Source organism: Rhineura floridana, chromosome 1 (genome assembly GCF_030035675.1).
Source record: "Rhineura floridana isolate rRhiFlo1 chromosome 1, rRhiFlo1.hap2, whole genome shotgun sequence".
Classification (NCBI taxonomy): domain Eukaryota; kingdom Metazoa; phylum Chordata; class Lepidosauria; order Squamata; family Rhineuridae; genus Rhineura; species Rhineura floridana.
The window spans coordinates 210328035-210448362 of NC_084480.1; the positions used below are offsets into that span (position 1 = coordinate 210328035).

Here is a 120328-nt window from a genome sequence, read left to right on the forward strand (position 1 = left end):
AGGCAATTGTTTTAATATTTATTTGTTAATTTGTTTTATGTATGCATTTGTATTGTGGTTTTATCGTATATTCTTATAATATTTGTTGTTTTATCTTCTGTACATCGCTTACTGATTTTTATATATATTAAGTGGTATAGAATGGCTTAAATAAATAAATAAATCTATATTTTGATAAACTGTATTAGGTCTACTTGTTTTCAAGTTTGATTTTATTGGCATTTTCTTATGTATATTTTATTTTTTTATGTAAGCTGCTTAGAGGTTGTTTTTGATGAAGTAGTCTAAAATCTTGTCAAATAAATGAGTAATAATAACTGCACTGTCCCACTTTATGTAAAACTTACACATGGTCCTAGAGAATATGGGGTTATTTCAGTCTAACCGTTTGCCAAGCAGAGAAGCTTGCGTGAGCTCCAGAGTTATCCTGCCCCTGGAAAAATGGGGCCCAGATATCCATTTCTGCCCCACTTGCCTTTATAAAACTATAAAACCCATTACTGCACACCAGAGAACTATCATTAGGATAATGAGGTTACCATGACAACACTTTGGATGTGGTTCAAATGGCTTCAGGTAGTCCAACAGTCTTTCTCATCCTTGTCCCCTCTTCACCTCCAGAAAGCCAGTTGCTTGTCACAACAACATAATGCCATGAGTGGTGACATAGAAGTGCCAATGGCTGGTGCTCCTCAATGCCAGGGAGAGGAACCATGTTATAGTACTAGAGCTACATTTCCTTTCCTGTACAGCAGAGCATAATAGAAGCAGGGAATACAAGGCCTTAAATCCAAGTCCCAAGGTTTGACAAGCTTATGATTTAATTAGTCAAACTATTTCACCTTTACTACTGAGACCCTCCTCATGGGATCTAAAGGTCATGTTGCATAAATTAAAATATAGCAACAGAGGGAGTCTAGGAAAACTGATCAGCAGAGATATGGATCACTACCACTCCAGCCCCATAATTTTTTAAAAGCTGAAGTGGCAACAAATTATTCTAATGATGAATTTAAAAATGCAACGTTATTAAAATAGTTTTTTTTTTCCTGAAGAGGGATGTCAGCTTTTTCATGCTTTAATTTTATGCTTGACAAACCAACCAAAAGGGAAGGAAAATGCCAGTTGTGGAATTTTCCATATGACCACCCTGTGGCTATTATCCAGGGAATCATTTGCCATTGGGGAAGTTCAGGATGCAAAGCCCTCCTTGATCTCCCCAATGCTTGCTCACCATACAGGGGAGCAGCAGAATCACAGAAGTACCTGCTGCCCACAAGTCAGAAGTCTGACAACAACAAAAGAGAAGCACACCACAGCAAAGCATTGCCAGTAGTCTGAGGGAGGAAAGAGATTGCAAACTTGAAGTCATGAAATACTTATGTGCAAATTTGTGAGCTAACTTCATTGTCTTAATTGCATCTTGGCCACAGCCCCAATCAGAGACTCTGTGAACTTCCAGACTGTTGCTGTTTTCAGGTGGGATTTAATCACATACTGGCAAATTTGGTCACATACTTGGAGCTATTGCACAACAAACCTGCTTCCTCCCCAAACTGGACTTTTTTGCCATAAGGAAAGTATCAGGAAAATGCTCTGGAAAGTGCGGTATAACCATATCTTTATGCAGCATTGTATAACCTCCCTGCAAACAAATCAAAATGGAAGCTCAACAAATAGGCATTGTCTCCCTGCAAACTGTGCAAACCCCACCCCCAGGATGAATGTTCAACAATCAGGTTGTCTGGAAGTCGGGACCTTGACTCCAACATTGTAACAGTTGAACCTAATGAGGTGTCCAGAACACAGTCTTGTCCTGTTTTACTGGATGAGTTTCAGTTGGTACAGCTTGAGGATGTGGACAAGGTGCCTCGTGGCTAATAAAAGCTAGCAGAAATGGAACAGCTGGCTGGGCCAAGGAGGTGATTAACGCCTCCTTACGAGAGGGAGTGGTCCCACTTTGCCTGAAACAGGCGGTAGTGAGACCGCTCCTAAAAAAGCCCTCCTTGGACCCTGACAATTTTAACAACTATAGGCCGGTAGCAAATGTTCCATTTCTGGGCAAGGTTCTAGAGCGCGTGGTCGCTCACCAACTCCAGGCTCTCTTGGATGAAACTGATTATCTGGATCCATTTCAATCCGGCTTTCGGCCGGGGTTTGGTACAGAAACAGCCTTGGTCGCCCTGTATGATGACCTCTGTCAGGAGAAAGACGGAGGGAGTGTAACTCTGTTGGTTCTCCTTGATCTCTCGGCGGCTTTTGATACCATCGACCATGGTATCCTTCTGGGGCGACTCGCGGATTTGGGAGTTGGAGGCACTGCTTGGCAGTGGCTGTGCTCCTATCTTGAGAATCGTCTCCAGAAGGTGATGCTTGGGGAACATTACTCGAGTCCCTGGGTGCTCCAATATGGGGTCCCGCAGGGCTCAGTTCTGTCTCCCATGCTTTTTAATATCTATATGAAGCCGCTGGGTGAGGTCATCAGGAGTTTTGGTTGGTTGGGGGGCCCTCTGCCCAGATGGATGATGTCAGACCTACCCTAGATGGGGTTACACTCCCCCTAAAGGAACAGGTCTGTAGTTTGGGGATCTTATTAGATCCGCTCCTGTCACTCGAGGCCCAGGTAGCCTCGGTGGCACGAAATGCGTTCTACCAGCTTCGGCTGGTAGCCCAACTACGACCCTATCTGGACAGGGAGAACTTAACCTCAGTTATTCACGCTCTAGTAACCTCTAGATTGGATTACTGTAATGCTCTCTACGTAGGGTTACCTTTGAAAACGATTCGGAAACTTCAGCTAGTGCAGAATGCTGCAGCCAGAGTTCTTACTGGGACGAAGAAATTCGACCATATAACACCTATTCTGGCCCAACTCCACTGGCTTCCAATATGTTTCCGGGCCAGATTCAAAGTTTTGGTTCTTACCTATAAAGCCCTTAATGGCACTGGACCGCAATATCTGATGGAACGCCTCTCTCGCTATGTACCTACCCGTTCACTCCGCTCGACTTCCATAGCCCTTCTCCGGGTCCCAACTCATTGAGAGGCCCAGAGAACAGTAACTAGATCTAGGGCCTTTTCAGTGGCAGCCCCCGAATTATGGAATGCCCTCCCAGATGAGATACGCCTGGTGCCTTCTCTGTCATCTTTTCGGTGCCAGGTAAAAACCCACCTCTTCGCCCAGGCATTTTAAGCTTATTTTAATTTTTAATTTATTTTATTTTTATTTTATTTCTGTTTTAAATATGTTTATAATTGTATGGCGCAATACTTACCTGCTTGTATTTTAAATATTGTGATTTTATCTTGTTGTACCCCGCCCTGGGAGCTGTTAGCTATAGGGCGGTTTAGAAATGCAACTAAATAAATAAATAAGTGATCTTAGATGACATAAGCAAGTAAGCCAAGCTGCATGCTCCAAAGAGGACCCAAATTCCCCATGGTCAGTAAACCATCTGACCTGAGGGGAAATGAGGCATATCCTTTCAGTGTGTGACCTTATCCTGCTTGAGTGGTAGAGTCCTAACCATTGGACAATCTCAGTGTTAAACAAGGTTGCCTTTGATTGCCTGAAGCCAAATGGAGCCAAATGCACAATTCAGAATGAAACTTCCATGAATTATATGAAATCTGCTTAATTTGATTTTACATTTCCAAAAGGAAAGGAATGCTACTTTTTTTGAGAGGGGTGCGTGTGTGTGTGTGTGTGTAAGGTTTAGAAAATAAAGCTCTCCGCAATTTCTGGCATAAATCTTGACATTAAGCTGGTCCTTGTCTTGCCGCTTGAATCATTTATTTAAGTGGTGATAATAAAAGGTGTCAGCAATTCAGTAGTAAGCTTTCAAAGATTTTTTGTGTGCGTTGACCTTTAAGTGTTTGGATCTTGACAGGTGAGCTGTTCTTAAAGTCTCCCATGAGATATGGTAGGGCCAAAGGGTCAGGCACGCTAATGATAAAATTATCATTTTACCTTTTACCTCACCAGCCTTAGTGCCTGACATTATAAATGTAGGTAACCTTTCACCTGAAGGTTCGCTCTCTTCTGCACTGCTAGAGATTATAGTGAAAGGGCCATACCTGCAGCTGCAGAAGATGTCTTAGGAGGGAGGGATTAAGTGTCTCCCTTGAATTAAGTGTGCTTTCCCCCCTTCTTATTTCTTATTCAAAAGTATACATTTTCGGAAAAGGCAATACAAACAGAAGCCTTTGTTTTTCTCATGCAAAACTTCTCTCTGTCGTGTGCCCACCTTCCTGACCAGACTTCTGGACCTTCGGTGAAGAAATGATCCTGAAAAGAATGTGCAAATTGTAATGTGCAATGATCTTACCTTTGTGGTTTTTGTTGTTATGCGGTAAAGGTACAAGTGGAGCTTGAAAAGAGAATGGGAGAAGAAATTACAGGAGCTGGGTAAAGATAAAAATGGGGAGACTCTCTCAGTACCTCCAGAGCAAATTATGGAACTTCTTGCTGCAAGAAAAACACGGTGTCAAAGAACGTAGCAATTTCCAAAGATGGATTAGATAACAGTAGAAAATGATGCTAGTAATTGCCAGATGATTATGCTATACTCTGCTTCCATCTGCCACCATTTTGTGATTGCCCCTGTACCACCTATTTTGTTTCTGGTGGGACTCAGGAATTTTCAGTTGTCTCAGTAGAGCCCTGAGAGTGGAATGTTTGAGAACCCCTGATCTAACATAATACCTAAATGTACATATGACATTTGCATATGTAGTGTTATCCCTAAGTATATATGGTCAACAGCTGTGAACCACAGGGTACCAAACAGCAACAACTTTATAAAGGGATGGTGTCTCTTGGTACAATAAAAAAAAAACTTTCAGCACACACCAGCCCACTGTTTGGAGAATAGAATGGCCCCTGAAAACCTTCTATAGTCAAAGCATTTCCAGGGATAAAAGAGATAGTGGACTGACTGACTATGATTTCTTTTGATTTTAATATTGCCTACCCCATTCAACTCATAAAGTATAGTATTTGACCAGTAAAATATGCAAGTTAAATCATAACTGGGGGATGGGTGGATAATTTTGTCTATTTTTGCTAGATGGAGCTCTGTGTCCTTCCTGCTCTGAAAAATATGAGGGGGGAAGGGAGCAATTTAATGTAGCACAATTCAGTGTTCAGGAGCTAAAAGATCTTTGGTATTCTGCAAAATTACCTCCCATGAAGAAGCAGCACAGTTAAGCTGAATGGATAATTTTAATGGCATCCATATAACTGCTAGGGCTGCTTCATAAATCATGGTAATTTAAGACTTAAAATGCATGGTCTGAACATAAATCTTTTTATTCAAAAATCTGAAATTTTGCAGAGCATAAACGTTATCAGTTTGTGGCTGTGGGTAAATGGATTTACAGCCACAAATCTTGCTGTACTTAGGTTGCTATAATAAGACCTTTCCCTACCCACTTTAGAGGTAAAATTGGAATTGAACTGGATCTTGGATAGAATAAAAAAATGTTATAATTAGATGTCTAGAATGAAATTGTCCTGTGTAACCCAAATTAGAAGACTTGAGCAGGGCCTAAGTATTAGGCTAACAAAGCCATGGACAGCCATATGGGATGAGGGAGAAATTCAATTTAGTTTGCATTTCAAGCCTAATCTATCAAATTTGCACTTTCCAAAACAATATGAGAACAGAAACACAGCCATCCTTCAAAATCTGCACTTATCCGAATTTTGCAATGCAGTTTGCCAACCAAACAATGTTTACAGAAATGCATATACTAAGGGAAAGTGTGCATAAAAGTGAATATGAGTGAAAATAACATACAAAATGCATTATATGATGAGAAATTGCTTGCCAAAACGTATATATTAGTAAAAACGGCAATCAAAAATGTATTCATTAGGAGAAATTTGCACTAAAACCCTGGAGAATTGTCACAGAATTTTAAAAAATTGTGAATTGTTGCAGAAATGTGGAGAACTGAATTTACAAAAATTAGTATCCGAGAGAGAGAAAAAAAGGACAGGTCTATCCCAAATAGTGATTTTATGCCTTCTTGATTGGATTAAGCATGATTTATAAACAGTTGCATGAAAGGGGAATTTTATATAATAGAAGAAAGATTATGTAGGCAAAAAAAGAGCAGAATTAACATTATTCCTCCCCCTCTTCGACCCCTTGTCTCATCATTGAATTTTTTAGGGTAGCGAACCAGGACAGAGTGCACAGGCAGAAAAAAATTCTTCCCCTGGGAAGCTTGTGCTCAAATCAGAAGTGTTGAAAGGGCACTGGCAGAGATGTCATTCAGGCTGGATGAATTGGCAGAGTCATTTCCAGGCTTATCAGATCATGTTCCACTTGTCTGAATGCTCTTGTTTTGCTTCTGTGCATCAACACAAACTCAGCTGCCAGCACCGAAAGAAAACAAGGGTCCCATTTCTCCAGCACAAAGGGCTCAACTGTGCATTTCAAAATGCAAACCTCTCTTCTCTTACCTCTGCCCCTCTTTTTTTTTTTTAATAAGAGAATGCAATCACATATATATTCTTGCTGCCCTCTTCTACCGGCGAAGGTTTATTCATCCTAAACTTTTTATTATCACTGTAGTTTATCATTTCTGTATGACTTTGGCAATCCTTATTATACCCAACAATCCTGAGAGATAAACACCTAGGGCTGCATTCAACTAAGGCCACATTCACACCATACATCTATTCCACAGTTATTCCACTTTAAACAGCAATGGCATCCCCCAAAGAATCCTGGGAAGATAGTTTGTGAAGGATGATGAGAGTTTTTAGGAGACTCCTATTCTCCTCACAGAGCTACAGTTTCCAGAATGGCTTAACAATCAGTCCTGCTTCCCAGAGAACTCTGGAAATTCTCGCTCTGTGGGGGGGGGAATCGGGGTCTTCTTACAACTCTCAGCACCCTTCACAAGCTGCACTTCCCATCATTCTTTGGGGGAAACCATGACTGTTTAAAGTTAAATATATGTATGATGTGAGTGTGGTCCAAGTCCTACTCAGACTAGACCCATTGAAATTAATGAACCTTAGTTAGTCATGTCTATTAACTTCTATGGGTCTACTCTGAGTAGTACTAGCACTGAATACCACCCCTAATAAGTGATAGAAAACACCTCAGGTTTTGGGATGGGAGAGTTTTACAGCAAGGGTCAATGATTCGTTCATAGATATATTCTTATCTATGTGCAGAGGGGCTGGGAGGGGAGGTATGCAGTATATTTTGCTTTAGTTATTTTGGGCATGGTCCAGACCAAGTTAAGCAATCTGAAGACCCATTTGATGTCAGTGGGAATGTTAACTGTGTGGTTATTATTATTTATTCATTTATATACTACTTATATGCCAAAATGGCTTCAAAGCAGTTTACAAGTATGAAATCAATTATAAAATATCCACACATAATTAAAATGCACAATAAAACAATTCAATCAAAACATCCATAATTAAAATATACAATAAAACAAGTCCAGTTAAAACAGCAATTTAAAAAAATTAGATCATGAAGTTCAAATTCAGGAGAAAGCTGGTTTAACAGGAGTCTCTTCAAGAGTAAGTAGAATGTCAATACTGATGGGGCCTCTCATATTTCAGCATTCCACAACACTAGTGCCACCACTGAAAAAGCCTGTTTCCATGTTACCGCAAAGTTAACTCCATCCTATTGAAAGAAGGACTGGTTTTGACCTTATTTATTAAAGCAATATAACATTGATTATGCAATCACACCTTTATTTGGATGGAAAGAGATTTGTGCCTTTGACATGCCTAGTTATAATACTCCTGTCTCATTTTTATAATTATGGTAATTCAGTGATAGAACCAGTGAGCTGTCAAACTGAAATTGACAGATTTGTGCTTTCTTAACTTTAATGTGGGCGTTGTTTGCAAACATGTCATTTACTTTGGATGTTGTAGAGGTAGTAAAAGGCCCAGGAGAGGAGCACACAATATGACTTCCTCCATCCCCCCAAATATTTGAATCAGCTCTGTGTTTAATGCATGGTTTGTTACTGTGGATTGTCAGTTTTGAGCTGTCTCTTTACACAGTGGACTCAACAATGTAACCAGACACTTCCTCCTTCTAACCATAATCCAATTACTTTTCAGTACCTGTCTTTTTAAGCAAAAATCATTCAGAAAGGAACCAGCATGCTCCAGTACTAACAGAAAATATATTACTTAAAAAAAAGAAAATATTTGTTTTCTTCCTTTTCTACTCAAAACTTAGGTTTACTGTAAAAATAATAAAGAAATGTTGAGAACTAACTGTGCAATCCAATACATGTCTACTCAGAAGTAAGCTCCATTGGATTCAATAGGATTTACTCCCAGGTTAGTGTGTATTGGATTGCACTCTCCTACCCTGACAGTGAGATGCTCAACTAATAGTTGGCTAGTGTTTATTCATACTGCAATGTTTAAGTGTGTCAGGAGGTTTGTATGACAGACTATTGACTACTTTTCAGAAATCTGTTGACCTAAATCTTGCTACTAAAGACAAGCCAGAGCCCTTCTGTTCCTGGACATGCATGTCAGCTGTCTGAGTTTTGCATGATTAATGTTCTTTTGAAACCTTACAAAATCAATAAGCAAGCTCTAAAGCAGAAGCTAATTTTATCTAAATAAAAGCCTTGCTATTTTTGGTTAAAATTTCTTTCTTTCTTTCAAATAAGTTACTTCTAAGGAGAAAAACAATGAAACCTGTTTTGATATAGTGTGATGATTATACATGCACCTATTCTAATGCTTGGCTGCATACACACAACATTTTATTCTGGAATTAATGGAGACTGAATTCTCATTTTTTCCCTACCTCGTCCACACACAATCTAGACCTATTGCATATTTTTGCCCTTGAAATGCATTTCTTGACAAAGTGGTTATATTCTGAAATGAAAATAAAAGCTCATCACAGATTGTTTCTGCACTACTCCACAGTGTGTTCATTTGAAAACAGATGTAAGCAGTCCCAGTAATCAAACCTGCTCAATGGTGGTGTGGGTGGGCATATGATAATATTGGGAGGGTTTTCCACCGGGTAATCTAATCAAGTGGAAGGTTTTCAAACACATATCAGGTAACTACACCCACCTGTGTAGACAGCAGGATCTACAATTAATCTGGACTGAAAGCAGCATGTTGAAGACAAACATGAAGTGTTCCTTATTGTGAAAAAAATTCACTTTTGCACTACAAATGGGTAAGTGTCTATGCAGCTACAATATATGTGTTAAGGTTACTGTGCATATGTTCTAATCATATGTACACTGAAGATGCATAGAAGGGACAGTGGTATCACACCTGCTCATGCTCACTGGATTGCCCAGTCCATTGGATTGAACCTCTAAAATTCAGGTTGCCTTCTGCAAGAGACTCCATGCATATGGTTTGTAGGAAGGAGGCAGGGCCAGCAGTGTGCATTCAGTATATACAGTTAGAAAGTGTGCAGCGTCCTGCTCACACACTGGAAAGCCATAGCCAACCTAGATTCTCTTTGATGTTTTCTCTTTCCCTGCCTGTTTTTTCTTCAGTTTCCTTGCTGCTGTTTTAGTTTCATCTGGTTGCTGCTGTCTGATAATTTAAGATGAAGAGAGGCATAAGCTGTCCAGCATCAGGGGATTTGGGGCATAGTGTCATCACTGTGCTGATGTCTCTCCATACCATCTGAATCAGGAGAAGCCGTGCAAGTGCTAGACTGATGTCTTGAGGCAGTAATGGGCTGGATCGGTACCAATAAACTGAGGCTGAATTTCAACCAGACAGACCCTGTGGGTAGGGAACCGGGTAGATGGCCTGTTCTGGATGCGGACGCACTCCCTCTGACGGAAGATGCCACTGTTCTCACTACAAGCCCATAGGAAGTGGGTCAGAGTGCCTATTGCCAGCTACAGCAGCTCTGCCGGCTATTATTGTTCCTGGACAGAGGGAGCCTGGCTAGAGTGATGTATGCTCTGGTAACTTCCAGTTTAGCGTGGGGCTGTCCTTGAAAACAGTTTGGAAGCTGCAGCTGGTGCAGAACGATGCAGTAAGAGTACTGACTGGCTCATCTAGTTGAGCTTATATCATACCAGTCTGAAGAAACTGCACCAGCTGCATGTATGCTGCTGAGCCCTCTTCAAGGGTTTAACACTGACTTATAAAACCTAAATGACTTAGGGCCCAGTTAGAAGCTCCCCTCCCGGTATCATCCTCCCTGGACATCAAGATCTGTTGGGGATGCCCTACTTGTTAATCTATTGCTAAGTGAGGCTCGTACTTCTGCAACTCATGGAAAGGCCTTCTCAGTAAACCGCTTCCCAGATTTGGAATGCCCTCTCTCCTGGTGCCAACACTGTTTGGCTTTTGCCACCAGGTAAAAACTTTTTAGCCAGGCTTTCAATGATGTGGGTTTTTGATGCAGGCCACTGATTTTTAAAGAGAGGCTATACTGATTTCTTATATATTATTCTAATATTTTATTGGACTTATATTAGGTTGAGTTTAGGGATGAAAAGATTTGTCAGTTTTGGTTATCTCGGTTTCTCATTTTCCCAATCTGAAATTCAGTTCTCCACATTTCTTCAGCAATTTGTGATTTTTTTTCAAATTCTCATGAAAATTCTCCAGCATTTTAATACAAATTTCTCCCAATAAACACATTTTAGGCAGTTTTGACTAATGTACATGTTTTTGCAAGCAATTTCTCCACATGTAATGCATTTTTGTTTATTATTTTCACACAAATATTCATTTTTATGCACACTTTCCCCTAACATATGCATTTTTGTAAACAATTTCAAACAAGATGCCTATGTTTTGGTTTTCATATTGTTTTGGAAAGTGTGGGTTTGATAGATTGGTAGATTCAGCTTGAAATGTGAATTGAATTTCTTGCCCATCCCTAGTTGAATTTATATTTGATGTATCTCATTCTGGGATTACTTGTCTGATGAAGGATGGGTTTGAAGTGAAATGAAATGAATAAATGATATTGTAAGAGCAGTAAGTGTGTTGTGAAATTATCCTTACAATAGTTATTGGTTTATTATTATATTTATATTCCACCTTTCCCCAAGGAGCCCAAGATGCACATACAGTTCTCCTTCTCCCCCTTACACCCTCACGACAACCCTGTGAAGTAGGTTAAGTTGTGAGACAGTAACTGGCCCAAGATCATGCAGTGAGTGTCATGCCCAAGTGGGGATTTGAATCCTGGTGTCCCACTTTCTATTCTAGTCCAACACTCTAACCCAGCCTTTCCCAACCTTGGGTCCCCAGATGTTGCTGGACTACAGTTCCCATAATTCCTGACCATTGGCCATGCTGTCTGGGACTGATGGGAGTTGTAGTCCAACAACATCTGGGGGCCCAAGGTTGGGAAACACTGATCTAACCACTACAGCACACTGTCTCTTTCAAATCAAGAACATTTCATCACATTTCACTGTAAAGTGGTGAAAAAACAGCTGCAGAGAGCCCATATTGGCTAATGCCTGCAACATAACCAATACATGTCCTTCCTCAGTCACCAGAACAGTTTTGTTTGTTTGTGTATGAGGGCAACCAGAATGATCAAGGGGATGGAGCGACTCCCTTACGAGAAAAGGTTGCAGCATTTGGGGCTTTTTAGTTTAGAGAAAAGGCGGGTCAGAGGAGACATGATAGAAGTGTATAAAATTATGCATGGCATTGAGAAAGTGGATAGAGAAAAGTTCTTCTCCCTCTCTCATAATACTAGAACTCGTGGACATTCAAAGAAGCTGAATGTTGGAAGATTCAGGACAGACAAAAGGAAGTACTTCTTTACTCAGCGCATAGTTCAACTATGGAATTTGCTTCCACAAGATGCAGTAATGGCCACCAGCATGGATGGCTTTAAAAGAAGATTAGACAAATTCATGGAGGACAGGGCTATCAATGGCTACTAGCCATGATGGCTGTGCTCTGCCACCCTAGTCAGAGGCAGCATGCTTCTGAAAACCAGTTGCCGGAAGCCTCAGGAGGGGAGAGTGTTCTTGCACTCGGGTCCTGCTTGCGGGCTTCCCCCAGGCACCTGGTAGGCCACTGTGAGAACAGGATGCTGGACTAGATGGGCCACTGGCCTGATCCAGCAGGCTCTTCTTATGTTCTTATGTTCTTATGTATGCACACTACTTTAAATATTTTTGAATGATGGACAGCATGTCTGAATCTCCCTTTTGCAGTTTATATTGTACCACAAGCCCTGCTTTATAGGACTTCTTCATGACTTTTAATGGATGTTACACATCTCATGGCTCATGTTGCCATCAGTGATGAACCTGTAACCACTGTGAAAATGTTCCATCTGTCTTTACCCTTAATAGCATCAAAGGCCAAGAAAGGACAGAGAAATAACCAGTGCACTTATTTTGTGAAGAAGCCCCAAGCTCACTCGGGCTCTGGCACTTTGAAGGGGTTGTAAAAGTGGAAGAGCTCTGGGTTGGCTGGAAGATGCCAGTCCTAGCTACAATCTGTGCCTTTATGAAATCAGTGTTTTGGTTGTCTTTAATTCCACACACACACGTAAATATATAGACAGACTTTGGAAAGAGAGGGCACATAGTTTTCTTTTCACATTTTCCTTCCATTAGTATCATTAAATTTCCAGACAGTATTAGCCACTGATAAATTAGCATATAGATGGGTTTTGGGGGCAGGGAGGATGAGGTGGTGATGGGTTATGAGAACTCAGAGCTACATTGTAGAAATGTCCCCATTTTTATGCACCCTACATAAAGAGCATCCTGAACCTAGGACAACTAAAAAGTTTTATTGTTTCTAGGCATTTCAGTTTTTATAGTGACAATAATTGTTCGGAGCAAGGTGTACTAATCTGATGAAGAACTTTAATATGAATATAACAGTTGTATTAGTAATAGAAGGCAGAATACAACAGTAAATGTCCTGGAAAAAACACAATCACATATATTTGTTTAGAATATTTATATGCTGCTTTATACCCAAAGAGGCTGTCAACACAACTTACAAAAGATTCTCACAATAAAAATCACACTCAGTCTGATATCAGGAACAATAATAACATGGTGTCCCTATAGTGCCAGGATTATTCTGGCGGCATTTCCTGCTTTCATCTTTCATCTTCCCTGGTGTTACCCTTTGGCTTCCACCTACTAGGCAAGGGAGATTTTGGTAGTTGGATAGGGGAAAGGAAAGAGCTGTGCATGCACAAGGCTGTCACTCAATAGGAGAGCACATGTTTTACATGCAAAATGTTCCAGGTTCAGTCCCTGGCATCTCCTGATCGGGTGGGGAAGGCTCATTTTTCAAACTCTGGAGAGCTTCTGCCATTCTATATAGGTATGCAATACTGGCCAACGTTCTGATTTGATATAAAGCAGCTTCCTATGCTTCTTTCCTATAATCTAAAATGCACAAGTTTGATGCATACTGACTTTAGAATTATGACCGTTAGTCAGGCAAATTATAAAAATGCATATATCTTTTAACATTGTCATCTTAGGTCTGTTTTTCACTCCAAGAAGGGTAAAGTGTGGGGGGCAACAGTTTTTGTCCAAGTGCCTCTTGTTGGGTGTGCAACCACTTGCACAAACAAACCCTGTATTTGCCAGAGCTGTGCATGCTTGCCTCCAGTCAGATAATCAGTGACAGTGCTGATCATCTACTCAGGGAAAGCAAAGGAAGAACTGAATCCAGATGCACACACCCCTGCTCCTGACCAGGTGATTGCTATGAATGCTTTACTGCACGCATGGAGAACTTGTGGTCCTTCAAATGTGATTGGACTCCAACCCCCATCATTCCCAGTATGGCCTTCAGGGCTGGCTTGCAACTGCAGTAAGCCCTTGGGCACCAGACTGCAGTGGGCCCTTGAAATCAGCAGTGGTGGCAATGCTGCGGCACTACCGCCACTGCCACCAGGGGCTGTGTCAACACACTACCACCACCATCTTGGGTGATGGTAGACATGCACACGCAGCATGTTTACACAATGATACTGGAAGTGGCATGGCCAGCCCATGCCAACAAAGAGGGATGTTGCCTGGGAGGGTGGCTCAGAACATGTGGCACATGGAGCATGAACTGATGCTGGTGTGGATCAGATTGGAGTGCACCCACCCAACTCCAACAGCAGGGACCCCTCTCAACCGCAGGGGCCCTCAGTCAATGCCCAACCTGGCTGCCCACTGGCATTGGGTATGATTGGGCCCTTGGGCACCAACCTGCCCTGGGCCTGCAGCACCGTATGCCCCAATATCCCCTCTTGATGCAGGCTGCACAGGGCTTAAAGAGGCCTGCCCGCCTGCCCCACCTACCTCCTGCAACAGCATGTCCATTCGTTTATTGTTGCTTAATAAACTGAACTGAACTAGCTGATTATGTTATGTAGGGGCAAGAGAAAAGGCCTTTTCTGTGGGGGCACCCCGATTGTGGAATGCTCTCCCAAGAAATTTGGTTTGGTCTGCATTTGGTTTAGTTTGCATCTATCCTTTGAAATTCACAGTTCTCTGAATTTTCCAACAGTTTTCCAACATTTTACACTAATACATATATGGAGGCACAAATGCATATTATACAGCTACAAGACTAGCTGTATACTACAGCCAGCATGGATTTTTTGCATTCCCCAGTGCTTACCACTGCTTACCACTCTGCGCCACGGAGTTGTTAGGAGACTCCTATTCCACTGACAATCCCTGTAAGAGGAGTTGACTGTTAAACCACTCTTGCTACTGGAGCTCTGAGGGGATTTCACCTATCCTAAGCATGATTGTACAGGAGTAAACCACTGAATTCAAAAAGAATGCAAATAATCAAACCTGCCATGCCCTCCCCTCCTCCTCCCTCCTATCCCCCCTTTGCCCCTTCACTCCCCCTATCTTTGTCCTGCCCTCCGCCTCCCCTTCCAATCATCTCCCCCTCCTTTCTCCTTCCCCTCCCTTCCTCCTTCCCTCTCCTTCTCCTCCTCCATGGTCAATTTTGCCTATTCCAAGCATGATTGCATGGGAGTAAATCCCACTGAACTCAATAAAAATGCAAATGATCAGACCTGCCTTTTCCCTCCCCACCTCTCCTCTTCTTCCCCCTCTCTCCTTCTCCTCACCTCCTTCCCCTTTCTTCCTCCCTTCTTCCTCCCTTCTTCCTCCTTCCCTGTCCACTCCAGCCCTCCCTCCTCAACCTCCACCATGGTCAGTTTCACCTACCCTAAGCATGATTGCATGGGAGTAAATCCCACTGAACTCAATAAGCATGCAAATGATCAAGCCTGCTCTCCTCCTTCCCTTCCCCTCCCACCTGTTTCCATTCCCTTCACCGCTTTGCCCTTCCTCCTCCCCTCCTTCCTCCTCCCCTACCCCTGCCCTTTCTCCTCCTCCCCTCCCCATCCGCTATGGTCAGTTTCACCTATCCTAACCTTGATTGCAGGGGAGGAAATCATTGAACTCAATAAGCATGCAAATGATCAATCCATTCTCAGCAAACTTGCACAGGATCCCATTTCTTACCTTCCAGATTAAAAAGCAGAGAAATTCACTAATAGGCAAAAAAAAAGCCTTGTGGTTTAAGAATGTACCTATAGCCAACAGATATTTCTATCAAACTTTTAAAAGCAGGGAAATTGGGCAGCTATAGTGAATGCACCAGGGGAGTAGGAGACCTGACCTTCTCTCTCAGATATTGTACTGCCCTACAAATCTGTAAAAATGCAAACATCATTTGGGTTGGTGTTTCACAGTCCAATCCACTTCCTGTGTAGCTTGGAAGAATTTAATAACATATGCCTTTGAACATATGATGAGTGGTGGCAACACCTGTAATAAGCCCAAATAACAGAAACAAGACATGTGCTGTGCTGATCTTGTTTTAGCAGGGAGGAAGCAACAATATTAAGACAGTTGATATAGTTCAGATCATCACTTTAAATATGTTTGATTTACTTTGCAATTTTAGTGGTTTCCTATAGTATTTATTTATTTATTGCATTTATATACCGCCTCATAGCCAAAGCTCTCTGGGCGGTTTACAACAATTAAAAACATTAAAAACAAGTATACAAATTTAAAACCATACCAAATTAAAACCATAAAAACTGATAGGCAAGTTTAAAACGTGCTATTTAAATACTGTTTAAAAATGCCTGGGAGAAGAGGAAAGTCTTGACCTGGTGCTAAAACGATAACAGTGTTGGTGCCAGGTGCACCTTGTAAATCATTTTCTTTTTCTTCTGTTTCTGTGAATATGTGAAATACAGCAACACTTTGCAAAATTTAGACTAAAAAACCTCCCAAAACAACTGTGGAATAATGGAACTGACTATTGTGCAGAACAGTGTCCAACGGACATGAGGAGTGTCTCAGTTTGCACAAGATAAAACAGTGGGAGGTGAAATATATTCTGGCAAATTTCTAGGTGTTCTCTATGTTTTTAATTGACCATGCCCACCTTTCCTTAAGTGGTGTGGTTTAAGCATAGTAGGCTGAACACATGCATCTTGGGCAGGCCAAGTTTGTTTTTTCCAACAGCTAGAGCCATTGCTTAAGTAGCAACGTATTGTAATCAGTCTAATTTTACATCAGACTGCAGTTTCAGATTCAACTGTTAATGCACTCAAAATAGAAATGGAACATAACCTCCAGTTTGAAACACAAAAGGCTGTCTTCACCATCATATGACATTGGCCAATAAAAAAGCTTTGAAATTAATAAAAATAAATTTGACACAGATTTCCAGATTTTCTAGTTTACATTCTCTGTAGAAACAGCAGTAACACAGGAAAGGAGCAAAGTAAGAAGAACACCAACAAACATACAAAAATGTAATTCTCCATCTTTGGAGGTGGCAGGTGTTGCCACCACTCACCATGTGCTCACAGGCATCAAATTCTTCCAAGCTATGTTCTTAAACTGCCAGGTTTTTTTTTTGCCTATTAGTGAATATTTCTTAAAATAACATACAAGCTGCATTATATAAAAAAAAATTGCATACAAAATTTGTATGTTAGAAATATGCACTAGAATGGAGACAAATTTTCATGAGTTTTTTAAAAAAAATTTGCAGACTGATGCAGAAATGTTGCAAACTGAATTTAAGATTTTGAAAATGAGAAACTGAAAGAATCTGAAACTGTGAGCATTCATAGCCCCAAGGATTAAAGGCATTTTTTATTTGCCCAGGCATTTTACATTGTTTTTATGGCCTGCTTAATAGTTTTGTATGTTTATTGCCTCTCAGTTTTATTGTTTGAAAAATATTGTGCTGTGTTAGTGTTATAATTTGTTTTTTTCTGTACACCATCCTGGGATCCATTGAATGAAGAGGTGCTCCAGAAATTTCATGAATGAATGAATATCACAGGGTCCTGAGTTGACTCACCATTTGGGATTTATTCTCTTAAAAGCCTGAAGTAATGTCAGTAAATAGCAGAAGATCTTTATTTTGTTGTTTTTATTATCGAAGCTGCCTGTGCTATAGACTTTGGTTTCTTTTTTCTTATACTCACTGCAGTCCTGGTTTTCCCTGAACAATATTATTCTCCTGGAAGAACTGTAATTTATAGTTCTGTTACCTTTCCTTTCTTATATTAATAATTGTTTTACAGATAACGTTACAAGCAACTTATAAGGAGTCCTGTACCTTACAAGCAGCTGCAAAAAGAGTCAGACCGAACAGTGAGGTTGTAATTCAGTCTCAAGATTGAGAGATTCACTACCACATTCCCAAACCCTTAAGCTATATTCTTTAAAGTGTGGGACATTAGCAGAATCTCTCAATTGAATTACAGACTATTGTATTGCACCTGGGACTCAACATTTAGTGTACTTAAACATTGTAGTACATAAAGAGGTCTAGGAGTAATGGCTTTTTATACTAATCTTTTTTGCTAAATCAAAAATGGGATTATAAAATGGTCATTTCTATGACATAAATGGAGCTTAAAAATACAGTTCTAGAAAAAAATATACCTGCTTATAGCAACATTGTTTTGTGTTCTTAGATCACAGTCACAAGTACCATATGTAAATCATTTGGTAGTGGCAGTGCAATAAAAACCTTTGAAATTATTTTGGATCTTCCCGTTCCACAATTTATACCAACAGTGTTGTTTCTGAATTTTGGTATGAAGCTGTCTTTATTAGGCACCCACTAATCAACTTCTCAAGTAAAAAACATTAAATTAAGTGACCAGATTTAAATGTGGATTGTTAAATTCCTTACAAATTAAGGGAACAAGGTTGCAAAGTTACATTACCGTAGTCATGGGTAAGTTACTTCAGGGATCTTAGTTGATCTGTCTTTTTAAAAAGCCTCTTGTGTGGCATTTGCCATTGCAAACAAATCTTTTTTTATATAGGTATGGGCAACAGCAACAGCAACAAACTGTATGTACTTAGAAGAATTAAAAAAACCTTAGAAAGAGAGTTTTTGAATTACATACTGAAAATTTATCAGAGATGGAATGTTGAGAAGCCAGGGCTTAGGGAGGGGAGTTGGATGTGGTGGACACCCAGCTGAGCTGGCAGATGCCCCTCGCCCTGGCTCAGCCATGGCAGAGCCAGGACTCTACTAGCTCAGCCAGGGGTCTGTCAGGGAAGCCCAGCTCAGCGGAAGTGGTGCCAGCAGAAGCCGGTGTAAGGCCGAAAAAGAGGCGTGCCAGGGATATGTCAGAGGAGGGGCCGAGGGAGGGGGACATATGCAACATCCAACTCCTATTGGATCCACCGCTCCTAAAGGTCCCAATCTGGGACAAAGTTACATTGGCTTAAGAAAATAATTATAATGGAAGTCAACAGGGAGTGCTTACTCGCTGGTAGGGGTATTCAGGAGAGCCAGCCTTTTCTTTTCCATTCATGCATGCAGCTCTCAGATGAGCTGACGTTCTGCCGGCCTGGCACCTCCCAAATGGCAAATGGATGCTGTGCAGCTTCCCACCACTCTTCCTCTGCTGGCTCCCCTTCTGCCAGCTTCCTCTAAATTGGATTGCTCTGTTAGTTGAACACATCCCATACACTTAAATTCACAGTTGATACTAGAGACTACTCAAATATTTACAATAAGGCTGGCTTACCCTCAGTTTGGGAGCCTGATCCAGCTCACCAAGCAATTTTTTTCTGCCCCCAGGAGCCTGCCGATTTTGACAGCAGTAACAAAAGGGGGGGAATTAAAGTAGATACAGTACCGGGCAACCACCCTAATAGGGGTGCAAATAGCTCACTCCCTGGTCATCAGATTGATCATTTAATAAGGAGAGGGAAAGTGATAGCCTCCGTCTCCAGCTGATCTGCATGCATCAGTCAGACAGGGGTTGTGTGTCTGTGTGTTTTGAGTGTGTGCATGCAAAGGTGCATGTGCAAGTGTGAGGTGGCCACATCCACCACTGGCATGCAGGCCCCAGGAGATTGGGTAAAGGTGAATGTGGCCAAAAAAGGTTGGAAATAAAGGATGAGATACTGCCCTTCTAGGACAGTACCATTTAAGGCAGGCGAGAGTAAACTGTGGCCCTCCAGATATTGTTCCTGAATTCTGGCACACATTAGCCTCACCTAAGGTAGCCAGGGATGATGGGAGTTGTAGTTCAGCAACATCTGGAGGGACACAGTTTCCCCAACCCTGACTTAAAGTCAGAGCTTGGAAAAGTTACTTTTTTGAACTATAACTCCCATAAACCCAATCCAGTGGCCATGCTGCCTGGGGCTGATGGGAATTGTAGTTTAAAAAAGTAACTTTTCCAAGCTCTGCTTAAAGTACATAAGAAGAGGACAATAGCCCTTTCCCACAGATTCTCAGCAACTGGCATTCGATCCCAGAGGAAGCATATAGGGATAACCTTGTAATCATTGATAGCCAATCCTCCATGAAGTTGTCTAGTTTCGCTATGTACTGTATGTGAAGAAGCACTTTCTTTTGTCTGGCCTGAATCTCCCACCATTCAGCTTTATTGGATGATCCCAGCTTCTTCACATCTTCCGAATACAGAAGGGGTCTTACATCTGTGAATTCTCTCATGTGATTAGAACTTCCTGCCCACAGAAAGTGAGCAGGTCAGGGAGAAAGTTAGGTCAGAAGTCACAGGCAAAGTGCTGCTTCACACAAATGGGTGCGTTGACAGTACATGTAGTGGAATGGAGGACTGGGTCATGTTCTTGCCCCCTTTTATTCTAATCCAGTTCATGCTTGTGTTCTGTCACTAACTGCTGAATGGACACATGCAACTGCATTAACCCCCGTCAATTGGACAGACATCTATTAGGCCTTAAAACTGTAGTGATGGACATGAGAGCAATGCAATAACATAGTTTTCATATCCAGTGTCCATTTGAAAGCCACCATTTGGCTGGCAAGACCATGGTGTGAATAGAGCACTCGACCCATTCTGTTCCTATATCTCTCAGAAGCAAATTTCCCTGGTATTGGTCACCTAAGCTGTGAAAAGAAAAATGTAACTTTCTCTAATTTCCCCCTATCTATCCATAAGGAATATGATTTGGATTTCATGTACAGGTTAGAATTAGAGGTTAGTATGATTACCTAAGAAAATTTGATTAGCTATTCATCAATATTCTCATCAATATTAATTCATGACATAGTATAAAACAATATGCTTGCATAGGTAGGTATATGACTATATAAATATTATGAATCTATTTCTTAATATATAATGGAATTTAAATAGACACCATAAAAAAGATGTTTTTTGAAGGCAGTATTGTTGAAGAATTAAACCAATAAAGTATATTAAAATTCTTGCCCAGGTTAGTCATAGGGCACACCAGATCTCGGAGTATAGCAAATCTTTCTGATCCAGCTTGAGTCATGCCTTCTTTCACCAGATTCAACAAGGTAGAAAATGACTTTTCATGAAGTTGCAACATATTTAATTCACTGTCCACTTTTGCCAGAATCTGATCCTTAGGGTTATAAGTATTAAACATCATGATTTATACATACTTATAAGAGGCAATAATTCTATTCCATAAAAGATATAGAGAAGCTTCAGGCCAGAATAATTTTTCTGTAAAATATTGCCCTCGAAAAGAGAAGAGAGATTAAATATTCTGGCAACAAATAAGGTGGCAAGACACATAGTTGGTGCATTGTAAGTAAAGGTACTACTTATGATCACCTAAGAGCCTTCCTTTGTACTTATGCAAGATGAGGCTATTGGATGCAAAGTTACTGGACATATTTCACAAATGCCACTGCATTCTGAAACATCTCAGGAAGCACTTCATGTCTGATTTCACAAATGAGTAGCCATAATCTGTGTACTCTTACATCTTTAAAACTTCTATTGATCTTCCTGTAAAATCACAAACTGATGAAGGCGAGTTGCATGTAAAGTACTATGATATTTGTCCAATAGCAATTAAATATTCTGTTGGACAAACTGGCACCTGACATTGGAGGTTCTACACAAAAATATTTTGCTGATCAAGCAGAAAAAATATAATATCTTGGTAGACAGTTAATAAGGTCCTCCGTGGCGCAGAGTGGTAAGCGGCGGTAACGCAGCCGAAAGCTCTGCTCACTGCTAGAGTTCGATTCCAACGGAAGGAGGAAGTCAAATCTCTGGTAAAAGGGGTCAAGGTCCACTCAGCCTTCAATCCATCCGTGGTCGGTAAAATGAGTACCCAGCATATGCTGGGGGGTAAAGAAAGGCCGGGGAAGGAACTGGCAATCTCACCCCATATATACGGTCTGCCTAGTAAACGTCACGAGACATCACCCTAAGAGTCGGAAACGACTCGCACTACAAGTGTGGGGACACCTTTACCTTTTAGACAGTTAATATTTTTGTATCATACACATTTTGGCACTGTATTTCCACATCACTCTACTGGATGAGCCACAGTGCGAGGTAATTCTTTGAACAAGACGTACTTATTTATTTAAAAAAAAAACTAGGAAATGTGGTAGTAATGGGTGACTTCAACTACCCGGACATAGACTGGCCGTATATGTGTTTCAGTCATGACAAAGAAGCAAAGTTTCTAGATATTCTAAATGACTATTCCCTAGACCAGTTGGTCATGGAACCGACCAGAGGGACATACGATAAGCTTCATACGTAATGTTTAACTGCAACAAGCGTGGAAATTAAGTATTGTTTCAGTAGTAAGTCTCTGGTCCTTAGCATCTGAAAGGCAAGGAGGTATTCTAATAATCACAGCCATCATTTACCCAACGGTTTCCTTTGTTTGCCAATTACTAATCTCTGTGTTGGGCCTCCTTTTATCTTAAATTGCTAAGGGTTGATTCAAAGTCTGAAAGGCTTCATTTTGGTCCATATATATGAGCTGTTTGGACATAAAGCATTTAAAATTGTAAGGAGATACCTTAAGGCTTAAACCACATTATCTATAGAATTATTCAAAAATAGTTGATTTCAGAGCAGAGAAATAAAATGCACAAAATATTTAATTTTGCTGGTGGCTGCAAGTCCATCCATTATCAGCAAAACCTTTTTTAAAAAACCATGTTGTGTATATGATCATGCAGTAAAGTCTATTGAGAAAAAAGCGCGGAGTCCTGACCTTATGAAAAATCATTGTCAAATCTAGCTGAGCAGCCTATTCTCTAATCATACCTCTCTGCAGATTAAACATTTGGCACTGAGTATCCCACTTTCTCCTCTGGAAAACAAACCTTTAACTTTGCTTCACAGGTACGCATCTTGTTTTTTTCCCTCCTAGGGTCCACCAAGCCTACTGTAGAAGGTTATAAGGCAATTTTAAATGACCCAAGCTTTTGCCACTTGGGCCTTTGCTGGCTGCCCTCTCTCTCCCTCCCCCTTCTCCTCTAGGAGACCAGTTTCCCCTTTCCCCAAAGACTGTTTCTTGCAACTTCCCACTATCTGAGCCCAGTGGTGGCTCCATGTCAGTGGAGCAGTAGAATCCACTCCAGGTTTTAGTCTGAATATTCAAGGAGCTGTCTAAGGTGCTCAAGCACATTTCTTATTAAGAAAGGGATTGCTGGCTTGAGCTTTAGTTTTGCACTACTTGGATAATAAGCTGTCCTGCCTTTTCTTGACTGGCTGCTGGAAGCGCCTTGGACAGATCCTTGAGTGTTCAGATTAAAACCCAGAGTGGATTCCACTGCCCCACTGACATGGAGCCACAGGCTGCCACTGTCTGAGCCTCCTTTCCAAGTGTCATATTAGAACTGGGAAAATCTAGATTAAAATCATCACCATAATGGCCAGTCATCATCTCTTAAGACTCAATTAGCTTACAGGGCTGTTGTGAGGATAAAGGTGGTGGTAGAACCATATATGTCTCTCTTGGGCTCTTTTGAGAAAGGACAGTAGAATACAGGGAAACCATACAGATCGAAAAACTCAAGGAGTACCTTGAAGCAACCATACATTAAAACCAGGTAAAACTAATTAAAAACAGAAGAGCGGCAAACAAGCAAACTAGAGAACAAAACAATACAAAACAAAACTCCAAAAAATTTAAGATAAAACCCTGAATCCTTTTGTAAAATTCCTGAACTTGGCCATCTGGATTAGACCCTGTATGATTGTTAACGGTAACTAAATAATTTGAGTTGTTTATATAACCCAGTTTGTTGTTCGTTGTACCCAGTGTTACTATGTAGTCTTATTTTATAACTCCCAGTATTATGTTTTATATTTGTGGTCAGTTGACTGTAAATAAAGATGATGAGAAAAGACAGTATATACTTTAAATAATTAAATATGCCCTCCTAGCTTTCCCCACAATCCCGTTTAAACTTCTCTACTATTCAACCATCCTTTTCCACTGATGCTTAGGCTTGGGTAAGGAGGGAGCTGATTGCTGTCCATCCTCTTCTTGAAGACATCTAGGAAGAGAGACCCTAGCTCCCTCCTAGATAATTGGTTAATTGTTGAACATATCTTATCATTAAGAACTCTCTGTCTCTCATAATACTAGAACTCAGGGCTGTCCAATGAAGCTGAATGCTGGAAGAGTCAGGACAGCCATGTTGTCCTGCACACAGAAAGGACTTCTTCACATGGTGCTTAGTAAAACAATGGAATTTGCTTCCATCAAGAGGTGGTGATGGCCACCAACTTGGATGCCTTTATTTTATTTATTTATTTATTAAATTTATATCCCACCCTTCCTTCCAGTAGGAGCCCAGGGCGGCAAACAAAAGCACTAAAAACACTTTAAATCATCATAAAAACAGACTGGAGTCCATGAAGTCCCAAGCCGGAACACTAGAGGCAGCCTCAGCATGGACATTGAAATCACCCAGCACTATTGTTCTGGGCTCCACCAACACCACAGCCGAGACGGCCTCCACCAAGTCGGTCAGAGAAGCTGCCGGGCAGCAGGGTGGATGGTATGCAAGCAGCAACCCTAGTTTACTGTCTCCATGGCCTGACACCAGGTGCAGGCCCTCACAGCCAGCCCCAAGACAGAGTGGTTTCCTGGTGACAGAGATGGAAGTTCTGTAGACCACAGCAACTCCTCCCCGCTGTCCCTGCGGCCTGTGCTGGTGCTGCACCGAGTATCCAGGTGGGCAAAGCTGGGTCAGATCAACTCCTCCCAGCTCACCCACCCAGGTCTCAGTAATGCACACCAAATCAGCATCTTCATTCACAATCAAATCATGGATGCGAGTGTTCTTATTATGTACTGATCTGGCGTTAAACAACAACACACAGAGGCCAGTGGGCACAGCAGATGAGCAACGAGGAACTTTAAAAGAGAGTTAGACAAATTCATGGAGGCCCTGCGTCCCCAATTGCGTATTAAGGTTGGAGCTGGGCGTACAGTCTATAGAATCCAAGATTTGGATGTATAGAATTAGCGCATGGTTAAAATTAATATTGGACCTGTTAGGCCTAACTCCTTCTATTTTACAGGACAATCATAAATCAATCTGGGCCAATACAATTCAAAACAAAGTCCAAACAATAGGCTTTTCTTTACCAACAATTCTAACCATGGGATTTGATGCCGCCCGCTGCAATATTAGCCAACGTCTGAGAGATATAGATGTACAACACCAACAAATGCTTATAAAAAATCAACGATGTAATTTAAGCTTCTTAAGACCATTGCCTTACATATCCAATTTAATAATTCCTAAATACCGTAGGGCATTTACCCTGATGAGGCTAAATGCTCTCCCCTCAGCGGTACTTGAAGGAAGATACAATAAAATCCCATATAAAGATCGTCTATGTCAGTGTGGAATTGGTGAAATTGAGACTAATGCTCATGTCCTATTTCGTTGTCCGAATTATCACTCTATTAGATCTCACCTAATTTCCCCTATTTTAGACCCCCATCTGTATCAATCGGAGTCCTTTTGGATGGACTACTTACTATCTGACCACCATCCAGAGGTAACTTTAGCAGTTGCCAAGTTCAGTTTGATTGTTATAAATTCTAAGAAAAATAAGCAAAAAGTGTCCTTATAAACTCTACCCGAATCTCGAAGTGAACTAAACTCTCACTACTAATTTTAGTATTAGCTTAACTCACCCTTGTTTGAGACTTATACATGGCAGCTTGGTGATTTTAAATACTTATGACTCATACTGATGTCCCCTCGAACTTAATTATAATCATAATTTTAAGCCCATTTATTTGTGATCATGATATATATTTATTACGATGTTTGCAGTTTTAAATGTATTTAACCATATCCAATCCCATGTAACTTAAATGTGTTTATCTATGGTTGGTCTTGTGACCGTAATAAAGTGACGATGATGATGAAATTCATGGAGGATGACTACTATTATGACAGAGAGGAGACAGGCTGAAAGTCAAAACTCCATCAGGAGCTACAAACAAAGATAGCTGACAACATATTATGTTTAAACATATGTACATTCAGAAAAATAAAAAAATACAAATAAAAGACTTAAATGGTTATAAACAGTTTTAAACTGTGAAAACACATAAAATGTAGTTTGATACAGTTTATAACCATTTAAGTTTTGGATTTGCAGTTTTTGATTTTTGGAATGTATATATGTTTAAACTTAATATAACTTCATGTTTTTAAGAATTTTGATAACAATGTTGTATGTTTGTTTGCAGCTCCTGATGAAGGAGTTTTGATTCCAAATCATATACAGTAAAATAAACATCTTCTTTGAGTGAGTCTCCTCTCTGTCTGAAGTAGGGTTGCCAGGTTCATGGCCTGAGACTGATCCTGTATCTTTAGGAGAAGAGAAAGTCAGCCAAGTGCAGGTGTTCTTGCAACCCTGTAATGGGAAAAACCACAAGGTGGAATTCTCCCTTCCCCCTGTACAACTTTTAAAGATACAGAAGAGCTCTTGGTTGCCAGGCCCGGTCTGCACTTGGCTGACTTTCTCTTCTCCTAAAGATACAGGATCAGTCTCAGGCCATGAACCTGGCAACCCTAGCCTGAAGTGATGCTTCTTTCCCTCTTCTTGCTCATACCAATGGCTGCTAGCCACAATGGCTATGTTTTATATCCATTGTTGGAGGCAGTCTGCTGCTGAATGCCAGCTGCTGGAAATCGCTAGCAGAGAGAGTGCTGTTGCTTTCAGGCCCCGCTTTCAGGCTTCCCATAAGCATCTGTTTGGCCACTGTGAGAACAGGATGCTGGACTTAGTGGGCTGATTTTATGTTCTTTTGCTTATCAAGAGCTGTTCCAAATAGTGACAGGAAAAAAACTTCTCTCCATTGTTTCATCACAAATGAGCAAAGACCCACACAAGAAAAACAAAGTTGCATGGTTATTTGATTGTGAAAAAGTACACTGACTGCTGTAGGCTCAGTACAATATTTCTTATTGCTGTTCCAGGGAACCATTTTGACAACATTCTTAAAGTCCTCACTGGACCACCATTTTGGTTTTGGCGTGGGGAAAAGAGCAACAGAGTTGCCAGACCTTTTAGCTTATGAAAAGCATAATGAAAAAAGTTTATCTTCTCCTATGATAAAGAAAAGATCTGTGGAAAAAAGCCAGACACAACAGAAATAACTCCCATATATTTTTCTTTTTAATTAATATTTCATGATCAGTTAACCAGCAGTCTGTTATCCTCCTAATAAAGCAAAGGTATTACAGCCAATAAAAAAATATTTATGGCCACATTTTTATGTTTTAATCAAGAGCAAACCTCTCAACATATTCTTTTTTAGCTGCTTGACATTGCACATGATTAAGTAAAAAAACAGCTTTTTATGCTAAAAAGGAAATGCTTATTGAGGTTAGTTAATTAACACATCGTCCTTTAGAAATGCAATAAATCCAACGTGATAAAAAAAGAGCTGGGAATAATCACCAGATAATCTTGCATGTAAAGTCTGCACTGGACTCAAGTTCTGCTTTGTTCTGGGAACCTTTTTTTCCTGGAAGCGACCTATGCCCTGATGGATGTATGGACAGGATGAAGTTCAACAGGTTTAGATTTTCCCAGCATGTGATGTTTTTGTCCTGTACAGATAAGCTGTCTGAATTCTATGCAGTGACTAAGGGTGCAGTCTGATATACACTTACCTGGGAGTACATCCAATTGAATCCAATGGAACTTACTTCTGAGTAGACATATATAGGATTGCAATGTTATAAACAACTGTTTTTCAGAGCTGCTTTGTCTAGCACAGTCTTAGGGTGGAAACACACTCACTGTTCTGCTGGTTCCAGTGGGTCTCCACCCCTCTCTTCTGAAAACGGGGGCACACAATGCTAGTCAAACCCTGCCCCTTTTTACTGTAAAACCTGGTGGGATCAGCTTGAGTGGCTTTTTTTAAAAATTCAGCTTCAGAGATTTCACAACTGATCAACCCCTTCCCTCTCCAGGTGTGGTCAATGGAAATGCTTTACTGTAGGGTTACAGCCTTACATATCATTGCTTCAGTCCAAAACAGGAGATAGATGTGTGGAAACTACAGATATAGATTGAGAGAAATCCAGTGAGCTTTCATTTGTACCACACAATGGAGATGGAGAGCGGCACCGTCTTGGCCTGCACATGCCTTTTTGCAAATGAGTACATTTGGACAGGGATCCATATATCCTATATAACATAATTCATTTATTTAGAGTTTTGCTCTGAATTTTTCTCCTGTTGCTTTCAGCTTTCATTCCTGGACTTTAGAGTTGAGAAAAGGGGTGTTTTCTTTTAATATTTATTTATTTAAACAACTTATGTGCTGCCTGTCAGTCAGGGCCAAGTCCTCCCAAGGCAGCGTGTAAAAGGAAATTAAAAGCATAAAGCCATTTTAAAGCAGGTTTTAAAACAATGTTTAAAGCAAGCTGATACCCAATTCACTGCATTTTAATAGAACAGAATGCAGTTTGAAACAAATTACGTTTTTAAGAGGAGAACATCTTTACAAATATGCATCATTCCATGGTTCTGAAGTGATACTGTATTGTATTTTATTCCTTGCTGTGAACCGCCCAGAGAGCCATAGGCTAGGGGCGGTATAGAAATGGAATGAAATAAATAAAATAAATACTTCCACCCTATACTGCAGAGCACATCCTTGCCTGACAAAGCATACTGCAAATAAATAACTAGTCCATAACAAAAGCCCAGCCTGGTTTATTTCAGTGTCATTTTCTGCTAATGAAAAACAGGGGGGGGGAGGCAATTTTTATGCTTTCAGGTAGTGCTTCCTCTTGTAAATAATTACACATCTCTTTAACTTCTTTACTTAGACCATGTCTTTATTGTAAACCTCACTCCTCTCAAAAGCTTTCCCAGTTTTTCAGTTTTTTTGCTGTCTGATTACCAGATGTGCTGTCAGGGAGGAAGCCACATGGGATGGCTTTTTCCATCTTGATCAGCCTATCAGCTTTCCAGGGGCCTTAAATTGACAGGGCTGGCTCAAGACATTTAGATGCCTGACGTAGAGGACAAGATGGTGTCCCCCTTTCCACTTACAGAAGCCGACTGGACTGATAACTTATTTATTATTTATTTATTATTTGATTGATATCCTGCCCTTCCTCCCAGCAGGAGCAGGAGAGAGTTCACTCTTACATCAATGCTCATGATGGAAGAGCATACTCCTCTGCATCTTAGGGCAGCAGGCAAGCTTTGGGGCACAGTACAGGCCACATGGCATACACAGTTCTGTCTATTATTACCTCGCTGATGCTCTCAGCATCTGCTACCTTAGGCTGCATCACTCTGCCTAATGGTTGAGCCGGACCAAAAATTGGTCAGTTGTTGTTGGAAACCCATACTAGACTAGATGGGCTGTTGGTCTGATACAATGTAGACTTCTTCCCTCCCTCTCCTTTTCTTTGTTTCTTTCCAAAAAGTTGTATCCCACACTATTTGTCTGAAGACTTTCACAGCAGCTTAAACTTTTAAAATTGTTCTAAGCAGCAGCTCAGTCAAACACATACCTTTTAAAAGCACATACCTTTCCAAGCTTTAAAAGGTTATACTAAAAGGCCTGGGCAAATAAAAAGGACTTTACCTGGTGTTGAAAAGACAGCAGAGTTGTTGCCAGCTGAGCCGAGCCTCCCCATGGAGAATTTTCCACAAGCTGGGCACTGCTCTAGAAAAGGTCCTTTGCTGGGCCACCAAAAATGTCACTTTTGAAGGCAGGGGAAGTTAGAGAAGGGGCTCTGTGAGGGTGATTTAATATTTAGGCAGGTCAGCAATTTGTGCTCTACATAAGTTTTGCAGATAAATTCTATATTTTACTTCATGCATTGTTAATTTTGTGTCTTTTTCTTACTGGAGTGTAAACCCATTTCTGTTCTCCATTGACAGAACAATGATTATTTCAATTAGGTTTTTTGATATTGCTGTATTAGTAGATTTTCCCATTGGCTTTATAGTACAATAATCTGCCCCATGTTTGGCCCTCCCATCCTAAGGAGGGCCAGCCCTTCAGGGGCCCTTGGCCAAGGCCTGACCTGACCTGGCTGCCCTCTGGTGCCGGCCCTGCTACTTTGCATATTGTTGAGAGTTGCAGTTGCACCAGCATCAACACTGATTTTCCACAACATTCCTGAGCTTGCTTAGGTCACTGTGCATGGGTCATGACATAAAGCGTGGCATTGCACTTGTGCACCATTCCTTGTTATATACAGTTGTGTATTGGTGCAGCAGCTCAAAGGAACAGCCTCTTAGTCCCTGAAAACCCTTCTTTCCTAGCCTAGTTTAGGATCATGATGATCACTTTCAAAGACCACTGATTTGAGAAATGGTCCATATAATAAGTGCTGACTGAACAATTACTATACGAGCAGGCTAGTAGTGTTGATGTTTGCTCTGCTAATTGTACTTAATTTACTGTGACTTTTCCCCAGAGGTTCCTGTTGATTTGAGTGTGTTATGATACTGTGCCAAGATATTCCAGTGGGGGAATGCATCAATTAAAACACCCATGAGAATCATTACAAGAGCAATCTTTGCAATGAGCTGCTGATAGGCACAGCCCTCATTGAGGGTGGTGTGGAAATTTAGAACCCTCAGTAGGAACTATGGAAATCATTAAGATTCAGGAAGCCACTGCGCATCTTAAAAACACATTCTTTTGCACTCAGTTTTGCTGATATAAAATAATATGAATCAGTAGTTGTACCCAGCTACTGGGTTATGTGGAGGCTAGTGAGCTGAATTTTGGTTATAGTGCAACTAGTCATAGCGGAGAAGTTTGTTGGGTTTGCACTATGTTAGGGAAAGGTGCTTGCAAAAATGTGTATATTAGGCGAAACTGCATACAAAGATGTGTGTATTATGAGAATTGCATACGAAAATGCTTTCAGTTTTTGTCCCTCCACAAAAAAAACCACAAACTGATAGAAATGGGGTGAACTGAGCTTAAGAATGGCAAAATGAGAAACTGAGGGAAACAGAAATCAACAGATGCATCCATCCCTAGGTGCAATACCTGTAGCTTGAGGTCCACTGGGCAGCATCCAACCAACCTGCTGCTGCCCCTAATGTAATAGGTTCATTTCCCCTTCCAATCATGGCTGGGGCCTTCTACTTTCTAATTGGAAGTTGAGAATCTCCCAGAAGGTCATCAATTCACAGAAATACTTCTACATGAACTCCTTCCATTTCTTTTCCTGTGTTTTTCTGCCTTGGGAAAAAGAAAAAAACTGACCCTATGTTATGGTGTGCTGCTGGTCTGTGATTGGTTTTGGATTGTTTTCAATTGTTTGATTGTAAAATGACATCGTATTTTATAGTTGTTTTACATAAGCCACCTTGTTAGGGCCTTGTCTTTAAAAGGCAATCTAGAAAGACTTGCATATAAATATAAATACAGAAATGTGTTGGAGGTAGGATACCATTTAGGTGCCCTAACTCATGATGGTTATTCCCTGCTGCCATCTCCTTCTCTTGTCCCAAAGGCACATCTGCATTGAATCTCTGTTGCTGCCTTTGTACCAAGGAGCAGTAACAAACTAGCATGCCAGTTGGTTGCTCAATCTCTTATCGATGTGGAATTTTAAGACCTTGTAATCAACACATCCCTGTATGATGAAAGAAGGGGGAAACTCTTCAGATAACATTTGGAATCTTGATTTCCAAGTGAATGTGTTTAGTGTGTGTGTGATATATCTATCTATATCTATCTATCTGTCTGTCTATCTATCTATCTATCTATCTATCTATCTATCTATCTATCTATCTATCTATCTATCTATCTATCTATCTATCTACCTATCTATATGAATGTGTGCCACTTCTCAATTTTCCAGATGCACACCAACCTGTCTTTAGGATGGCCAGATGCAAAAGATGGCAGGGCTTCTGCACCTTTAATAACTGTAAAAAAGGGAATTTCAGCAGGTACAGCTTGCATGACAAGTTACACTTGCCGAAATTTCTATATATAGTAATATTAACATGATCACTTTTAGAGTTCATGGCCAACCCTAGACAATGCGATGAGATGTAGAGGAAGAGATTTTTTTTTAGGTATGTTTGGGTCCAAGCTGTGTAAAGTTTAGCTTTATGGCCAATCAAACCCAGTTCCTAGAATTGTGCTTGGAAGAAAAGAAGAAGCCACTGAAGCACTATAATATGTATCTATTGGCCCGCTTTCATGAAGAACCAATATTCATTGGTTTCAGTTTTTAAATCTAATAGTAATTTTTACTGCAAAATAACACTTAAAGCAATGTCTAAATGTTCTGCACCAGCCAAAGCTTGCAGTGTCATGAACAGGGCCGGTGTCAGAGGGTGGCCAGGTTGGGCCCTGGCCGAGGGCCCCTGCAGTCCAGAGGGGTCCCTGAAGGGCTCTTCCTTAGGGTGGGAGAGTGACGCTCCCATTCCATGATCTGTGGCAGCATCAGGTTCTGCAATCCAACCCTGCCATGAATTGCAGAGAGGGAGCTCTCAGGCACCTCCCCAAATACAGACAGTGCAGGCTTCAATAAACCCACATGTATGCCCCACCTATTTCTCCCATCAGTGTGAATGTCGTGTATGCCTGCCATCACCAAAGATGGCGGGGGGGATTTTCTATGTTGGGTGTTGGCAGGCATGCATGCCATGTGCACACATCATTCACACAACATGAGAGATAGGTGGGGTGCACAGGTGGGCTTATTAGCCCTGCACCACCTGTATGGGGTATGTGTTGGGCTACAGCACCACGGGCCCAGGACAGGCTGTTGCCCAAGGGCCCAGTCATGTCTGGCACCAGCCCTGGTCATGAACAGCAGCCCACACAGAATGCAGGATACTGTAATTTACAGCATAATCCCATGCAAATTTAGTCAGAAGATCCATTGTCTTCAGTGCAGTTTAGTCCCTTATAAGTGTGTTGGATTGCAGCCTTGGCTTTTCTTTCAACTGATAGACCTGATGATTTTAAGCACCTCTAATTTTTAAAGTGTCATCAGGTAAAATCTAATTTATGAAATCTCTAGCCACTTATAAGGAAGTTTCTCTTTTACATTTCAAGGAAGATGTCAAAATAGCTAGACTGGGTTATAAAGCTTTTGCCTCTCTGTCTACTCTCATATCAGCCCTGACTTGCCAAATAATATATAGTTGAATCATCTGACTGTTTTGCTTTGTCTTTGTGCCTCCATCCTTGCAACAGATATTAGTGAAAGGAAGGGTGAGAAGGAACATAGATTTTTAGGTGGTCTTGTGAAAGGCAGTTTGATGAGAAGGCAGGTGTCCTTAATGACTGCCACAAGATTTATTACAGTCCTCTTCAAGCTACTCATGCTGAGCATTCCTGAGTAATTAGAATTCAGCATATCAGTTCATGGGCACTGACCCTTCTCTGAAGTGTTGGAGCATCTGTGTTGCATCCTTCAAACCACTCAACCTTACCTTTACTGATACAGCCTGGTAGATATTTTATGACATGTTGCCATGGGACAAAGGCTGCACAAACTATATTATACACTACACCCAGCCTGGGGCTACTGTGAGAAACAGTATTTGACAATTAAGCTAAATAATATTGTCTCTTAATAACATCATGTGAACTACAGGTCAGGAGCACAAAGGAAAGTTAAAAAGTTCATCTCGCATGAGAAGTATGGATGACCAAAACATGCCTTTGAGAGACCCTCTCTTGTTGGGTTGACTGCAGAAATGCACTACGTACTGGAAGTACTGTTTTCATGAACATTTCAGCAGTGCTGAAAAAATGCTTTCCAATGATGTATGTGTTACATATCTTACAAAAATGATTACTTATGTGCTTAAAGTGCCTTCCCTTGTCCTCACTTTCAGTTGTCCTCACAGGCTAGCATGATGCAGTAAAATCTGATTGGCAACATAATGTTGTGACATCATGAAATGCATTATGTGAGCACTGATTTGGTGTAGATCACCTATCTGACAAACCCAGGAACAAAAATGAAGCAGCAGTCAAGTGAAAGAATGGCATATACAGGACTGGAAATTAAGGATGAACATTTACACAGTCTTAATGTACAAGGAGGATGTAAAGTAGGGCTGGTGCGGGGCATGGCCTGGGGAGAAGGGGTAGGGCTAAATAAGAGGTGCTTGGAGGGCTGCATTTGGCCCCTGGGCCTGCGATTCCCATCCCTGAAATACATCATGAGACACTTGTCTTGCCTCCCTCCTAAACACTGAGTCTGAGTTACAGTTTCCTTGCACAGCATTTATATGCTGCTGATGGTGTACTGTGATTGGGTGCTGAGTTAAATCCTACCCTATGCTCTGTCATGGAGATGTGGGCAGGGTGGTGGCTGACATCGTGTTAGGTATTCTTTAAATTTCCCACGTGAGATCTGGGGCTGGAGTAAAGCTGACAGGGACATGGCCCTTGATTAGAGGAGTTTAGGATATGGCATAAATGTGTTCCTTCCCTGTGCTGCCAATATCTCCACCCCATTCCACCAGCATATCTGGAGTATTCTAGCAAAACTTTCATGACAGAGGCATATCTGGAACTCCACCAGCATTGTGGGGCTTCCACACATACACCCCCCCCCCACTAGTGGACTTTCAGTCTTGGATTATGGCCTTAATTTATTTTTGATAAGGGAGAAATTGATTTTTCCTTTCTGGTAAGAAAAGCCTTAAATTCTCCAACCAGAATTCTTCCAAGTGAGAGCAAATGAGGGCACTTTAAGCAAACAGGTAATTCATTCTGCAGCTGCATCAGGTAGATTGGAAATCTTGCATGTATTGTCTTGAATTCAGATCGTACATGAGATTTTAATGCTTTTGTTCCTGATTTTCTTTAAAAAATCATAGTTATGGATAGTTATGGACAGTTACAGACAGAATATTGGATAGTCAGAAATAAACAGAGCCTGGGTCCCATAGAAAGGAGCAGGGACCTAGGTTGCATGAAGTAGATTTATCCATTGACTACATGAAACCTGCTCTTACTATCTCTAGTCAGTGGAGGCTAATGGCTCCAATGTCAGTGGGGCAGTAAATACACCCTAAGTTTTAGTCTGAACTTTCAAAGATTGGACTAAATCCTGGAGCGATTTCACTGCCCTGCTGACATTGGTGCCATCAGCTTCCACTGTCTGTAGTATAATCAGTTAATCTGTTAACTAACCTTGAGGGCTCCAAACCTGTTCCTTTTTAAATAAGGTATTTTGGATTGCTATCATATTTTTGGGGAGTTGCGTTATGTGGTTCACTGCACTATTATAGTAATGAAACTTCTTAGAACTCTGGCTCATAACAGTTTGTTTAAAAACAGGTGTGTTCATCTTGTTCAGTAAAAGAGTATCATGCAGGTAACTTAGCATAAGCAGCAGGGCCAGAAGCAACCCTCATTTTTATATTAACACAACTGGAAAAGGTGAAAATTGATTTATTCAGAACTGTGAAAATCTCCTTTCTGCTGATTCTTCTGGATATGGGATGACCAAAGATGCTTATTACTGTCAACTCAATAGATTAAAAAAATGTATGATTTGTATCTCCTCTTATCATCACACTTGCTTTAAATATGTGCAATTAAAAATCTGTTCAGTGTTCTCCCCTGCCAGAATTTGTATCCTTTAGATTGGGGGAAGGGAAAGGAAGAGTTTACAAAAAAAGATTGTAACTGAGAATACAAGTTTTCTCCACAGAATTTTTCAAAGGCAAAAGGCTAAAATCTGTCAATGAATCTACAATTAATATAGCAGCTTGAAGAATTTTTAGAAAGGACAAAATAAGACATTGCAAAGGAAATCCAGAGTTCCCAACTCAGAGGCTGCTTCACAATGACAATGTTGAGGCATAGGGAGAGAATTATTTGGATGGGACCATCAGCTTAACCTTCTTCCCACTTGCTGATTCTTCTCTGTAAATATCCCCCTGGCCATTTTTATGCTGATTTCACCATAGCTGCAGCTTTGAATGGGAGAAAACAGGTGGGGACATTTTCAGGGGAGAATTAGTAAGGGTGAAGAGGGGGGCAAAATCCCTGGGGAGGGCCTGGCTGTCTGTAGGACTGGACCATGAAAAAACAAACAATACATTACAAAATACATTTTGGCACCTCAACAGACTGGAGAGTGGCTATAATGTCTGTTGCTAAATCTCTGCATATCCAAGTCGTCTTGGATAATTTTTACAGAGAGTGGGATAGTGCAGCCTTGCTCCTGTGTCTCGATCTCTTGGCGGCTTTCGATACCATTGAGCATGGAATCCTCCTGGATAGCTTCCGTGGTTTGAGTCCTACCTACCTGACCAAGTCCAGAGAGTAGTCTTGGGTCATTGTTTTTGCCCCCCCTGGCATTTGTGCTGTGGAGTACTGCTGGGTTATCCCCAATGCTATTTAATAACTATGTGAAAGCGCTAGGAGCAGTCATTAGGAGCTTTGGGGCAAGGTGGCACCAGCATGCTGATGACACTCAGCTCTATTTCTCCCTAATATCTGAATCAGGAGAGGCTGTGTGGGCTCTGGACTGGTGCCTGGATGCAGTGGTAGGATGGATGAGGGAAAAGAAGTGGAGCTTGAATCCTGACAAGATGGAAGGTGAGTGGTTGAGGTATCCAAGAAATTGGTCTATTGCCTGGCCAGGATGGGGTTGCACTCCCCCTGAAGGAGCAGGTACGTAGTCTGGTGGTACTTCTGGATCCAGCTCTGCCACTAAAGGTCCAGGTAGTCTCAGTGGCTATAAGTGCCTTTTATCAACTGTGCCTGGTAAGACAACTACAACCGTTCCTGGACCAGGAGAGCCTCATCACAGTAATTCAGGCACTGGTGACTTCAAGACTGGATTACTGCAATGCACTCTATGTGGGTTTTCCCTTGCACTTGACCTGGAAACTGCAATTAGTGCAGAATACTGCAGCACGTCTGCTGACAGGAATGAGATGCTCCCAGCATATAACACCTCTGCTCAGGGATCTGCACTGGTTGCTGATTTGTTACCAGGCCAAGTTCAAGGTGTTACTACTGGTATATAAAGCCCTTTATAACTTGGAACCAGTTTACTTGCAGGACTGATTTACCCCATATGTGCCCACTGAAGCACTTTGATCTGTTGAAATGGCACTGTTATAGGTGCTGCATAATACTCATTCTGCACTTGTAATAAATCGTACTTTAGTTTGGCAGCACCTACTCTTTGGAACTCCTTGCCTACTGACATCAGGCAGGTGCCTTTGCTATATTCTTTTCAGTCCCTTCTTAACTTTTTTTTGTTTAGGCAAACCTATCCAGACACATAGATGCTGATGTGTTTTAATCTTTTTAGTCTGTTGCTATTTTAATTGTTTTAAAAATGTTTTAAATTATTTATTTTTAACTGTTTAATTGATAATTTTAATTGTTTTTTTGTAAACCGCTTAAGAGGTTTTTTATAATGAAGCAGTATATAAATTTTGTTAAATAAATAAAATAAATTTTAAAAATAAGCACTGACATTTATTAATATGATTCAAACATAGCAAAGTTCAACATATAAAACCAACATATAAAACATTGAAACCATAACTACTAGTAGTAGGTCCTAGTTCACAGAACTGTATTAACACTACTAATTAAGTAGAGTAATGCAGTAGTACTAAAATTTTTAACTTTATTTTCACGGGTTTGTAAACTGTTATTTCTAATAAACATATGAACTATCCTGTTCTGATAAATTTCTTTCATTTCTTTCAATCTTTCTCACCCTAAGTTAAACCTAAGTCACTTAAACACTTGCTTAAAAAAAGTAGTAACATTTCGTTTGTAGAAAGATTTAGGGAGAGGGCCCTGATCATCAGGGCCAGCTCCAGGCTTGACTGGGCCCTTGGCACCAGCCTGCCCCAGGCCCACGGTGCCTGCCTAGGGTTGCCATATTCCAGTTCCACAAATCCGGGCAGGTTAATTTGCATATTATGTAAAGTAGTTGCATATTATGCAAACTATTTGCATATTATGCAAATATTTGCATATTAATACTTGGATTGTCCCGTTGTTTTGTTTTTGTGCCTAGGAATTACCACCAAAAACTGGGGAAAGATGTGAGAAATCTTTTTTTTAAAGCAACATTTTTAGCCTTAAATGCCTAGACTCTAGTTTCCAACACTATGGAGTATTTATTGATTGATTAAGAGAATTTATATCCTGCCCTTTTGCTGTTAAAAACAGAGCTCAGCACAGCTTACAAATATAATAAAAACAATAAAAATACACAATCAGTATAAAAACATAATAAAAACACAAAATAGCAACAAACATAAAGTAAGTCAGGGCAACAGTACGGTTAACCATATACGATATATTTCAAAGATGTGGTGGGTGGAGAAAAACAAGAAGCCAAAATGTTAGGAAAAGGAGTCTTTCACACCACATGCTCAGTTGTAAATACTGTTGCAGCAAGCTTTGCAAGTTCCTCCAGTATTCCACTGGTGCAGGCACTCAGACATTCAAAGTTTCTGTATGTTTCTTAGGTTTTATAAAAGCAGAGCTTTGCTTAACTCAAAATTTCTTCTCCCTTTGATCAACCACATCTACACAGGTTCCACCTCCATACTCAAAATGAAACTGGGCCTGGAAGTGTGCAACAACCCCACACATACCTTGCTAATTCGATTACCAATGCCAGGATGTCTGTCTTATCGACTACTCTCCTGCTCCTCCCCCCGGGCATCATGAAAGACCCAGTCCTGGGCTCAGAAAGAAAATAAATATCTGGTCCTCTTCAAAGTAGTTAATTATCTTGCATATGCTGCTGTTGCTTCTATGGCTGTAACGGAGTGAGGTTAAAGATAAGTGAAATGCAAATAGGAAAAAAAAACACAAAAGGCAGTAACGCTTTCCTAAATGTAATACCATACCAACCACAACAAGATTCCTATGAGTAAGGCAGAAAACTAAGCATCTCACAACCAAAAATATGATAAATGAAGAAATATTTATATAAAAGCATGACTATCAAATATATTTATTATTTACACAAACTGTAAAGATATTTATAGTGCAAACCTAGGTTTATTTATTCAGAAGCAAGTCCCAGCGTATTCAGTGGGGCTTACTCAAACAGGGACAGAAATGCAACTTCAAGTGATAAGCAACTTCATTCACACATCCCAAAATTCCGAATCATGCCACTTTACGCTGTTTTGCAACTGTTTATACTTGTTTTTATGGTTATTGGATTTTAAATGGCTTTATTTCTTGTTGTGAGCTGCCTTGCTTTCCAACCCTACCTCACAGGGGTGTTGGAAAGACTCCATACACGCACACGCACATGCACACACTGCAGATGTATAAATACATACAGCCCATATAATAGTTTATTGTCAAACCAGTTGGTCATTGCAGAAAAATCAGTATTAGTTTTAAAAAAATCAGTATTACTTTCCTACAGAATAAAAACTGTAATACCTAAGTAAGCCCTGCCTACTTGCTTTAAAATAGGACTGGAGGGCACAAACACAATTCTTTTTTACATTCACTCCAAAGTCCCATTGATTTTCAGCACATTCATAACCATGTCTACTCAAAAGTAAGTCCTATTGAATTCAATGGGATTTACTCTGGGCATATGGGATTAGCATTGCTTTTACAAAAAGCAAGCATTGGGAAGGTTTTCAAAACACTGCCCAAGATCTGACTCCTGCACACAAGAGGAAAAAAAACTGAAATGTATATACTTACCCAATTTATGAGATTTTCAGATAAACGGGGTAAAACCACCATTTTGTTTTCTAGACACTGCCTAAGGTCAATGAAACTGAAACACAATCCCTGATTGGCTGCAATCCTGAACGGGCGGGGTTAAAGCTACGAAGTGCTATAATACAGTACTGTTTAAAGAAAGATTTAACAATCGGGGGGGCGGCTGACGTTTTTATGTATATCTCGAGAACCGGACCACCTAGAAACTTAATTTTTTTTTAAATTAAAGCTGAGAATCCGGGCCACCTAAAGGGGTAGCCGGGCGTCGGGTGGCATGCATAGAATCCGGGTAAAACCCGGCTAACCGGGCAATATGGCAACCCTATGCCTGCCTGCATATGCCACTTACTTCTCCAGCTGCGGTGAATGCTGGCTGAGCTGTGTGCGCATGCCTGGCATTAACCAAGATGGCAGCGGGGGCTTCCCTAAGGTGCTGATGTCTCTGCTGCCATCTTGGTTGATGGCAGGCATGCATGCTACACATGTGCATGCCTGCCATCAACCAAGATGGCGGCAGGGGCATCAGCCCATTAGGGAAGCCTTGCTGCCATCTTGGTTTTATTTATTTATTTATTTATTTATTTAATTTGTATCCCACCCTTCCTCCCAGCAGGAGCCCAGGGCAGCAAACAAAGCACCAAAAACACTTTAAAACATCATAAAAACAGAACTTAAAATACATTAAAACAAAACAGCGTTAAAAACATTTTTTTAAAAAACAACTTTTAAAAAGGGTTAAAACATTATTAAAAAACATATTAAGCAATTCTAACACAGACGCAGACTGGAATAGGTCTCAACCTAAAAGGCTTGTTGAAAGAGGAAAGTCTTCAAAAGGTGCTGAAAAGATAGCAGAGATGGCGCCTGCCTAATATTCAAAGAGAGGGAATTCCACAGGGTTGGTGCTGCCACACTAAAGGTCCATTTCCTATATTGTGCACAACGAACCTCCTGATAAGATGGTATCTGCAGGAGGCCCTCACCTGCAGACCGCAGTGATCGACTGGCTATATAAGGGGTAAGAGGATCTTTCAGGTATCCTGGTCCCAAGCTGTATAGGGCTTTGTACACCAAAATTAGAACCTTGAACTTGACCCGGTAGCAAATGGGGGTGCGAGTGCTGTTTTGTAAGGGAAACGTGTCTCCTCCCCCTTCCCCACTGTATGTTTAATTATTTTTCTACTCTAATTAAACAAGAGTCACACCTCCAAATGTATTTGGGAGAGGCTCCAAGGTGGGGTGAGTGGTCCCTGGATCAACCCAGAGTGTGTTGGCCTGATGCCCCCCCTCCAGTTTGGAGCCATGGGGCCGATGGGGGGGGTCTGCACACAATCCTAAATGTTTTTATGCTTTTAATGTAGCAGCACAAAGCACCAAGTTCATTATTTGATGGCTGATGTGTGGAAGGGCTTTCCTATTATAACTGTTCAACCACTTTGATGTAGAATTTAAACAAAGTAAACCTTGCTGGTAAAACAAGCATATTATGTGAAATGCAGCACAATAAGTTCACACTTTCAGCTCCACGTAATCAGATACTGAACAATCAAGTAGTGAGAATTCATATGGTTTATGCAGTGCTTTTTTGGTAAAAAAAAAAAGAGATACCAGTACTCATACCTTGCTAAAAGTACCTTGAGTGCCAGCACAAAATGACTGGCATGGGCAGCAAAAAATGAGGTGCCAGTCCATTGTCCCAAAAGAAGGCCTGAGTCTATGTGCGGACTTGCTTGAAGTCATTTTGAGGGCTTATTTACAGAATCCACTATTGTTATACAGGCAGCCAATGCAAGTGGGCCAGAATCGTACTTGTTGTGCTCTTGTAAGAAATTAGTCCTTTAATGTGGCAGCACATACGCTTTGGAACTCCCTGCCGATTGACATTAGGCAAGCGCCTTCATTGTATTCTTTTTGACACCTGCTAAAAACATTTTGTTTAGGCAAGCCTACCCAGGCATGTAGAAGCTATTATGCTTTTAATCTGTTTTTAACTCATTGTTGGTTTTATTATTTTGAATGTTTTTAAATACCTGTCTTTAACTGTTTTTGCCAATAATTTTATTGTTTTAATTCCTTCTTTAAACCGCTTTGAGGTTTTTTTTGTAATAAAGTGGTATGTAAATGCTGTGAGTAAAATACATAAATAAATTTCAGAGTCACTGTGGCCCTCGGGTCTCTTTCTTCTTTTAGGAACAAAGGAATCTGCCTTATACTGACTCAGGCCATTTAGTACTATCTAGCTCAGTACTGATGACATGGACTAGTATTGGCTCTTCAGGATTCCAGGCAATAGTCTTTTACAGAGATTGGATTTTGGACCTTTGCGTGCAAAGCATGTGCCCTAGCACTGAGCTACAGCCCTTCTCCTATTTAAAAATTATTTTTTTAAATTGCTCTTTTCAATGTACTAATGGATACACAATATACCTAGGGCAGATCCACACCATGCATTTAAAGCACATTAAAGCACTTGAATCCCACCACAGAATCATGGGAACTGTAGTTTAAGGGTGGTGAGAACTATAAATGTGAGGGGGAAACTACAGTTCCCAGGATTCTTTGGGGGAAGTCATGTGTTTTAATTGCGAGTTGGATGTGCTTTAAATGTATTATGTGGATCTGCATTACTTCACACATTTTGCCTGTGTATAAATCATTTTAATTATGTTTTAAAATGGAAATCAGCTACAAAGTTTACTTGGTGATCATGGGCTGCTCAACATCTCTCAGCCTAATCTACCCCTCAGGCTGAAAACAAAGGAGGGGGACCATGACCACTTCAAGCAAGAAGGACACACTTAAAATGTAGAGGAAATAATAATGCACAACCATAGTGTGAAATCAGATACTTATCGGGACATAGTATGAAGAAATATTTATATAAGCATGCATGTCAAAGATGTTTATTATTTACACAACCTGTGAAATATATTTATAGTGCAATTCTATGCATGTTTTCTAAGAAGCAAGTCTCAATGTAGTTGATGTATTCAAACAGGGAAGTGTGCACAGGACTGCAACCTTAAATGATAAGTAACTTCTGTAACCAACCCAAAATTCAGTATCATGCTGCTTTAACCTGTTTTGCAACTGTTTTATACTTGTTTTATGGTTATTGGATTTTAAATTGATTTATTTCTTGTTGCAAGCTGCCTTGGTTTCCAACCCTACCTCACAGGATTGTTGGAAAGATTTTATATATATACACACACTGGAAATGTAAAAATACATACACCTTATATAATAGTTTATTGCCAAAACCAGTTGGTCATTGCACAACATTTTTTTAATAAAAAAATCAGTATTAGTTTCCTAAAAATAAAAACCTTGACTTTTGGGTGAAGGGCGGGTAATATATTCTAATTCTAATAATAATTCTAAGCCCTGCCTAGTTGCTTAAAAAAAAAGGGTTGGAGGGAGAGAGAAAAATTTACAACACAATCCTTTGCTATGTTCATTCAAAATTTCACTGATTTACAGCACCATCCTAACCATGTCTATTCAAAAGTAAGCCCTACTGAATTCAATGGGGTTTATTCCCAGCTATGTAGGATTAGCATTGCAGCTTTACTCCCAGAAAAATGTGTAATAGATTAAAATTTCATATTGGGAATTTCAAAACAGGCTATGTTTTGAAGCTGCCCTCTTCAACAGCCCAGTTATTGGTTCAAAAACCTGAAAGGGTGCAGATTAGAGCAGCCAGCTTTGAACAGAAGCTGTGGGGGAGGGGGTGACATTTTGGTGTATATCTCTTGAACCAGACCACCTAGAATCTTATTTTTTTTTTAATGAAAGCTGAGAGTCTAGAGATTAAGGTGAGTCCCTCAGAGAGGACTCTCAAAAACTGGAGTCTCTGTGTGAAAACCGGAGACCTGGTAACCGTAGTTGGAATTTGGGACTTTCTAAAGCTGACTGTAGAGGCACTGTTTAGAATAAAGATTGTTGTGTATCTGTGGGAGACCTTCTCTACCCATTCCATAAATCTATCTATCTAGCAAAGGAAGAGGCTTACTAAATTTGTGATCCAATGTGGTTTAGAGTGCACAGCAGATTTTGGAATGAGGAAACTTGTGTTCAAATCACAGACAAGAAGCCCCTTACTGGCTGTGGGCATATCAGGGCTGATTCACACGGGAGCTGTACTTCAGATTAAAGACACAGCTTTTCCCATTGCGATAGATTTGCAGGGTTCACACTGCCTACCTTCCAATCCGCTGTTTTCCATCCACACTAGTTCACATTCATCTGGAAAGGTTTAGTATCACTGTTTCCTTGTGGCTCCACCCCCAAATTTACATGTTTACTCCCTCCAGAGTATCCAATCAAGAAGAGGAGGGTTTTTTTCTCAATTGCACACTGAAGCAGGGAGGCCATTGGGGTGCAATTGACATGAAAACGTTTTTACTGTCAGTTTCATTTCCTCCTGACATATTTATAGTAAAACCCCTTTTTAAAATTAAGTATGTATGAAATGCAATTTTTATAGTGGGAGACAATGTGTGTGCGCATACCTTCTGTCACATCCACTATCCCCGGAGTTGCTCCTTTCCCCCTCCACTAGGGTGGCATGCAGCAAACTGGAAGGGAAAAGCAGTGCCTCATGTGCAGCTGTCAAAGTTGTTAGCCTGGGTCATAAAAGTGATTTCAGCAGAACACATTATGCACTCTGGGCTGCCTCATTCTATCATACCAGGGCATAGACACCAATGCCGCCACATGCTTTGCAGCCCAACACTCCCTTCTTGCAGATCAGCAGCACTGTCAGGAAAGTCATGGGGTAGTTCAGCTTCGCTTTTGCAAAGCCTGAGGGAGTTGAGTGGAAAGAGTTTGAACCGTGCCAAAATTTAAAAAAGAAAGAACGAAAGAAAGAACAGGAGTGAAGAAAGGCAGTTTACTGGGGGGAGGGCCAAAAGAAAGGAGGGCTGCAGCAGTTCAGGAGCAGTCAGTCGCAAGTTGCTTGTTAAGCCGATGGAAATGAAATGGAACTCATGGAGAGTTTAGTGGATGGAGAAATAGGAGTATCTGAAAGTGATGATCCACCCCCCAGCAAAAAACATCAGAGCAAAACACCTATATGGGGAGTAATGCTGTGAAGTGGAGTCAGATTTTCTTTCACTTTTCGCATTATCCCTGGATTGGTTTAATGCGGATTTAAAGGGAAAAACTGCATCCTAGCTTCACTTTGCCTGCAACGTCTTCTGAACCCTGCAAATTAAACAGGGGTGCAAGTAGCACCAATCTCACAGTAACTTGCTGTGTGAACGAGCCCTCAGTCTGGCTGAATTCCCCCATCTGTAAAAGGAATATTAATTATCTCCATCAGAGAGGTGTTTTGAGGATGAATGAAACTAAGACTGTATAGCTCATTATGAGGGCCATAATAAATCATTAAATGTTAGGAAATATTTAAATGTCCATAATCATATGGTTTTTGCTTGACAAAGGATAGATACTAGAATAGTTTCTCTCACTTTTCACTCTTTAGACAAGAGTGGAACAAAAATAACTTTGTTAGCGTGGGCCAGCCATAAAGGTTCAGGGCACACGAAAAGCACTAACATCTTATTTGTATGGTCATCCATCAGCATATGTTCCCTGGGCAGCTTATAGAACAAAATACAACACAATTAAAAATGCAACAATAAAAAAGTAAAATGCAGCCTTAAAAAACTTCACTTATTTATTTCATTTATACCCCGCCTTTCTTTTTTCATGAAACCCAAGGTGGCGTACATATGGTTTCCAGGCGGTCTCCCATCCAGGCACTGACCAGGCCTGACCCTGGAGCTGGCCTTATGAGCCTTCAGACCATAGCCTGTGACCTACTTTGAGGTAGCAGAAAATATATTTTTTTAAAAAGCAGTTCAGGTTAAAATGTGGGCCATAGCTCAGTGGTACAGCATCTCCTTTGCATGTAGAAAGACCCAGGTTCAATCCCAGGTAGGGCTGGGAGAGAACATGGCCTGCAGCCCCAGGGAGCCGCTGCCCGTTAGTGTAGATAGCACTGAGCTAGATGGACCAGTGATCTGACTTGGTATAAGGCAGCTTCCTATGTCCCTATGTACTTATGATTAAAAGGCCTGGGTAAATAAAAAGGTCTTCACCAGGCAATGAAAACACTATATAAAAGGTGCTAGGTGATTCTTTCTGGAGAGACTATTCTACAGCAAGACATAATTCAGTGCCACAAAATTAAAAATATGAAAATGTATACAAATGTTGAGGCCCGTACTAAAAAACATTGCTGAAAAAGGCATTTTTTTCCTGTATTTTTTAAAAATTAAATAAAAACTAACAAGTTTATGCATACATACATCTACAGGCATATGTATACATTTTTTACAAAAAAGTGAAAACATGGAAGAATTATTCAGCCACAAGAATGGCTATATACTGTAGCCAGCATGAATTTTTTGCATTCAATGTTGAATTGAAAATACCCCCATGCCATTCTGCTGATTCCCTGTGAGGGGAATAGGGCGACTCCTGGCAACTCTCAGCTCCCTTCACACACTACACTTCCTAGGGGACGTCATGACTGTTTAAAGTAGAATAAAGGTCTGGTGTTGGATGTGGCCAGTGACAGCTTTGGTTTAAATTTGTGTGAGAGACTACATGTGCCTGCTGCCAGTTTCACCTATCCTAAGCATGATGGCACAGGAGTAAATCCCACTAAACTCAATAAGCATGCAAATGCTCAAACCTGTCCTCCTCCTCCCCTCCCCTGCAGTTTAAGAATGTACCTATAGCCAACAGATATTTCTATCAAACTTTAAAAAGCATGGAAAAACTGGGCAGCTATAGTGAGTACCCGGCATACACTGGGGGATATAGAAAGGCCGGGGAAGGAACTGGCAAAACCCACCCCATATATACGGTCTGCCTTGTAAACGTCGCAAGTTGTCACCCTAAGAGTCGGAAACGACTTGCACTATAAGTGCGGGGACACCTTTACCTTTATAGTGAATGCACCAGGGAAGAAGGAGACCTGACCTCCTCCTCTCTGAGATATTGTACTGTCCTACAAATTTGTCCAAATGCAAACACAATTTGGGTTGGTCTTTCACAGTCCAATCCACTTCCTGTGTAACTTGGAAGAATTTGGTAACATGTGCATTCTAAAACTGCAAGGTTTTTTGGCCTATTAGTGAATATTATCTTGAAATCTGTCATTCCAAAAAATAATAGAGACCCTTTCCAAATATCTGTTTGCTGGAGTGTTGGTTGCCCTTCTGTATGGTGCCCTTCTGTAATATGTTAATTTGATATTAATCATTATCTCCCAGATTTTCTCAAACCACTTTGAAATTAAAGGAGCCAAACTTTTCTTCTACACTTTAGCAATATAGAGTTTTGCCACAACCTTCAAGATCTACTTCCAATATCATGCCCTTTAGAGAGCCTAGCAAAATTATTTTGGGCTGTCACATCATTTTGTTATTAAATTACACACTGTTGTCCAGAAAATCTGGATTATTGGACAATGCTGGAATATATGGATTAAATCTGTTTGGGTGCTATTACATTTCCAGTAGTTACTTTGTGCTGTTGGATATATTCCGCTTAATATATATGTTGTTGAATACCATTGATATAATATTTACTCTAAATTTTGAAAAATGTATGGCAATCTTGTTTCAATTCTGCTTTGCACTCTGAAGGCTGCAAAACGTTAGTCTCCCCTTTATTGGAAGAGGAAATAATTCAAGGGTTAATAGGTTAGCCACTTGCCCACAACAATGAAAACTGTCTAATATAAACTTGGAAGTTAAGAATTGGCATCTCAGTGCTGGAACTCAAACTGAGACTAAATGTAATGAATTTACAGATTATTCAAATGTTACTGCTCAAGCAGTAATATATACGCCATTGTTATGTGCTCTTTATTAAGGTTTAAACGAAGTGTTGACTTTTTCCATACATCATACTGTGGGAAGAGGGAACCCACTTCTCTTGGTTTTGACCTTTAGGAGCCATTTTTTAGCCTCAAGCCCTGTCATTAACATAGCAAGCAGTAATATTTATGATAGAATGTAAAAAAGCTTGCATAGAAAACAGAACCCCCGCTCCGCGCTCGGTTTACATACCGGGCCGCGGGGCGAGATTTGCGGCCTGGAGTGAAGCCCAGCCGCCATCAATGAAGAGGGCAGGCGTGCCTGAACTGGCATGACATCATCAAGGTGCGCCTCAGAGGACGAGCGGCCAGGCCTATTTAAGCTCACGCCGGCTCATCCTCTCCCTCTTCTTTATTTGGCAGCCACCCAACCCTCCCTCTGCTGCAGTGTGATTAATTTGGTCACTTCGGGGCTGACTAGGAATTTTTGGCTTGACTACGCCTTTAGCCGGTGGGTTTCTTTTGCCTACTCCACACTGTGGTTAGTGGTGAGGGTGCTCAGGGTTAGCATGCGTGTTGTTCTGTGTTTATTAGGTTGATTTGGCTGTTTGACTTAATATTTTAATTGGTCGCTTTATGGCAAGGAAGTGCGGAAAGGTTAAGGGTGAAAGGCAGCTAGGTGACACCTTTAGGCACCTTTGGAGGTGATAGGTGATTCTGGAGGCGTGCAGCTCAGGGTTGTACGGCCCGAGGGCAGGATACGGGTCGCCTTTGGGGCCAACAGGTCTCATCCACTCGGAGTTTCAGGGCACTGGGGGAAGGTGGTGACGCCTGTTGGCCTTCCTACACACCAGATGGGTGTGGTCAAGGCAAGGGGTTGGCAGATTGGCACCCCCTTGCCTGGCAGGGGTTGAATTGCCCCAATAACTGCAAGCAGGCTTTGCCTGCCTCACCAAGATAATCCCACACTTATGTTCCCCTCTGCAGGTTCATTATTCTGATATGGATTTGGTTGATAAAGTGGCCCGTTATTTAACCCAATGCATATTATGTCTGTGTCTTATTTCACCCCTGGGCCGCAATCCTTTGCTGTCTCCCCCCGAATTCCTCAAAACTCTTCCACATATAGGATTAAATGGTGTGCATGTAAATTTTTCATGATGCCTACACTGGCAGCTCAGAAAGTGAGTGTGTCCATGTTGGGTGCTTAAAAAAACAACGGTGTCCTTCCATCATGATTTCTTTTCTGGTATAATTTTGATCATTTCCTAACCTTTCAGTGCACAGGAGCTTACGAAGGAGCAGGGAAGAGATAGAGAAAGGGAAAAAGGGTACTTCTGACAAACGTTTGCCTTCCTTCATAACACTGCTTCTTCTGCTGTCCTTTGTATGTATGTGAATATAAGGCCTGAAAGCAGTGACCCTGTTTCTTAGCAACAAGGTTGCTTAGGCCTCAGCCCTGGTGGATAAGATGGGGTGGGAGGAGGTCAATTGATGTGGCAGGCCTGCCCTTAACAATATAGTATCATGGCACCAACTTTTATTTCCTTTCAGTAATATATCATAATAAGTTTTGTAGCTCTTAATACTTGTGGCTCTCCACTTTGAATAAAAGCATAACTAAGACTTGAGGGTATATCTGATATAACAGAAAATGTAACTATAAAAAAAAGTAGCACAGAATAGAAATCATCTGACTGCTGACTATCCTGCTGAGTTGCCTGCGGCAGTTACATATTTCCATTGAGTTATTTTATGATCAGGCCAGTATGTTATTGAAATATTATCTCTTTAGCCTTTCTCATTCTGATAAGAAATGACAGGCTCTCAGAAGAGTAATATATGGAGAACAAAATATGGGGCTGTGGGGAAAATTCAGTTGGGGGCAAAGAAGAGGGGCTCAACTGTGTTCCTATTACACCTCCACAACCATAAACAAGTTATTCAAACAAGAACTTATTCCTTGTTTTGGTATAATAATTAAACAGGATAGCATTCCCTGTATACTCGCCAAGAATTGTCCATCATATGGAGATGTTATTGCTTTAGGGGAAGATTTGGCACTGCACTAGAAGCTAATGGAGACTAGGCACCTAACTGTCCTATTTGTCTGCGAACATTTCTCTTTTCATATATTATTTCAGTATGTCTTCATTCATGTGAACAGCCTTGGGTTGAAGGCATCATCCAAAATGTTGGAATAAATAAGTGCTTTATATAGTGGTAGACTGTTATAGGGATACAACGATGCACATAACCCCTTTCAACAAGCCTTTTAGGTTGAGACCTATCCCAGTCTGCGTCTGTGTTAGAATTGCTTAATATGTTTTTTAATAATGTTTTTAACCCTTTTTAAAGTTTTTTTTTAAAAAAAGTTTTTAACGCTGTTTTGTTTTAATGTATTTTAAGATATGTTTTTATGATGTTTTAAAGTGTTTTTAGCACTTTGTTTGCTGCCCTGGGCTCCTGCTGGGAGGAAGGGTGGGATACAAATTAAATAATAATAAATAAATAAAACCCCTGACCCTATTCCCCTAATAAAGAGCCAGACAAAGCAAACAGATTTCCTTTGTTGGAAACTGGTGCTTTGGGGTGATGATGACTAAACTCAGGAACAAATTCACACGATTTTTGGAAGTTTTACAAACATGTTAGAGCAGTACAACAATGAAACCAATTTCCTAGGAGGTGGTGGGCTCTCCAACACTGAAGGCATTCAAGAGACAGCTGGACAGCCACCTGTCAGGTATGCTTTAAGTTGCATTCCTGCATTGAGCAGGGGATTTGATTTGATAGCCTTATAGGCCCCTTCCAATTCTACTATTCTATGATTCTCTGTAAGGTGAAAGTATGTATACTGCTTGAGCAGTTGGGTGTAATCACTTCAGCACAAGCCTAAATCCAGTTTCCTCAATGCCCACAGACTTTGTTACTGCCCTGTTTTGAATACTGTAAGAATTTGCCTGTGTGGATGTGGAAATGTCCATGGGCACTGGAAAAACAGGCATATATATTTTGATAAACCTTGAGTTATAGATGAGTATTTTGATACTTACGTGGAGCTCAATCTGACCGACAATGACAGCAGAAATAGCTGTAATATTGTTAGCACAGTGGATGGAGGTGCTTCTTTGTTGTTAGTGAAGAAGATACTGTTCTCTCATTGAGTCATACATCAGGAAGAGGAAGTGTTGTGCAGCGTGACTCTTTGCAGAAGATGCCTGCCTGCTGGTCTTTGTCAATGAATGTGATGTTCATTCCTGATTTTTCAAAATTTAGAAACTAGAACTTGATGACTATAGAGTGCTGGGTTACATTAGCCTGAGGGTAGAGCGAAGGGAGGCAGAATGGGATGTGGTCCTTTGCCAACATAGGTAAGTCAGTAAATATACGGGTCAGGGCTTGTGATCCATGCATCATCTGAAAGGACGGCAACCTGAGAGTTTTTGACTGACTGACAAATTATATAGGAACATAGGAAGCTATTGTATATTGAATCAGACCATTGGTCCATCCAGCTCAGCGTTATCTGTACTGACAGGCAGTGGCTCTCTAGGGTTTCAAAAAGGGTTCTCTTCTAGCCCTACAAGGAGATGCTGGGGAATGAACCCCAGGATCTTCTGTGCACAAAGTAGATGCTTTACCACCAGGCTACAGCCCTTTCCCTTAGACCGACTCCTAGTGTCAATAGACCCCTCCTTAGGTGGGAGCTGCAATTGCACCACCCTGGTCATCTGCAGTAGTGGCACTGAAGCACAGTAATGAGCAGGCCAACAGTTCTGCCTTCTAGTGAGCTACCATGGTGGCACAGAGAACTTGATGTCTAAGACCTATGCTAGAGCCCTTTGTTTTGAGACCTACACGGCCTTAAACTGTAAATTTGCCATATGGTTGGGACTGGTAACAAATTGATTTGTTTCCTAATCCCAGTATTTGAACTGAGGGTATTTCATTGTATTCTGGGGAAAGCAAAACCCTCTAATTTAGCCTTTGTCTGCTGTCACTCACATTCTTCTGTTTGTTCCAGCGGAGTTGTTCTTGGTTTTATATTACAGTGCAATGGAAAGCAAACCTTGATTTGTGGCTGGTAGCCTGGGAGTAATAGTTCCTGTTGTTCCTGTTAATATCCTAAATGTACCCAGTGGGATACATACTGACCGCCTAATTAGTAGGTAGCCCCTCTCATTTGTTGAAGCTCTGATCTGTTAAAGTTATGATATTCATGTGTGTTTTGTTTCTTTTCTACATAAAAAATACCATTAATGGAGAAGCAGATGTTGCCATGTTCCCTGCAAATGCTATATAGTGAATCATCTTAGCTTCTCTGTAAAATATTAACTTAATGGAGTCCTGGCATTTGTGATGAGCTGAGGAACTTAATTTTATAGAACAACCTATTGAACAAGCTGTTCTTGGACATTCCCATCTCAACTAAATGTTAAAAGTATTAAAATTCACATTAGCGCAAGAGGAAATTTTGCATGGGTAATCCTTTAATACAGTGTTTTATGGCTCTATTAGCTGCACAGCAGCTGGTGACATGATGAATTTAATCCATTAAAAAATTCAGTAAGAGGTTTAAAAGTCAGCTTTTTAAAACATAATCTTGCTGCAAGGAAAGAGAATTTCTCCTCGGGGCCAGAGACATGGTGGGTTCACAGTGTGGCAGGTATAGCAATGAAAGACACCTGCATGACTGGGTTCCATATGCTCATGGCTTCATGCCTAGCAGAGAGAGGTTATGATGATGAGAGGGAACTCAGTGGAACAAGCAAATTCTAAAGGGAGCAGGCATACATCTACAGATAGCTTTCCCTTGCTTTCTTGCAGCAAATTTTAATTTTACCAAATTAAAATATTGTATCTCTAGGTCAGACCTGCAACAACTTGTGATTCACTGAGTTGAATACACCTACCATCTCTATATTCTGACATGTTCAGTGCTGGGCAGCACCCCCTTTATTGTAGTCCCTGGTGAGAAGCAAAAAAGGGAGGGTTACTGAACTCCTTATGGACTGTGGTATTTCCCAGGTAAATCTCTGTGACGTCCATGCTCATGATTCTCCGGGATTCTACCTCCCGATACCCCACACTTGGATCATGAAATCTCCCATGGGACATCTGCCTCAGCCTGTGTCAGATATACTCTCTGAACCACAAGCTTCAGCCAACCACCTTTCTCCTCAAAAGGTGACCACTTGTGTACATTGATAGCAGGATTGGTATAGGTATGGGACAGGGTAGTTCATGATAGATGCTCTTGGAGGTCGCTGATTCATAGGGTCACCATAAGTCGTAGTCAACTTGGAGGCACATAACAACAACAAATGGTAGTGTACATGACCAAGCTGACCTGCAGGATTTTGAACAAACAAAATAAACTTTATTAATTACAAGAAGTTAAATATAAGTAAAAGAGGTTGTTACAGTCCCTATACACCCTGCCTACTCTATCCCTCTAATCCTAATAAAATCCTCCCTCAACACCCTTCCAATCCTATCCCTTAAAAACACCCCCCGCAACTCTTAAAGATCTAATCCCTGTCTTCCCTAACTGACAAAACAAACTGCTTTTCTATTCAAACTTTCTCGGAACTCTCACTCACACACCCCCTCCCACCTGGCAGTCTTCTATCATTCCCCCTATCATTCCACAAACTATTTCATAACATAACACATTTTAAAACAAGGTTAAATAGATGGTTTCATCACAATATCCCATATGGGTCCCACTGCAGTGTTATGTGCCCAAGCCACACCAGGGGCACAAACTACAGTTCAGTAAAGGTTGAGTGATGTTGTGCTGAACCAGGGTATGCATAAGTGATGGAGTGATCAGGTGATTTCATGACATACCACAGGGGCAGCCAACATGGTACCCTCCAGATATTGTTGGACTCCAGCTCTCATCATCCCCAACCAGAATGACCAATGGCCAGGGATGATGGGAGTTGTAGTCCACCAACATCTGGAGATCACAACATTAGCTATCCCTAGCATATCAGAATATGGGCTGATGAAAATAGTTAGCATGCAGAAATCAATAAGCAGAGAATTAAACAGCAAACAGCTCAAGTACAATTTGTTAGCAATTTTACTGTTAATCAAAGTAACAAATATAATGGACCACAAAATAATATTAAAAATATGCAGTACTGTAAAGGCAGTCTCTACATACATGCCATCCCAACCTTTGAAAAAAAAGGATGGAATTATAAAGGAATGGGATGACTAGCAGAACAGTGAGCACCAAGGTGGCAACCACAACTTCATTATCGATCCCTACCCAGCCAAGGGAGAAGGAAGGCAGTGGCAGCCCCATTCCTTACCCCGCCTCTCGGAGCTTCAAACAGCTGTTTGAAGAATGCAGAGGAAAAGTGGACAGGTTGCCTCAGACTGCTAGTGATGAGGGGAATATTTATCTGATACATGAGTGTTTCAAGTGCCTGAGGGCTTATTTTTTTGACTGTGGCTGCTTTCACACATGGGACTGTTAGGTCCAAACCCAACAACGCAAGCTGTCACTTCCTACTCAGCTCACATACACCCGGGAAGGTGCGGAGTTTAGAGCATTAACCCTATACCAGAGGCCAAGAATAACACACACAATGTTTACCTTTGCAAAGGGGTCCCAAGACCTTTCAGCAAGATGCCTTTCAGAAGTGGGAACCCCGTTTATTGTAAGTCAGGAGATTATATAGAATTTTCCCCAATGGTTACAGAAATGGGGTGCAATTGAACAGACGTCATAAAGTAATAGAAAGACACTGCTAGACAAAGTAATTCTTAAGATATGGTAAAAGGGGTGCTTGGGATAACAAAACTAGCAACATCTAGTTTCCAACAGACATAGGCTTGCATATTTCCTACTGTCCTTGAGATAAGCGTTAGGAGCTACAGAAACAAAGAACAGATAGGAGCCAGGGAGGCCTGTTTGCAAGCGGGACCATTAAAGCAATGAATACACTCGAGTTACACTTTTTACATTTCTAAAGGCAAGGATGTCAAGGCCTACAATCATGTAAAGTAGTGCTAGTTTAATGGATTAAAAAGGTAGCGCTTCTATCCTGATTTCTAAAATACCTTTCACACTGCAGTACCTCTTGCGATAAGGAACCGTACTTTTTCAGCCGATATATCGGCATTTTGCGCAACTGTCTTTCACACAGCTTGTTTTCGTGCCTCACCCATGCACACTGTTCCCCACTGCGTAGGAGGTCTAAGATCTTGTCCCATTGCCATGCAAGCCCTCTCCCTTTAGGATCTGACTTTTTTAATTGTTTTAGTTGTATCAAGATGGGTGTGTGTGGGAAATGCTGCTGCTATCTGCACCGATGCTGGAATACTGGTACAACGTTCATCAGGCAAAAAAACCCCCCAAAAACCCTGTGCGACTAAAGGGTGGGAATGCACTACATGCTGGGATGCCTGTCACGTGAGCGGCAGCAGCTAGCGAAACACTTCCGGGTTCCCAGCCTTGCTAACGGATTATTTCTGGTATCATTTATTGCGGAAATTAGCGCTACACTTGCACTACATTACACCAGAATTCTGGAGCTACCCGGTATGGTGTGTGAAAGATCAAATATAATGCGCAAATTACCAGGTAAGAAATCGTCAGAATAATGGAATAAAGCGCAGTGTGAAAGCACCCTGAGGCTATGCAGGCTAGTGAAGGTGATTAGGCCTGGATCCTTCTTATGCCACCACAAATTAGTAAAATTTTCTCACAATGACAAAATGTTTTACTCTAACTATATATACAAATGTTCATCAGTCACCTGTTCATCAAAACTTGAACCCTCCCACAATGTTTCTGCTTCTTTCTGCCTTACCTTTTTACATTTGTAGTGACATAGTGGTTTAAATCAATTAAGTTATCTGATGGACTATGTGCAGCCACCTCTGTCTAGCAGGAATACCTGGTGAATAGTTACTTTAAAACTCATTTAAAAATGGAATTTATGGGCATTGTAACTATATCCAAACAGGCTGCATTTTCAACATTTAGACATAGGAATTGCCCACCCTCAGCACCTCCATCTTGCTAGGGTTCAATCTCAGTTTATTGGCTCATCCAGCTCACTACTATTTCCAGATACTTGCCCAATACTGGAGCAGCCTCTCCTGATCCAGATAGTATTGAAATATACCAATAACCCTGTACTCTAGATCCCTTGATGACTTCTCCTGGAAACTACATGTAGATGTTAAAAAGCATGGGTTGAATAATAGTGCCCTGAATATGCCCACAGCATAAATGTCAAAGTGACCAGTACAAAATAGTCCTGCAGACAGGAGCAGGGCCACTACAACATGGTGTCCCCCACTCCAGGAAGATAGTGTGGTCAATGCATCAAAAGCTGTTGAGAGGTCAAGGAGGACCAATAAGGTTGTGCTTTTCTTGTCTCTCTCCCAATAAAGGTAATCACTGAGGGTGACCAAGATTGTTTCATTGCCAAACTTAGGCCTGAAGCCAAATTGACATGGGTCTAGGTCAGAGGTTCTGAAACTGTGGTAAGTGATCCACGCTCACAATGCATTTTACAACATTTATAAATAGTTCAAAACCCATAATCATATAATTATTAAATTACATTTAAACATTAAAATAATATTAAAAAGATAGGAGCAGCTAAAGAAAACTTTTATAGCTTGACTGAACCAACATTCAGCCTAGCCTAGCCTACCTCACAGGACTGTTGCAAAGATAAAAGGAAGGAGGATCTAGGAAGAAAAGCAAGATGCAAATCTGTCATATTCACAAACCATGCAGTGGGAGGGGGACTTGCAAATAGTTAGCCCCCCAATTGCTTTAATGGCAACATTCCACAGTCCTGATATTTCACAGCAAATTACCAACCCCCCAACATAAAACTTGCCAACAAACACACACACACAAATATACTCTAAATATGTACAGCTCTACAACACCAACTCTCAGCCTAACCTACCTCACAGGGTTGTTGCAAAGATAAAGAGCGGGAGGGCCCAGGAAGAAAAGCAAGGTGCATATATGTCATATTCACAAATCATGCAATGAAGAGGAAAAGAGATGTACAAAGGCAGTTCCCCTCCATTATTTTAACTGCAACATATACCACTGTTCTGATATTTTACAGTAAAATATCAATACACACACACACACACTAGCATGTAAAAGTGGGCAGACAGGCACACATGCTGCTGCTGAAAGCTATAAACTTACTCAGCTCATGTGATGTGCAGACAAGCAGGAAAACGCAGCTATTTTCAGGACTTGCAAGAAGTTCTGGCTATTGCCTGGAGGTCAACAAATCCCTCAGCAATCATAACTCAGACTTCACTCATTGGCTAAAAATCTGACAGGGCAGGGATTGGAGCAGCCAGCTACCAGTTCATTTAACAGAGGTTGGGCGGGTATGTGACATTTTGGTGTGTACATCTCTTGATCCAGAGCACTTAGTAACTTATTTTTTTAAAATGAAAGTTGGTCCCCCTAGTGGCCCTAGGCCTGGGAGAAATGAACTCTTTTTGCCCATCTGCTGGTGGCCCTGACAGATGGTCTGCGAACATAAGAAGAGCCTGCTGGATCAGGCCAGTGGTCCATCTAGTCCAGCATCCTGTTCTCACAGTGGCCAACCAGGTGCCTGGGGGAAGCCCGCAAGCAGGACCCGAGTGCAAGAACACTCTCCCCTCCTGAGGCTTCCAGCAACTGGTTTTCAGAAGCATGCTGCCTCTGACTAGGGTGGCACAGCACAGCCATCACGGCTAGTAGCCATTGATAGCCCTGTCCTCCATGAATTTGTCTAATCTTCTTTTAAAGCCATCCAAGCTGGTGGCCATTACTGCATCTTGTGGGAGCAAATTCCAAACTTCACTCAGGTGATCCACAGCGGGTCTGTGAAGAACACTTATAATTTGAATTCTGTGGAATTCAAACTGTAATACAATATAAGAAATAAAAGACGTAATAAAAATACAATTAAAATCATAGCACAGCATCTAGCACAGTGTGTTACAGTTGCTACAACAGGCAGAACAAAATCATTAAGTAGTCCACCAAGACCCTTGGCAATTTTTAAGTGGTCCATGGGGAAAAAAACTTTGGGAACCATTGGTCTATGTAATCTGCTTCCTACAGGTCCACTTCCGCCAGGCCACTACCCTCTCAATATGCATTTGTCATACAGATAATAATTATAATCTTTATTGTTACGGTCAATGACCAGCATGATGTCATGCAGATTTTATTTCAGTGTTTCAGTACAAATTATTTGCGCAGCCTGATCCTATATATACATTTCCTCAGAAGTAAATCCCATTAACTTTAATGGGACTTATTTCCAAGTAGATGTGCATAGGCTTGCAGTCTAAAAGAGAATTTTGTTTGAAAATTGTTTGAATTTTTTTTGTGAAGAAAAATAGGATGGTGATTTTGATTCCACATAGCAATTTTTCACGTAAAAAATAGCAGCTTTTCTTTCCAGACTCTAGTCTTCCACTAGAGTGAATGGTAATCACAATTAAATATAAAGGAGTGAGTTATTTGTGTTCTTTAGACTATATTAATATCAGCCAACTAACCTCCACAACGCCAGTCTAGCGCTGCAAACCTATACCCACGTACTTAAGACTAAGCCCACTGAACACAGTAGTGCTTCCAAGTAAACATAAGAGGATTGTGCTGTAAAGTAGGCTCAATGCATAAAAAATCTCATTGCAAAGAAGCGAGAAGTACCCCACACTCTTAATTATTGATACACATGGTTTTAAATGCTTACTGTATAGTATAAAACATGTGCCTGTAAGAACTGTCTGAAAGAATACATTGTCCTTTAACAACAACAACAACAACAACAATAATAACAACAATAATAATATGCGACTGCCTATTTTATGTCTGGAAAGGGCTTTATACACATAGATACAACACTGTTAAAGACTTTATTCAACTTTCTTCTAACAATGTCATTTAAAATAATGTTTTTATAAAAGTCAGTATTTTAGAGCTTGCTTCATTTTAAATATAGCCCTAGGCATTCAGCCTGAGGTAGTTTGGAATCACCTTGCTTGGGGACAAAATTCTAAATAAGTGTTATAATCTCATCAGGCTTGCACAACTTGTAACCCACCAAAGCATGGGCACAAGTAGGGTCACAAGTTGTGCAAGCCTGATGAGATGAGCCTCTGACCCCCTGGATGCTGATATCAATTGCACAGAGATTAACCAGCTCTTGAAAACAGAATAATGATCCTATTACACTCTTACCAGCAATATGGCTGCCTCTGTGAGCTATGAATAGGATGAGACTCTCATGTATTTCATTAAATTAGATTGTGAAATACAGTAGAATAGACCTTTAATAATCTGTTTTCCAAGCTCTTCTTTTCAGCAGTAAGGAATAGCAATACAATTATTTCAGTGTAGTTTTCATGGAAGCTGTGGTGGTATTTTCATAGCTTTGACCTTTTAAAGTGGGGATGGGATATTTATCTTCCCTAACCTCAACTGCCGTCAGCGAGGTGTCCCTCAGCTCTGAAACTTTTTTGCATTCTGACAAAGGCTCTTTTTCGACATGTCAGTTCTTGTTATCTACTTCATCTTCTTGACATACGACACATTTGTCAGTTCACATTCTTTTTAGGCCTCCCTTTGTTGGCCCTGTTATAAGCGGCAGATTCTAGCAGCTTACAGGGTACATAATTTATATTTTATAGTTTTTTACCTATTTTTCTTGATGAATCTCATCTTCATGATACACCTACTCCCCTCCAAAACCAACCATTCTAATGAATGGAAAAAATATCAGATGGAAATTGGTTTTCTAATGTGTTCATTATTATACCATAAATGTCACTATTGGGCGGCAATGGGGGATTTCACCCTAGTGCAAAAACTAGCTTCAGAAGAGATATTTTCCTTGGGACTGCAGCAGTGTGGGAAAGAGTTAAATCCCCGCAGCCATACATGCTCTGATATTATAAGCTCCCCACTCCTCCAAACTGGTGCATTTTGCATTTTAAAAAAACTCTACATGTTAGATGCAAAGGCACATTTAATATCATCTGTAGTATGGTCCTAAGACACATGTATATAAACGTATTGGGAGATATCCCTGTAGAATAGGAAAACTTGATATGTTTTGGCTTTTGAGCTGAGCTCACTCATCTTAATAGAGTTTATTAAATTCAACTGGTACTTGATCAATCTGTAATAAAATATGTTAACATTTAAATAAGGTATTTTCCTTTGTTTAACCTTGACTTGGTCTTGGCGATTATATTACATTGTAAATATGAGATGGGGATAGGATGCTAGCTGAAGATGGTACTGCTTTATAAGAATTCATTGCAGACTCCATGGCTGTTTCTTATGATCTTTCCATCTTCACTAACAGAACACTTCTTTTTCTCAAGGAGTCTCATAAGGCACAGTGGACAAAATAGGAAAGGACAATGTCACACTTGTGAAACATGGCAGTGCCATCTGGAAAGTGACAGAGGGAAAAGAAAAACAACTAATTCATCATTACAGTATAGGCTTTTCCTCTGCACTGATGATGGACTGTTAATATTTTGCATTTCAGTGAATCTAATGGGAAATGAAAGATGAAACTGCTAAGTTAATAGCAATGGCAATACATTTGGCTTGACTGGTTTTTAATTTTATGCTGTCAGCATAACTAAAGGAAAGAGGGGCAAGAAGATCTGGTTCAGTGTGTGATTCAGCAACATGACTATTGGGCACATGGTGGGCACAGAAAAAGCACTGTGTGTGCAAGGCGTGCCTTAGCATCCTTGCCAAATGAGGCAAAGAAAGTCCACCCCTGCGCTGATGCTCCTGATTACTATTAACCATGGACGCTGTCTCTTCACTCTTTCATCATTCTCCCCATACTCTATTGTTGGTACCTGCAGCCTGCAATTCTGTCTCCTTCCGCTTAGCTGTAGAAGACTCTCCAGACTGCTATTAGCATACTTGTAGTTGGGGGAAAATGTTCCAAAAATGATGGTGGCATTCTAGAGTAGCATTCTCTAGGGCAGCATCATTTGGAACAAGACAGTACCTCTTGCTCTAGAGAAGCTTATTCTTCCACCCAAGTTTGGTAGTGACATTCTGGAGAGTTTACTACAGCTAACAGAAGAAGAGTAAGGAGGTAGAATTGCAGACTGCAGGCACTAACAATGGATTGTGGACATGAGGGTAGGTAGCTGAGACATAGGCACTTCACCATAGCATAGTTGGGCATTTGTGTGTTGCTGATCTGTCTGTAGTTGGTATCCACAAGGCATGGTAAGAAGACAGCATAGCTAGCCAGTGGTTACAGCACAATGGACAGTTCTGAGTGAACAACTTGCTCCTACAAACACAAAATGTGAATGGAGGCCTTGTGAGCCTCTGCCTCCAGTCTGCCCCTTGTAAGCTCCACCCCTTTGCTTGAACAACATAGTTTCTTAAAGGGCCAGCTCCTTGGCCTGGCAACAGAAGCTTTTTCTCTTTGTGACTTTTCACATAGCATGCTTCCTGCATAGTTCAACAGCAGTAGCATGGGAGACCCTTGGTTCCTCGGGCTCAGGGGAAGGCACTCATGAAGTTCAGGTTCTTTCACTCTGGTTTGGTGGGCTCTTGTTTGCCAGTTCCAAGCTCAGTGGGTCCCAACCATCAGCTTCAAGTTCAGTGTCAGTAGCCCAGTCCAGTTTACTACCCAGCAGCATCAGGCTTGGCTGACTCCTCCTCCTTTGAGCTTGAGGCTGAAGCCATGAGACCCAGTTCCTTGTCTGATGTCAGCCAGTTGTATACATGCAACTAATGTTAGCATTTTGGAAGAAGCAAAGGCCACCAGTGTTGAAACAATGATCCTTCAACATCAACTTCGCTGGACTGGGTATGTTGTTCAAATGCCTGATTACCGTCTTCCAAAGCAGCTACTTTACTCCCAACGTAGGATAGAAAACGGAATATCAGTGGACATCCAAAGAGGTTCAAAGACTTCCTTAAAGATAACCTAAAAAAATGTAACATGAGTATCAAGAACTGGGAAGCTTTGGCCCATGAGTGTCTCAATTGGAGGTTGGCTATTATCAAAGGTGCTATGGACTTTGAAGAAGCATGAATACAGGGTGAAAGGAACAAACGAGCTAAGCAGAAGACACATTAAGCAAATCCTCATCATGACTGTGTTCCATCTGGAAACCTATGTCCTCACTGTGGGAGGCTGTGTGGATCTAGGACTGGCCTCCACAATCACTTACAGCCCCACCTTAAAAGACCTTATTTTGGAAGACAATCTTACTCTGTCATGAGTGATTGCCCATGATATGATGCAGTTCTTGGCAAGCCACAACACATGACACATTTGTTGACATTAGATGAAAGCTGACTCCTGTGCAGAGCAAATGATGCTCACAACCATCTCACCATGAGCGAGAGGCAGCACATGCAGAATTTTCAAACAGCTCTCCTTCAACTAATTCATATCTAAAAGAATATGAAGTGGACTTCAGGATCAAGCATTGCTGGGGAATAGCTATGTAACAAATGTTTATTCTTCTTCCTCTGTCAAGGGTGTTTCTTCCATTTCATGGCAATGAAGGAACACATACAAAGTTGCTCAGTGTTTGCAGAGTTTCGTGAACATGGAGAAACACGTACAAGGTTGCTCAGTGTTTGCGGAGAGTCACAAATCACATTTCATTTATCAGGCCTACGGATGACAGGATATCATCTAATCTCTAGAGAGTCATATTCATTAAAAAGAAATCTTAAGTAATTACAACAATTAATTGACTTGAAACAGTTTCAGATGGTGAAGGTTTACATAATTCATTTTCCAGACAAAACAAGCCTGATGAAATCAGGGGAACATGTTACTTAGAGCATTACAGTAAACCACACCACCCATGATTTTGGTAGTGGATTTGCAATAATTACATTCAAGTAGGTGGGGCTGGAAATAGATTTTGCTGTACTTATACCATTGTAAAATGATGCTAGACAATCCATGTCATAATTGTTATTTAACAGTGGAATCCCATACCCATATTTAAAACATATAAAACCCTTAAAATACAATATCAAAAGTCACAGATTTGTAAAACCTGCATTGCCATAACTTTCACAAAAATCTATTGTCAAGAACACTAAACAAGTGTTTTAAGAATGGTTTGTTAATTGTTGTCCCATTTCTAATAAAGAAGACATGTTCTGCACTGGGCATTGATAAAAAATGAGATACTCTTCAGCATCTTGAAATTAGTACTCTTTTTTGTTTTTTCCATCGGATGCTTCCCTTTTTTGTGTATGGACTACAACTCCTATCATACCTGACCATTAGCTACACTGCCTGAGGCTGATGGGTGTCCAGCAATATCTGGAAGGCCACAGGTTCCCCATTCCTGCCTTAGATTGTCATACTGTGTCCCAGTGTGTAATTTGTTAATTAGTGGGGTACAGGAGTGAGTCTCCCTCAATACAATACTTTTGATACTGTATTTTAAGGTTTTCATATGTTTTAAATATGGGAAAAGTATAGGATCTCACTGTTAGTGGAACATATGGTAGCAGTTTTAATAAGAATTATGACATGGATTGTCTAGAATCTTTCACTGTAGAAGCTTGAAGACAGTCTTGGGTCCCCATATGTTTTTGGACATTGACTAAGGTTGAAGAATATTGCTCTAGAATGAACTGAGGCCTTTGTGTGTAAATTATTACAAGAAAAGGCCTTATTCATGCTGCTGCAAAAGTAGGGAAGGTGGTCAATGACATTTCTGTGTGTAGGCCCTGGCTTTTATTTAATTATTAACATCATTTATATACCACCCAATTAACAATGTCTTCTGGGCAGACAACAATACAATGTAAGCATTAAAAAAGAAACAAACACAATTATAAAAATCACTATAAAATCACTGTACAAAACTCACAAAGTAAAACCATCAACAGTAAAAACATACATTAAAAGAGCAGAGCTAAAAACCAATGATGGTCTTAAACCATCTGGGGAAATAAACAGGTCTGCACACTGGGCTGAGAAGACCATAACTTAGGAGCCAAGGGAGCCTCTCTGCAGAGGACATTCCATAAGAACAAAAGAAGAGCCATTTGATTGGGCCAATGGCCCATCTAGTAGAGCATGCTGTTCACACTGTAGCCAACTAGATGCTTATGGGAAGTCTGCAAGCAGGACCTGAGTGCAAGAGTGCTCCCCCCCCTGCAGTTTCCAGTAGCTGGTATTCAGAAGCATGCTGCCTCTGACTGTGGAGGCAGAACATAGCCATCATGGCTGGTAGCCATGATAGACTTATAGATCATGTATTTGTCTAGTTCTCTTTTAAAACCATCAAAATTGGTTGCCATCAGTGCCTCCTGTGGGAACAAATTCCATAGTTTAACTATGCACTGCGCTGCATGAAGAAGGACTTTATTTTGTTTATCCATAACAATGAATACCACTGCAGAGAAGCCTCATTCATACCATCCAACAGACCTCCTTTGGTGGGGCACCCTAAGAAGGTTCTCTGAAAAAGATGTTAGGGTCCAGGTAGATAAAGGTGGTAGCCTGGTCTTAAGCTGTTTAGGGATTTAAAGGTTAAAAATAATACTTTCAATAAGTTCACACACTAGAGGCTCTGTGTATGGCAGCAGAAAATGGGCAATGTATCAGCTGTGGCATGGAAGGGGAGACTGGCTGATGAATAGGTCAAGTCACAACCAGAAGTGGCACCCTGAGGGGAGGCGTTGCCTTGGTTATCTTAGTGGACAACTATGGAAAAGACCCATGTGGTTGGACCCTACTTGTGAGGCTGGGTAATTTAAACATTACCCCAGCAATGTTGTTCAAGGAAAAGCAGCTCTCGCCCAGCTAGCATAATGTTTAAAAGGACTTGTTTGGGAAACCCTTAACTACAGCTGAGTTAACAGTCACCACCGTGATGCAGTAAATAAGGTGAATGGGTTCTTCTTATCTCATTTCACAGCTGAGCAGTGTACTGCTAGATAAATCAAATCAGGGTAAATGGCTTCATCTAATAAACTCGGTCAACATATAATGTATTTGTTCAAGTTTACACATTCATTGATTCTCATTTGATTTAAGAACTGATATTTCAGTTTGTGTCTGCAACATTTTTAGTATCCTGTTGGAGGGGGGAGGGAGCACAAGGAGCTCCATGAGCTGGTGACATTATGGGGAAAAAAAGTTTTTCTGCCCTAAGTTCCTTTTCATCTTTATATGATGAGGAAGGTAAGGTAAGTTGGACCTGGGGGTGGGGGATGAGAATCAGAGAGTGACTACTGTCTCTTCATCTGCATTTTCCCAATAATGTTTTAGTGATGTTTGCTAATGTATCATTCATTAACCATCAGCCACTATAAAAAACATAATCTATCTCACAAAGTGGACATTATTATCGCATTAAATCATTTCACAATATACCTGAACGGTTCCACATGATGGGCCTGGCCTGACTGCGCTCTGTTGCCTTGGGGGCAAACTCTTCAACAGTAATGAGATACAAGGTCTGTCTGTGCTGAATATGATATTACTCGTGTCAGTGGCTGTGGACTGCACCCAGAATATTTCTTCCTACAGGTTCCTCCTCTCTCCCTCCACCCCCCCGACTATCACAAAGGAACTCAGGCAAAGCACTATTAACCCAGTAAATGAAGCTCTAAAGATCACAGAGTGTGTTCATTAGTTGACAAGATTGTGACTAATCCAATTTTTCTTGCAGGAAAAATACGCATACTTCTGCAGCATCTGAGTATTGCAGGCTCTGCGATATTCAGATATACAGTACGTGGAGGGTGTTTTATTTCTTTTCTTTTTTTAAAAAAAAAGCATTACTCTTTCCTACCCTCTGCAAAAGCTGCTGTTATCTTATTCTTTGAAAGTGATTAAAGGAAGATTTTTGAATGGCAACAGAAAAGTGAAGAATAAAAGCCAAGGAAAGAATAGTCATGCTGGGGAATAAACACGAATAGCTAAAATTTGGGAAGAAGAGAATACACAGGATCTCTGAAGTCTGAGAGTCTGTAAATATGGAACATGGCACCATAAGGAAGGGGACATACTGTTAGCTTTTTTATGATTTACTTGTAAATGTGTCACACTGAATTGCATGGCCCTTCCTAAGCCTAAATCTGATCAATAGTCCTCTAGCACCTGCTGTTGAGGCCTGCCCGCTAGGGACATGTGCAGTTACACTGGAACACTGCCCCACAAAGCCATTTCCACAAGGATGCCCAGAAGGATACCAGGGTCAATGTTATCAAAAACTGCTGAGAGGTCCAAGAGAATCAATAGGGTCACATTTACCTCCATCCATCTTTCGGCAGAAGTTGTCCACTAAGATGACCAAGATTCCATCCAGAATCTATGCTGAAGACCTGACTGGAACTAGATTATATACCAATATGCCTACCTATCTATGTATCTACAACATGCTTTTTTTGTTTTTGGTAGAGTAGGAATGGAAGCACATTTTGTTTAATCTATGTTTTAAAGTGAACTGACCTAACTGGCAGCTCCTGGACTACAGTCCACAGACTGGAACACAGCTATCATTTGGATTTCACATTTCTCAGAATTTTGTGATATGGTTAGTTCTTGGCTCAAAAAAAATACCAAAATGCATAGAAAGTGTATTTTAGGATAATATATATTGAGATATGTGTACATTGTGGTAAAGTATGAATTTATATATACATTTTCATGCATTTTTTTAAAATTGCAGGTTAACGCAGCAAGGGGTTGAAACAGTTTGATGGATGAACATATGTTAAGTTGACACTGGCTGGAAACAGACTGATCCATCCATCCCTAGTATAGAATGAAAGTGGTATGGGTCTGGTCACTTGAGGGCGACGCCTGGACTATTTTAGGGACTTCACCCACCAACCCACCCTTCAGACAGACCCAAACACATAAACATGGAATGAAGAGATCATCAGTTTTTTGCTTTAGTATATGCTTCTGCTCACTTAATCATGTTGATATGAGTTATCTGATAATTATTACAGCAACCCTGTAGAGTAGGTCAGTATTGTTCTCACACTGGAGGGTGAGAAGCTAAGACAGAAAGTAGCTTGCTTAAAACCGCTGAGTAAACACATGGCCGAGAAAATATTTGTAGCAGGACTTCACAAATAATTCGGCATGGATTAAATAAAACTAACAGAGAAAATGAAACCTGTTGCCATGCATAAATTGTTTTAAAGGTAGCACAAAATATACAAACAGACCTAGCAGCTGTATGGAGGAGGGGCAAATGCTGAAAACACTTAAAACAGGGAGATGAAATGCATGCGTACATAATAAATAAAAACAATAATGATGTTAAAATAATCAAATATTTCCTCTTTTCTTCTTCTGAAGCTAGAAATAAAGATCCTGCCCTGTATCTATATGTCTACGTAGGATCAGGAAAATACCTATGCTACTTAAAGGGATCTGTTCTCTATGAAAGATTCCTGAATGAGATACAACTCTGGGAGTTGCACCGTATGAGGCTACATGAAAAAATAGAAAAGAAATTGTGAAGTCTATGGAAGGTAAATTTCTTAATTACTACTTCCAGTGGTTTTTTGTGAGACAAGTAAGTATTATTGGTAGCTGTTCATGTTGCATACAGGTCAACTTACAAATAAAAATGAAGGGGAAACGTATCATTCTGACCTTAGTGATGCTGATAGAATCAGTTCTTTAGTGATTTAATATTGTTTCATAGTTTGTGCTGTTAAATCAAAAGGTTATCTATAATACATAATGTGAGGATGAGGGGTATTCAACAGACATTTATTCATTATTAATATAGATAATAAAGGATCATTTATGAGGCTACAGATGAGATTTTTGTCATCAAAAACTTTAAAAGGGAAATTTATTTTTGCTTCAGGACAAAGATGAAAAGAGTCAGTAATGGGAAAATAGAAGCATCAACACAAAACTGTCAAGCTTATTTTGTTCCCAAAGATGACTTGCACTTCATAGCAACAGATTAAACCCAAATAAAATGTTTGTAATGTAAAACGGTCTTTTAAAAATCTTAATTGAAGGGGAATGTGGGAGCTTGTTTTGATTTTGTCCTTTTGTGTGATGACTGTCACTGATTCTCTCTTCTGGAGTAGAGATCTTGAGAGCCTTGTGAAAAGACCTACAAGACAGAAATTACATTCACTGTCTGAAGACCTTTGGGAGATTTTTGATACTTTCTGAGGCACCAGTGTCCGCTATTGGGCCGTTTTATATTCAAATAAGAAAACTGGAATAAATGAAATATATACACATAGCTTTTCTGTTACTCTGGTAAAACCAATCCTTGCTAGTGTTGTTTCATATTGTTTATGTGGTTGAATCAAAAGGTTTGTATAAAAACAGACTGGGAGCTGAATAGTAGGGCTGGTTCAAGGCATTTTCAGTTTGAAGGGGGCTCACTATGAGATCCTGTGAATTTACCACAGGAGAGGAGTGCCCCAGGATCCCTTGCAATGCATGCTGGGACACAACTCCCCAATTTCAACTGCTTAATTGACACTCCTAAATCTACCAAATGGTAGCCTGGGTGCCTTGTGAGCTGTGCTGGTTCTATTGAATGGGATTAGCCACCTTAGGGTATTTGCATCAGTCTAACAGTGCCATGTTAGTATGATGTTCCGATAATTGTTGGCATAATATTAGGGATGAACAAATCTGTTTTATTCCAATCTGTGCCACTAACACATGCTTTTGCCATTCAGTTTTTGCATGAATATGCAATTTTCATCTTAAAATACTATTTAAATGTGTATTTTCTCTCAAAATAAGTGCTTAATACATGTAAACTGCTAAGAACTGCCCTGCAACACTCAGAGAGGTACAAAATCTGACTGATAACCCAATTCTGATCCAAACATAGGGGAGAGGGTCAGATCATTTTATGTAGGAATTTGCAAAGATTAAAGTCTTCAAGCATCCCTACACAACATCCTATGTTTTACTGCACTGGTACATAGCCAATACTAATGAATGAATATATGGTGCAACATATATATGGTGCTACATAATAGTCTGTTTTCCTCGAGTATTATTGCTTCATTTGTGCAAGCAACCCACCAACTGGTATAGATTTTTATATGATTGTTAACCATTTTTTAACATATACCCTGCCTTTTAGCACTCTTCCCCCCCCCCCCGGCCTTCCATAATGTCAGTATCTTGCTAAAACTGATCAGGGCTCTTCAGCTTATTCATGAGTGCCCAGAAATTACCACCACTTTCAAAGGAACTGTATAAGCCTTTCAGTATTTCAGTTTGGTTTTGCTGAAGATGATGATGATTGATTGATTGATTGATTGATATACTACTCAGTGCCAAAATTGGCTTTTAAGTGGTTTAGAAGTATAAAAAACAATAACACAAGATGGCAAGGAAAACCAGACAGTAAGGATTGATTAGGATAAAAGGCATACTGGCCCAAGACATTTTGCTGCCTGAAGTGAGAACAAACCAAATGCCGTCCTCCACCCCCTGCCCACACCGCTAGGGCCAGCAATTTAAAAGGTCGTACTGTACCATTCAGGTACCAATTTCTGTCTTCATCTGTTCTTCACCATCTGTATGGCACTGCCTGAAGCCACTTTCTTTACCCTGCTGCATGGCAGGGCTGTCTCCTTTCTTCTGCAGTGTCAGAACTACAATATTACTTAAGCAAAGCCCTTGGAGAGTCAACGTGGTTGGGGAAATCCTCCCATTGGGATCAGCCTGGTGATTTCCCCCCCCCCATAGATGGGAAGTGAATAGCTTTGACACATCTGGATCAGGGCATTGCTACATATGACTGCCTTCTATCTTTAGCCCTAACGTTCCTGTGATTGTGCATTTCTCAAGTCACCGGGAGAGCAGCTCATGGTTCATCCCGGCTATTTCCTGAAGCATGCGTCATGTAAATTGGCTATATACATGTGACAAGATCCAAAAATCACTGCTTTAATGTCTGGCTCCACACTAGTCCTTGTACATTGGGAAGGTGAATTTAACATTTGATTAACCAGAACACTTTATAATAAGAAAAGAGGCCTTTAAATTAGAAGTTAATTTAGATAATTTGTCATTGCCTACCAGTGTCCTCCCTTGCCTTTCCCTACCAGCGATATGCTAATATATCACGTTAAGTAATTGTCAGTCACAATTGCATATCATTCTGCCATTGGAACAGCCCAAGATCTAATTAAAGCCACGGTGGCAGCAACATCTGGGGTTTCTCCTGGATGCTGATTAGGGACACCTATGAAGAGCCAACAGCAACCTTGAAACTGCAGCGAACCTTGAGAAGGCACGGGAAAGGCAGAACCAGATGGAAATAGTACACCCAAATAGCATAATAGTGAAGATTTGTGCTTTTATTGATCTCCCCCCATCCACTAATATATGTAACTGCTTTGCTAATGGTGGTCCACTCCTTATTTTCCAGCCTGGTAAGATTACTTTTTGTCGACAGCCACATCAGCAGCTAATATTTAACTAGGGGCATGTTTTCAATTGAGCAAGTGTTGAAGGGCCAACGCTGGGCACAGATGGGGGGGTAGAGGGAGGGGAAGTTCTGTTGCACTTACCTATGTCATTCCACACATGCAATGATTTAGGGAGTAATCCTAACTATGGGAAGCTGGCTCACACCCCATTCCTAATAATTCAGGAATGAGACAAATATTCAAGAGTGAGACTACTGCTGGCTCACTACCAGCCCATGTGAGCTAGGAGAGGCAAAAGGCACTTCTCTCTGTGGTGAATTCTCTTAGGGACCTCAATAGTTCAGTTTTATTATATAGTATTTAATTATATTTGTACCCTGCCTTTTCTGCTAGGAGTTCAAGGTGCCATACATAGTTCCCCTCTCCTCCATTTTTATCCTCACAATAATCCTGTGAGATGGGTTAGGCTGAGAGATGGTGACCTTCCCAAGGGGAACTTCACTGAGTGGGGATTTGAATCTGGATCTCCTCAATCTTGAACATGGATCTCTGTGAATAAAAGAAAATTTTGCTTTATGATTTGTGCAAAGATGGTACTTGAATGTAAGAAGGCATCATTTTCTATTCCGCCCTGGATTTGTCACATGCAGTGCTGTTTTCATTCCATTGAAGTTTGTCTTCTGCCGTAAAATTTTGTCTTCTTGTCCACTGTGGTGAAATTGTGACATTTGTGTCATTTACATCATTAATTATGTACATTACATTGTCATAACATTATTCTACCCCATTCATTTCAATTCAAAGGAACCTCAATGCAAATGGAGAAAAAATGTAATCAATTGCATATCATTTGTGGACTGATAGCAACAACAGCAGCAAATACTGAGAGTATTTCATGGATTGATTTCCATTCTGGACATGGGATGAATAAGCAAACATCAGCAATATCTGCTTCCATTTTTGTTTTCGTTGGAATTCTCTGACATCCCTATTCTTGAGTTCAGAGTTTCAGAACAGAGTTTTTCTGAATCTAAAGAACTTGCACACTTTTCCGTGCTTTGAATTCTTGGACAATACTGAATTATGTCCAAAAGTGATGTTACTAAATATTTTCAAATACAATAATGCTGAGATATACAGAGAACTGGTTATTTATATGTTACTTGTTGCTCACATGTCCATACCCGTCAAATGGAAAACTGCACATAATCTGTCATTGGACACATGTTAAAATTTATGGAAAACTGTGATTATAGAAAAGATAACACACCAGATAAAAGTCTCACAATGTCGTGCCCGGGTTGGGACTTAAGAACAGAATCACTTGATGAAAGCAAATCAGTTTTTATTAGAGTAATTTCCAGACATAGGCTTCTTCGCCTCATGAACTCTTAACATGAACCAAAACCCGTGGCATGGAAGAGAGTTGATAGAACAGAGTTTCAAGCATTTCCCGTCCCTTATCAAGTGGGCTTTCAGGCCCTGATCCTCTCACTCCGCCTCAAACTGCCCACATCTACGCCCCTTCCCTCCTCTTTTCTTTGGCACCTTTTGAGCTGTCTTCGGGTGCGGGGCGATGGGGGGGCGGCGGCCTCCTCCCCTTCTGATTCGGAAAGGATGGTAGGAAGTGGGGGGGGGTTGGCCCAACACCTCAGGCGATTTCTCTCTACCCTTCTCTGCAGCCGAACGACCTTGGTCCTCCTCCTCCCTCTCTGTCTGTAACTGCAGCACATTCCTAGGGGGGGAGTGCGTGGGAAACAAGTCTGTTGTCTGTTCAAGATTTTCCCCCTCTATCTGGGAAGCTTCCCCCTCCTCTTCAGACGCCTCAGCCCAGCTGCCCCCCTCTCCTAGCTCATTCTCAGAAACATCAGAACTCCAGCCATACGTCCTGACATCATCCCCTCCTCCATGCTGTGCTCCCTCCCACCCTGTTGGTTTGGGGCGATGAGGGAATTTCTCATGAAAGTCTCTCACTAAAATGGGGGTGTGAATGTCTTCTGCTTTTTCCCAGAATCTGTCGGCTGGCCCATAATTCTTCCAATGAATTAGATACTGCAGCTGGTTTCTCCTTCTCCTGGAGTCCAGGATCTGCTCCACTTCAAACTCTGTTTGTCCCCCCACCAACATCGGTGCCCCTGGAGATTCTATCGGCCTCAACTCACTGGGGGGGGGGCAGCCTTCATTAGCAAGGAACGATGGAATACTGGGTGCATTTTAAAAGTCTCTGGTAACTTTAAACGAAAAGCCACTGGGTTTATTTGAGCCTGGATCTCGAAGGGTCCCACTCTCTTATCCTGCAACATTCTGCACTTACCCGGCATGTTAAGAAAGCGGGTCGACAGCCATACTTGATCACCCACCTTGAGGGGGGCCCCCTCACACCGACGTTGATCAGCAGCTCTTTTGTATTCCCTTTTGGCTTCATCTAATTGTTGTTTCAAAACTTGCTGGGCTGCCTGTAATTCCTGGAGAAACTCCTCGGCCACGGGTACCGGCCCACAGCCTGAGCGGCTGGGAAAAGCTTTGGGATGAAATCCATAATTAGCAAAGAAGGGTGTTTGCCCAGTGCTGGTGTGCACAGAATTATTGTAGGCGAATTCTGCAACATGTAAATAGGAAATCCAGTCAGTTTGCTGGTAGGATACGTAACAACGCAGGTATCTCTCCAGAACTGCGTTAAGTTTCTCAGTTTGCCCATCAGTCTGGGGGTGGTGAGAGGAGGAGAGCCTTAGCTCCGTTTTCAACTGCTTCCAAACAGCCTTCCAAAACTTAGCTGTGAACTGGGTGCCTCGATCCGAGACGAGGCTGTCTAGCAACCCATGCAATCTGTAAATCTCTTTTATGAACACCTTTGCCGTCTCCTTGGCGTCCAAGGCCCCAGAGCAAGGGAGGAAGTGGGCCATTTTAGTCAATGAATCCACGATCACCAAAATAGCAGTCATTCCTTGTGACCTTGGTAGATCGGTTATAAAATCCATGGAGAGGTCCTGCCAGGGCCCCTTTGGAGTGGCTAGAGGTTCCAACAGCCCTGCAGGCCTTCCCGTGCTTGTCTTCGCCCTCAGACACACAGCGCAGGATTTTACATAGTTCTCAACATCTCTGCGCATTTGAGGCCACGAAAAATCCTTAGCTACATTTTGAATGGTTTTAAAAATGCCGAAGTGCTCAGCTGTGACATTGTCATGGCATTGACGCAATACTCTGAGTCTGAAGTCTCCTTTTGGCACATATCTGGCAGTTTTAAACCACAACAACCCATCCTTCCAGTGGAAACTTACTTCTGAGTCCGTGCTCTGCTCCATTTCCTGGATGTAATGTTGTATGTCTGGATCCCCCTGCTGGGCCCTCTTGAGCTCTTCTTCCCAGGACGGCTGACAGGCTCCTAATGTGAGTTTTTCCGGTGGGATGATGTGTTGGAGGGGGGTGTCAGCCTTTTCGTCTTTGTATTGGGGTTGTCTGGATAGGGCATCCGCCCTCTGATTTTTTGTATGGGAGTGGTACTTTATTTTGAAGTTAAACCTGGCGAAAAACTGCGACCAGCATATCTGTCTCTGGTTCAATTTCCGAGCTGTCTGTAGGTTCTCAAGGTTCTTATGATCAGATCGTACTTCTATCTGATGTCGAGCCCCCTCTAAATATTGCCTCCAGTTCTTGAATGCGTCTTTCATAGCTAAAAGTTCCTTTTCCCACACAGTGTAGTTTTTCTCAGCATCCTTGAGCTTTTGAGAGTAGTATGCACACGGGTGCAGTTCCTTCCCACCCCTGTCAGGCTGCAAGAGAACCCCCCCGATTGCCCGGTCCGAGGCGTCAGCTTCCACGACGAAAGGCCGGGTCGGGTCAGCAAAGCGTAGGATAGGTTCGGAGGCGAATTTCTCTTTCAGGTCTTCAAACGCTCTTGTTGCCTGATCTGTCCATTGAAACTTCCCTTTCCCCCTTAAACAGTCTGTGAGGGGGGCGATTAGTTTGGAGAAGCCCGGGATGAATTTTCTGTAGAAGTTGGCGAAGCCCAAGAAACGTTGCACGTCTTTCTTGGTGGTCGGTTGTCCCCAATCCAACACACAGCTCACCTTTCCGGGATCCATCTCCACTCCCCCTGCTGAAATTCGGTATCCAAGGAAGTCCAGGGAAGACAGGTCAAAGCCACACTTTTCCAGCTTGGCATATAGGTGATTCTCTCTCAGCCTTCCCAGCACAGTTCTCACGTGTTGGTCATGCTCTGACTGGCTCCTTGAAAATATCAGGATGTCATCCAGATAACAAACCACGTACTGGTCCAGGACGTCCCTAAACACTTTGTTCACGAACTTCTGGAACACTCCTGGACTGTTACTTAACCCAAACGGCATGACCAGGTACTCAAACTGACCATAAGAGGTGTTGAAACTTGTCTTCCATTCATGGCCCTCCTTCATTCAGACCAAATTATATGCCCCCCTCAGATCCAACTTTGTGAAAATTGTGGCAGAACGCAGTTGATCTAATAACTCTGGAATCAGGGGCAGGGGGTAGCTGTTCGGGATGGTAATTTGGTTGAGGGCGCGATAATCATTGCAAGGTCGTAATTCACCCCCCTTCTTTTTCACGAAGAGTAGGGGGGCTCCTGCAGGCGACTGCGAGGGACGAATAAATCCCCGCTTCAAGTTCTTTTCCAAAAATTCTTTCAGAGCTACTCTCTCTTGTTCTGTGAGGGAGTAGATTTTGCCTGCAGGAATGCTCGCTCCTGGCACCAAATCGATAGCGCAGTCATACGGCCGATGGGATGGGGGGGTAAAGTCTCAGTTTCAGTTTCACTAAACACATCCTCAAAGCCCAGGTATTTCGAGGGGAGGGTCACTTCCTTGACCTCCTGCACAGCTCCTGCTAGGGCTTTTATAGCTTTCTCTGGCTGACAGTTTTTGTGGCAATACTGGGACGTAAACCACACGACTGCTTCTCTCCAGGCTATTCTTGGGTCATGCTTTATCAACCATGGCATTCCCAGAATCACCTCAAAGTTAGACAGGTCTGATACACACAAGGAAATGAACTCTTCGTGTCCCGGGATTTCTAGCTTCAAATCTTCAGTGGCTCTAGTGACCCCCCGGACTTTAGGGGTCTGCCATCTATCGTCTCCACTGATAAGGGGGCTTCTAGTTTCTGATATGGGATATGATGGCGTTTGACTAGGGCGGTATCGATGAAGTTTGTAGAGGCTCCACTGTCGATCAACGCTGTTGAGTTGAACTGCACTCCTGTGGAAGTTGTAATCCTAATGGGTAATACCAGAACTCCTTTTAGGGGGGGATGGGTTAACGGAGGCCCTTTGCACAGCGCTGCCCCCAGTCCTCCGGCCTGCACTAGGACTGGGTGCTTCCGTTTCCCGACGGCCCTGTTCGGTCTCCTTTCAGTTCACAGTCCCTGGCTAGATGGCCTGGCTTGGAACAAATACAGCAGAGACGTTCTCTGCGACGTCTGTCTCTTTCCTCCTCCGACAGCTTCGTCCGCGCCCCTCCCGAGCCGTCCCTCGCGTTGCCTGATGTCCCGGGGGTCGAAGGGATTTTACTGCGGGATACTGAAGCTGAATATTTTTGCACCTCTTGTTTTCTCTCTAACCGTCTTCCTTCCAGTCGGTGATCAATTTGTAGGCACAGCTGGATTAGTCCAGACAAATCAGTTGGAGGTGCGACTCTGGCCAGTTCATCCAATATCTCAGCATTCAGTCCACTTCGGTACATAAACATCAGTGCTGAGTCATTGTATCCAGTCTCTTGGGATAAGATCTTAAAGGCATTGGTGTATTCCAACACAGTTCCTTTTCCCTGTTTCAGGGCACTCAATTGCCTAGCCACCGTCTCGGCTCTTTGGGGATCCTGAAACATTTCGGTCAGGGCTTGTATAAATGCTCCATACCTGCCCAGAATGGCATCCTTTCTGATCAGATAGGGGGTGACCCACTTGGCAGCTTCCCCTTCCAATAGACTGATCACAAATGCCACTTTGGCAGCATCATTGGGGAATTCTGCATCCTTAATGTCCAGGTACATCTCACATTGGGCCACGAAAGTGGAGATCTGGTCGCTCTGGCCCGCATATTTGGGTGGTAATCCAATTGGGATCTTGGCCATGGCGGCTGCAGGGGCTGCCCGCATTCGATCTATTGTGGATTTCAGGCTCTGGTTGTCCAATTTCAAGGTTCTCACAGTTGCTAACAGGCTTTGAACGTCCGACTGTAGGTCTGCCACGCTCGACCTCAGTAGCTTCACTTCTTCCATCTCAGAAGTGGGGTTTACCCCCCCAGCAGCTCCCTTTTCCATCTTGTCACGTTCAAGTGGCGGGAGTAAGGAGGGTTGAGTAGTTGGTTCTATCAAACTGTCGTGCCTGGGTTGGGACTCAAGAACAGAATCACTTGATGAAAGCAAATCAGTTTTTATTAGAGTAATTTCCAGACATAGGCTTCTTCGCCTCATGAACTCTTAACATGAACCAAAACCCGCGGCATGGAAGAGAGTTGATAGAACAGAGTTTCAAGCATTTCCCGTCCCTTATCAAGGGGGCTTTCGGGCCCTGATCCTCTCACTCCGCCTCAAACTGCCCACATCTACGCCCCTTCCCTCCTCTTTTCTTTGGCGCCTTTTGAGCTGTCTTCGGGTGCGGGGCAATGGGGGGGGCGGCGGCCTCCTCCCCTTCTGATTCGGAAAGGATGGTAGGAAGTGGGGGGGGTTGGCCCAACACCTCAGGCGATTTCTCTCTACCCTTCTCTGCAGCCGAACGACCTTGGTCCTCCTCCTCCCTCTCTGTCTGTAACTGCAGCACATTCCTAGGGGGGGAGTGCGTGGGAAACAAGTCTGTTGTCTGTTCAAGATTTCCCCCCTCTATCTGGGAAGCTTCCCCCTCCTCTTCAGATGCCTCAGCCCAGCTGCCCCCCTCTCCTAGCTCATTCTCAGAAACATCAGAACTCTAACCATACGTCCTGACACACAAGGACAAGAACCTCCAGACTCTTTCTACTTTATTTGGCATCCTTTTATTTCTTACACAATGGATACATCCTTTGCACAGAAACCCTCACCACATTATTGGGTCATCTGGAAATCCTGTAACCCCCAACATCCTATTCTGAATGACTTTCCTTCCTCATCCTTTCTTCCCCTTTCAACTGCATATGAAGACTTCCCATTTTTCCTGATGTATATATATTACTGGATAAGATTTTCTGTATTTCCCCAGACATGTAGCCTGCCTTTGACAATGTTCATTATCATATTTTAGTTGTTATAACTTTTTTATTGGTGTTCTGATTCTTGAAAAAAGAAACAGAAAATTAATAAAAATGTGTTAAAAAAATAAAGAACTTGCAAGCTTTTCAAGCTCCTGAAAGAGTACTACACTCTGAAATGCGTTGAGCTAAATAAATGTTTTGTATCAGTACCAGGGCCCGTCCTCCTCTTTATTCTTATTCTCCTTGATCATAGTCTGACATGCTAACTGCTACATTTCAATGGATCCATTAGCTAGTGTTTTTGTTGGGCAGTCAGTCAAGCTTTGAATCCTGAGGTGCTTCTGTTGCTGTTATACTGGAGAAGGATGGAGATTAATACATCATTTGTCCTGCTGAGCTGAGTTGTAGTGTGCATAATATCAGAGAATCATAGAGTTGGAACTCAAATGTAATCTAGTCCAGCCCCCTTTTCAATGCAGGAAACTTGATACTACCACATCCTTGATATGGATATCCTTGATACCAAGTATGATCACCCTCTGCTTAAAAACCTCTAATGAAGAAGGGTCTACCACCTTCCAAAGCAGTCTGTTCCATTGTTAAACAGCTTGTGCCTTCTGGAAATTCCTTAAAGTTTAGACTGAATCCTTTTTCTTAAAATTTCAAACCATTGGTTCAGGTTCTTCCCTCTGGAGCTAAACAAATTTGATGCATCGACTATGAAACAGTCCTCCTTTAATAAGGAGAGAGTTGCTGCCACATTATAGCCCTTTAGCGCTGCCAAAGCATTTCTCTTCTGCCATCAGTTAGAAACACACTTAATATAGTCCTTTAAATAAAGGGTGTTATGTGATTTCCCAGGTCCTAAATGTCTACTTAGTGGTGAATCCCATTCTGTGCAATGGGATCTACTCCCTGAGAAGTGTGCTTAGGATCACACTGCAGGATTTTCCTTATTGCAGAATTTAAATAAAATTATTGAAGTGCTAAAGCTGTTGAATGCCAACAGAAATGAAGGATTTTGAATATTGTTTGTTGTTGTTGTTTGCCTTTGTGCTAGGTTCAAATGTAATATGTTCAGATCTTAAATGTGCAATAGGACTCATTCCCTAGGAGGTGTGCTTAAAGATTGCAGCTATCTCTGCATTAAGTTCACAAGAGGACATGAGGGCAAGAGCCCTCTCCCACATTCTGCCTGTCTCTAATCCTGGATGCAGCGTATAGACTCCATGATTAGAAGCCATTGGTAGCTTTATCCTCCATGAATTAGTCTATAACAAGGGTAGGAAACTTATTGCCCTGCAGATGATGATGGACTCAGCCTAAGCTCAGTGATGATCAGAGATGTCTAAGAATTGATCTATAAGAATTTGTAGCTTGAGGCTCAGTGCTGACAAGAGCCAACAAGAGAGTATGTGTCTCTTTCAAATGAAAAAGGGTCACTGGCATATATTTCTTCTCTACTTCCCTCTCTCTGGAATGGGAAAAAAGAATTCCCAAGTGCCCAAACAATGGGTTTCTTGTTGTCTTGTGCCTCTGCCAGTCTCAGAGAGCAGGATCGTGTGCAACCTTTGTTCCCCTTAGAGGTTGACAGGTAAGCACTACGGAACAAATGTTAACTTCTGCTTCTTCTCTCTTTATATTTTGTTCAAGTAGCCAAGGCTGCAGGTGTGAATACACTTGAAAAATAATTCGGGAAATGAAACCGATTGGTAGTACAACCAGGAGGGGCATCACCAAACACATCACCCTAACCTCAGTCGCAGGCCACACTTCGTGCCAGGTGCATCTGTTATGTTTGGCCAGTCTTTGATAGACTAGCATTTCAATTCTGTTGGAAGTCCAAAGAAATAATAACATATCAGGTCATTAATAAACTACGACAATATTAGAAGGCAATAACAAGAATGCTGAGATCAGGGATAGCTGATGTGGTGCCCTCCAGATGTGGTTTGGACTACAACTCCCATCATCCTTGACCATTGACCATGCTGGTGGGAGTTGTAGTCCATAACATCTGGAGGACTCCATAGTAGCTATCCCTGGCCTAGATTCACGAGTGTAAGTGCGTGGCAGACAGCAATTTCACATAAAAAGGCTAGTATGGAACAGAGCTTGGAAGAGTTACTGTTTTGAACTACAACTCCCATCAGCGCAATCCAGTGGCCATGCTGGCTGGGGCTGATGGGAGTTGTAGTTCAAAAAAGTAACTTTTCCAAGCTCTGGTATGGAAGTAACCAAAGAGCCCTTCCCCCATATCTTGCAGTAAGCAGAAACAAGATGGTGGACTTTAGGATTAGAGCCTTTGCTTGGGCGCAGATTATTTATCTTCCTTTGCAGATCAAGGCAAGTTTGGGATGTTGAGCCAAGATAAATCTTACCTACTCAGTTATTGTTGGACATTAATACATAGCCTTCTTGAGATTTGTGTGTTCTTTCTTGCATGTATGTTGACATCACAAATGTAATTAATGAGTTGACAGCAAGCCTTGTTATCTTAAGGTGGCACACATGTTTCTTTTTTTAATTCCTGTCTCATGAAATACACTGAGGAATGCAAATTAAGTCAGATTTTTTGTTTGTGTGATACTCCATTAATAAATAACAAAATATATGATGAGGGTTGAGCAAAAATGGCCTTCCAGAATTCTCCATGTTATTGTGAGTGGCAAAATGGGTGCATGTGTGAGATTTTGCTGAATATTTTGGGGTGGGTGGGAGACACATGAACATCTCCAACAGTTTTCCTCACAAAATTATCTTTTGAAAAATTTCACAAGTTTAATGTTGAATGAAACCCTGTTGATAGTTCGATTGGTGGATGAAGGAAGCAATGGGCTCAGTGAAGAGAACTGGAAGGAGATATCCATTGCTTTGTTTAACAATATTAAAATAATATTAAACAATATTAAAGTTAGATCCACAGCTGCATCCAAAATGGAAAAAATGTTTGGTATTTTAAAAATATGTGTGAAATAGGAATAGTTTCATGGTCCTATTTCTTAGCAGACATATACATGCAAGCAGCGGGATGAGAATCAACCAGTCCACCCTTTCCCTTAGACACAAATAATTACAGACACAATCTTCTTAAGTAAAAGATAAAGAATGTTTACTCATGACCTTTCATATGTTCAGAAACCTAGGCTCTAGCTCAGGTGAAAGAAAAGGAGTCCATTAGTCTTTGGTAATGATGCTCTCAGAAGAGCATCTTCCATGCTGCCTCTCCCAGAGGCAAAAGGTAGTAGCAATGGTGGATATGCAAGAATCCCAGACAAAGGAGGAGGAAGAGAAAGCCAGGTAATCCCACCCTTTAGGAAGTTACATCACTGGTAAACAGGTACATGGGATATTTCCCAAATGTCCCTTAAAGGGAACATGCAAGTTTGCTTATTCTAACAAAAAATGGGAAGGCCATTGTGCTGAATATTCTCCAGGGGAGGACTGACATTCTCTGACAGCTCAGGAGGACCTTGGAAAAGTTTTTTCCCGCTCAAAACTATGTCGGGGCTCAACCAGAATTTCTCAGAAAATAATTTTCTAAGTATAGCTTCCTTTGTAAAGGTGAAATATTGGCCTGATGATAACAAGCATAGACTTAGAAGACAGCCAATATTATGCATTATGAGATGAGTGAGAACGGTAATGAATTATGGAATGCAAAAAACAAGGTTATGGATAAACAGGTATTTGGAGCAATGGTATGGTGTGGTGTGGTGGGGACAGATGTTATGTAAAAGGTGTATAAAATCAATTAAAATTGTTTTTTAAAAAAGGCAGCCAATACATACAGTTCTGCTCAGCCATGAAGTTCCTTGGTTATTCTGAGTGAATTATTCTCAGTCTTGGTTTCTCACATGTCAAAGGGAAATGTTTATCAGGAATTGCAAAGCATTTTTCAGGATTCCTGACTATTTGTCACACTCAGTTATGACCAAAGAAGCCAGGGCAGGCATAAGCGGATAAAGGGGCGGCTATGTAGATAGTCATGGGATTGATTCTCAATAGCTCTAAAGGACTGCCTTCACCTGTATGATTCTGCCCATTTGTTAAGATCTGTGGAGGCTCTGCTAGCATGCCCACACCACTAAGATCAGTTTAGGCTGGCAAGCACAAGAGACAGGGCCTGCTCAGTGGTGGAACTTGTGATGTGTCCTTCCCTGGCTCTCCCTGTCAGGTTCCTACCTGCTCGTGGTTACTGCCTGTCTCTAGGCACCACCAGGGACTCCACCAGTCCAGACCGCACTCTCTTATGGTTTACCTATCTGCTCTAGCACAGATCTCAACAGATCCCCCTGCTAGGCAACCACCAGTCACGTCCCAATACTAGTATTCCCAGAGACTCTGAATACTGGTATTGTTATTCTCTTCACCGCTGCCACCATTTGTTACAGTTCCCCTTCAGCCTTGGTCATTACCTTACCCTCCCTTCTGGTCTGTGAAACCCCAGCCAAGGATCAGGCCTTTGGTAAACCAAATTAAGTATTTATTAAAGATAACAAAGCTAACAAGATTTCTTCTTAAGGCACATAAGCATATGGTTTTACTCAATACTAATCCGAACTCCACCTCCCTCCTTCTCCACTCTCTCCTGGCAAACAACTCTCTCAAACCCCACCAAGCAATCCACTCTTTCTCTTCTCCCCCCCAGATTCCACTCTCACTCTTCCTTTTATACGTTCAGCCATTTTAAACACTCAGCCAATCATCTCGCATTCTACTGCCCATTCACTCCCCCTCTTTCACTCCACTTACCATGTATCTTCTAAACAACCAACACTTACCATATATACATTAATATAGGAACATCACATTTCCCCCCCCCTTAAACAACAGCAGAGTATTATTCCTGTTCCAGGATTTACACGTCGCGTTAACAAATAAAAGTCTCTATGGGGAAAATGTCTTTTTTGTTCCTTCATCTGGTCACGTCACTGCAGTCCCGGCCACTTGCCTGGAAAGTCCATCGGCCAGTACATTGTCCTTGCCTTTTATGAACTGGAAGTCCACTTGATAGTCCTGTAGGGCCCAGGACCACCTCTGCAGCATAGTGTTATGGTTTTTCATAGTCTGCAACCATAACAAGGCCCGATGATCCGTAGTCACTGTGAATCTTCGTCCCCACACGTATGGGCGCAACTTATTCAGTCCCCACACGACCGCTAGGCACTCCTTCTGGACCGACGAATAGTTTTTCTCCCTCGGCGTCAGCTTGTGACTCAGGTACGCCACTGGATGTCTGGTGCCTTCTCTCTCCTGCAGCAAGACGACTCCCAGCGCCAGGTCCAACGCATCTGTAGCCACGATGAATGGTTTCTCATAGTCTGGTGCTATTAATATGGGTCCTTGGCACAAGGCTTGCTTCAGTAGATCAAAAGCCTTCTGACATTCATCTGTCCATACCACACGCTCAGAACACTTCTTTGTTAATTCATGCAAGGGGGTTGCTATTTCCCCAAAATTTCTCACAAACTTCCTATAAAATCCAGCCACACCCAGAAATGCCCTTACTTGTTTTTTGGTTAAGGGGATCGGCCACGCTTGTATTGCCTCCACCTTGCTCCATAAGGGGGTGATTTTCCCACTCCCCACCTTATGTCCTAAATAGATTACTTCCTTTAGTCCAAACTGGCATTTCTTAGCTTTTATTGTGAGGCCTGCTTTTCTTAAGGCCTCCAATACTGTTGTCAGGTGTTGGACATGCTCAGGCACCGATTTGCTAAAAATGGCCACGTCATCGATATAGGCCACTGCAAAATCTGACATGCCTCGCAACACAGTATTGATTAGCCTCTGAAATGAACTTGGTGAGTTCCTTAGTCCCATGGGTAAGGTCACAAACTCATATAACCCATCTGGTGTACTGAAGGCAGTTTTGGCTCTGGATTGCTCGTCTAGTTCCATTTGCCAAAATCCTTTACAGAGATCTAGTGTAGAGATAATGGTTGCTGCCCCCAATAACTCTAACATTGCGTCTACCCTAGGCATAGGATACGCATCTGGGACAGTAATTTTATTGATTAGCCGATAATCAATGCAAAACCTTGTCGTTCCATCTTTTTTCGGAACCAGGACAATACTTGAGGCCCAGGGACTGATGGATTCCCTGATCACTCCTAATTCCAGCATATCTTCCACCTCCTTTTTGATCTCATTCAAAACTTTCCCATTCACATGGTACGGCACAGATCTGATTGGGGCATGATCTCCAGTATCAATGGAATGTATAACTATACTGGTTCGGCCAGGTTTGTTGCTAAAGAGATTCCTATAGGTTTTCAAAACTCTCAGAATCTCTTCTTTTACTTCCTCCTTCACCTCCTCTGACCATTCCACTTGATCTACCCCTCCTTTGTCTTTGCTTTCCTGTACCAAATCTGGAAGTTCAGGCCCACTTCCCTCAGGGAATAAGGTAACTTGCAACACCTGTGCATCCCTGGTATGGTAAGGCTTCAACATATTTACATGAACCACTTTGCTTTTGTTTAATTGGTCTGTGGTGATTACATACGTCACTGTGTCAAGCCTTTCTCTGATGGTATATGGTCCTTCCCAGTTAGCCTGTAATTTGTCATGTTTCCTGGGTATGAACGCCATAACCATATCTCCCACATCATACACACGTTCCCTGGCTGTTCTGTCATACCAGTAACGTTGCTTCTCCTGTGCTTGACTCAAATTCGTTTTCACCATCTCCATCATTGATGTTAATTTATTGCGGAATTCCAATACAAAATCTACTACAGATGTTTTGTACTCTCCCAGGGTTCCTTCCCATGAATTTTTTAATAGTTCCAAAGGTCCCCTCACTTTTCTAGTGAACATTAGTTCAAAGGGTAAGAAGCCTGTTGACTCCTGAGGGACTTCTCTGTATGCAAACAAGAAGCATCCCAACCGTTCATCCCAGTCTTGTGGGTGATCTTGAACATAGCTTCTGATCATGCCCTTCAAAACGCCATTGAATCTCTCTGTTAACCCATTAGTGGCGGGATGGTAAGTAGTGGTCTTTAGATGTTTTAGACCACAACATTTCCACATACATTGCATCACTTCTCCCATGAATACACTGCCTTGATCCGTCAGCACTTCATGAGGGAAACCCAGCCTCATAAAGATTTTTAATAAAGCCTCTGCCACTACAGGGGCTTCCACAGATCTTAGTGCTTCTGCGTCTGGGTACCTGGTGGCAAAATCCACCACCACCAATAGATATTTCTTGCCATGCCTTGTGGGTTTGGAAAAAGGGCCCACCAAATCTATTCCCACTCTATAAAAGGGTTGTCCAATTATAGGAAGGGGCTTTAAGGGTGCCTTAGTCTTTACTCCACTTTTTCCCACCTTTTGGCATATTCCACAAGATAGACAATGTTGTTTTACATCTTTGGAGATGTTTGGCCAATAATAGTGTGCTGCCAATCTCCTCTTGGTCTTTTTTATTCCCAGATGTCCTGCACATGGGACATCGTGGGCTACCTCTAGCAATCTGGTTCTGTATTTGCTAGGTACTATCAATTGCTTCACTGGTTCACATTCATCCTTTCTCTCAGCAGGCATCCACAGTCTATATAAAATCCCATTTTCACACACAACTTGATTCCTCAGTTTGTCAGTGAAAGGAATCTGTTGGGTCAGAGCTTGTTCCTTTATCTGCTTCAAACTTATATCTTTTTGCAGCTCTTCCCTGAATTGATCTGCCTCATCATTATCAGAGACCACTTGATACAGTTTGTCTCCTTCAGCAGGCCTGCTAGTGGTTGCTATGGTGACCTGAGGCTGGTTAACAGATTCCACCCTGTTTGTTTCAGCCCCCCTTAATATGGCTTCTTTTTCTCTGCCAATTTGCTGTCTGGTCACTACATAGATCTTTCCTTGGGCGCCCATTACATCCCTTCCCAGTATTACTGGTTCTTGTTGCTGGGCATTAATGCCTACTTTATATCGGCCCTCTCGGCCTCTCCAAGTCATTTCCACCAGGGCCACAGGCAAACTTTCTGGTTGACCCCTCACTCCTTGGATAGTCACAGTTTCCTGAGGTAATATTACCTTAGATTTTATTAAATCTGGCCTCAGTAATGTCTGAGCGGCACCAGTATCAAGCAATGCCCAATAATTTGCCCCTTGTACACTCACTTCCTCTCTCAGACTTGAATCAAGGTCTGTTACTTCTGTCCAGTTTATCTGGCAGAACTGAACCTTTTTCGCTGTTTCTAAAGCCTTGGGCTCTGTTTTCACTGCCCTTGTCTGAGCAGGATTACTAATGGGGTTGGCAACCTCACATTGAAAACGTAGGTGCCCCAGTCTACCACATTTGTAGCATAATTTCTCCTCACTTTTAGGGTACACAGATCCACTCTGGGGTGTCCTGTGCCCTTCAGATTTTATTGGAGGACTCACTCTCTGTGGTACCACATCCCTTCTGCCAGCGTTATATGGTCTGGGTTTAAAATCTCTTGATGTTTTCCCCACCCAGCCAGTTCTGTTGGAGGCGAAGTGATCCACCATCTCTGCAGCCTCCTGCACCGATGTAGGGGAACGGTCTTTGACCAGGAGCCTTATTTCTGGTGGTAACTGATGGTATAATTGATCCAATATCATGAGGTTTTTCACCTCCTCCACAGACTGAGCTTTGGCACTACTCATCCACTTTCCAAATATATCCATCAATTTTGCTCCCAGTTCCACAAAAGACCTCCCTGTCTGTATCTGGCAGTTTCTGAAAAGCTTTCTAAAATAATCAGGCCCCAGTCTGAATCTTTTAAACACTGCTTCTTTGAATTCAGCATAGGTGACGGGCCTGTCTGAGGGGAAATATTGGTATACCTCAGCCAATTCCCCTTTAATCAGGTTTGATAAATACTGCATGTATTTATCTTCAGGTAGCCCCCACAACTGAGCTGTTTTTTCAAAGGTTGTGAGATAAATTTGAGGATCTTGATCAGGCTCATAGACAGCAAAGTCCTTTGGAGTAATTTTTATTTTTGCTCCATCTCTGTCCTTTCTTGTTTCATCAGAATGAAACTTCTCTCTTTCAAATTTTAACTTTTCTACTTGTAATTCGGCATCCACTGCTCGTTGCTTCTCCCTCTCCTCAAACCCCAATCTCATTCTCTCAATTTCCAACTCCCTCTGTTTTTCCTTCTCTGCACCTTCCATCCTCAATCTCTCAGCTTCCAACTCCCGCTGTTTATCTTTTTCCTCAGCCTCAAAGACCCGCTGCTTTTCTTTCTCATCAGCCTCCCATCTTAACTTCTCTCTCAAGTACTCTATATAAGCGGGATTGCTTAAAGATCCTTCTGGGGTCTCTTCCCTGACAGGTTGTTTTTGCTGGGCAGTTGCAAATCCTATAAGTGCTACCCTCAATTCATCTACCCCTTTACCCTCGTGAGGTAAATTGAATGTTATGCACTTCTCCACCAGCTCCTCTCTTTTCATTTTTATATATTCAGCCATGGTCACTCACTCTTTGCCACACACTCTTTGCCAGTCACTCTCACAAGTAATCTTGTTTTGTTATTTCTGTTTGCCACACAACTATTAGGGATTGTCTAGTATTCGTATCTCACTGCTACAGCCAACACCTGTGACGTAGTCTCCTTTGTCACCACGTGTCTTTGGGACTCTCTTTGGTTCGTATCTGGATTCTCTGTTGTTCGTATCCCACTACTACCACCACATGTGATGTGTCCTTCCCTGGCTCTCCCTGTCAGGTTCCTACCTGCTCGTGGTTACTGCCTGTCTCTAGGCACCACCAGGGACTCCACCAGTCCGGACCGCACTCTCTTATGGTTTACCTATCCGCTCTAGCACAGATCTCAACAGATCCCCCTGCTAGGCAACCACCAGTAATGTCCCAATACTAGTATTCCCAGAGACTCTGAATACTGGTATTGTTATTCTCTTCACCGCTGCCACCATTTGTTACAGTTCCCCTTCAGCCTTGGTCATTACCTTACCCTCCCTTCTGGTCTGTGAAACCCCAGCCAAGGATCAGGCCTTTGGTAAACCAAATTAAGTATTTATTACAGATAACAAAGCTAACAAGATTAACAAGATTTCTTCTTAAGGCACATAAGCATATGGTTTTACTCAATACTAATCCAAACTCCACCTCCCTCCTTCTCCACTCTCTCCTGGCAAACAACTCTCTCAAACCCCACCAAGCAATCCACTCTTTCTCTTCTCCCCCCCAGATTCCACTCTCACGCTTCCTTTTATACATTCAGCCATTTTAAACACTCAGCCAATCATCTCGCATTCTACTTCCCATTCACTCCCCCTCTTTCACTCCACTTACCATGTATCTTCTAAACAACCAACACTTACCATATATACATTAATATAGGAACATCACAGAACTCCCTTCCTAAGTAACTGTGCACATATCCCCTACACTGTATACAACCCGCTTCCATCAGCCTTCTTGGCTGCACTAGGGAGCTTCCAAAGGTGCTTGCAGAGAGCCCTGTTCTATGCTTTGAAGCCCTAACAATCAGCTGATAGTTGGAGTATCAAACCACCTTGCAAAAGGCTTTAAAGTTGCTGCCGATCAGTTGGGTGGTGGTGCCTGCAAACTCCTACTGGGGCAAACTGCAGCTTCACCTCCCCCACACCTGACAGTACATGCCTTCTGAAGGGATATATGACATTAGGGGTAGGGCAGACAGATATGATTTGGCCAAAATGGCCTGGTGGTCCAAATATAGAGGCCTGGCAGGCCTAATTTGGCCAGCAGGCTGGAGATTTCCCACCCCATCCTACAGTGCAGACCTTCAGGTGTGCCTTGAAAACACACCTGTTCTTGACTACCTTTCATCAGCAGTGTTTGATGTATGTCACTGATTCTTGAGACTCTCTGCTTCCTTGCAATACTATATTCTAGTTATTTGATGGTTCATATGCATCTTAATGCATATCTCATTATTGTATGTTGCCTGGTGAGGGCTAAGCCCTAAAAGGTTTAGGGTTCTCTGCAATGGGCTCTGAAATGAAAACAAAATAAACAACCAGCATTCAGCGAAAACTATTAGAGAGGAGTAAAAGCAAAAGTATGTAGCATAGAGAATATTATAAAATTAGCCAGATATGGAATAACCGCATTAATTAGCACTTCTGGGATCACTTGCCTATAAATAAGCAAAGAGGAAAAACAGCTCTTTGGATATCACAGTTCTGTCTCAGTTCCGATTTGTACCCTCTCCTGCATGTTACAGTCATCTTTTAGCAAACAGAAAAAAAAAAGAGGGACACAAAAGGCTGATACAGTAGGGCCCCGCTTTTCGGGGCCCTGCTTTTCGGCGTTCCGCTAATACGGCAGCTAAAATTAGAGTAAGGCCCCACTTATACGGCACTTGTTCTGCTTTTATGGCATTTTTTGGGTGTCAGGTGCCATTTTATTGATGGAGTTCCACTTTTCAGCAGGTTTTGCTTTTAGGCGGGGGTCTGGAACATAACCCGCCATATGAGTGGGGCCCTATTGTAGTCAGATAAAATGGCAGGCAAAACATGAGAGAAAGTAGCCATTCTTTGCAGTGGCACTTGCCATTAACTAGAGATTCCTCAGGGGAATTCTAGTTAGCCCATCATCCAAACTGCCCGCAGTAAAAACAGTGTTCAGTTGTACACACATGGCTGCAATCTGGAAAGGAGCACCCTGCAGATTGATGATGCATGCCATCATCCCTTTCCTATACAGTGGCCTCAGGGTGTATGAGACCAAATCCAGAATCGTGATCTATGCATGAAAACTTGCAGCTCTTTCCAGCTGAATCAGGTCAAATGTTGCTATGAGCATTCCTAATCACCTTTTTCATATTAGCAACAGAAGCAAGCAGTGGTTTTGCCAGGTCAAGGTTTCTGTCCTGGGAGACCTTTACTGTTAATATAGGCTCTTAAAATACACACACACACACTTTTCATTACCCTTCATTTCCCCCCCATCAATCAGATTAATTTATACAGAAGGCACATAATAATAGCTAATTAACACTTATGACTTTTGAAATGGAAAGACCTTTGGAGAGATTACCACTGATTGAAAAAAGATTTTTGTTTGTCCCATTAAAAATGGAAGAGATGGAAAGTCTTAAAAAGGGGAAAAGAAGATCTCTGGAACTGGGTTTTTGAAGCAAATGTTCCCTCTCTCACTTCAATGATCACCAGGCAAATGAAAAACAACAAATATTGCCCCATATTGAGGAAACAGGGCTATCAGCCACTGCTCTGGAAGGCTGCCATTATATTAACTAATTATTAGGCAGCATATATATTATTCAGAATGACCTTTAAATAGTTGGAAATTAAATTATAATTTACATACAGAGATAGCTGAAGTCATGTAGCTATTACAAAACAACTAGCTTCTTGGTAAGTTGCTTAAAAATGTGCTGTGTGTATGTGTGAGGCTGTGCATGTGTATGTGTTTTATTACCATGTACAACTAGAGTGGAAATTTTGACAACACAAAGAAAAGACAACATCCTGAATGTATTATATATTATTTCAAACAATTTTATTTGTCTGATTTACCCTTGGAAGGTACAAAACAATTCAGGCAATCTGAAAATGCTTTAAAACAAAATATTACATGCTGCAATGACTTGAAGCTTGCACCCAGGATTTTGATATGGAGGCACTGGCAGATATCAAGCTTTAGGTAATGAAAGTGCAGTGTTACTGTTTCTACTACTGTATATAATTTGGAAAGTTGTTTGTCTGCTATGCAATTGGACACATCTTAAGATAACCAAATTTTGTGAGAAATCAAGGAGCAGGTTTTCATCTATATTTGGATACAATTGGACACCATTTTGAAAAGATGGCAGACTGAATCTTTCAAAACTGCACTGATTTTAACTACTGATTTCAAAACTGCATTTTCTTTTTGTTTCTTAGTATTGTTGAGCAACGCAGGGTACGAGGCTGCTAAATAATCTGAAATAAATGTTTAGATAAAATTCAAACTCCATGTGGTGTCAAGGGAATATGCAACCCAATCCTATATAAGTCCCACTGAGTCCAAAGGGACTTGCTCCCAAGTAAGTGTGGACAGAAAAGCAGGCATTGACTTTGTCCCACTGTTATACTTTGTTCCATGAAATGTCTGAGGGCCCTTTCCAACATGGCTTTTGCATCGCTCTCATGCCTGGTTTTTTAAAATTATCATAATTATTTTCTTGCAGGGTTCCACATGTCATTATTCTGCTGGTATTCTGGAATAATGTAGGCACTAGGCCAATTTTTCTTCTATTGCAAAATATCTGATATTTGAAGAAAGATCTATTAAGACACTACTATATGTTCAGTAGTGTGGAAGGTGTTCAGTGTAGTTCCGCTGTATGGAGTGGTGTATGTGTGGCCTGAACAGTGCCCATTTTGCACCACTTCTGACTCACTTCCGTTTGACTAGAGACAGCTTGCTGTCATTTGAAGAGTGGTAGAGTAGTGAAGGAAGTTCTGGGGTTAGCCATAGTGGTCAGAGGGTGTCATTGAGATAGCAACAACTGGATTTTTACTGACAGAACAGTCAAAGAATTCTGGAATACCAAGGGTGAAATGTTTTTTTTTTAAAATGTGGTGTGTGCCTAAGCCACTTTTTTATTGGTTGAATAGCAAAACAGGGAAGTGAGTTTGTGTGACTTTTAGAAAATGTCCTGATAATGTTGTGGATAACAAAATGTGGTCTAACTTCAAAAAAAATAGAAATCATTCCAATGGTGTGGAAGATCTATGGCATCTTCATAAAAGTAATAATCAGGGGGAAAAAACCATGAGTATACCACTATAAATGGTCCATCTGGATGGGCGCTGAATCTTTGGCCATTGAGACTTTCCAATTCCCTATATGTTTTTCTGTCTATAAATTCAGTGTGGATGACATCGTAGGATGACAGCACACAAGTCAACATCAAAATTGTGTTTAATTGCCTGATTTTTATACTGAATCATCATAACCATTCAAAAGCCTCCAGGCGACCTAATTACTGTGTCACATGGGATTTCCTACATTAATGTTGGTATTATTTCTTAACAGCACTGGAAACCAATGGTGATTTGTGGGGGAGAACACATCACAATTCTTTGGAAGCATAACTGATGCAACACTTTCAAATGATTTGGGAGGGGGAGGCGCTGAAATGTTCTCCGTCTTCCACCCCACACCTCTTGATAATCCGCTGATGCCAGTTATTGCTTTACAGCTTCTGTACCTGAGATATGGGTGGGAGGAAGCAGAATTGGCTAAGACTGAAGAATATGCAATGGGTGAATACAGATGAACACTCAACCACATTGAGAACTGGTACTTTCAGGGGAGCCATCAGGACAAGACTTTGGGACAGACCTCCAGGATCCCACTTAGCAGAATGTACAGGAGGGTCCCCAAATAGCCATGCTTTGGAGTAACTAAAACAATAAATAGACATTGCCATCTAAAGTCGTGTGTATGGAGCACTGCTCATCTATCCGCTTAGGATTTTCTTTTTTAAGCCACACACCCATATTGAATTAAAATACTCTTTTCATTTCATGGATTGTTCAGAGTATGGCTGCCAGCATGCCTGTATGGCCACTGCAAAATGCTATCCTTTGGTAAATGGCTATCTATATGCAGCCAATTTTAAGACAGCTTTCTGTGTACAGTGGGGCCAGTTCTGCAGTTCCCATTAGCATTCTACAAGTGACAGTGGTTTCTCCATTTCATTGCTTCTCTGTCCCTGATCTAAATCATGCCGGATGCTTTTCTGCTACAAATCAGACTCAATAAAATCTAATCCTCAAAGGCAGTGATGGGGAGGATAAAAATTCCACAATATGTATTTATGAAGTTGATTGAGCATGGCAATCTCAGTTTAATAACCTTATATGAATTGGTTTTGAGCTGTAGGGTATTATTTCAGCAGTTAAGCGCAAGCATCCAAGGCTATATACTGGTTAGGGAGATCAAAGTCCATTTTTACAGATGGTCCATGATGCTGATCAAAAGATATTAGTGGCACTAATTAAGGTTGAGGGAGGGGTAAAGAGAGAAATGTCTTAATAGGAAGTGCTGTTTTTCCAATGAAAACAGAAACACTCACAGTTTGAATAAGAGCATTTCCTTTGCACTTTACTAACATATTTCTGCAGAAGTAACTTGGCATGTGCCACTGAAAAGTGACCCATGGCAGGAGGGGGTTTCATTTATCAATAGGAATGGATGAATCTGCCAATTTTGTTATCTTTCATTTTTCAATTTTTCCAATGTTTACCCCAAGTCCGCATGAAAATTCAGATGCATATTTTTGTATGCAGTTTTGCCTAATACACACTCTCTCGCTCTCTCTTGCAATCAGATTTCCTTAATATAACATATTTTGTGTTATTTTAATCAATGCACACATTTGTGTGCGCACAAAATTCAGACAAGTGTGGATTTCAAAAGACAGTTGTGTTTTTCTTTCAGGAAGCACGAATTAGGTGGTATGTCCTCCCCATCCCTACTAATTTTTTTTAAATTAAGAGCTGTTGTACAAGGGCTTGGTTACACATGCAACAGAATGAAGTAGAATCCTGAGGTTGTGGAAGGGATTATGCCATTTCACACTTCAGGTGGGCAATGTCCTTTGAATGCTCACCCATATTAAAAACAAAAAAAAACACTGGTCTGCAAATTAATAAAATAAAATAGCACTGCAAGGAGAAAGATTCTAATCCAGTCTGTTCCTTGCTGTGGTAGTTTCTATTAACAGGGAGTTTTTGAAGTATGGGATATCATTCGTTGCCTCATTTATTTATAGTTCAACTTTGTCCAATAGGCATTTGAGAAGATTCAGTTGATGTGCTTTGCTGAAGTCCCCTTGAGCTTCACCTTCACCATCTTCGCACACACCATGCTGCAGATCTGGTATTTCTTATGCTATTGGTGAGGGTTGGGGAGAAGTAGAGCCATAGGGAATATTCACCTACAAACATGTTAGCTGTGTGTGCCTTTGACAGGGTGACTTTACATTTTAAGGGCTTCTTCCTGGGGTGATCCCAACTAATCAGAGAACACATAGTGTGCATAACACTTTGTTTACCTGGCTGTGTGGTGATGTCACTAAGGGCAAACAAAGCCACTTGCCCTCAGATTAATATCACCCTGAAAACTCATCCAAGCTGTTTGCTTTGTTGTCAAGAAAACCAGATCTGTGCTTCCCTGCCTGCTGCACTGTGGCAGCACCTCCTCCTACGCCACTTCCCTTTCCTCTGCTGTATATCCTGATGAACCCACCCTATTTTTTGTAGCACAATAGCAGCATTGGGGGGAGGGGATTGGCCTTCCAAGCTTGCCTTCATAGTAGCGGCCATGGGATCACCATAGCATAGCAATCGGGCATGAATCAAAAAGATCTAGTTTTTTTTAAAAAAGGTATATAAAGTAGGGATGGAAAAATCGATCCGTTTCTCATTTTTCCAATCTTAAATTCAGTTCTCTGCATATCTGCAGCAATTTCCTGGTTACTGAGGGGGATGGGCAAGGCAACAGGGCTCTTGCCACGGTGCAGGTGCAGTGGTGGGAGTGTTGGATTGGCTTCCCCACTGTGCCTGCATTGCACCAAGCTCCTGCTGCCTTGCCCCTCCTCTTCTCAAGTAACTGGCAGCAATGTGTGGCACTGGGAAGCCAGGTCAGCGATACAGCCCAACCTGTGCCACCCAACTGGCAGCTACTGGGCAGGGCATCTGCAAAACTCCCTTTTTGACAGCCTTGAGAGGCCTATCAGTGAATATTTCAGGACTTACTGGAAGCCTGCCTAATAAGGATGCACACCTTGTCTTTTGGCCATTTGGGGGTGGCCTATGAACTGTGTTAAGCCCTATGCTAAGACCTAGCATATAAGACATGGCGTGCCCTAATAGCTATTTAAAAGATCTGTGCATCACAGCACAGTTGCATTGCAGCCTATTATGACTGTTTGCTAACAGGACAACATGATGTTAGAACATTGTAGCAGGGGTGTCCATTAATCTTTAACTAATGAGAGCAGACTAGTTCAGATGTTAAGATTCATAAGAGTAACAACACCTCTCCAGGTGATTTATCAGAGCACTGCAAGGTATTATAATAAGCGTTAAAAACTCTGATGAACAGAATCAAGATTTGCATCTTACCAATGTCACATAAGAGCGTTACATGACATGACATTTTGCCCGTAGCCACTTCAGCATTACTCATGTTGACACCACTCCATGTTATGACAAAGGGAACAAACCAAATCACAGCTGCACTTACTGTTTGAAACTGGGCTGGGGGGCGGAAGGAGAGAATCAAACACCTGTCGTTATTTATTGGCTGTCTACTTGATAACAGCCGCTGCAGTTCCAGCCAATTGTGACTAGAATCAGAATATTGGAATTCCATGCTGCAATGTTTAAAACTAAAAGCCAATTTGCTACATTGTGCAGAATGGTAAACATAAACAATGCCAATAGCAGGAAGGACAACATACAGCAATTAAGTAATTAACAGAATAAATGTTAACAGGAAAATGAAGACATAATAATTTTCAATAACGTACAACAATGTTCTCCAGTTTAGTTTGCACGGTATATAGCTTGCATACCTTGTACACCCTGTTCTCTTCTATGGCAGGGATGGTAGACCTGTGATTGTCCAGATGTTGTTGGATTACAACTCCCATTCTATCTGGACATTGGCCATGCTGGCTGGGGCTGCGGGGAGTTGTGAGTCCAACAAATATGGGAGGGCCACAGTTTCCCCATCCCTGCTTTATAGCCATATAGGGCATCTGCTACCTGAATCCCACAGACCTTTTGAAATGAGCTGTAAACCACGGTATAGGGGTGCCACTGCTAGATGAAGTAAGGTATTCATCTATTGGTAGCACTTCTTCCCTGTGCTTCCTCCAAAGAGCTTGGAGACATTTGCATATGTCAGAGAACTCAATATTTAGAATAAATGGCATTTTTAAAAGAAAAAAGAATGAAACTATGCATGCATTATCATGGATGATGTGTCATAATGAAGATGCTATTGACATTTTATGTGCGATTAGAACAAATGTGCAAGTATTTCTATGCACTGTGAATGAATATTGTGTGTAGGGGAGTCCTTTTAAGGATTGCTTTAATTTAATTAAAATGCTTTCTGTCTCAGTTTGTTCATTGCTACCACAAAACCTTAGGGTGCAAACCTAGCCCCTGGCCAGGGATGGGTGACGGGAATGGATATGTCAGTTTTAGTTTCTCTGTTTCTCATCTGTCCAGTCTTAGTTCAGTTCTTCACATGTCTACATCAGTCCACCCCATTGTAGTTCAGTTCTCTACAATTCCACATCAGTTTCCCATTTTTAAAGCCCTCATTAAAATTTTCTCCAAATATACACATTTTTGTATGCAATTTTGCCCAATATACACATTCTTGCAAAGCAATTCCCCCTAATATCTTGCATTTATTTTCACTCATATGTGCATTTCAATGCACACTTTCGCCTGGTATATTTGTACACATTTCTTGACTAGAGAACTGCATTGCAAAAATCAAAGAAGTGCAAATTTTGAAGGATTTTTGTGTTTTGGTTAACATATTGTTTGAAAAGGTGTAACTTAGGTAGGTTTGTCTTTCAGTGTGAACTGTGGTGAATTTCTCTCCCATCCCTACCCTGGCAGGCAGCAGTGCGGCTTAACAGAGTGGTGGAGTCATCACTTACTCCAACCAGAGTGGAAGGTAGGAGGTGCAGGACAATATGCGTATTTGCTGTGCCAGCTCCATGGGCATGATGCAGAGCTTGGAAGATTACTTTTAAAAAGTAATAAATTACAGTTACAGTTGCATGGTCCAAAAAAGTAGTAATTACAATTGCTCTGAAAGTAACTGATTACTTTCCTTTTCTCAAAAGTAATCACTACAATTACATTTCAGTTACTTTTTTTAAAAACCGTCTACAAGGTGCTGGCCTTGGCTGTTGCACATCTAAGTAGCCTAAAACAATGTTAAAAATAAACACACACATACAGAGGTAGTAGAATAATTCTTTTTATCCATGATAGCAATGGTGGTCTCTCCGCTGGTAAGGGAGGTGGGGAGGGAGGCAGAGGCAACTATGTAGATCTTTGCAAGTCCAAGTGCAACCCCCGATCTCTATGTATGGATGTGAAGGTTGGACAGAGAAAAAAGGGGATAATAGAAAAATCAACACATTTGAAATGTGGTGTTGGAGGACAGCTTTGTGCAAACCATGAAAAAGACAAATAATTGGGTGTTAAAATTAAACCAGAACTATCACTAGAAGCTAAAATGATGAAATTGAGGTTATCATACTTTGGACACATAATGAGAAGACATGATTCACTAGAAAAGACCATAATGCTGGGAAAAACAGAAGGGGGTAGAAAAACAGGAATGCCAAACAAGAGATGGATTGATTCCATAAAGGAAGCCACAGACCTGAACTTACAAGATCTGAACAGGGTGGTTCATGACAGATGCTCTTGGAGGTCACTGATTCATAGGGTTGCCATAAGTCATAATTGACTTGAAGGCACATACCAACAAAGCCAAATTCAAGTGATTAGAACACATCACATAAACTCCACTGAAGTTGGAGTTTTTGCCATAGAAAGGCAAAAAACACATACCCTATTATCAATAGACAATCAGAACTAATATAAAATCCTATCACTTCTCATTTTCAAATCTTGCAAGACCTAAGGCAACTCTAGATCATGTGAGTTCAGGTGATGCAAACCTTTATCATTGCAGAGGCAACCCCTCCCCCCACGCTAGGGGCAAACTATATGCAAAGCTGTTTTGGGAAAGAGGTTTTAGAACAGAAAAGTGGTTAGAGGATTGGTGTGATATTTAACCCTTTATCAGCCTGACAAAGCAAAGAGCCAGTCAAGCTACTTAGACCCACTTAGCCCACAGCATCCTTTTGTTCTTTTTTAAAAAAAGAAATACAGTTGGGGGAGGCCACAGCTGCTTGTATGCATAGTTATAGATGTTCATTTCATTATATTTACTTTAAGCATGTATTATCCTTTTCCACAACAAAGCGATGCTTATTTTCAAATAAATGTGTTTCACATCAGGCCAGCAGAAGCAAACCCCATTTTATTCCTGCAGTCATGACAGTACTATGGTTTTAAATGAGTTTAAAATATGAAACTGCTTAGAAAGGATTTATTTTTTCCCTCAGAGCGGGCAAATTGTTCTTTGTTTTGCTGGAACAAGCCAGGAATGCAGAAGTGGCGGTAAATAATGGTGCTGTGGTGACAAAAAAAGAAGGGTGGGGGTGAGTGAGTGGAGGGGATGAGTGAAGCTAGGAGTTTACGAGTGGAGCACTCATTAGGATGAGTGGAGTGAGCGTGCGGGGGGCGTTAGAACAAGTGAGGGAGGGAGGGAAGGAGCGGGGATGAGAGAGCAGGGGTGGTAGGACGAATGAGGGAGTGAGCGAGAGGGGTGGTGGTAGGGCGAGTGGGGGTGGGGGGCAGGCAGGGGAGAAAGCAGGGGTGGGGGTGGAAGGGTGAGTGAGTGAGCAGGGGTCAGGCAGGGAGGAAGAGTGGGGTGGGGGATGGCAGGGCAAGTGAGCGAGCGGGGGGAGTGAGCGGGAGGGGCGGTGGGGCAAGTGGGGTGGGTGGGTGAGCAGGTGGGGGTGAGAGACCGGGGGTGGAGGGCAGTAGGGTGAGTGAGGGAGTGGGTGGGCAGGCAGGCAGGTGGGGGGCAAGGGAGGGTGAGTGGAGACCCACCATCCGGAGTGAGTCCGGAGGTCACCTGCAAGTGAAAGGGTTAAGCACAGGTCCCAATACCGACCCTTGGGGAACTCCACTTTCTACATCTCTCCATTGGGAGAAATGTCCATTTATTCCTACTCTCTGCTTCCTGCTGCTTAGCCAGCTCCTTGCACCATAGTTTTCTATAACAGCATTATGCTATCAGCAGTTTTATTTTCAATTCCTTTCCTAATGATCCCTAGCATGGAATTTGCCTTTTTCACAGCTGTTGCACACTGCGTCGACATCTTCATCAAGCCATCCCCCATGACTCAAGGTCTCGTTCCTGGTCAATCACAGCTAGTTCAGACCCCATGAGTGTATATGTGAAATTAAGATTTTTTTTAACCCAACATGCACCACTTTACACTTCCTCACATTAAATTGCATTTGCTATTTTACCATCCATCCACTAAGTTTGGAGAGGTCATTTTGGAGCTCTTCACAAGCTCTTTTTGTTTTAATGACCCTGAACAATTTAGTATCATCAGCAAACTTGACCATCTCACTACTTACTCCTAACTATAGATCATTTATGAACAAGTTAAAAGCACAGGTCCCAATACCGGCCCTTGGGGAACTCCACTTTCTACATCCCTCCATTGGGAGAAATGTCCATTCATTCCTACTCTCTGCTTCCTGTTGCTTAGCCAGCTCCTGATCCACAAGAGGACCTCTCCCCTTATTCCACGACTGCAAAGCTTACTCAGGAGCCTTTGGTGAGGCACCTTGTCAAAGGCTTTTTGAAAGTCCAAGTACGCTATACCCACTGGATCACCTCTGTCTATATGCTTTGTGACATTCTCAAAAAACTCCAATAGGTTAGTGAGACAAGACTTACCCTTGTAGAAGCCATGCTGGCTCTGCTTCAGGAAGACTTGGTCTTCTATTTGCATGGTTATTTTATCTTTAGAGCCAGTGTGATGTAGTGATTAAGGTGTTGGACTACAACCTGGAAGACCAGGGTTCGAATCCCGACATAGCCATGAAGCTCACTGGGTGACCTGGGCCAGTCACTGCCTCTCAGCCTCATGAAAACCCTATTCATAGGGTCGCCATAAGTGAGAATTGACTTGAAGGCAGTACATTTTTATTTTATCTTTAACAAGACTTTCTACCAGTTTCCCAGGACAGATGTTAAGCTAACCAGACTGTAATTTTTGGGATCTCCCTGGATTCCCTTTTAAAGATTGGCATTACATTGGCCACTTTCTAGTCGTCACGTGTGGTGGCAGATCTGAGGGACAAGTTACATATTTCACATTTGAGTTCTTTGAGAACTCTTGGGTGGATGCCCTCTGGACCTGGCAATTTGTTGGCTTTTATTTTGTCTATTAAGCCTAGAACTTAATCTCTTGTCACCACTATTTGCCTCAGTTCCTCAGAATCCCTTCCTGCAAAAGTTAGTTCAGGCACAAGGATCTGCCCTATATGCTGCATTGTGAAGACAGATGCAAAGAATTCATTCAACTTCTTTGCAATCTCCTTATTCTGCTTTAGCACACCGTTGATTCCCTTGTTGTCCAAGGGTCCAACCACTTCCCTAGATGGTCTCCTGCTCTGAATGTATTTAAATAATTCTTTGTTGTTGGTTTTTATGTTTTTAGCAATGTCCTCCTCAAGTTCGTTTTCAGCAATTTCCTCCTCAAGTTTGTTTTATTATATTCTTAGGGAGCTAGTGTGGTGTAGTGGTTAGAGTGTTCAGGGCCGCCCTTAGGATATGCGGGGCCTGGGGCAAAAGCATAGTTGGGCCCCACACACATTCTTTCTCTATATATAATATATATATTTAGAGAGAGAGAGAGAGATTTTATTTACGAATATATGTTATTATAATATTTAATTAGTTTTGGGATCTGCATAACTGACAAAGCTTTATTTTACTTTTTGGAATATTGGGTTGGTTTTAAAAGCAGATAAGAGAAAAATCAACTCCTTTGAAATGTGGTGTTGGAGGAGAGCTTTGCGGATACCATGGACCACAAAAAAGATAAATAATTGTGTGTTAGATTAAACTAAATCAGAACTATCATTAGAAGCTAAAATGATAAAACTGAGGTTATCATACTTTGGACACATAATGAGAAGACATGATTCATTAGAAAAGACAATAATGCTAGGAAAAACAGAAGGGAGTAGAAAAAGAGGAAGGCCAAACAAGAGATGGATTGATTCCATAAAGGAAGCCACAGACCTGAACTTACAAGATCTGAACAGGGTGGTTCATGACAGATGCTCTTGGAGGTCACTGATTCATAGGGTTGCCATAAGTCATAATCGACTTGAAGGCACATAACAACAAACAACAAATTTTTGAAAACATGTTTTAAACTTCTGTGTGTGTGTGAGAGAGAGAGAGAGGAGGGGGCCCTTTGTGACACTTGTGCAGCTTCAGTCCAAACAACATTCCCAATCACAAGTAGGGTTCCATTCCAGATTTGAGGAGGGGATGTCATTACATCTCTCTCTCACACACACATTGCATATTTCATGGTTGTTATAAAACTATTCACAGTACTATAGAGGTTTAGGTTTTTTTTCCCCAGAGAACTGCCCTGAGATATTGATGCCGCTTCCCCCCCCTCATGGCAGTGGGACAGGGAGGGGTGTGACGCCCTTCCCTGGCTCTCCCTGTCAGGTTCCTACCTGCGCGTGGCTACTGCCTGTCACTAGGCACCACCAGGGACTCCACCATTCCGGACTGTCCTTTTTTATTGTTTCTCTCCCCGCTCTAGCACAGATCTCAACAGATCCCCCTGCTAGGCAACCACCAGTCACGTCCCAATACTAGTATTCCCAGAGACTCTGAATACTGGTATTGTTATTCTCTTCACCGCTGCCACCATTTGTTACAGTTTCCCTTCAGCCTTGGTCATTACCTTACCCTCCCTTCTGGTCTGTGAAACCCCAGCCAAGGATCAGGCCTTTGGTAAACCAAATTAAGTATTTATTAAAGATAACAAAGCTAACAAGATTAACAAAATTTCTTCTTAAGGCACATAAGATATGGTTTTACTCAATACTAATCCGAACTCCACCCCCCTCCTTCTCCACTCTCTCCTGGCAAACAACTCTCTCAAACCCCACCAAGCAACCCACTCTTTCTCTTCTCCTCATCCACCACCACCACCTCCCAGATTCCACTGTCTCTCTTCCTTTTATACGTTCAGCCATTTTAAACACTCAGCCAATCATCTAGCATTCTACTGCCCATTCACTCCCCTCCTCTTTCACTCCACTTACCATGTATCTTCCAAACAACCAACACTTACCATATATACATTAATATAGGAACATCACATTCCCCCCCCCTTAAAACAACGGCAGAGTATTATTCCTGTTCCAGGATTTATACGTCGCGTTAACAATATAACAAGTCTCTATGGGGAAAATGTCTTTTTTGTTCCTTCATCTGGTCACGTCACTGCAGTCCCAGCCACTTGCCTGGAAAGTCCATTGGCCAGTACATTGTCCTTGCCTTTGATGAACTGAAAGTCCACTTGATAGTCCTGTAGGGCCCAGGACCACCTCTGCAGCATAGTGTTATGGTTTTTCATAGTCTGCAACCATAACAAGGCCCGATGATCCGTAGTCACTGTGAATCTTTGTCCCCACACGTATGGGCGCAACTTGTTCAGTCCCCACACGACCGCTAGGCACTCCTTCTGGACCGACGAATAGTTTTTCTCCCTCAGCGTCAGCTTGCGACTCAGGTACGCCACTGGATGTCTGGTGCCTTCTCTCTCCTGTAGCAAGACGACTCCCAGTGCCAGGTCCGACGCATCTGTAGCCACGATGAATGGTTTCTCATAGTCTGGTGTTATTAATATGGGTCCTTGGCACAAGGCTTGCTTCAGTAGATCAAAAGCCTTCTGACATTCATCCGTCCATACCACACGCTCAGAACACTTCTTCTTTGTTAATTCATGCAAGGGGATAGGCCACAATTGCACTGCCTCTACCTTGCTCCATAAGGGGGTGATTTTCCCACTCCCCACCCCATGTCCTACACAGATTACTTCACTCACAACCTTCCCATTCACACAGCACGGTACAGATCTGACTGGGGCATGCTCTCCAGTATCAATGGAATGTATAACTATACTGGTTCGGCCAGGTTTATTACTAAAGAGATTCCTATAGGTTTTCAAAACTCTCAGAATCTCTTCTTTTACTTCCTCCTTCACCTCCTCTGACCATTCCAATTGATCTACCCCTTCTTTGTCTTTGCTTTCCTGTACCAAATCTGGAAGTTCAGGCCCACTTCCCTCAGGGAATAAGGTAACTTGCAACACCTGTACATCCCTGGTATGGTAAGGCTTCAACATATTTACATGAACCACTTTGCTTTTGTTTAATTGGTCTGTGGTGATTACATACGTCACTGTGTCAAGCCTTTCTCTGATGGTATATGGTCCTTCTCAGTTAGCCTGTAATTTGTCATGTTTCCTGGGTATGAACGCCATAACCATATCTCCCACATCATACACACGTTCCCTGGCTGTTCTGTCATACCAGTAACGTTGCTTCTCCTGTGCTTGACTCAAATTCTTTTTCACCACCTCCATCATTGATGTTAATTTATTGCGGAATTCCAATACAAAATCTACTACAGATGTTTTGTACTCTCCCAGGGTTCCTTCCCATGAATTTTTTAATAGTTCCAAAGGTCCCCTCACTTTTCTAGTGAACATGAGTTCAAAGGGTGAGAAGCCTGTTGACTCCAGAGGGACTTCTCTGTATGCAAATAAGAAGCATCCCAACCGTTCATCCCAGTCTTGTGGGTGATCTTGAACATAGCTTCTGATCATGCCCTTCAAAACGCCATTGAATCTCTCTGTTAACCCATTAGTGGCGGGATGGTAAGTAGTGGTCTTTAGATGTTTTAGACCACAACATTTCCACATACATTGCATCACTTCTCCCATGAATACACTGCCTTGATCCGTCAGCACTTCATGAGGGAAACCCAGCCTCATAAAGATTTTTAATAAAGCCTCTGCCACTACAGGGGCTTCTACAGATCTTACTGCTTCAAGTCTGGGTACCTGGTGGCAAAATCCAACACCAGCAATAGATATTTCTTGCCATGCCTTGTGGGTTTGGAAAAAGGGCCCACCAAATCTATTCCCACTCTATAAAAGGGTTGTCCAATTATAGGAAGGGGCTTTAAGGGTGCCTTAGTCTTTACTCCACTTTTCCCCACCTTTTGGCATATTCCACAAGATAGACAATGTTGTTTTACATCTTTGGAGATGTTTGACCAATAATAGTGTGCAGCCAATCTCCTCTTGGTCTTTTTTATTCCCAGATGTCCTGCACATGGGACATCGTGGGCTACCTCTAGCAATCTGGTTCTGTATTTGCTAGGTACTATCAATTGCTTCACTGGTTCACATTCATCCTTTCTCTCAGCGGGCATCCACAGTCTATATAAAATCCCATTCTCACACACAACTTGATTCCTCAGTTTGTCAGTGAAAGGAATCTGTTGGGTCAGAGCTTGTTCCTTTATCTGCTTCAAACTTATATCTTTTTGCAGCTCTTCCCTGAATTGATCTGCCTCATCATTATCAGAGACCACTTGATACAGTTTGTCTCCTTCAGCAGGCCTGCTAGTGGTTGCTATGGTGACCTGAGGCTGGTTAACAGATTCCACCCTGTTTGTTTCAGCCCCCCTTAATATGGCTTCTTTTTCTCTGCCAATTTGCTGTCTGGTCACTACATAGATCTTTCCTTGGGCTCCCATTACATCCCTTCCCAGTATTACTGGTTCTTGTTGCTGGACATTAATGCCTACTTTATATCGGCCCTCTCGGCCTCTCCAAGTCATTTCCACCAGGGCCACAGGCAAACTTTCTGGTTGACCCCTCACTCCTTGGATAGTCACAGTTTCCTGAGGTAATATTACCTCAGATTTTATTAAATCTGGCCTCAGTAATGTCTGAGCGGCACCAGTATCAAGCAATGCCCAATAATTTGCCCCTTGTACACTCACTTCCTCTCTCAGACTTGAATCAAGGTCTGTTACTTCTGTCCAGTTTATCTGGCAGAACTGAACCTTTTTCGCTGTTTCTAAAGCCTTGGGCTCTGTTTTCACTGCCCTTGTCTGAGCAGGATTACTAATGGGGTTGGCAACCTCACATTGAAAATGTAGGTGCCCCGGTCTACCACATTTGTAGCATAATTTCTCCTCACTTTTAGGGTACACAGATCCACTCTGGGGTGTCCTGTGCCCTTCAGATTTTATTGGAGGACTCACTTGCTGTGGTACCACACCCCTTCTGCCAGCATTATATGGTCTGGGTTTAAAATCTCTTGATATTTTCCCCACCCAGCCAGTTCTGTTGGAGGCGAAGTGATCCGCCATCTCTGCGGCCTCCTGCACCGATGTAGGGGAACGGTCTTTGACCAGGAGCCTTATTTCTGGTGGTAACTGATGGTATAATTGATCCAATATCATGAGGTTTTTCACCTCCTCCACAGACTGAGCTTTTGCACTTGTCAGCCATTTCCCAAATATGTCCATCAGTTTTGCCCCCAGCTCCACGAAATACCTCCCTGTCTGTATCTGGCAGTTTCTGAAAAGCTTTCTAAAATAATCAGGCCCCAGTCTGAATCTTTTAAACACTGCTTCTTTGAATTCAGCATAGGTGACGGGCCTGTCTGAGGGGAAATATTGGTATACCTCAGCCAATTCCCCTTTAATCAGGTTTGATAAATACTGCATGTATTTATCTTCAGGTAGCCCCCACAACTGAGCTGCCTTTTCAAAGGTTGTGAGATAAATTTGAGGATCTTGACCAGGCTCATAGACAGCAAAGTCCTTTGGAGTAATTTTTATTTGTGCTCCATCTCTGTCTTTTCTTGTCTCATCAGAATGAAACTTCTCTCTTTCAAATTTTAACTTTTCTACTTGTAATTCAGCATCCACTGCTCGTTGCTTCTCCCTCTCCTCAAACCCCCTTCTCATTCTCTCAGTTTCCAACTCCCTCTGTTTGTCTTTTTACTCAGCCTCCCATCTTAACTTCTCTCTCAAATACTCTATATAAGCGGGATTGCTTAAATATCCTTCTGGGGTCTCTTCCCTGACAGGTTGTTTTTGCTGGGCAGTAGCAAATCCTATAAGTGCTACCCTCAATTCATCTACCCCTTTACCCTCGTGAGGTAAATTGAATGTTATGCACTTCTCCACCAGCTCCTCTCTTTTCATTTTTATGTATTCAGCCATGGTGTTTGAGTTCACTCACTCTTTGCCACACACTCTTTGCTAGTCACTCTCACAAGAAATCTTGTTTTGTTATTTCTGTTTGCCACACCACTGTTAGGGATTCTCTAGTATTCATATCTGGATTCTCTGTTGTTCGTATCCCACCGCTACTGCCACCACCTGTGACGCCCTTCCCTGGCTCTCCCTGTCAGGTTCCTACCTGCGCGTGGCTACTGCCTGTCACTAGGCACCACCAGGGACTCCAACAGTCCAGACTGTCCTTTTTTATTGTTTCTCTCCCCGCTCTAGCACAGATCTCAACAGATCCCCCTGCTAGGCAACCACCAGTCACGTCCCAATACTAGTATTCCCAGAGACTCTGAATACTGGTATTGTTATTCTCTTCACCGGTGCCACCATTTGTTACAGTTTCCCTTCAGCCTTACCCTCCCTTCTGGTCTGTGAAACCCCAGCCAAGGATCAGGCCTTTGGTAAACCAAATTAAGTATTTATTAAAGATAACAAAGCTAACAAGATTAACAAAATTTCTTCTTAAGGCACATAAGCATATGGTTTTACTCAATACTAATCCAAACTCCACCACCCTCCTTCTCCACTCTCTCCTGGCAAACAACTCTCTCAAACCCCACCAAGCAACCCACTCTTTCTCTTCTCCTCATCCACCACCACCACCTCCCAGATTCCACTGTCTCTCTTCCTTTTATACGTTCAGCCATTTTAAACACTCAGCCAATCATCTAGCATTCTACTGCCCATTCACTCCCCCTCCTCTAACACTCCACTTACCATGTATCTTCTAAACAACCAACACTTACCATATATACATTAATATAGGAACATCACAAGGGGTTCCTGCTCTGTTGCCTCCGCCCAGCTCTAAGCAGTATGTCTGAGCTGATAGTAAAAAGCCTTTGTCCACCTCACCCCCACCCACTGTTTGAAGCTGGGAAAATGAGTTTTAACCAGCTGTCTCTCCTCCCCCCCCCGCACCCCTGAGTCATAAAAGTGATTGGGTGGACAAGCGGGTACTCCAGTTCATGGTATGGAGAGAATGTTCGGTGGTCTATTATTGGCATCTCCCGGAGGCCAAGAATGTTGCAAACAATGAAACGAAGACTCTGAACACCTGAGTCCAAGGGTTGAGGTGCATGGGGGAGGAGATGCCCGCGGCCACTGCCTGGGGAGGGCGGCATTCCCAAGGGACATGAGAACTGGTGTGTGTTTGCATAAGCAGTTGCAAACGGGCCAGAGAGAGAGAGAGAGATTATTTTGTGACATACCCCATGGCGAGAAGATCCTGCTGTCTTGATGGGGGAAAGCCCCATTGCCTTTGAAGTCGCTTGGCTCATTTTGCTGAGGAACTAAATACACGGGTGGCTTCAGATATGCCTATGAGGGCAGGCCAGGGCGGAGCGCCTGGAGGGCAAGGCTGCGGGCCCGATGGTCCATGCGAGCAGCTTCAGCAGCCTTTGCAAAGGGGCATCCCAAAGGAGAGCATGGAGGGAGGCCGGAGATCCTTTCCCCAGCAAAAACAGCCACTCAACCTCGAACACTTTGGCTGCTCCTGCACAAAGCGGGTGTGGCGGTGGGAGCAGTTGTTGTCCCTGAGGCGGGCGGAGGACAGGGAGGCGGCAAAACACTCCCAGCGGCTCGCACTTGTGCCGGGGGATGGTTCCCGCAGCGGAGCAGATCGCCAAGCATGGGGCCCCCCCAAAGCGTGGGGCCTGGGACAACTGCCCCGCTTCCTAGGGCCTAGGGGCAGTACTGAGAGTGTTGGACTATGACCTGGGAGACCAGGGTTCGAATCCCCACACAGCCATGAAGCTCACTGGGTGATCTTGGGCCAGTCACTGCCTCTCAGCCTCAGAGGAAGGCAATGGTAAACCACCTCTGAATACCGCTTACCACGAAAACCCTATTCATAGGGTCGCCATAAGTCAGGATCGACTTGAAGGCAGTCCATTTCCATTACATTCTTGTGTTTCTTTTGCCAGAGATTGTGTTCCTTCCCCCCTCTTTCATTTGAACAAGACTTCATTTTTTGAAGGAAGCCTTCTTGTCTCGAATAGTGTTGAGCCCAGGGGTGACGGACCCAGCCTCCTTCCCAAAGAAGGAGGGGGAAGGCATGAGTTTCAGAAGCCTCAGCCATTAGGGAGCATGGAAGATCCAGCTGTTGTTGAGTCTAACCCCGACCTTGGGGAAGAGAGCGAGTCGCCCGCCCCGCCAGTTCCCATGGCTGGTCCTGCCCCTAAATGGGACAGCACTCAGCCCCCCAGCACTCCCACAGGACTGTTGGGGGATGCTCCTGAGAGAGCAGACACTTCTCCTTCACCAAGCAGTATCTTAGAAACTCCCGACGCTTCCCCGCCCTCCGCTCTCCCGCCTGCCGATCAGGAACCTGTGCTTTCCGATGAGCCCTCGGAGGCTCACCCCCCTTCACCCCGCTCATGACGTCGGGAGAAGCGGACAGGGCAGAAGGGGGCGTGTGTGCAATGGAGTGAGAGGTTACGCCCCAAGACCTCTCTTATTTGAGGCTACCGCGCCCGGAAGTGGGTGCTGAGTCAACTTTCCTTACAAGTTGCAGAGCATGTCTAGAGTGCAGTTAGGGATTGTAGTGAGTTAGCATAGGGGTTTCTATGAGGCGCACAGCCTTTGATGTATCCATTAATAAAACAAGAATTTATGGCACCCTAGTCTCCGACTGGTGGTTCACGCTCTGAACTGTACAAATAGCTTCTTTGACTCTGCTCATTAATCATCCTGCCATCCTCTTGGCTTTGGTGGTTCCTTTCCTGATCAGTGGTTGAGCTTCCAATATTGTGTTTTTAAACAACTCCCAATCATTTTGAAGTGATTTGACCCTCTTGACTCTGTCTTTCAACTTTCTTTTAACCAGTCCCCTCAGTTTTTGGACGTTTCCTTTTTTGAAGTCAAATGTGACTGTGTTGGATTTTCTTGGCAATTGGCCATTTACATGTATGTTTAATTTAATAGCACTATGGTCACTGCTCCCAATTTGTTTGACAACACTTACATCTCGTACCAGGCCCTGGGTGTCACTTAAGATAAAGTCCAGGGTCACTGTCCCTCTGGTTGGTTCCATTATCAACTGTTGTAGGGCACAGTCAGAGTACCTAGAAATGTTGCTTATTTGTTGTGACTGGATTATATATATAGACAGTCTATGTCAGGTTAAAGTCACCCATTACCCATTAATACACTTCCTAGTTTGGATGCTTCCTCAATTTCATTTTTAATCTCAAGATCTCCCTGAGCATTTTGATCAGGGGGACGACACAGTGTCCCCAGTACTAAATTACTCTTGGGGCCCGATATCACCACCCACAATGATTCAGGGGAGGAGTCTGCCTCTTTCTTGCTGGATTCTATGCCCTCTTTCACTTATGGAGCAACACCACCTCCATTGCATCCTTCCTTGTCCTTCTGATATAGTTTATATTCAGGGATAACTGAGTCCCACTGGTTTTCTCCATTCCACCAGGTTTCTGTTATGTTCGTTATATCAATGCTATCCTCTAAGACCAAGCATTCCAATTCCTCCGTCTTGGTTCGGAAGCTTCTAGCATTAGAGTATAAACACTTGTATACAGTATCTCTCTTTAAGTGTCTTCGGTACTTTTGGTTTGGCCTGGGTGGCACCTGAGGCACTTTTGCCACTCTGGATTGGTATCCTGTGACCCTGCACTCATAATGCCTAGTTCTAGGCTTACCCCATTTAAGTCTTCATCATTATTTTTGTCTTTATCCCAGGGGGGAATTGTATGTACATATATTATCCATCCACATAGAGATATACTGGGAGGCAGCATTCGACAGACATAGGTCCCCCCGCCCCACTCCAGCAAATGTAAAAATAATATGATATCAAAGTCTGTGATAACAACAGCAAAGTCTGACAGCAAAGCTGATGATGCCACCAATAATGTTCTTTCCCAGACAAGGCAAAAGGAGGGTTAAAGTTGTTTTGTACCAATTATTGACTACAAGCTCTACAAATGATTGCATAAAATTTCCAAAATATCCCTGCAAGCTTTTATTATTGATGTTGTGCCTTAGGATGTGCACATATGGGTTTAATTGTCTAAATGGTTTTATTAATTAAATTGCTATGATTTACCTCTCCCATGTTAGCATTTACAGTGTATGAAATAGCCCTGTAATTAGAAAATGACTATATGGATGTTGCTTGTTTACTTTGCAAGCTATACATAATAGTACTATCTCCTGCCTTTAAATCCACCCTCCTAGGCTCCTGTTCTCCCTTTTTCTGAATAATAGGCAACTGCTGCTGGTGCGTTAAATTGCTTTTTGGTGACAAGGAGAAGATAACTATGTAGGGTATTTTTTTCCCTGTTGAAATGCATCCATTTGTTCAGGCAAAGAGTCTGATCCAGAACATACATACTTTTAGTGAGTATTTACTGCTAAAGTAAGACTGAGTCTATAAAGGAGGAATTACACACATTTCTTTCATGAAGTCAAGGTAGCCTAAGGTGGAAACTACAGATCACGGCAACAGCCTTTAAACCAGAATGTGTACTAGTCACTGTGTGTGTGTATGTGTGTGTGTGTCCAATTTTAAAAGCAAAAGGATACGTAGGAAAGGATGCTAAACCTTTCTCCACCTGCAGCTTATCTCCCCATAGTCTATCCGATGACATCAGTGCTGGGCGAAGGGGGTGGAGGGTGAGATGCAAACTGCCCACTCCTCACCTGGGCATCTCTTTTTCTCTTCAAATTAGATCCTGCTCCTCACCTTATACATGACTGTAATGTATCTGGTTTTAAACATCTGGCTCTGCCAACATAACATGTAGTTTGAGCCTAATAGCATGAAGTCAAAATTCTGCACAAACAACCTTTTTATGTTACAGCTAATGGTGTTTTGATTTTTTTTCTTTAATGAGTCATTTCATCATTTGTTAAAAAAATGTTACAGATGTGTGCCTTGAAGTCATGCACATCTGGATTTACTGGATTTCTAAGCAAATGCAGAGCTTTTGGTATATATGAAAATCCTCTGACTGGACCTTGTGATTTATAAGTAGATCTTTCTGGTGTAGGCTGTTAATGCGCTAGTTCAAATAACCATTTTTTCCTCTTGATTATTATTTCTAGTGAGTTTATAATTAGGTTTATAGTGGTACATTTTTCCTTTGTTATAGTGCTCATGCATTTTTTAAAAAATCCCTCATTTAGATTATAAGGAAAAGAAGAACAAAACCACAAAGAACAAATGTAACCCTATGATAACCAAACCAGGTGGGCTGTAACACTTTGGTTTGTAAATTAGTACAATGACTCAGGGCACCATTGGTTTGAGTTTGGGGTGAAAATAAAAGTAGATTTGTGATCACTTACACAGAACTTCAGTTTTACAATTGCCTTGAGAATATAGTAGGTTAATACTTCCAAAGGTTCCAGTCCCTCCCCCACCTACAACTTTTTGGCAATCAGAATTAGATTAGAATAAACACAGGGCCTAAGTAAGGTGCTGATGGTGCACTGTGTTGAATGTGTGGGGAATGTGCAGAATGTGGTGTTGCATGCAGAAGTCAGCTTCCTATGCTTTTTTATTCATTTCAGAAACTAAGTTTCTAGCCTTTATGCCTGTGAACATATACTAGAAAGAGTGTGCGTGATAGTGATGTTTGCTGAAATCTCAGAGCTCAACCAAATGAGACAATGGTGCTCCATGACAGGATCCTCCATGACAGGATTCCTTTCTAGCAGAGGATCTAACTCTCTCTCAGCTTTGGAGGGCCTGATTTTTAATTGGGAAAACAGCACCATCAACCCACAACAGCGCCCCTTCCACACAACTGTTCCTTTGGTGTTGTCTCATCCAGTTTGGCCCTCTGAAGCCTGAGGGGTGGCTAGGGATGCCAGGCATCTGGTTGTTTCCTGGAGCCTCTGGATTTTGGAGATCCTCTCTAGGTCTCCAGGTAAATCACCTTAATCTCCAGACTCTCACCTTTAATTTTTTTTAAAAAAAATTAAGTTTCTATGTGGCCTGGTTCATGAGACATACACCAAAAATGTCAGCCCCTCCTGCAACTTCTGTTAAATCAGCTCATAGCAGGCTGCTCTAACCCTACCCTTTCAGGTTTGTAGCCAATAGGTGAAGTCAGGATTGTGATTTGTTAACCTCCAAGCAGTGCCTAGACTCCATTGCAATGCCAGAAAATTGTTTCCCCCCATTTATTTGAAAATCTCATAAATTGAGTAAGTATATAGCTTTCAGGGATTTTTTCTCTTGTGTGCAGGAGTCAAACAAGGGCTGTTGAAGAGGGCAGTGTTCTGAAAACCTTCCCAATATGAAGCTTTAATCCAATACTTGCTATTCTTGGAGTAAAGCTGCAATGCTAATCCCACGTACCTGGAGTAAACCACTGAATTCAATAGGACTTACTTTTGCGTAGACATGGTTAGGCTTGTGCTGTAAATTAATGGGACTTTTAAGTGAACATAGCAAAGAATTGTGTTTGTGTAGTAAATCTTTCTCTCTCCCTCCAATCCTATTTTGTAAAGCAATTAGGCAGGGCTTATCTAGGTGTCACAGTTTTTATTATGTAGGATACTAATACTGATTTTTTAAAAAATGTTCTGTAATGTCTGGTTTGACTTTAAACTATTATATGGGGTGTATGTACTTTTACATCTCCAGAGTGTGTGTATATATGAAGTTTTTCCAACAACCCTGTAAGGTAGGGTTGGTGATTGGAAACCAAGGCAGCTCACAATAAGAAATAAATCCCTTTAAAACGCAATAACCATAAAAACAAGTATAAATAGTTGCAAAACAGCTTAAAGTGGCATGATTCTGAATTTTGGGTTGGGTAAATGAAGTTCCTTATCACTTGAGGTTGCAGTTCTCTGCACACTTCCCTTTCAGTAAGCCCCATTGAATACATTGGGACTTGCTTCTGAGTAATCAAACATAGAATTGCACTTTAAATATTTTTACAGCTTGTGTAAATAATAAACATCTTTGACAGTCATGCTTACATAAATATTTCTTCATACTGTGCTGCAATAAGTATTTGATTTCACACTATGGTTGTAGATTATTATTTCCTCTACATTTTAAGTGTACCCTTCTTCTTTGGGGTGGTCATGATTCTCCTCCGTTGTTTTCATCCTGAGGGGCAGATAGGCTGAGAAATGGTGAGTAGTCCATGCTCACCCAGTACACTTTATAGCTCATTTCCATTTTGAAAAATTAATTAAAATGATTTACATGCAGGCAAAATGTATTAAGTACACAATACGATTAAAGCACATCCAACTGGCATTTAAAGCACATGGCCCCCTAAAGAATCCTGGGAAGTGTAGTTCCCCGTACACTTATAGTTCTCACACCCTATAGTCCCCATGATTCTGTGGTGGGATTCATGTGCTTCAAATGTGTGTTGAATGTGCTTTAAATGAATGGTGTGGATCTGCCCTAGGTATGACGTGCATCCATTAGTGAATTGAGAAGAACAATTTTAAAAGATACTTTTTTAAACAGGGGAAGGGTTGTAGCTCAGTGTCAGGGCACATGCTTTGCATGCAAAGGTCCAAAATTCAATTTCTGGAAAAGACTACTGCCTGGAATCCTGGAGAGCCAACGCTAGTCCATGTCATCAGTACTGAGCTAGATGGTACCAAATAGGCAGATTCCTTTGTTCCTAAAAGAGGAAAGAGACCCAAGGGCCACAGTGATTCCAAAATTTATTTATTTTATTTGCAACATTTATATACTGCTTTATTGTAAGAAACCTCAAAGCAGTTTACAGAAGGAATTGAAACAATAAATTTATTGGCAAAAACAGTTAAAGACAGGTATTCTAAAACATTCAAAACAATAAAACCAACCATGAGTTAAAAACAGATTAAAAACACAATAGCTTCTATATGCCTGAATAGGCTTGCCTAAACAAAAATGTTTTTAGCAGGTGCTGAAAAGAGTACAATGAAGGTGTCTGCCTAATGTCAGTAGGCAGGGAGTTCCAAAGCGTAGGTGCTGCCACACTAAAGCACATCTTGAACTTGGCCTAGTAGCAAATCAGCAACCAGTGCAGATTTTAGGTGTTTTGTGTTGATAGGGTCTCATTCATGTTACCAATCATGCAGCAGTATTCTGCATTACCTACAGACCCTGGGTCAGGTTGTGCTGCATGGGGATTTCTGTGACCTTGGCTGACTGGCTGCTAGGTTTTTTTAGTTTTTTTTTTTGTTATGAATCCTGACTGGTTGTCAGGGCCGGCTCCCGGCATGCAGGGGCCCTTGGGCATCAGCTTGCCCTGGGACCCCAGTGGGTGGCTGTGCACATGCATGCCCCCCCGCACACCCCCATGGCCCCCCTACCTGTCTAGTCTTTACCATTGCCCTTAATGAAGATGGCGGCCGTGGTTTCCCTAAGGGGAATGAAGCCTCCGCCGCCATCTTTGTTGATGGCACACATGCGTGCTACGCGCGCACACCTCTGCCATCAACTAAGATGGTGGCAGCGGCTTCAGTACCTTAGGGAAGCTGCAGCCGCCATCTTCATTAAGGGCAATGCTAAAAAGCCAGCTGACAGGTAAGTGGGGGGCGTGGGGGGGCACAGATTGCGGAAGGGGAACAGAGGGCCCCACAGGGGTTCCTGCAGCTCCAGGGCCCTCGGAGCAGTGCCCAACCTGGCCGCCCTTTAGAACCGGCCCTGCTGGTTGTGGGATGCTGAGTTTTCTGCCTTACTCATAGGAATCTTTTTGTGGATGTTATGGTATTGCATTTAGGAAATCATCTCTGTCTTTTCTTTTTCTTTTCTATTTGCATTTCATTTACCTTTAACCTCCCTCCCTTACATCCATAGAAGCATAAACAGTGGTTCCATGCACTCAGCTCAATCCCCTTAAACCCACTGATGATGCACGTTGTTGTTTGCATGACGGTTTGTTTCTTGCCCAATAGTGGTAAAAGTATTCGCCTACTGGGAAGTGTGGCTTCAACTGCTTTTGTTCCCAAGCTGCTGCCTGCGAAGGTAGACCAAACCATGTGTGTTTTCTCTCTGTCCATTATTACTCACTGGAATTGGGTTGGCTGTCAAAGTGAGTTTATAGGAGCCCACGGGGTAGGCAGGAAAGGATAGAGAATCTTCTTACTCTTACACATTTCTCAAACCTCTTTCTGAAATGAAGGGTCAAATCTGTAAAGACATTGGAGCAGCCATGTTAAAAGATAAGGGCAGGGCATTCCAGGCAGGGGGTTGCCAACCCTGCTTGGATATGGATGTCTTTGCAGAGGATCCCTAGTCAAGCTTTACCAACAGCACAATCTAAACGATATCTACTCAGTCCTATTGAGTTCTATGGGACTTAGTCCCTTATTAAATTTGTTTAGAATTGCAGCCTTTGAGGGCATCCATCTTTACTCCTGAGTGTTCCCATCTAACATCTCCACAACACTAGGCTCCTTTCTTCCTACAATGGCCTTCTGGTGACTGGCCTGGCCTGAGGGGACTGAAATCCTTCTTGCCAGTAGCAAGTAGGCTAGAAAAATGTTCCCTACCCAGCCTCCATCTTTCAACTAAGATTTCTATCTTAATTTCCAATCAGATAAATATTTTTGTTTTAATTGTATGCGCCAAGCAACTGTGGTTGATGCTTAATGTTTCATGCTCAATGACATCACTAGGGTCCGGCCCATGACATCACTAAGGCCCACCTCTGTGACATCACTGTGGCCCTCCCCTGAAATCTCAGGGTTTGAGATGCTTTTGATGTGGCAGCCCTAGGGGTGGCTGAATACTATTTCCAATGATTCTGATTAGGGTTTCAGTTCCCTATGTAGCTCCTCGTTTCTTTCCACAGTTATCAAAATCCAACTAAAGCTTGATTTGAATTCAGGTCGCAGAATTTACCTTTTCTCAGCATGAAATTTTAAGATGGTTGTGGGTTTTTTTTTAGTGCAGAGTAGACATGGATCTTGCTACTGGTTCTTTCCTAACCTAATAGAAAGGGGCAACATCCAGCATTTTTCAAGTGGTTGTCTCACATAATGAGATTTCCTCTTCCTCTTCCGCTCTGCTGGAACAGATTTGGGAGCATGAAGAGGTCTGTGGGCAGTGATGGCTGGTGGCCATTGGGACTGGGGGTGGTGGAAGGCAGGGAACCCAACAGTAGGTGGAGGCAGAGCCAATCACAGGTAGAACCAACTAATTCTAGCTTTGGCCATATCATTCTTCCTGTTGAGTTCTACGAGGGCAGCAAAGCTTACACTAAGCAGGAGAAACCACTGGATCGGTTGCAAGAAAGAAAGTAGACAGATGGGGGCTAACTGAGGGCAGACTGAGATTGGTGGAGCAGGCCCCACTTACCCTAATGGGCCAGCCACCACTGGCTGGGGTGGGGAAATATGTTCTACCAATGTGTCTGTTCCACTAGTGGACAGATTTCACCACTGGACTTCACCCAAGAGGTTCATTAATGTATAACTTCATTATTTGTCACTATGCCAGTCAGGGCCAGTGCCAGAGGGCCCCTGCAACACAGAGGAGCCCCTGAAGGGCCCTTCCTTAGGGTGGGAGGGTAGTGCTCCTGTTCTGTGATCTGTGAGAGTCAACTACCAACACTGCCGCAGATCACAGAGAGGGAGCTCCCAGGCACCCCCCTGAGACTGTGCATGCTTCAATAAGTCTGCATGCACACCCCAGCAACCTCTGCTGTTGCTGGGAATCCTGTGCGCGCTGTGTCTGCATGCCTGCCATCAACCAAGTTGGCGGCAGAGGCTTCTCTAAGGAGCTGATGCCCCTGCCACAATCTTGGTTGGTGGCAGGCATGTGCATGCCCATAGCATAGCATGCATGCCATCAACTAAGATGGTGGCGGGGGCGTCAGGCCCCTTAGGGAAACCCCCTCTGCTGTCTTGATTGATGGCACGTATGCATGCGCAGCGTGCAAGCGGTTAACATGTGATGGAAGAGGTAGGTGAGGCGTGCATGCCCAAGGGCCCAGTCATGCCTGGTGCCGGCCCTGATGCCAGCTAACTTAGTAAGAAACTTACTTGGTAACGTTCATGCTAATTGTCCAGTTATCGTGGACCAGGGTTGGGGAACCTTTGGCCCTCCAATTGTTACTGCTCTACAACTCCCATCATGCTTGGCATTGGCCATGGTTGCTGAGACTAGCAAATGTATGCTAGGGAATTTGGAGCATGGTGTCATCAGTATGCTGATGGTAGCCAGCTCTATTTCTCTATAACATCTGAATCAGAAGAGTCTGTGCTGGTGCTAGACTGGTGTAATGAGCTAGATGAGGGCCAATAAATTGAGACTGAATGTGCCTCAGAGGTATTACGTGCTCCAGGTGCTTGAGTCCAGCAGGTGGGGAAATGGTCTGTTTTGCATGGGGTTGCACTTCCCTAGGAACAGGTCTGTACCTTGGGGGCACTTCTGGACCCAACATTGTCACTGGATGCTCAGATGCACACAGTGGCTAGGACAGCCTATTTCCACCTCTGGTTGGTTTGCCAGCTGTGGCCCCCTTTGAACAAAGATGACTTGGCCACTGTATTCCATGTTCTAGTACCCTCCAGATTCAACTATTGCAATGCACTCCACATGGGGCTGCCCTTGAAGACAATTCAGAAATGTGAACTGGTCTAAAATGCAGCAGCCCGGTTATTGGGCAGAGATTCATTTAGAGCTTGTATAACCCTTGTTTTAAAACAGCTGTACTGGTGGCCATTTTGTTTCCAGGCCCAATTCAAGGTGCTCATATTGGTGTTTAAAGTCCTAAATGACTTAGGCCCCAAATATATGAAAGACCACCTCCATCCTACAGACTCTCTTGGGCATGAAGGTTGGCAGAGGGGGCTATATCGGTATTTCCGCCCCCCTCAGAAGTTCAGGGAATAGTGGCTCAGGGGTAGGCTTTCGCTGTGGCGGCCCCTAAATTGTGGTACTTTCTCTCCACAGAGGTGCGTCTAGCATCATTAACATTCCATTTCTGTAATATGCTGAAGACTCACCTCTTTACCCTAGCCTTTGACGGTTATTTTGTTTTGTAGAATCTGCTTCGGACTGGAAGGAGGTTTCGAGTGGAGTGCCACAGGGTTCTGTCCTGGGGCCGATACTTTTCAACATTTTTATCAATGACTTAGATGACAGGGTGGAGGGAAGCCTTATGAAGTTTGCGGATGATACGAAACTGGGAGGGATAGCTAACACAATGGAAGACAGGAATAAAATCCAAAGGGATCTGGATAGACTAGAAAATTGGGCTGAAATTGATAAAATGAAATTCAATAAAGACAAATGCAAGATTCTGCATTTAGGCCACAAAAACAAAATGCATGGGTACAGGATGGGAAATACCCAGCTTAGCAGTAGTGCATGTGAGAAGGACCTTGGAATTGTAGTGGATCGCAAGTTGAACATGACCCAGCAGTGTGATGCTGCGGCAAAAAAGGCAAATGCGGTTTTGGGCTGCATAAACAGAGCTATAGTTTCCAGGTCGAGGGAAGTAATAGTCCCACTATATTCTGCATTAGTCAGGCCTCATCTGGAATACTGCGTTCAGTTCTGGGCACCTCATTTTAAGAAAGGTATAGACAAGTTGGAGCAGGTTCAGAAGAGGGCGACGAGGATGATAGCCGGTATGGAAAACAAGTCTTATGAGGAAAGGTTGAAGGAACTTGGCATGTTCAGTCTGGTGAAGAGAAGGCTGAGGGGTGACATGATTGCACTCTTTAAGTATCTGAAGGGCTGTCACATAGAGGAGGGTACAGATTTGTTCTCTGCTGCCCCAGAGGGTAGGACTAGGTCTAATGGTTTTAAGTTGCAGGAGCGTAGATTCAGAATGGACATTAGAAGGAACTTCTTGACAGTAAGGGCAGTTCGGCAATGGAACCGACTGCCTAGGGAGGTGGTGGGATCCCCTTCGCTGGATGTCTTCAAGCAGAGGCTGGACAGCTATCTGCGGGAGATGCTCTAGCTGTGGATTTCCTGCTGTGAGCAGGGGGTTGGACTCGATGGCCTACAAGGCCCCTTCCAACTCTATGATTCTATGATTCTAGTTCTTTTCTTGACTCTATACTGTTCTGGTTTTTGTTTGAAACGCTTTACTGTTTTTATAATAGTATAATTATATTGTTGTATCCCACCCTAGGACCTTATAATGAAGGGTAGGTAAGAAATCTTATAAATAAATAAAACAAATGCACTGTTCATCACTACTATACCACACTGACTCTCTGTTGTATGATAAACGTGTCTTATTACCTCTTCACTCTGCTCAAACATTGTGAATGTATTCTTATGTGTAGAAAACTGGGTATCTATGGTGGCTATACATTAATATAGCCCTTTCCCCCTGCTTTTACCACAGTTCACGTTTAATATTGCTCCATTCATATTATGCATGAACACTGCTTTTATGAGAGTTCTATGTTTGATTATGCATGAATGTATAGGTGTGAAAAGGGAAAGAAATAGCATGCAACTATGGTGCAAATAGTTAACATTTAATAATTGGCATCAATGAAAGGGTGAATTCATATACATTTTCCCTTTGATATCCCTTGTGCCGATATTAATCTTGCATTTCAATCTGTGACTTTTGCATTGGCACTTTCCTTCTCATTATGTGCTATCCAAATCCCGTATTACTTCTGAGAACAAAAGGAGCCACTGGTGTGAATTTGTCATTAACATGCTAAAGAGTTCTGCTCTAATATCAGTGTGACCTGCTCTTTTGTTTGTTAATACAACTCACATCTAGGAATTGTGAATGCAGCCCTTTGCCAAACACAGCGAGATCACTTGAGGACATGAAGGAGAGAGAGAGAGAGAGAGAGAGAGAGAGAGGATTTATGTGAACCAATAATAATAGTAAATGATTAATACATTGAACTTCACCAACATACATTCTGCCTAACACGTTTGCAAATTAATTGTGTATTCCATAAAGGAAGTTGTTTGCAAAAGGAGACTTGGGGGTGGTTGCAAGAGAATTTTGCCTGCTGGAAGTAGAAACCAGGAAATCTTTCCAGGTAACATGGCTTTCCACTATAAGCAGCAACATGTTGTAGGAGTTGGTGCTTTTGCTGTAGCAGCACATGGAATGGGCCTGTCCCCCCCGCCCTAATTCCATGCATGTGCTTCCTCTTCAAGGATAAGCAGGATGATACCATAGAGCCAATGGTCTCCCACTTAGATGTTTCAGTAGCCACATATGGGATGGGGCAGAGCCACCCGCCCAACACCAGTGTCGCTGTTGCTAACCTGTTTGAGGTGGGGCAGGACAGTGAAGTCAGGCCTTTGCAGGTGTACTGTTGAGGTTGCTGAATTGGCTGGCGGTGGTCCCAGGAAATTAATTATTTTTTATTTTAAATAATGGGGGGGGAGAAAAAATTAAGAGGGCCAGGGCCCCCCTAGCCCCCTCTGGCTACAGGCCTGGGTGGTCCCACTGGTCAACCTGCATGTTCCCAACCTTGTTGCTACCAAAGCCCAGCCCAGCCTTGTCCAGGTAAGCAGCAGTGACCTGAGCATTGGAAGGGCAGTTTTACCTCACCTCACACAATGGTACTGCTTAGAATGAATCGTATATAATAGTGGACTCATTCTCTGAGTGCTGATCCTTATCTAGCCAAAACAGTATCCGCCCATGAGATGGCGGTGGTGGTTTGTGGAAGTAAACAAGCAAGCAAACCAACAAAAATTTGGGGCGGAAAAAAAACTAAGAAGGAACTTGTTCCCCCAAAACCTGCCAAAGAAGGCTGAACGTGCTGGGAATACAGAATGCTGTGAGGGGGAAAGGGGAAAAGCATGGCCAGTTGGGTGGAACACCAAACAGGAGCAGAGCTTGGAAAAGTTACTTTTTTGAACTACAACTCCCATCAGCCCAATCCAGTGGCCATGCTGGCTGGGGCTGATGGGAGTTGTAGTTCAAAAAAGTAACTTTTCCAAGCTCTGAGCACTCCATGCTGCAGCATTTTGTGGCAGTTCCAATCTGTATATGTTATTTATATCTTTTCTATAACTCACATATTTATAATGATACCTTGAGCATATACTTCAGGCATTCCCCCTGATGCGGTTACCATCACATGAGGAGCGAGAGCAGGGATGCACCCCCTGTCCTCACCCCCTCCATTATTAATTTAATTAATTAATTAAAGTTATTTATATATGTATATATTATGTATTGGAGGAAGGCAATGGTAAAGCACCTCTGAATACCTCTTACCATGAAAACCCTATGAATATATATATAAAAAAAGATTCATAGGGTCGCCATAAGTTGTAATCGACTTGAAGGCATACAACAGCAACATATTATGTAAGTCATGTTGTATATTGTTATATATAACATGTAATATATTAAGCACTTTGTC

At 42.1% G+C, this 120328-nt stretch overlaps 1 long non-coding RNA gene across 2 annotated transcripts; it reads left to right on the forward strand.

Moving 5' to 3' along the window:
* Positions 1–9088: 9088 nt before the first annotated feature.
* LOC133365155 (uncharacterized) lies at positions 9089–70687 on the forward strand. 2 transcript variants are annotated; one of them, XR_009758118.1, is made up of 4 exons: positions 9089–9206; positions 36274–36366; positions 66697–66872; positions 70575–70687. It is a non-coding gene; the product is annotated as an uncharacterized LOC133365155 (long non-coding RNA). The 2 variants fall into 2 exon arrangements; XR_009758123.1 differs by lacking the exon at positions 70575–70687 and adding an exon at positions 67217–67318.
* The last annotated feature ends 49641 nt before the right edge of the window (positions 70688–120328 follow it).